At 40.4% G+C, this 144,179-nt stretch overlaps 7 protein-coding genes and 2 long non-coding RNA genes across 12 annotated transcripts in view; 5 read left to right on the top strand and 4 right to left on the bottom strand.

The window, feature by feature from the left end:
* LOC145450653 (uncharacterized) overlaps window positions 1-9,897 on the bottom strand; it is an 18,561-nt gene extending 8,664 nt beyond the window's left edge. For both annotated transcript variants that reach the window (XM_080329163.1, XM_080329164.1), the window contains exons 1-11: window positions 9,743-9,897; window positions 5,704-5,901; window positions 5,286-5,428; window positions 5,087-5,228; window positions 4,463-4,628; window positions 3,164-3,297; window positions 2,726-3,107; window positions 988-1,197; window positions 776-931; window positions 230-384; window positions 36-174 (exon numbers count right to left, since the gene is read on the bottom strand). In XM_080329163.1, coding sequence (XP_080185289.1) covers window positions 36-174; window positions 230-384; window positions 776-931; window positions 988-1,197; window positions 2,726-3,107; window positions 3,164-3,297; window positions 4,463-4,628; window positions 5,087-5,228; window positions 5,286-5,428; window positions 5,704-5,901; window positions 9,743-9,821 — 1,904 coding nt within the window. In that variant the 5' untranslated portion in view covers window positions 9,822-9,897. The remainder of the gene's footprint in view (window positions 1-35; window positions 175-229; window positions 385-775; window positions 932-987; window positions 1,198-2,725; window positions 3,108-3,163; window positions 3,298-4,462; window positions 4,629-5,086; window positions 5,229-5,285; window positions 5,429-5,703; window positions 5,902-9,742) is intronic.
* LOC145449422 (uncharacterized) lies at window positions 8,076-8,760 on the top strand. Its single transcript, XR_013918254.1, has 2 exons — window positions 8,076-8,327; window positions 8,608-8,760. It is a non-coding gene; the product is annotated as an uncharacterized LOC145449422 (long non-coding RNA).
* A 21,769-nt stretch (window positions 9,898-31,666) lies between the features above and the next one.
* LOC145450659 (anaphase-promoting complex subunit 13-like) lies at window positions 31,667-35,586 on the bottom strand. Of its 2 annotated transcripts, none has more exons than XM_080329172.1 (3): window positions 35,448-35,586; window positions 33,225-33,358; window positions 31,667-32,368 (listed from the first exon to the last, which is right to left on the bottom strand). In XM_080329172.1, exons 2-3 carry the CDS (start codon window positions 33,354-33,356, stop codon window positions 32,261-32,263), a joined length of 240 nt encoding a protein of 79 aa, XP_080185298.1. In that variant the 5' UTR covers window positions 33,357-33,358; window positions 35,448-35,586; the 3' UTR covers window positions 31,667-32,260. The 2 variants fall into 2 exon arrangements, with proteins under 2 accessions (XP_080185298.1, XP_080185297.1); XM_080329171.1 differs by lacking the exon at window positions 35,448-35,586 and adding an exon at window positions 33,915-34,053.
* LOC145450658 (haloacid dehalogenase-like hydrolase domain-containing protein 2) lies at window positions 33,362-36,376 on the bottom strand. The gene has a single exon (XM_080329170.1). The coding sequence runs from the start codon at window positions 36,239-36,241 to the stop codon at window positions 35,444-35,446; it is 798 nt and encodes a 265-aa protein (XP_080185296.1). The 5' UTR covers window positions 36,242-36,376; the 3' UTR covers window positions 33,362-35,443.
* A 2,949-nt stretch (window positions 36,377-39,325) lies between these two features.
* On the top strand, window positions 39,326-40,612 carry LOC145450657 (anamorsin homolog). The gene has a single exon (XM_080329169.1). The coding sequence runs from the start codon at window positions 39,389-39,391 to the stop codon at window positions 40,265-40,267; it is 879 nt and encodes a 292-aa protein (XP_080185295.1). The 5' UTR covers window positions 39,326-39,388; the 3' UTR covers window positions 40,268-40,612.
* Window positions 40,613-41,730: 1,118 nt separating this feature from the next.
* On the top strand, window positions 41,731-50,844 carry LOC145450656 (ubiquinone biosynthesis monooxygenase COQ6, mitochondrial-like). 2 transcript variants are annotated; one of them, XM_080329168.1, is made up of 10 exons: window positions 41,732-42,028; window positions 42,094-42,287; window positions 43,383-43,652; window positions 45,766-45,916; window positions 47,196-47,323; window positions 47,384-47,462; window positions 47,519-47,657; window positions 48,610-48,710; window positions 50,452-50,618; window positions 50,674-50,844. In XM_080329168.1, exons 1-10 carry the CDS (start codon window positions 41,893-41,895, stop codon window positions 50,701-50,703), a joined length of 1,395 nt encoding a protein of 464 aa, XP_080185294.1. In that variant the 5' UTR covers window positions 41,732-41,892; the 3' UTR covers window positions 50,704-50,844. The 2 variants fall into 2 exon arrangements, 1 of the variants encoding a protein (XP_080185294.1); XR_013918556.1 differs by lacking the exon at window positions 50,674-50,844 and having other exon boundaries at window positions 41,731-42,028; window positions 48,610-48,793; window positions 50,452-50,588.
* Window positions 50,845-65,408: 14,564 nt separating this feature from the next.
* Window positions 65,409-85,794, top strand: LOC145450144 (galanin receptor type 1-like). Its single transcript, XM_080328638.1, has 6 exons — window positions 65,409-65,942; window positions 68,225-68,466; window positions 71,398-71,686; window positions 76,610-76,790; window positions 84,124-84,397; window positions 84,987-85,794. Exons 1-6 carry the CDS (start codon window positions 65,876-65,878, stop codon window positions 85,287-85,289), a joined length of 1,356 nt encoding a protein of 451 aa, XP_080184764.1. The 5' UTR covers window positions 65,409-65,875; the 3' UTR covers window positions 85,290-85,794.
* A 2,303-nt stretch (window positions 85,795-88,097) lies between these two features.
* On the bottom strand, window positions 88,098-124,441 carry LOC145450143 (uncharacterized). Its single transcript, XM_080328637.1, has 9 exons — window positions 124,302-124,441; window positions 118,687-119,132; window positions 110,146-110,378; window positions 105,515-105,645; window positions 105,233-105,435; window positions 105,135-105,169; window positions 99,795-99,933; window positions 91,217-91,320; window positions 88,098-88,664 (listed from the first exon to the last, which is right to left on the bottom strand). The coding sequence occupies exons 1-9, from the start codon at window positions 124,343-124,345 to the stop codon at window positions 88,452-88,454; spliced, it is 1,548 nt and encodes a 515-aa protein (XP_080184763.1). The 5' UTR covers window positions 124,346-124,441; the 3' UTR covers window positions 88,098-88,451.
* LOC145450146 (uncharacterized) lies at window positions 122,953-125,907 on the top strand. The gene is made up of 3 exons (XR_013918434.1): window positions 122,953-123,505; window positions 123,875-124,582; window positions 125,276-125,907. It is a non-coding gene; the product is annotated as an uncharacterized LOC145450146 (long non-coding RNA).
* The last annotated feature ends 18,272 nt before the right edge of the window (window positions 125,908-144,179 follow it).

Genomic DNA, 144,179 nt, shown 5'->3' with positions numbered 1-144,179 from the left:
TTCGACACATTTCGACAGGAGAACATTTTCCAAACCTCGGATCTTCGAAGTCAACTTCAAGCATGGCGTACTCCAGCATCTTGGACTTTCTTTTTATGTCATCATACGACGACATGTCTATGATGCCATGCCTCCACATGACCGGATACAAATTGTGATAACGAATGAAAATCGCTGTAACGGAAAACATTCGTTCCCGACTCAGGTGTCACGCAAGTGTGTACCTTACGCTCAATATCGCCCCATAACGGACACTCGATCTCCGGCGTTTCGCTGTAAATCGCCACAACTGCGGGGACGACTGCCAAGTATACGTCATGATCCTTTGTGACGTTTGGAGATTGACGTAGCAACCCTCCATCGACGAAAACTGTCCCCTTGTACCTGTTACCGAGAAATGCGGTAGAACCAAGCAACCTGAAATGAAACCTATAATATCCCGTGCTACAGGACCATATTATGGAGATTGTATAATAATTACGCGACACATTGGCTTACGATATTTTCTCGTATACGACCGTCTACAAAAGTGATGACTCTCTCCTCTAACAAACGTACATTGACACAACCTACATGACCGTACGCATTATAATACCGTATATTCTTATTGAGTATTTTGTGGATTGATACTTGCAGCCCAAGGATTCAAGACGTTGATTAAGTAATGAGACAGCGTTAACTTACAATAATCGGTCAAGTTACTTCAGGAACGCCATGTACTAATCGTTACGGAAGGATCTATAAAGAAAATTCGCCCTCGACAAGAAATTCTCACTTCAATTGAACAGCAATAGGATAGATCTGTCCGTCGAGTCCACAACCCCTCGCGTTTCTGGGGTCTTTCGCGGCAGAGACTCGAAAATGCGCAAATCCTGCGTCCAGAGTCGATGATTGTGACGTATGAAGAGCGTCTACCGGGACTCCCAGCTTGCTGAACGATGCAATCAATACAACATTAGTCTCGGTCAGCAATTATGGAACACCTACCTCTTACAGAGGTCCCATCCGCACGACACATCCGCATACGACTCGCTCACTTTCTGAATAGACACTTGCGCTTCATTTAGAGGTCTCCCGAACGAGCTGACGAAAACTTTCGTTCGAAACGAATCTCCGACGTTGAGTCGATGAACGTGGGATTCCATGAAGCCGAAATTGATTGCTTCCTCTGCTTCCGACATGATCACTCGAGCGTGTCTGCAACATCACGAAAAACGATTGGCAATCTGATCTATATACGACAGGGGCGGCTTACCCGTGGCCCGTGAGAAGGTTTTGAGTGGCCCGGGAGATAATTTTCGAAATTAGTTACAAAAAAGTAACTTATGCAGGCAATTGATTGTGAACTTGTAAGGCCTGCCTGCAAAAGGGATCTTGCTGACTAGAATATCAGTACCGACCCATTGGCGTCGCCAGGGGCCAGCCACATTTTCGTAGATCTTCGTATATGACCGGCAATTGATTATTTCATGACATATTTATTTGACCTAATCTTTCTCTTAGCACTGCGTGTGAGTTATTGTCAGCCGATTCTTGCTTTTAGTATTGGCACCCCTCCCTAAAAATTAAAAATACGAACAATTTCCAGATTTGAGTCTGACTATATTCGCAATTATGAGAGAACGTGTGATTTAACATGCGAATTCGCGTCAGCACTCGTAGAAAGATCCTCGGCGATGAAAGCATTGCACAAAATGATATGATACGCATCTTGGATATTTATATGACCAAGCTCCTAATAATCCTGTCCTTATCAAATGTGCCGAGCGGTATACAAAGGCAATATATGGAAGTGACATAATTATTGACCAAATTCAAGTAATGGTGAAATTTTTTCGCGCCTAACGCGGTTCGGTCGATGGTGCTTACTGAGCTTTCATGACATAATTGTTACCGATTTTGATGCGTAGTGACAGAAGTCTTGTTTTCACCGTTATCTAATCCGGTTCGCTCCTATCGGAAGACTAAAAAAAGTCATAAGCATTCATGTGGTCCGCGCAATGGTTCGGAAACCTCATGTGGCCCTCTGGCCGGAAAGGTTGGCCGCCCCTGATATACGACAGCTTCTTCATTTTCTTCTGTGCATGTCTCTTGTTTACATACTCCGAACCAGAGGTTTTCAATCACTTCATGGGCCCGTCGCAAAATACCATATGGAAATGTTCCATAATCCACTTCTAAATTAGGTAAGATAATTACTAAAAATAAGGCCAGCATCGTCAACCAGGCCTTCTCACGGTAAGCCTAATACAAAAACGTTCATCACTTTTACCTTGGGAAGCTGCTTGATTACCAAAACACAGTCAGGTCAGGTCAGGTCAGCACCTTCGCAAACCCGCAGAAAAAGGCTACTCTGAATCGTTTAGGCATCCTGAAAGTTTTTCATTAAACCGCCATCTTGTGGTTGTTGTTGTTTCTGGTATTCGTGGTGTTTATCGACTACTATGGTCATTCACATCAGGTCAATTTTCTTCATTTTTTTCCATAGCTACCGACTTGTAGCACTGCAGCTCACTTCAAGGCTTTTATAAGACACCGCTGAAACGGATGAGATGGCGAAGAGGAGCCTACATGAGCCTCTAACACTTAGGTAGGAATTCTAGAGTCGACCCGCAGCCCGTTGGTGTTACAGCTGTGGATTATACCACTACGCTATTTCGTGATGTGTAATTTTGTAGCATTTTTATTCCTTAAAAAGATTAACGACACCGCGCGAAAAACTCACTTGAATTCTCCTGGCGAAGTTTGCGTCATCACCAGCCTTTGTGACGCAATCAGTCTCGACGCGTCCTCGGGCAGATCGAAGTCGACAATCCCTCCAAATGTTTCGTACCAATCGCCGGCCAATTTCCGCGACAGACCGCCGGCGACGGTCACGTGACGGAGGCTCTCCTCGTCGGCGACGTAAACGGCCAGATCTAGATCCCCGAGACCGGTGACGTTGAAGAGTCCACTCACTTCAGAGCAGTTGAATACCAGAGAGAGATCAATAGTGAGTGACCTCTCGTTGACGTAGAAGGGGGCGGACCCTTTCATCCCCCAAAGTGGGGTCGAGAGTAATCGTCTAGTTGCTGAGGTCGAGATTGGATCATCGCTACTGGTCGGCCCTGTCACGAAGACAATTCCAAATCAGGCCGAAAACATCTAATAAAATTTCATGTACCGATTGTTCCCGTGAGCCTTCCTTCCCGCGATTCCTCAAAAAACTGGTCCATTGTCATCGCAATCGACAGCCGATTCGCATTGGTGAACATGCTCCTTGCGTTCTCATCCACCCAAGTCACTTCAGAGAGCTGGCTGCGCAAGAAGTATATAGAGAACGATTTCACGTTTTGAAACCGAAGTGGACATTCCCACAATACCAGGTTTTCGTACAAAGCTACCATCCATAAACCAGCGTTGGGATGACTCGAGTCAACATTTTCAGATGACTTGACTTGACTCGAGTCACTTTCCAAAAATGATTTGACTGACTCGGCAGCAGTGCAGAGCAGTGCATTTCTGCTCAGTACTAATCTTAACGAACCTCTTGCATAATTTAAATGGAACCGATATATTGTTTAATACATTTTTACTGCTCGTCAACAATTGCATCGTATGGATGTGCAGGTGGCTTGTGTATGGCATAATTATATAATATCAATTTGTTTAAACTCTCCGAGGTGTCTTATTCTAATATCTATTTGGCGGATAGTTATGGACGAGGCATAGTAGTTCTACTTCTGCGTATATGTAAGCACTACAATGCCCAGTCAAAGGTGCAATTATCTTGATATTCATTACTCGATTCATAAATAATTATTGGTAAATTAATCTGTACTTCAATCAACCTGCAAAATGCAATGGGATGAATCATGCCTCGAACTCCGAAAATTCCGCATGATTTTGTGACTTGACTCGTCACTTAACTCGACTCGACTTGACTCGACTGGAGTCACCTCTAAAAATCGAGTGACTTGACTTGACTCGAGTCACCTTAAAAAATTGAGTGAGTTCACGTGACTCGAGTCAAACTGTGCAATAATTGGAACTGACTTGTGACTCATAGGTCAACACTACCATATACAAATACATCCTCCCACCAGCAACATCACAAATATGTCAATCGACTATGCTGGTCCTGTTCTTTACAACTTTTTTATTAACATCCATGCCGTACCTTCAACAGCACACATTTCAAAATAACGATTCCTTCGCCTATTACTCACCCTATTATGCCATCCCAAATTTACATTGATTGTACCATGCTACATTCAATCACTATACCCCAACTAAGCGCAACCAAATTTGCATACAACATTTTTAATTTTTGAGTGCAGGGTCAGACCCTACTCAAAGTTTTATTGATCACACCTTGTCCTACATCGTGAATTTCGTTTGTTGATGTTTTCATACATTAATGGGATTTTCTTTGCGGTTTAACAAATCAATAAATCTCTCTCTATCTCCAACCGAACCGAACCTTTTCAGTGCCGCATAAACGTTGTTTCCTCTACGCTTCGGCGACTGGATTGCTGACGTCACGAATCGCGCTTCTAAAACTCCTTCAATTTTAAGCCGCATTCCGTAGATTTCAGACGCCACCTGCCAGTCTGGGTCCACGTCTACCATCGCGACCACGGACGTCTCTAAATTGAGTAAACCATGACGTCACAACCAGGGTTGTGGAGTCGGGGTGGAGTAAGTTAAATTCTTTCCAATAATCGGAGCTCCATAATAGAATGACCTATTGCAGCATTCCGATTGTTCGCAGCAATAATGTTTTCTATTAGCCTGATCTGCGATTGCCTGGCCGTGTAGGTGCGTGTTGCTTTTCTATCCATAGGTTATTATCTGTACTACAATCGATCGAAATGTTACCAAGACGTGCAGTTGAAGCTATAACATTTTTATAATAGCAATAATAGTTACTAAAATGTGATATAAACGTATCATTATCTCGGTAAAATTACAGCAGTGGTAAAATTGGAGTTTTGCGAAAAAATATTAGGAGTCGGAATTGTTGTGTTTAATATATCAGGAGTCGGTGGTAAAGTGAACCGACTCTGTCTCGGTCACAGCCCCATTCAGTATCACTAACTCCCACCTTTGACCGTTCTCCCCACCATGGAGTCGTCGGTGGTGCAATTCCCTGACGAAATGCAGACTGACGTCACTTCCGCGTGCAGTTGGAACCGGCCCGTGCCTTCGGGATTCCAGTTATTGCTTTCCGAGATTACGTCAACGCCCTGATAGAACGGGATAAGAGCAGACCACGCAAACGCGACTTCTACGTAACGTCGTACCTTCTTAGTCAAGTAAGGCAGCCCCTCCTTCATCGCGGCGGCAGAAAAACGCTCTGTGATGTAGTTGCATCTCGCGTTGTTGATCGTGCTGACATCAGCGGTGAAGCTACCGAAGAAATGAATCCGCGGGGAAGAGAGATAACCTGAATGGAAAACTCGATCTTCACAGAATAGGAACAGGATGTTTGCATTATTGTGATTCTGTCCTTGGAGCATTTGCCGCATATACATCGACTCATATAACTTAGCAACGCCATAATACATATATATACGATCATGATGTACATATATCGCTGGACAAGGAAGGTGTTGAAATGGTATTGTTCGGTATAGTCTATATCTTGAATCCCACCTCCATGCTACTTCGGATATACTGAGCGCCATGCGTCGAGTTCTCGATTCAAAACTGTTTCCTAACCTGGACAGAATTTCAAGAAACATTTCTTTGTTCCGCAAACTCCGCCCCGACAAATTTTCTTCTGTACTCCTTCGCCGCACGAGACACTGCACGCCGTCCATCGAGTCTCTTCATGCGAAGCGTTGAGGGGGCGCGAAAACATTCCACAAGAATTCAGGCCGCTATCGATCGATTGATGTTGACCGGCAATCCAGGCTTCTGAAAAATGTCGTCACGAAGTCTGATAGATAAAATAAGTTATTCTTGACATCAGATATCTAGGGCATAGGCGTACACGGAGTTTATTGCATCAATACAATCGCTTGATATTACGATTACTTCAGAGTCGTGTGATTACGATGACAAAAGCTCGAAGTAGTCGATTACGATTACGAATAGAATGTCAATTTCTGTTTTACGACCCTCCGAAGTAACCGAAGTATTACGACGGACCAGTGGTTGTCAACCGTCGGTCCGTGGCAGGTTTTTTGTCGGTCCACCAAATATATTCAAATTTTATATCTCAATTTGAATACGCAAAAGTTGAACCCTTGTCCATTATTTCAAGGAATAATTATGTTTTAAATCATCTAATTTTAGAGCGATTTTGAACTTTAGAACGTATTTTTCGGCATGGTGTCGTGATAGAGAATTCATGGTGTACTTTGATTATACAACCAGCCTACAACTCGTTTTGGGTAGGTTATAAGGTTCAGTGTTGAAATGACTCGAGTCATGACTTGTCTCGAGTCAACTTTTTCGTATGACTTGACTTGACTTGACCCGAGTCACTTTGCAAAAATGATTTGATTCGACTCGACGCTTCAGAAATGCGGATTGACAATGTATATACCTCGTATACCTCGTACTTTAACAATTCAACTTGACTTGACTAGTGACTTGAATCGTGTCTTGACTGACTAATATCGAAAATCGAATGACTTGACTTCACTCGACTCGACTCAAAACGTGGATTGAGTCGAGACGACTTGTGACTCGAAGGTAGTGACTTGATCCCAACACTGATAGGGTTGTAGGATATGTGAAAGTTGCGGTGACTTTTAAACAAAGCTTTTTAAATTCTGAAAGTACAATTAATTGACACTTGGCAGCGTAATGTAGACTAACTGGAAACAGCATTTTGAATATCGCAGTCGCATTTCTTTCAAACGGTACCGAACAATCACAATCAAGTGAGTGGTCTTTCACAGGACTGCGCGAGCTTCGCCTTGCATAAATTTCAATAGAACCGTGACCGCGACTGCGAGTCGATCCGAGTATTCGATTATCACTTATTAACACGTCATACCATTATGGATTAAAATACGTATGCTATATCTGTTATGCTATAGCTAAGAATATACTGGCAGTTCTACATCACAATAAAATAAAATGGTGGTTGTTGTTGTTTTTGGTATTCATGATCAATGTTTCCTTTAATTTCTGACGAGTCTGCGCACTAGGGCTCTTCAAAATTGACTTTTTTTCTCAAATCGTACTGGCTACTTGATAAAATTGTTAGGTTACGTAATTTAAGCCTACACACAAAATTTGGTTCAATTCCAGCCAGTAACCGCTTTGCTACAGGAGAAGTAAGTTTCTGTTTATTATATAAAAATAGATAATAAAAAATTTGAAAATTTTCTGTTCACCCCATGAAAGTGTTAGGCTGTCTATAGAAACGATGCTCACCAATTTTGGTTCAATTCCAACCAGTGGAAGCGGAGTTATTGCCGTCGAAAAATTTGGATTTGAATAAAATAGTATTTACGGTGAGCACAACTATAATAAACAAACAACGAATCGGTCACCGTAAATACTATTTTATTCAAATCCAAATTTTTCGACGGCAATAAGTCCGCTTCCACTGGTTGGAATTGAACCAAATTTGGTGAGCGTCGTTTCTATAGACAGCCTAACACTTTCATGGGGTGAACAGAAAATTTTCAAATTTTTTATTATTTATTTTTATATAATAAATAGAAACTTTCTTCTCCTGTAGCAAAGCGGTTACTGACTGGAACTGAACCAAATTTTGTGTGTAGGCTTAAATCAGGTAACCTAACAATTTTATCAAGTAGCCAGTACGATTTGAGAAAAAAAGTCATTTTTGAAGAGCCCTACTGCGCACACCCATCAATTCACTGCGCAGACCCTCGGACAACAGCGCGTAAAGACTCACAAAAAGATCGTCGCTTCAATTTTTTTGTGCGCAACTTAGATTTTCTGTGCGCAGAGACCGTTTCAGCACTGCGCAGTTGCGCACGTGCGCAGCTTAGAGGGAACGGTGTTCATGATGTTTGTCGACTACTATGGTCATTTACACCAGGCCAATTTTCTTATTTAATATTCGATAGATACCCTCTTCTGGTCTTTTATAAGAGACGCCGCTTATCTCTTTCGACGCCGAGCTAAATTTGACGATTGTCTTCAAAACGCCGCGATTTTCACCAAATAACCCCAATTTCAACCGATCGTAACTTCGTCGCTACCTTAGCTACCGAGACGTACCTACGTCCGTATTGTAGCCGCGAACGATATCTATCTAATGATGCGTAACGTGCCTTGATTGATCCTGTCGTGTTGCTAGGACAGGCTTCGGTACGAACTGAAGTTTGGCTGATTTCAGGCGCACTGCTGCCAAGGTATGGATTTTGTTGGTGTTTCTATGGTACTTATAGATTAGCTGTGACGTTGTAAATTTCACAGAATGTTCTTATTATATTATATATTGATAACATATTATCCTTAAATCGTTAATTCCTTTTCAATGGCAATGCGGAGGTTCAGAACCGTCGTGAAATACTGCTGCCGACATGATCTTCGGCCGTCGATGCTTCAAGGTTATCATTGTGACGTCAAATCCGCAATAATGGCTCGAAAATTTGACTTCTGCTAGTACCGGTACTCAAGTTTGTTTTTCAGGCGCAGTAACATACCGACGGAGCCCATTTGTGTACGATTACAAGCAACGATCTGCACAAAAACATCATTATTTGTCTCCGTTGAGTCCTCGTCATCTCCCGATGCAATTTTACGTTTTAAAAACTTGAATAAATACGTATATATTGGTGTGAAGTCTGTGTTGTCGCAGTACATGTACTGACTCGGTGGCTTCAGTAGATCCGTATATTAACTTAACGCGCGATGTGTCGCTAAAGATTGGTGATAATGATGTAAAATGTCTTTGGGTATTGGCGTCTGTTGAAAATCATTACCGTCGTGGAAATATATATCAAATAAAGTTACTATTCCGTACAGGTAATCCAGCGAAATTGCCTCTTAGTAGCAAGTCTTGAATTTTGAATTCATTACCGCACAATGCCCCGACTGCCATGGACGCAAAACGGCATGTCAGATTTTCGAGACAAAAATACGCTCTCTCGATTTAGCGAACATATGGGGATACGCGGCGTTTTGAAGACAATCTCTAGCGAACATATGGGGATTGGGGATACGCGGCGTCGAAAGAGTTATACGGATGAGATGGCGAGGTCTACATAAACATCCACACTTCAGTAGGAATTCTGGAGTCGGACTCGAACCCGCAACCCATCGGAATTGCAGCTGAGGATTTTACCACTACGCGATCTCGCCACAAAAGGATGTTTCTTCGAATACACCTATTTGATTACATTTGTTCGCAATGCTGTGGGTTGACCATGACTTAACTGTATATTTGTGGTGTTTCGTATGTTGCGATTCGAGTTTTTAAGTCTTCCGTATTTGAATATATTATGTACTATAATATTCGATAAATTTGCCCTTACAGGCTAGGCGGTTACAATCTCAGTATTTGAAACTATTATCTCTTACAACCCTATTTGAATCATCTGACATAATATTTCATTCAGTTTAGAGCACTCCAATCATTGTGCCCAGCGATGCCTATTTAATTTTGACTTATGAATTAATATTTTGATTCATTACACGAACTTTAGGACCTATAGATAACTATCAGACGGAAACACGAGACTTCACGACTAGGCCACCAGGCAGCAATCAATTTTTATCCGCAGGTTTGTTATCTCTTATCTGACGACGACCACGAAACGCTCACCTGTTACGCTACAAAAATCTGACGTTGCAGCTTCTGTGACGACACACGCAAAACTTAAGCAAAGGAGTATTCTCGACATCGTCTCGCGACGGAACCTGTCGGCGCTGAATCTACTACAGAATGGCGTAATTTGCAATCAGCGTTTTATTTGAATGGAAAGGGACGCGGAAGTCCGCAACTAAATTACTGGTCATCATTCAAATATCAATAGTGATTCTTACATCATTCTTTATATTTAATGAGCAAACAATCAATTGGCAGTCACGCCGCCGACATTCAGAAACAAATCGTGCGGTTCACTAATTGTCGTCGATAGCTTAGTCTGACAAACGACTCCTCGCTTTTCTGCGCATGGGCACCGTCTCATTTCTGGTGCCAAGATATTGTGCGGGGATATTCAGAGCAAATAGGAGCGAAATTTGGATCTCGACAGGAGGCGGAATCGCGTGATTCGTCAGTTGGAAATTTATTGGCGGGGATCGTGCTATAATTTTGAATGTGAGATTCCGGTGAGATTTGAATTTCCGGCGCGTGATCTCCCGCTTCGTCATAATCGATATCCTTCATCCGATAACTTTACGCGTTTTGAAAAGGGCTCCAATAAGTAGTTTCAAAATGTACAGTTGGCCGATGCGGCGCATAATTTTAGCAGTTGCTTATCGCGACTAACGAAAAATTACAAAAGACGCGAGAATTAGGTGGAATTTCCGATTTACACAGTTACCGTGACACAGAGGATATTTTTCTCAGTTGTTAAGACAATTTCATTCATGTAAGTTGCGCAAACACGTCCCTAAACTTCGTTCAATTTTCCAAAATACAAAGTGTGAGAAGTAAGTGATTTTCCTAGAAAGCTGTTATGTATAATTCAAAATATACTCCAAAAACACGACCGCTTCAGAAACTAGCGCAACTATAGGCAAAACGTATGTAAGTTCTCCGAAAAAGTAGAAGTAGTTCGTTACCGGCCACACCACTCCACTTGGTATTTGACGGAATGCAATAAGTAACTATATGGGGAGGCTTACAAATTGGTTGAGGTGGAGGTAGCGAAAAGACACCCATTATGTTTTGCAAGTAGACAAATCCATAAGAGTATCAGTAGGCTACTTCATTAATGACCAGTAGTGCCGGGTTTCTTGCATTCATATTAGTGGGCACCCTGCACAATGTGAAGGGTAATGTCTATCGTCTCTCTAGTCCCGTGTTTCTGAAGCTTTTTTCGATAGCGTACCAGCAATTTGTATTTTACCATTATGCTTTCCACTTGGCTCCCGAATGACTTATTCAACCAAATGTGGGCTACCGGTATTTATTAGTTATTACTTATTACCACCATACCATAGCACCAATGAACAGCAAGTTAAGGCAATTTAATGAGCTAGATACTGTTTCTTTTGCACAAGCTTTCTTATCCGGGGTAATTACTCATTGTACATCGGAGATATTGTTCAGTCTCAATTACTCATTTCCGGCTCATGCGTTACAATCCTACATTTAACCTAAACAACAACAATCGAGAATATTGATGACTATGTTCGTAATTTTAATTTGTAATTGGCAATTTCATTTCCAAGGGAGTTCACTTCTCGCCAATGATCAGGAAAATATCCTGGATTTGACAATTGCATTATCATGCCGACGTCGACATATAATATGCTTTTCTATCTGATCAATCAACACGTCGTGCAATCGGAAATTTGAATGCCGGCCTGGCGGGTACGGTGATTTTGAGCGAGTGATATTGGTTGCTATACGACAGCAGCTTCGTTTCATTGCAATTGCAACAAACTTCGCATCGACGTTGACGTATTAGATTTTTCCACTGTAAACCCTTAAATAACTTGAAGTTGCCGTAGTTGACCTTTTATATAAAAACGAATACAATGGACTAATAAATGAACAATCATTAGCAGGCAACATATAACATAAATTTTAGGGTTTTGAAAAGAGGGGTTCCGAGCCTCTAAAAAGTCTAGATACGCCGCCGTTTTGGCATGATATAGATTTGTTTCTGGTAGTACAAAAATAATGATTCTGGCCGTTGTGAAAATTCACAAATATGTCGCAGTCAACCTATTTCCGACGCCAAAAATGCGAAATACCTCGGGGTTTTACTGGACTCGAACATGTCCTGGAAGAGTCACATACAATCGCTAAAAAAACAAAACTATCGCGGAACTGTGATCTAATCTACAGTCATAGAAACTATGCCGCGCTGGGTCTTTCTGACAGCACTTAAATCCATATTCCTATCGAAGTTACAATATGACATAGGCTACTCTGCTGGGCGGCTGTAACCTGACAGTGTTAGCGCACTCAATTCACTGCAAAAACTGCAACATCAAGTCCTTCGTATCATAGCCAGGGTCCCAAGGGGGCCAGGTTGTGGGTCCAAGAAATAATTGCTCAAAAGATTCGGTGTCGTAAACATAAAATATATGCGGAAACTACAAATTGCCAAGTTTAGGTATCAGTTTCATTGCTGTCACCTCCCCGAAAATTTCAATGATATCTTTACCTCGGAATCAAAAGCGCACAAGTATCATCCAACTATCATATGGTCGACAGGAACGATCACCGCTCGATTCAATATGCCGGATCTGATTTGTGGAACAGTATCTCGCCGGCGATCCGACAGTCATCGAGCATGCGTCCTCGTTCAAGTCGAAATACAAGCAATTTATACTGAATGAATACTAGTCAGCCCTCAAGTTTACCGGACCGCGACCTGACATATCGATCTCGCCTTTCGCCACATTCCACCGCATTTTGTCGCTTGTCTTTTTGTATAATATTCTTTTTCTTTTCATTCAGTGTGCAATGTGCCTCGCCAGGCCCGGAAGGGTGTCTGATTTCGAATACTATACTCCAAGTAGTTTCGACACTTTCCTATCTTTTCATTGTATTGCAGTCTTCTGGTGTTCTGAATTGACGAAAATTCTTAATAGACAGAACTGATATTATATGCCAATTTTGAGAGCTAATTTATAATCTATCACGGAGTCTTATCCTATTTTCAAATAGCCATGTATGGCCCGCGATCCATAGGTTCCCAGCCTCTTGCTTATCGAATAATGGTGAACAAAATGACCTTTCCCTCAACAACAACAACAACGCCACGGGAGAGTAACCACGAAAACATGATTTCCAATCACTATATACAAACAGATTATAATGAATATTTACTGCAAATCAGTGTTTCCTTTATTGCTGCAGCCTAGATGAGTACGAGTGTATGTCCTAACCTCCAGCGAACACCTGGGGTTCGTGTGCAACCCGATTAGAACAAATTCCGTAAGCTGTTAGTTTTTTGTTTGTGGTATTAATAATGTATTGTCGACTGTAATGGTCATTTACACAAGGCCGATTTTCTTTATTGTTGATTCTGTAGGCCAGTGGTCGGGAACCTTTTTTGTCCGAAGAGCCATATTTGCCCTATTTTTTTCATCTCAACTCCCAAAGAGCCATACATGCCAATAAACGGTTACGTCACAATTGGAAATTCCTGAAGCCATGGTAGCACCCAGGGTTGTAACTAGGGCTGGGCACAATGATTCGAGTACTCGAATCTGAATCGAGTATTTATTTTCATGATTCGAGTCGAGTAGTAAAAGACGAATTTTTCGAGTACTGAAATTATACGCTCTTCGCCACTGAAAGTTAATTCATCAACAAAAATTATAGCTTCAATACTATTTTTCACTTTGGCAGACATGAAACCTTGATTGGCTGTACCGCAGCACACAAAACAGGGTATAAAGTACTTGTACAACGCCACGAACGTTACTAGAAATATCACATTTGCGAAGTCATGATTATCCCACAACATTGTCACAAAGTTCAATGAAATCGGCATGGTCGAAAAATACTAAGTATCGTTAATGTGATGGCTAACGGGCATCGTGCTCTTTGTGTTGGCATAAGAGGTACTTATTTGAACTTTGACATATTACATTCTGTTATGACGTCATAATGAGCGATACTCGAATACTCGACTCGAAGCATATTACGTGATTCAGAATCGAATCACTCAGGTACTCGAATTTGCCCAGCCCTAGTTGTAACCAAGTAACAAGGCTCCGAGTCACAAGTCAATCTCCCTTTAGTAGTTTTGACTCGAGTCAAGTCGAGTCATTTCAATTCACCACCGAGTCAAGTCCGAGTCCAAGTCATTCAACAGAGGGTCGAGTCCGAGTCATCCTATAATGACTCGAGTCCGAGTCCAAGTCATTGTGTTGACTGCTCAGTTTCCAGTTAAAGTCTTGTTAAACCCACTTTTTATAACTCTCTTTGATGATATCGAATGGTTCGCATTTATAATATACTAATTTCCCTCACTTTTAGCAGTTTCTGGTCGCATTTTCAATTACCAGTATCGATAGATGAAATCCCAATAGTGTGGTTTCTTTACTATTCATCGAAATTACAATGAAATTTCGGTATTGTCCGTCTGATTCTCGAGTCATATGACTTGGTTCGAGTCATGCGCAATGACTCGAGTCCAAGTCGAGTCAATACGCAAATTGACTCGAGTCGAGTCGAGTCATTTCTGTATTTTGGGAAAATGACTCGAGTCAAGTCGAGTCATCAGAAAATCGTGACTCGAGTCGGACTCGAGTCGAGTCATGACTCGAGTCATTACAACCCTGGTAGCACCATAGTGTCATATATGGTGTCGACACAAGCAAATCTCACGGCTCAGTGAAATTGATTCACGTCACAATTTCCATTTGGCTACAGGCAATTTGACGGTCATTTTTGACCGGCTTGCCGAGCGTTGAATTTGGTAAAACGGGTATCCATCGAAAGCTGACAGGCTGATTGTGGGGGTTCCAGGGCCATGAGCGGAATAAATTTTATATTTTCGCAAGCAGTACAGCGAGGGGAATAAAACTTATATTTTCGTAATCAGTGCAGAGTCAGCTTTCGATTGATACCCGGTTCATCAAATTTAATGCTCGGCAAGCCGGTCAAAAATGACCGTCAATTTGCCTGTAGCCAAATGGAAATTGTGAGGTGAATCAATTTCACTGAGCCGTGAGATTTGCTTGTGTCGACACTAGGGCTGGGCACAATGATTCGAGTACTCGAATCTGAATCGAGTATTAATTTGGATGATTCGAGTCGAGTAGTAAAAGAGGATTTTTTCGAGTACTGCAATTATACGCTCCTTGCCCTGAAAGGTAATTTATCAACGAGAATGATAGTTTAGATACTAATTTTCGCTGTTGATGCCTTGAAACAGTGATTGGCTGCATCGTAGCATACGAAACATATAGTACAAAGTTACGAACGTTACTGGAAATAGCACATTTCCGAACTCATGATCATCCCACAACATTGTCACCTATAGCGCAATGAAATCGGCATGGTCGAAAAAATACCAAAGTATCTTTAATGTAATGGATAATAGGCATTATATCCTTTTTGGTCGCATAAACGGTACATATTTGAACTTCGACATATTATACTCTGTTATGACGTCATGATGGGTGATACTCGATTACTCGACTCGACTCGAAGCATTTTACATGATTCAGAATCGAATCACTCAGTTACTCGATTTTGCCCAGCCCTAGTCGACACCATATAGGACACTATGGTAGCACTAATTCGAACTCACTACATGGGATTCCTCGTGTCCGCCACATTTTCTCAGTAAAAACTGGTATTTATTGTTCGAAAATAAAGCTCGAAACGAGAGGTAAGACGCTGACGGGCAAAGCCTCGCCAATGATAACGCAATTCATTGTAAGTAGCTTAGAATTTTTATATCTGATATTAATGTGACTGTCACACTGATTTCGAAAATATCAATACTTATCGACTTCTCAATTCTCAAAGTATATTCGGCGGTAACATAACGTTGCGCTACACGCATATATCTTATCGCCGATGATACATAGAACGTGGAGAACGTGGAACGTGGATAGCTATTAGGGATGGTGTGAACGTGAGGTTCACGTTCGTGTTCTGTGTGTGAACCTAGGAAATTTTGAGGTTCACGTTCACAACAGAACCTTGGTAGGTTCTGCACTGTGAACCTTTTTTCATATAGCAATTTTCACTTCATTATAACATCTTTGGTTCAAATTTATTGCATTTCAACTCTATGCATCGCGCTGGTAGCATAAACAATCAACACTAAACGAGCATGCACCTTGACAATCTCAAAAATTTTACTTGCTTTCTTACAAAAGTATGCACGAAATATCCAGCTTTCCGTTTGTGAATATTTAGTGACTCTCTGCTGTGAGCTTGACCCGCAATCACACAACATCAAGAGCGAACATGCAGTCAGCGAATGATGCTTCTTCAACCAATCAATGAGATTGATAAATTGATATAGGTTTCTCTAGCAGGCGTACGGGGTCAATCTTAGCTTCATATGTATAACTGTGTCATGAAACCAAATCCGTGCGATTGGCGTGTTGGCTACTGCTGTGTAACTTGGTAATGGGGTAATATCTGTAGCAAATAGAAACCCGTTTCACGCTCAGCTCAATATCCATGTAGCAATACTCAGACGCCAAATACATTGTCCGACCTGGCCTAGTGTTAAGGCGTAAGCTTATCTTCCCTGGCAAGTCCTTGTGGAAATTGTTGGCAAAGCGACGGGAGATATTGATTTTAGGGGATTATTATATCATTTGATAGCATCAGTTGATACATTTGGCGATGTTTAAAACGTCAATATATACTTCAGCATCGTGGCATTATGTGACCCTATTTGTCGCTAGGTATCGTGTACAGTAGGCTACATTAATATAGGCTATCACTTCATTGAAATTTAAGGTTGAAATTAGCAATATGACGTCACGTGACGTCATGAGGTTCACGTTCGCGTTCACACAGAACCTTTCAAAAAGGTTCGCGTTCACACGAACCTGAACCTTTCGGAGGTTCACACCATCCCTAATAGCTATTGCGTCGTCTGTAATTCGAGTTTGTAATTGCGAATGTCACATCTACAACAGTTCATTTCGCGCCGTAGATCAGGAAGATAATGTGAATTTGAAAACTGCGTTTTGAAATGAGCGTCGCTATGCCTGCTATGTTCTTTGATTCATCGCATCGCATATAGATCAAGATTTCGATTCGGATACATCGCCAGGAGGTTTGACTCACCATTAATTTCGATGGCGTGGGTTCGAATCCCATCACTGTCGTCACGCCAGGATACAGAGCCTGTACTCTCTGTTGCGCCATAAAACGATGTCGAAACATGATAAAAATTGATTACAGAAGAGACACCCTAACACGGGCAGTCGTTATATAAGGCAACTAAATAAACAGCGAGATCAAAGAACTGATCATCAGCCTGCCAATTAACAGGAGCCGAGGTCCGACTCCAGTATAACATAAACAATACTGACCCATAGAATTCGCGAGTGATATTGGCCGCTGGCGTGCCAGTACCTTGAATTTGATTATTTTGAAGAGAGGGGGTCCGAGCCCTTAAACCTGAAAAAGGCATTGTCTTTACCTCTCGAAGACATGTTTATACTGCCACGAGTAATTATTCTGTCCGTGAAGAAAATTTACCAACAAGTCGCTGCAATATTGATCAATTCAGTACCAAAATAAATATTTGGCAAAGAGCCACATCTTATACCCAAGAGAGCCATATATGGCTCGCGAGCCATAGGTTCCCGACCACTGCTGTAGGCCCATCTACCGACTTGCAGCACGGCCTATACTTATTCTAGGCTTTTTCAAGACACCACTTAGGTGGGAATTCTGGAGTATAAGCTATTAGTATACTTTCAGTCTTAGGGATTACAATCATTAAAAGTCTATAAAAGCAGAAAGCCATTTGCACGATGAACTTTGATGATTGATAGGCTAAGTTTAGGTCGTTGAATTCAATTCTGAGCTCAGAATTGTTCTATTACGTCAGGGTTTTTCAACTGTGAATTTGGCCTAATTTCATATATTGATCAAATTTTGACTTTCGTTAGTGCGTTACGATTAGCGTATAACAGCGACAGATCAAAAATTGCTATCGAAATCACCTATGTTGAAACGATCGGCTGTTGTGGGATAGATTTACAGTTTCCGGTAATCTTCAATCCAGTGGATCTAAATGTTCATTCAGTCACGGACCTCTTTTCGACTTTAGAAAGTATACGTGAACGGTACGCGTATACATTTTTCTGTGGTCGCTCATTGCTTGGTTATCATCTTTACATATCGTGCCCGGTCTATACAAGGGGTCGGCAACCCCCGGCATGCGTGCGTGATGATTTTTCATGGCACGCCAAATGATATGACGCACACGACATGTTATAACCATGCTTGTTGCAAAAAGGGAAAAATAGCAAAAGCTGTAGAGGCGACCTAAAATTGTTTCGTAAATAACATAAATAGAGTCTCTTGAGGGCAGATTTATTTACCTTGAAAATATTTTCCGCGCTTCACGCGATTTACTGGGAGCTGGTTTCTTTATTATAATGGGGGAACCCCAATAAAATATGTAGATAAAAAATCTTTTAAATATTATGCATAATGTACAGAAATGAGTCCAACCTAGCAATTTTGAAGAAACGGCAACCGAATATCGTATGAAACCGTTTGAATGCTTCAGTCGAGTAGTGTGCACTGTGCACTGTGCAGCCTGTGGGAGCACGACTATTGTATGGACCGAATATATTGTCGGAATCGAAAAAGTATATTTCGTCGGCATACTTTTATTGGTTAATCGGAGGTGGCTATATACTTTCGAAATCGCAAGATGACCAACGAAACCAGCCATCGGTGGAATCTTCCAATATATATTCTGTTATCGTGAAGCCAACCCTTTCCGTGGCGAACTATTTAAAGTTCGGTTCGGTAGGCTTTTACGCGATTCACGAACGAGACGGATTCGAGAACGGCGAACTCGAGATTTTTCTGTTTAAACTATTGACTTACTACGCACCAGACATGGGGTGATTACTTCACAAATGTAATCGATTGCGATTACGATTACTTGTGATTCCCACGATTACGATTACGATTACGATTACAGCAAAATCAGGAAGTAGTCGATTACGATTACGATTACATTTCAAAAGTAATCACGATTACTCACGATTACATTTGTTTTGCTTCTTAAAACTAATTTCAGAAGAGATATTGGAAGACAATATAAGGCTTGCGATGAAAAGGTCTAATGAGATAACAACTTTACTTATAAATTATACGTCATTTGCTTGTTACGTCATAATGCACCCATTGCCTAACTCTATACAGGATTATTCGTCGCGCCCAACGATTTGCATTCTTGCCAGGTCCGTAACTGCCACACCCCAAACTCCCCAATAGGACCGGGAGCGAGCTCTAAGGGGACTTAAAAGTATTTCGTAGATTAACATAAATTGTTATAGAGCAGGGGTCACCAACCTTTTTGCAACCGAGGGCTACTTTTGAGTAATGATTGAAGCGGCGGGCTACTATTTACTCCCGCCGTTTACCCGTACCACACTGAATTTCCGCTTTGATATTCATAGCACTGGGCAGGACTGGACATCATGTTATCTGTTTCTACAGCAGTCAGTGGGATGTAACTTGACACTGCAATTCTGAGTGAGTGTTCCAGATGTCAGACTTGTACAAACTAAACATTTAGTTAGTTGACGGTCAACTAACTAACAGTTTTTTGAGTAGTTCTAGTTCTAGTTGTAGTTGCGGATTTTGAACATTCCGTAGTTCTAGTTCTAGTTGTAGTTGCGGATTTTGAAAATTCCGTAGTTCTAGTTCTAGTTGTAGTTGCAGATTTTGAAAATTCGGTAGTTCTAGTTCTAGTTTTAGTTGCGCATTTCAAAAAAATATTAGTTGCCGAACAACTAGAAAACACTCGTGTGTCCTGCCCTGCGCGAGGAGAACTCTCCTCGCGTGACAAGTGAGGTTACTGAGGGTTGCTAATGTGATCATGACAAAGGATCAAATGCGCATTGTTGGATCATAGTTAATACATTGATTATGCCGAGTTCACTGATAACTTGGCAAATTTACAACAATCGACAGTGCGCAGGGACACGCGATCTCCCGCTGAGGTTGTTTACTAATTGGAATGTGAACTGGTAATCTCCTGCTGTGCGCTGGCGAGTATTATCTCGGAACTAAGCTGTCGCGTCTGTTAAACTTACGAGATTTGATTCGTGATGATGATGCCGACCACGCCTGCCCAGGCACAAAGAGAAGACGATCTGGATTCGCCCAAGGTATCTTTACAAAGGAAATTGCAGAAATTGCCTGGGTCGTCTCCTCCTGGCTCTCCAACTCACAAGTAACCGAAAATCTCACTCTTCAACTTTCTACCTCCAAGTCAGTGTCGTCCGCTTGAAGTTAAATCCGGCCCGTAAGAGGTGAAAAAGTATGCAAGGGAACATCGACTACTCCTGGGTCAGAATGTGCTAAACTGTGGGCGGAATATGACCGACTTGCCAGAATTACGGAACTTGGCGAATGATTTTCTTGGGATGACTGCGACATCTGCGCCCAGAAGGGCTTTCTCGCATGCTGGGATTTTGTATTCCCCAAAGAGGGCAAAATTCAACGGAAAAACATTTTCGCGACTCATGTTGATTCGATGCAATCAGTATAACCGCTGCAGAAAATGGTTTAGTTTATTCTGTACTGATTACAGAAAAGTTCTGTGTGTCTGATTTTTCAGTAATTTCGCTGTACCGACGTTCATGTGCAAGTCTGGAACGCCGAATTCGAATAAAATAAAAAAGAATGAGTTGATTGAGAATTAAATTTAGTTAGTTGTGTTTTAGTTAGTTAGTTGCCGATATTTAAATTTCGTTAGTTCTAGTTCTAGTTATAGTTGCGAGTTTGGAAAATTGAGTAGTTCTAGTTCTAGTTCTAGTTGCGTAATTTGAAAATTGGGTAGTTCTAGTTATAGTTATAGTTGCGAGTCTTAAAGATTGAGTAGTTCTAGTTATAGTTCTAGTTGCGCTTTTTGAAAATTCAGTAGTTTGTACAAGTCTGCCAGATGTACCTTGATTGAGCGTGTTTTGTGTTTGCTTTTGATGACGTTCATGTCCGAAAAGGCTGATTCACAACGATAAGTTGAATGTTGAACCATAGACGCTTGCAACCTTCATAGCTGCTGCGCATACACCTCTGTACTTTTCCGTATCAACAATATGCACCAAACGTTTGCTGCAGACTGAGGTGGGAGTCATTTTGCAGTGTTACAATTTCAATCTCCAACTGTTCAGCATCCAGAAATGACAAGATTTCATTATACCGGACAGCAGCAACGATTACAGAAAGTTAGAAACATGGAATATTAAACTGCGTTGAGTGTAACAGAAACAAGCTGTGCAAAAAGATGCAATACGTAATGGGTATACATATATTGAAAATCTGCTACTACTTCACGGCTATCTGACTCCGAATAGTAATATTGTTTACTACTTTGGCATTGTCCTGGTCGTCGAGCTATCGTAACGGAACCCCCCAACATTTCAAGAAGACCGTGGATGGCATTCCGTCATGTCGCGTTTATAGGCACTGCGCCTTATCTTGAATTTCTGGTGATTCTATCACGTACATGGTAGGCTACATCTATATATTACTAATTGTAATTGAAGATATTTGTAAGTGTTTATTTATGTAAGTTACCTGTTAGTGTGATTTAAACAAGAATAGCTGAATAAATCAATCTATATATTTAAAAGCTCACTGGTAATAATCCGACGAATATTGGTAAATGCTGCTATTCCACCTATTTTTAGAACGGGCTCGCGGGCTACTCATATAGTCCTCGCGGGCTACCTGGTGCCCGCGGGCACCGGGTTGGTGACCCCTGTTATAGAGTATTTTCAAGACAGTTAATTAACTTGAAAATTTTCTTCGAGCTTCGGGATTTATTGTCTCTAAATAGCTTGATTTTGAAATGCATACCTCTCCCTCTCAAGAAAAAAAGCAAGCATAATTTATTGGAATAGACATTTCGTGGGCGGTCATTACCCCACCACGACACACCGAAAGACGTATGCAATTTCGGCCAACATGCAACTCCACAAAGTGTGCTACCATAGAATGACCTTTGTGCCAAAACTTTGGGTATGTGTCCATTGTCAGTAGCCGCGCTCTGTGGTCGTGACGAATAGTCCGGTCCTTCCAATCTGAGCCCCAACAATGCAAATGCCACCCGGGGCACTCACAGAGGAATAAAGACATGACAATTTGTGTGTGCGTCCCACGAAAGTTTTTTTATTAGTCTGCTGCGTTTGGGTGACTACAGTATCTTTTGATTATATAAAAGGCGGGCGGTCACTAATTAACAACATTCAATGAAGTAATTATAACAACATACTAGATGCTATAATTATGAATTACGTGCCGCCAACTCTACCGGTAAATCTGAATGAATAGCAACATGATGCAATTACCAATATTATTGACGAAATTCAGTTATCAACTTGAAAACTGACCACCCTATGGGGCCCCAATACCAGGGGTTGTAATGACTCGAGTCGCGACATTTTGGTGACTAGACTTGACTCGAGTCATTTTTTCAAATGCGTAAATAGACTCGACTCGAGTCCATTTTTGTATTGACTCGACTTGCACTCGAGTCATTTTGTATGACTCGAGAATAGAACGGCCAAGACAGACATTTCATGTAACTTCGAAGAATAGTAAAGTTACCACATTATTTGTATTTCGTCTATCAGTCCTGATACTTGGAAATAGGGCCGTAAACTGTGAAAACTGATGAAAATTACTACATGATAAATACGAGCCATTCTATATCACTCGAGCAGAGTTGAAAAAAGTGGGTTGAACCGGATTGACATGAAAACTGATCTTTGAACATAACGACTTGGACTCGTAGGCCTACTCGAGTCAAACACTATGACTGGGACTCGTCCCTATACTAGCTGGCTTGGACTCAGACTTGACTCGGGGGTGAATTGAAAATGACTCGACTTGACTCGAGTCAAAACTATAAAAGTGAGATTGACTTGTGACTTGGCACATTGTGACTTGGTTACAACCCTACCAATACTAACGTTGGGAGTGGGGGACGAATTGCTGCTTTGGTCCTGATTGTGCCTACAACCCACGCTAACATGGTGTATAAGCGGATGGCTATGGCGAAGGTATAAATGTCGAGTGAAGAATTGTGACATAACGATTGGCGCCCGTTTCATGTAGACTCTACATGAAACGGGCGCCAATCGTTATGACTCTACATTGTAGAGTCATATGAGAATAAGATAAAGTGAGCTTAAAATTCTTACACTTAAAACCGATACTGAAAGCTGCCGTTACGAGAAACAGTAAAGAACGGCTCGGTTATGATATATATCAGCAGCTGGTGATTTTAACCATCGTAATGTTTTATTTGACGAGTACAAAATTTCAAATCTTTGTCCGGTGTACGTACAATACATACGTAACGTATACTACATAGATAGCCTACTGCTCGCCAAGCATCAACGGTCAAACTGCGTTCAACTGAGAATAAGTTACTATTTGAAACTAGGCAGAGTGGTGATTATTATCTTGCTGCGAGGTAGTGGCGTCTTGAGTGTATTGATAACCTCATATACAGCATGGCTTACACTCTTTTAACAATCACACAACAATGTACAGCGAATATATATTTACTACATGTGGATACTTCTTACGCAAGGACGAGCAAGGCTAATACTTCTGACGTAATAATGAGCAGTGGCGTTTGAAAATCAACCGTTTGCGCTATCCATAACCTGGTATAACATCTCTTCCTTGTTCACGAATATTCGGTCATGTCATATTCATTGTGCAAATAAAAAGTAATCGTTCTTTCACTAATAAATCGATTAGATATGTGAAGTAGTCGATTACGATTACGATAACTTTGGATTTTTTTCGAATGTAATCGATTGCGATTACGATTACTTGAAAATGCTGTAATCGTCGTAATCGATTACGATTACTAATGGTGATTACCCCATGTCTGCTACGCACCAACATCCCATTATGAAACGTCAGTGTGCAAATTGCTGAATGAATTTGGCCAATATTATTGATGCTTGGTAGCAATGTTCCCTCTAAAAGCCAGGGGTTGGCAAACTACGACCCGCGACACCGTTTTGTGCGGCGTGCAAAAGCCTCAAAAATCGTAGGCGCAATTAAAATATTGAAAAATGTGTAGTTAAAATCAAATTTCTGCAGGGACTCGATTAAACTTTTTCTGATTATATTTCACCTTGATAATTATAAGTTATGTTCTGATTAGTATATTTTTATTTCATTGCTGGTGCGATAATGGCCCGACGTCAGGGCCCACGCATTTGAAAAGGTTTCAATTGCTAAACATTGCAGAAAGTCAATATGGGATTGACTTTCGGATAGCGAGTGTGATTTTACATTGGCAACTCCGGCAAGTAGTACTTTTAGTACTGTACTTGCAAAAACCGATTCGTGCGTGTGGTAGCGGTAGGTAGATTCGTTCTCTGTATGTGCAGAAGTATTTCTATTTACAAAATCTATATGTATAGCATATTTGAAGCTAACATGGTTATGACGCTGTCATGGAGTTGAACCAAAATAGAATCAGAAAATATATAAACAGATCATTGCTCAAATGCTCACAGATTCAAATCTCCATCCTGTTCTAAGATTCGGAACAACCGACTTTCATCCCTAGTTGGTTATATTGTAGGGTTAACATATTTTGGAAATCTGAAAAGAGGACACTTTTTTAAAACTTTCAGACGTATGATACTGGAGTAAAATCCATTTTTCCCGACTTTGTGGATGGTTGACTAAACAATAAAATAAAAATAGGTCAACTTTCCGTCTCAACTCCCGAAATACTCGCCGGAATGTTACTTGAGTACTGATTTTCTTTATCTCAGTCGAATTTTAACCTATATTTAACCAAAATTTTCAAAATAAAGGACAGATTCTCCAAAAACATGGCAATTTCAAAAAAATCAAAAAAAGAGGACAAATCCTCTTAAGAGAGGACGTATGGTAACTCTATTATATTGAGGTTGACCAGCAAATCAATGGTTCGTGCGGCAGGAGAATGGATTTAGATGTTGAATGCTCGGCCAGGGATTGTTTTTCTTTACCAACTGGTTACTGATGAGGACGATCCACTAATATATTATATCCGTATTTCTTTGGTCACTATATGACAGTGGTTCCCAAACTTGGGAGCGTGGAAGCATCTGAAAGTAGGCGAGAAGTCGCAGTAAACTGAAAAAAAATCGTGCTCCGTGCGATTTTCTTCCAGTTCATGGTTATTGCTCTGTATATTGTCCATATTTCATGTTTGGAAATTCTCTCGTCTACAGCCATAGCTTTCAATGACATCAAACTATCCGTTGGGATTGCTAGCATTCTTATTACTCTCTTGGATATTTTGTGATATCACGATAAAGGGGGCGCGGAATTTGTTGCTATCATAAAATGAGCGTGTCTAATCAAGTTTAAGAAGCACTGCTATATGAATAAATTACAATACTGCCTTTTGGCTAATAATCTCAATTATTTAATACAGTGCGGCTCGCGAATGGATTTAGATGTTGAATGCGGCCCGCGAGCCCAAAAGTTTGCCCACCTCTGCTCTAATATGTGCGCGTGCGAGGCCTGACACTGCTGACCAAGTCGCCACGCACAGAAAAACGTGTGCCGCGCACAAGAAAGCCGAAATTATGACCTTTCTTAGTCGTTACGCACTGTTGGTGAGTGCGTGCAGACTCGTGTGAAAAATTAGAGGGAACATTGCTTGGTAGGCTGTTACATATACGTGGCAGTGTTGGGATCAAGTCACTACCTTCGAGTCACGAGTCATTTCGAGTCATTGCACATTTTGACTCGAGTCAAGTAAAGTCAATCGATTTTCGAAGGTCACTCGAGTCAAGTCAAGTCACTCGATTTTTGGAGGTGACTCGAGTCAAGTCGAGTCAAGTCAAGTTGCCTTTTCAAGTCAAGTCACGAGACAAGTCACAATTCAAGTCAAGTTGCCTTTTCGAAGTATGAGGCATGATTACGTCATTGCATTTTGCTAGCTAATGTCTGAAGTACAGATTGAGTGGTAATTGATTCCGAACCTATGAACGGATATAGAGTTACATATACACGAAAGAAGGCGATGTATCTCGCTCACATATACGTACAACTGTTAAACCACGTAAGTAATTGTATAGCCTCAGTGTATATAGTTACCAGCCAATATAGAGAATAGAGAATTTCAATAGAGAAACGAATTGATCAGAAGCAATACATTACCCATTTATCAATTGATATGATACCATTCGAGCCTGCGCCAATGGTTGAGGACTATAGAAACTATATTCGAATTCAATTTTAATAAAACAAGAGGTTTTGTTAAGGTATAAGAACGGAGAACAGAAATATACATTTCAATATTTTATTACTTTACTACTAGTTTACGACAATGTAAGCTGTAAGCTTCGATCACTTCTTTTGCGGTCAATTTAGTTGTGGGAGAACAATGAAGGCTCAGTGAAACGCACGATCATTGAATGATTGGTCGCTCTTACGGGTTACACCAGCGTTTCGCGAACAATCCGAACATATGCAAGATACAGTGATTTTTATCGACACCGATTACTTGATGACTTGAAATTGACTCGTGAATTTTGCTGCGAGTCACGAGTCAATTCACATTTCTGATACGCCGAGTCAAGTCAAGTCAAGTCATTTTAGCAAACTGACAAAAGACATACGAAAAAGGTGGCTCGAGTGTGACTCGAGTCAAGTCATGACTCGAGACATCCCAACACTGATACTTGGTAGCCTACGTGACCCTAGTGACGCTAAATCGCGAACAATTTCAAGTTAAATATGTTGGCTGTGTTCAGAACTTCGATATCGCGACCAGCTATATCCTCAAAATGCCAAATATATTCCACTCGAAGCTTTTTGGCTCACTTTCATCAGGAATCAGTAGCACAGCCGACATAGCTGACATCAGCTGTGCTGTAAACCAGCGCTTCCAAAGCTTTTTCATTGCGCGACCCACGAGTAGGGCTGGGCACAATGATTCGAGTACTCGAATCTGAATCGAGTAATTATTTTAATGATTCGAGTCGAGTAGCAAAAGACGATTTTTTCGAGTAATGAAATTATACGCTCCTCGCAACTGAAAGTTATTTTATCAACGAGAGATATTGTTTGGATGCTATTTTCCACTGCGGGAGCCTTGAATCCTTGATTGGGCGTATCGCAGCATAAAAAACATATAATACAAAGCTACGACCGTTACTGGAAAAACATTTCTGAAGTCATGACCCTCCTACAACATTGTAACTAAGTGCAATGGAATCGGTAGGGTCGAAGAAATACCAAAAGTATCTTTAAATTGCTAGATAACAGGCATTATATTCTTTGTGGTGGCACAAAAGGTACATATTGGCAGGCCGATTTAATATATCGCAATTGCCTTAATATATCGCAATGAGATATATTAAGCCTCGAAAAGTGCGATATATTAATCTGCCGTACCGCAGGCCGTGGGGCGCTTCCTAGGCCGTGAGCAGCTCCTGGCACTTGTCATTCCTTACTTAACCTGTTGAACATGCCTCCTGGACGCAAGTATCCATGTCAGAAGGCCTATACGTTGAGCGACTCGGCATAGGCGTTGCAACTTGCAAGCCGTGAAATGTTACCCTGCGATCAGTTACGATTGGTTTCTGCGCTCAGTAAGTGTTAGGACAAAGTAAAGAACAAAGCAATGTAATCTATGGGAGTATAAGTGCCACTGTGATTGTGGCTACGTGGCAAGAACGACACTGCGTTTACAGGACCGCATATAACAACATGCCTCCTGAACGCAGGCCTACGTTGAGCGATTCGGCATACGCGTTGCAAGGCGTGATGCCAGAGGCGTCGTTGATTCCGCTGTGTGTTCTTTCTGCCAAGTGTTTGGTCGTGAAACCCATCTAACTGATGCAGCAGTTCGGAAACGCAAGAAGACCAAGGCGTTCCAAACGTTCACGAAGGACGAGTTCAATCCAGGAAACATTCTCAAGCATATGAAACAACAGCATCCGAATAAGTGGAAGGAGTACATTCAAGCAAGAGATAATCAGGAATAAGCGCCGGACGCTTTCAAAGAGTTCTTCTCTCAGGCTCAGCTGCAAGCGTTCTTTTTCAAGAAGGACGACGTGAACGGGAGGTTGTCATACTCCATTGACAAGTAGATTGTCGAGGTCGTCGTCAAAGAGATGTCGTTCGACTCGACCGAAGAGTCATTGGCTGGAGACATCGCGATGCGTGCGTTCACGCCGGTGAAGAACGAAGCTGGTGACCTGATATCCTACAGTGTTACCATTCGAAACAAGGCACAATTTAACCATGTGCTTGATTGTGTTGCTGCAGCTCTCAGCTTTCGTCAGGTTGTAAACGTTGCGCGATCTGATCGAGAAAATTTGGCTGCTGCTGCTACGAAAGTGGGCACCATATCACCGGGAGAAGCCTCGAAAATATCGCGTATTGCATGTGAGATTGGTTTGCAGACGCTGTCTGAAATCATGAAAGCGTCGTGGGCACTCTCCATTGGCTGCGATGAGTCGAACAATAAGGTTTCACAGGACTCCCACCTTGATTTGAGGATTCGATTCCCATCGGTTGTTGGATTTGAAGGCAGCGCTGAAGTCACGAATGAGTTCCATCTTCTTGTCATAGCATTGTTTGCTCTCTCGCACACAGGGAAAGTTTATGTTGATCAATTTACCAAGCTCATGGACGCTGTGTGTTGTGATTGGCGCATGAAGTTGATTGGTTCATCAACGGATGGAGCTGGAAATATGACAGTCCATACCGCAGGGTTCTCGACCCTCGTAGGGAATGAATCTTTGTGCAAGGAAGCGTATTATCGTTTGTGATGAGTTGCGCATCAGCTCGACCTCGTCACAAAGAAGGCAGTGACTAAAAAATTATGGTGTATTAACATAACTTTCTCAAGAGGATCACAGATGAGCACCTTCTATTGCAAGAGGCCGTTGCCAAAGAGCTAAGATTCAAGGCTTCGTTGCTGAAGGTGGAAGACAGTGCGTCCTTCAACAAGGTGTGGGCTACCGCTGGACAGCGTTTTGCATCCTTACGTCAGTTTGCTGCTGGTTAGCAACGGTCATGCCCACCACATCTCGTGTGGAAGCAGACTTCTCCTTGATCAACTACAGCAAAGACGAGTTCAACTCTGCACTCTCTGATTTTTCTCTTGAAGGTATCTTGTTTGCTCGACAAAGAAAGGACCTCGATTCGTTGTTGGCGTGTTTACACGAGCAGTGCATTAAACTATATTTTTCCTTACAAAACCAGTGCTTTCAATGCTTTTGGGTTGGTTTAGATGGGGTGCGATATTTGCGATATATTAAGGGCTCTAATCTGCGATATTTTAAGTAATATATCGCAATATCGCATTGCGATATATTAAATCGGCCTGCATATTGGAACTCTGACATATTACATTTTGTTGTGACGTCATAATGAGTGATACTCGATTACTCGACTCGACTCGAAGCATATTACGTGATTCAGAATCGAATCACTCAGGTACTCGATTTTGCCCACCCCTACCCACGAGACGCACTTTCGTGGCTAACGTTTGAACCACTGCTACTATAAATTTTTGCGACAGAGTTATTTGGCACCTCTAGTCAATGGACAATTCGGCATATTATACCGAAAGTTTCGATCCTTTTCGGCAGAGGTTTTCTCACTGTCGGTCTTTTCGGCAGCACATTTCACGGAGTCGCGTGTTGGCCGAAACTTTATATGTCTTGTCTTGGTTTGCCGTGGCGCGGTAAAAGTCGACACCGGAAGCCTAATTCTATAAATTATAGCCTACGTATTATTATATTAGGGAGATGTGTACCCCTTTAAAACCAATAAGAGATCTAACGATGTCAAATCGCGTACGGCGTGAAGTAAATTTGACAGACGTTCAATAATTCTCCAAATAAATACTCTATATCAGTTATGTTGATTCATGAGATAATTTTGTCTCCTCTTCAAGCTCGATGCATCAATTGGGGTTGGGGTGCGGCAGTAAAGGTCCTGCATGTAACAGATGATTACAGACGTGAAAGATATGCTCCTCGCCATCAGATCTGCTTATTAAGCGGCGTTAAAAAAGTCTGGAAGTGGACCGTGCTCCAGGTCGTCAGATGCAGAATCATAATAGAATATCAGCCTGGTGTAAATGACCATTCTTGTAGAAAAACTCCATGAATTCCACAACAGCCGAGCAAGCTCGTATCCCATCAGCAATTCGTCTATTACGTCGAACACATAAGAATTATGAGTAGCTTGGGTTGCGGCAATTGTCGGCTGATTATAACAGCAAATCGGGCTGGATTGCTGCATTTCCCGATCAACGTTCACAATGCCTTTGGAGGAAAGAATGAATTTCAATCTCAAGCACGCACAATAACGCGCTTTCGGATTTCACGCTCCAATCAATATCACTGTGACGAAAATCTGGCTCACGAATTATTGTGAGCACGGCAACGTGGCTTGTGGCGCTTATGGACTCAAAACAATTTAATTTGTAGGATTTGCATTTACTCTTCTAATCCTGAGAATATAAAGTGTTTGGAATATTTGGAAAATTGAATACGAAAGTGTAACAATAGAAAAGGGGTCTCCAACTCAAAATGGGTCACAGGCCAGTTTTCAAATTTCGTCGTGGCCGCGGGCCGCAAGAGTTCAGGATCGAGATGAAGTAGGTCCGTGGTTCTCAACCGCGGGTCCATGAAGCAATTCCAGTGGTCAGCGAGACTTCTAAATTTGCAAAATGATTGATAACCTAATTTGTATTTTTTTAAATTTAGCGAAAGCATGAGGCAGTTTCGCTCCACGACTGCTAAAACCCCATGCCTTACATCATCAGAATAATCGTCTGACATGAAATATCGTACTGTGCATTTTAATTGCCAATAACCTACTGGAATAAACATTGCTGTTCACTCTCGCCGCGCAGCCACTCATTTGCTTTTAAGCTGCGCTCTCGTTTCGCCAGACAGCATTATTGCGTCACTATGTCACTCTCCATAACAATCAAAAATTCGAGGCTGATTGTGGGGGTTCCAGGCCATGAGAGAAATAAAATTTATATTTTCGTAATTAGGAAAGCGGCAGCTTTCGACTGATACACGTTTCATCAAATTTGATGCTCGGCAATCCAGTCAAAATTAAGTCAAATTGCTTTTAGCCAAAAGGAAAATCGTCCTACGTTAGTTATCTATAGTCTGGCGACATGCTCGTCACAAACTATAAGGTTTACCGCTAACTACAGTATACAAATATTTGATGCTCTAAAGCTCTGTGAAATTTCAGCTTTGTCGGCTTCCTTTTTTGACATGCCCGTTTGGTCCTTTATGGGTGATAGATATGATGAGTCATATAGTAATCGCGAGCACAGATTGACTTGTTTTATGAATTAGGGATGTGGAAACGTATCACGCAACAATTTGAAACACGTTATGTGACAATGGCAACAAAGAAGGTTTGAACTATATGGAAAGAGTGATTTATTGTGACATAATTGCTATACTCAGACTTTGCTACATTGACTTTATTTTGGATCTGGATTACGCATGCGAGGTACGCATGTAGCGTAATCGTGGCGTATTAATTAAAAGGCTTCAAAGTGAACGATTTTCCTGTCTAGTTGATACAGCCTATGGTTTTAGTCCACGCATCAACATTCAAAAGTAGGTTTTATGTTTGATTTCCAAGCATCCTCTCGCGAGCCGCGCTTTGCCCAAGTCTGAACTACGGTATCGTGCCAAAACGGCAATTCATTGAGCTGATAATAACGCTTAGCAAACTAGTATTGCAATTCAACAGTGACCAGTCCATGACGATCATCTTGGAAACTTACTTCGTGTATCGTGTCACTGACCACTGTGCTGTGCATCTTACATATCAGTACAATTAAACATTCTTCGATTGAATCATTAAACGTATATTATGCATAAATGATAGTTGGATCAGTGATCATGATCACATATTATGTAACATAGGCCTATCAGACACCTGGTTTATATGAAAACACAAAGCAAAATACACTATCTCTTCACGTAAATATGTGGAATATCTCAGGCCAGAGTGGGACAACTAGAAAATATTCAGCTCTTTCAAATTATATTGGATTATAATTACCGAATTCGCAAAAACTTGACAATTGAAATAAATTCAGAATATCAAGAAATACACTGAATTTGCGAAAACTTGCATATTGAATTAATTTCAAAATTACTAAGAAACGCAACAAAAATTAAGTTCAGTTCATATCAATTCAAAGTTCTTTCTCATAAACATGGCAATGAGAATGGCAAATGTCCGTACAACAAGCTTGGCTCGTTTCGCATTATATAATTCTCCAGCATTTTCAGGAACACCAGATATGATATGCGAGATTTTGCTCGAATTAGTCCAGCTGTCCAAATCTGACTTTGGTCATCAAACCATGGCATACAGAAAACGTCGAAAATTCCAGCCTCTGTCCCAGCAGCCTACGGTTCTTCTACAACCCCATGAAAGTCAGGCGTTTCCTTGAGAATTTTCGAGAGATTGTAAAAACTGCTGTAGGTTGAGTTCATTCCATTTCATCTCGTTTTCTTTGACAGTCTCCTGACCATTCCCATTTTCCTGGAATATTGAAACAGACATGGTCAAAGTATTCCGTGTTGCTACTCAAGTACAACTGATCCAGTAAGTTTCTATGTTTTCTAAGTTTCAATGTCTGAGACATGTCAAAATTACATCCAGTGAAAGCAGAAACTGAAAAGTAGCCTAACCAAGTAAGCAGTTTCAAAAGGTTAATTTTGGGTTGCATACTTTTACCAGGTATTCTCAAGGTGACCATGCTTTAAACAGAAAGATCAATCTACGCAGCTACCACAAAACGATTACTTATACAACTAAAAAAAATCTAAAAATAGACATCTAGAGTTAACACGATAACGAGGCTATTTCACGTGGTTTTTATGACAATTTCAATCACAAAGAGTATCTTGGAGGTAGCCTACAGAAATTCAATATACAATTGAATAGTATGCATAATTCTATATTCATATTGAAATGAATCTGAATATTTTCGACTGACACTAGTCAGCGGTGATCGTCATCAACTAGTAGAGAATTGGAAAGAACATTGCATATTAACAATCGTATCACAAAATATGACATCAACGGCATGAAATTTCAGATAATCAGGGTGAAGAGAGCCATAAAGCTCAATGTACGCCTACTATTTTTAGATGGTAGGCTACACGACTCCTTCAATCAAAAAATTACTGCAAAATTGTCTCAAAACTACTTTTTTACTTTTCAAAATCAAATATGTAGGCAGAAAGTAAGAAGTTTTAGGAAAAAAAAACTGTTCAATGAGAAGTGGAAGTAGCGTAATACATATATTCAGGTACCATCCATTGCCTGAATTTCGAATATTGGTCAAGTTTCAACACCAGATTTCACATTGAAGTAGCACAGGAAGTCATAATACCTGCTCTGTTTCTGGCAATTCTTCAATCGGTACATCGATATCTTCATCAGGCAATTCATCTTCGCGCCAATCCTTGTCAATCAAATCGAGCAGATGCCCGTCTATTCTTACTTCGCTATCGGGTGTTGCCATATCTGTAATTAAATATAAAATTTGTTTTATTTGACATAATCTACAGACAAGGGCAAGCTCCGTCCAACGAATAGATTCCTGGATTGACAAAGTGTGTTGCTTTATTTGCACATAGTCGTGCTAGATCAGACATGTCAAAATATGGCCCGGTATAAATTACAGAATACCAGTAGCCTATCTGAAGGTTTGACTAGTCTTTATAGTGAACAATTTCCTCTCAGTAGGCCGTATCAGTTGTAGTGACAAATTTTGAAGGAAAAATTTGACTATGCAACATACGAGCAGCAAGCCCTGTGCAATATATTGAACATAGAAGTAGTTGTGCAATTCGTGACATTATTTATTGCAAAACAGGGCTTCCCTGCCGTCACAGTCAGAGACTTGAAACTGTCACCAGCCGAGTTGCGTTCAAATCACTATCCATCAAAGGTATCAAGAATTTTGTGACTCCAAACAGGAACACCAGCGTGCACATTAAAACAATATCAAAAGTTGCTTCGCGCCTCGCGTCTGTGCTATTTCCTGTGGTGTGGAAAGCAATACAATATCTTGACATACCCAAAATATACATTAACATCGGTCACATCGCCCGAGTAGGCTATATCTTGACATTGTGAATTCAGATCCACTGCAACACGGTGCATCATTTGCAGGGCTAACGAGTGATTTGATTCTGAATATAGAGTGTTAGGATTCGAGTGGAGTAGCCTATTTGAGTACTGGTAGCCCATCACTCATTACGGAGTCACGGCATTAAGAATGATGTAGAAGGTTGGAATCTGTACCTTTAATGTGACCATAACGAATAAAATGCCAGGTCTACATCACATTAAAGACGATATGGTAGTTTTTTGATCATGCCAATTTCATTGCACTTTGCGAGATTGCTTTGGGTTCACAGAGGAGCTATTTCCAATAATGTCAGTAGCTTTTTACCACATGCTTCGTCTGCTGCGATACGACCAATCGCTGCTTACAGCCCTCCACAGAGGAAAATACTTTTAAACTATAATTGACATTGATAAATTGACTCTTAGTAACAATTGGTATATAATTTCAATACTAGAAAAAATCATTTCTCACTACTCGACTCCAGTGTTGGGATCAAGTCACTACCTTCGAGTCACGAGTCGTTGCACACTTTGACTCGATTCAAGTCGAGTCAAGTCACGATTGAAGTCAAATTGAATTTATGAAGTATGAGTGATGAATGATGATGCAAAGTCATTACATTTTGCTAACTGGGTGAAGGACAGATTAATTGGCCATTTATCATGAATCAAATAACGAATATAAAGTTAAATACACATGCAAAAGGGCGCTGTATCGCTCGCGCACACATAGAGCTAATAAAATATGCGAGTAACTGTACAGCTACATTCTACAGTCTGTTATTATCAGCCAATACAGAGGATCGAATAAGAAGCCTCGAGAAGTTGATGTGGTACAATAGGTAGGCCTACCCTACACAAGTACCCATCTACACATCCGTGAGAATATAAACGCATAAACTATATTCGTCTGATCTAAATCATACAAGAGTGTTGGTAAAGGTGAGCACTGTGCAATGTAAGCATTGGGCCGTCCAAGAAACAAAGATACTTTGATATCATATTATTATACTGCTACTACGACACCGTAAGCTGTGATAATTTTGTTTGCGGTCAATAATTCATTGGTAATGTAACAATGGAGCATCAGTGAATGACTGGTTGCTCTCACCAGTGACTCAGGTGTATCGCGAACAACCCTGTGTTATGTCATAATAAGATAGGGTGATTTAATCGCCACCGTTTACTTAATGACTTGAAATTGACTCGTAAATTTTTTTCTGAGTCACGAGTCAGTTGAGTCAATCCACATTTCTGAAGCGCCGAGTCAAGTCAAGTCATTTTTGCAAAATGACTCGAGTCAAGTCATGTCATACAAAAAGTCATCCCAACACTGCTCGACTCATCATTGACTAATCATTAGAATTAATGCATGATCCAGATTCGAGTAATCAAAAAGTCGTGCTCCAGATTTTTTGTAATTACGGTGTTTGCTGAAGTCCATTCTGTTCAAACAAAGTTTTGTGCCATGAAATCTTACACTAGTGAATCGACAATGCAGTCGATAGCCTGGCCGATATCTTCCACGCACCATGCGCGACTGATTGGGAGAATGTCTTCATCATTTTCTCTGTATTTTCCGGTCTTCACCAGTATACCCATAATTCCTGCATTTATTGCACCGATAACATCGTCTCTTGCATCATCGCCGATCATCACACAGTTTTCAGGAGCAACACCTATGCTTTCGGCTGCTTGCAAAAAGAAGGACTTCTCAGGTTTACCTATCACCGTTGCAACAGTGTTTGCGGCATATTCCAGACCGTGCACAAAGGCACCGGGTCCGAGAGCTAGATTTCCGTCATGTTCTTTGTAATACCTTGCTTTATGAATTGCAATCAATGGACAACCCTTTAGCAACAAATTGAAAGCAGTGTTCATTGCTTCATAGTTAAAATGATGCTTGGATAAACCAATAACGACTGCATTTGGATTTGCAGTTGAGAAACCTTCGAAATCTTTTTTTGCATCTTCAGAAACCATCAAGTGAGGTCGACATTCAGTTATATTGTTTTTCAAGTGATGCACTGCCGCTGTCAAAGATGAAAATATTTCGTGGCGTTCGATATTAAATCCAATCCCATGCAGCCGAGAATGCAATGATGACACGCTCTCTTTTGTGGTGTTTGTAACAAACTTGATTTTCAACTGTGATTTTCTGAGTTTCGATATTGCTTCAACGGCACCAGGTATTGCGTTATCAGCAACATGAATTGTCCCGCTAAGATCAATCAGAACCGCTTTAACACATCCTAGTGGAAGCCGGGCTGTCATGATGTGAAAATTGCTATGAGCCAAAAGATCCTCTCTATGATGGCTATGGAGCAATACCGGCGGCGAAGTAGGTACGCCTCTTGCTACTGAGTTTTCAGAAATTTCCAGTGCTCAACCTATTGCTCGGTCATGCAGTACCGTAGTTGAAGTAATATATTATTCCGTACTCATAATAATTCTTGCAGTTTGTACAGGTTTCCTCCGCATTCAAGACGAACCCTAACAGCAGAAATCATCAACAGACGTCAGGTAAGTAGAGCACAACTGAGAGAGAGAGTGAGAAAAGGAGAGCAAAAGAGAAACTTATATTTCACATTACGGTAAAAGAGCAACAACAACGATAGTACAAGATTGACAAATACAGTACTAGGCCTCGAATCTAAACCCAACAAACAAACCTCGATCAATGTTTACTGGTGAGTCATAGTTGCATAGTTGAGTGGCTTTGTTCTCGATGGTGGGGTTTATTTTTTGGATAATCGCTGAGTCACGACACAGCATTGAGTACAGAATCCGAACCTGCTTAGTGCTACGTTAGTAATAGTATAGTAATCATCTATGCATAATCATAAGTACATCAGAGCTATTCCGAATTCGGTATGTCGCAAAGTCAGTCCGGCAATGTGTATGCTCAGTTGGTCACGCTATAGTATTCACTATGGGCCTGCTTGTATTTAGAATTGTGTCCTATGTTGTAGGAATGTAAGCGGATTGTGCAGTGCAGTGCAAAGGGCCCTGTGGATATACAGCTGTATCAGCTGTACCAGCTGTATCAGCTGTATCAGCTGTATCACCCTGTGGATATAAAGCTGTATCAGCTGTATCAGCTGTATCACCATGTGGATATAAAGCTGTGTCAGCTGTATCACCTTGTGGATATAAAGCTGTATGAGCTGTATCACCCTGTGGATATAAAGCTGTATCACCCTGTGCATATAAAGCTGTATCAGCTATCAGCTGTAACACGGTTCTATCAGCTGTATCACTCTACCTATATGAAATCGGTGTCTTGTGTTCAAACAATTCTTGATTTTTTTTATTCCTATTTTTTTAATTACGTTAACTTTGAGAATCATCGCTGCTCCCATATTATATAGACAAACCGTACCGAGATTCACCCAGGTATCACTCTTCAATTAGTATCAGGTCTATAATGTCTGGGATGCGCGAAATAGTCTAGTAGGCTGTCACACATTTAGTGAGTAAGCTCTTTTCACTTACACGCGCGAAAAAAGAGAAATTTCTATATTTCATGATTGAGTCGGTCAATATATGATCGGGAATTGCATATAGATTGCTATCAATTTTTTTTAACGTCTTTATGCTCACGTAATCTACCGGTAGAGCTGAATGAGGTGTGTTTGAAAAGGTAGTACCCCTCGAATAATAATAATTAACATATCCGGGTGTGTAACACGTTGGCAGGAACAAAACAGCACTTCGTCAGGCTCCCCAAAAAACCTTGAATCTTGGGCTCCTATAGGGTGATAAACTAGGCTTACCATATTTTGGAAATCTAAAAAGAGGACACTTTTTCAGAAATTTGAGACTTGCAAAACCGGAGAAGAATTCTCAAAAATCGGTGCATTTTTCCCACTTTGTGATCAGTTGACTAAAAAATAACAAAAAAAGGCCAACCTTTCGCTCATAGCTCAAATCACCGTTTTTCACGCCGAAATACCCGCCGGAGCGTCAATTCTGAGCTAATTTACGGCATATCACTCGCATTTTTCTCTAAATGTGACCTAAATTTTCAAAAAAGAGGACAAAATCTCAAAAAAAAGGAGAAAGGGCGTCCTCCGAGGACACTTTCAAAAAAGAGGACAAATCTTCTTAAAAGAGGACGTATTGTAACCCTATGATAAACCGTCCCCCATCACCTTGTTCGCTTTTGCCACGAAATTATTGTTGTAGGCCTACTGTTTAGTGAGCCAGCGTTAAGCGCAAAAATTTTCAATAATTCATGATAAAATCGGCCTATAAGATCGGGATACAGCTGATACAGCTTTATATCCACAGAGTGATACAGCTGATACAGCTTTATATCCACAGGGCGATACAGCTGGTACAGCTGATACAGCTTTATATCCACAGGGTGATACAGCTGATACAGCTTTATATCCACAGGGCGATACAGCTGGTACAGCTAATACAGCTTTATATCCACAGGGTGATACAGCTGATACAGCTTTATATCCACAGGGTGATACAGCTGATACAGCTGATACAGCTTTATATCCACAGGGCCAGTGCAAAGTGCGGTATTTGCGACCCCCAGCACCAGCACTATACCAGTCTGGACGTCGGTGTCCGTAGAACGCGCGAACACAGTCATTGTACTTTGTAGACACCGAAACTGATGTGAAGCATCGTTAGAATATGGATGAAGTACATATTTTGGATTTTTACGCGGAATGACCTTATTTCGCATAGTGACTGACATGGCATGCAGTGACTATAGTGACAGACCTTATGATGCATGCAATCACACAAACCATGTTGCAATTATACGCTGACTAGGTCTAGCTACACATGGTCACGTCATGTATATGGTAAGCTGACTAAAATGGACCACCACTGATCCTATAAAATGAGTTAAGCAGATCTTCCTTTCCCTTACGACATATCTCACACCGTGGTAAAAATTGAGCTGTGACACAGTTATAACCTGAGTAGTCTTGTAACGCGCAATGACACAATTTATTAAATAGAATTGAGTAGGCCTACCTTGATTGCCACGTGCAGTTTAGATAGACGAAGACTGAGCAAAAATTGGTCATGAACGAAATTCTTGGCTTATAAATTCTGTCCTCAAAACTCATATTCAAATATTCGAATCATTGTGCTCAGACCTTCAGCAGTTCCCCCTCTGTTCACTAGTTATGTCCTTGGTCCTGTCAGTGAACTGTTGAGTGAGAAATAGATAATTTATTTGTGAACCATTTGATAAAAACTACTGTATGTAGGCTACGAAATATTGTAAAATCTGGTATGGTATGAAACCTATGTATTTTTAACTCATTCAATATGATTGATGTTGTCGTAAGTCAGATTCATTGTACTTTTTGAGACTTAGCAGTCTATCCATAACAATCATACGGTATTTTCTAAAGTTGCAGATTTACGGCATATGTCTTGACTCTTGTCATGATGAATTCTGAATTACTCTATGATGCCCTGCATACGTATGCATCTGAAGGTCAAAGAGTGCTGGTACTATGGAGCAAACAATTCACGCAAGAATTGGTGAAACCGTTTGTTGATACTGTCCGCAAAATGGTTGGGGATTCAGGATCAGTGCATGTGGAAAATGCAGACCGTCTGAAAATGGCAAATTACTCGTCGGCTACATTTGACGTTGCTCTTGCTGGGTTTGTATCGACTGCCATGTATTTCGATAGACCGTTGTTTGTGGAAATAGCACGATTATTAAAGCCAACTGGACGGATTTTTGTATGCTTTTATGTATCTGAGGATCCTTCAATTAAAAAAATAAAAGGCTTTCAAAAGGATCACTTTCGTTCACTCAAATTATCAGGATTTACCGATGTCAAACATGAGGATGTTTACAAGCAATTCCAATGGCAAATATTGAAGGGTAAAAAGCCTGATTTTGAGGTTGGTACTTCACAAAAATTAAGTTTTCCCAAGAATGTGATTTCTAAAGAAGATGTGAAGAAAGTGTGGTCATTGGATATAGACGACGGAGATGTGGAGTTGGTAGATGATGAAGATCTCTTGGACTCGGCAGACCTCCTAAAGCCCGCGAGGGAAACCTTAACCTCTGACTGCGGCACAAAGGACAAAAAGAAAAAAGCGTGTAAAAACTGCACGTGTGGATTGGCTGAAGAATTGGAAACGGGAAAGTCAGAAACCCAAAGTGCAAAAGCTGCCACATCTGCTTGTGGTAGCTGCTATCTGGGAGATGCATTCCGGTGTGCTAGCTGTCCGTACTTGGGCATGCCTGCTTTCAAGCCAGGGGACAAGATTAAGCTCAACGAAAGACAGTTGAAGGCTGATGCATGATTCCAAATTGTATTTCTCTGTCCATTACATTATAGGGCACTGCAATTAATTCATGTGTAACAATGGGTTTTGGTATGTCGACTTTTCGTTGTGTATGACGTAACATTGTTTGTTGTCGTGAGACTGCAAACTTACTTAATCCCTCCTCAGTTGCTCTCATTGATTGGAATTATTTTGTCAAGTGTAACATATATTATTACGTCTGTAACAAGGTATAGATAGTGCAACACCAAATTCAATGTTTTTGTTCAATGGTGATATAGCATGCGGAGACTTTCACCAAATCAATAAACTGTGTAGGCTACCCTTATAATTTTTGGCCTATTGATTAAAAAGAGAATCGCATCATGGTATCATTACATCAGGGTGGTCCAAGGAAAGCCTGCAGGCTGTAAAGGGGAAAATCCAATTTAATCATAATGATCGGTGTGATGGTCTTTATTGAAAACCGAAGCACTTTAATTTTTTCAAGGAAGTCAACTAGGTTTTGCCAACTACACTGCTTCACACTTTTATTTCATAGTTTTCAAGGCAAAACTACTTTTCAGACTACTTCAGAATTTTGTGAAGTCGTTTTGGTAGCCTATGATAATGAGTGAAATCATCATAATGAATTGCCGAAATATCTCCTGTATGACGGCAACCGAATAATGTCTTGAAAATACACAAATTAGTAGTGCCATCAGTCGTTTCGCATTATTCTCAAAGATGTATCCTTCTATTTGTAGTTACTTTTACTTCTACTTGTATAGCAACAAGAGACTAATTTGACCACCTCTGGACCTACGTACAATGATCTCTGCTAATTTCATACTGAAGCACGTAAAAGAAATTGATATATACGTATATATAGGCTATGAAACACCTGAATAGATGTATTAGGACAATGTCCGATTTAATTTCAGTGGCTGATTGGCGTAGGCAGGCAGATATGTTTTCTTCGGCGATTCATACCTGAGAGAATGTCAGTGTGCTGCCAAACATGCAGTCAAAATCAATGAGGGGAAACTGCTCATCACCTTAATAATGAAACGTGCTGCAGAGAGTTTTAGTGAATTTGTTACTGTATTGTATCTTCAACACACATGTATGACATAACCTTTGAGGCAAGGATATTAACGCCAGAGTTGCCAGTGTTGGTACTCCAGTAGAAGTAGAAGTAACATCATAAATTCTTACTTCAAGGGACAGTAGAACGTGAAGGTCTGCTAAGTACTCATACTTATAGCAGTTAATTGGAGATGACTACTCATGAAATTGCAAATATTTGGAACCAAAACAAAACGATTAATGACACTTTGGATTGTTGCAATTTTCAAAAATAAATTCGGTTGCGGTGATACGGAGCCATTTCCCCCCAATTGCTATGACAATTTCACTCAAAAGGTGACACAAACACAATCAAAATAATTTTCGACTTTATCAAGCTAGAAGTATAACAATTAAGTGACTTTGCCATGAAAACTGCAACAGTGAAGTTGAAGTAGTGCAAATATCAACTCATCCCAGGGTTTGGATCATCCTAATATACGTTATTGTTTTACCAATGTATCTTTGAAACTGTGTTGGCCCCTTGATATGATTATTTTTTTCAATTTATTGCAGCTGGGGAGTTTGGATGAGCAATGCATTGCCTCCGATTAAAACATAAGTTACCTTTTGATAAAAGTATTTTTACACGCCTTCTATCAACATCGGAGTATCATGATGTAATAATATCTGGTGGCGGACTCATCGGAGGTTCTATGGCTTGTGCTCTCGGTAACTGCTCGTCAATAATTTTGCTATTCTCTAAGTAATCTTCCAGTTTTGAACGTGTTATTCAGGTTTGAGTCCAAAGTTCGCGAAAAAGAAAATTCTACTTCTTGAGGCTCAACCAGAATCCACATCCGCAGAATTCAGCGTTGGTCAACCGTTTAGCAACAGAGTATGCGCAATATCACCTGCATCGCGAGACATCATGAAAGACTTGAATATTTGGGACACCATTGAACGGAAACGATTTGTTAGGAAAATGCAGGTGAATTTGAGGATTTTTTTCAAGCTACAGTTTTCAGATTCGGGCATTCTGTTACATTCAGATACGAGACATTTAGGACTGACTTTGATTTTCTTTCATCATTGCCATTGTGCATCCAAAATTTGGTGCCAACAAACGTTACGGTAATTAGTTTCTAATTGCTCATACATAGTGGGCTTATGGGCTAATGTTAAAATCTTTGCCTTTGGCAGTTTCCTCCAAATGAATAAGGTGCGCATCCAAAAATCTAAGTTATACTAAACAAAATTTGAAAACTATCGAGAAATTTTGTTCATCTCAGAACGTGTGGAAGTAGGCTAAAGTAAATGATAAATAGTGATTTGATTGCCTTATTATGTATAATGCAGCGCAAAAGGATTATGTGCTGTAGATAGCCAACTACCCTATTCCTATGATGTTACTCCAGTAGCTTGTGTCTTGAAAATTGCTAGTTCCACTGGTGATGAGTACAAATTTCAGCATTACTTCTACTCAAGTAGCCACACTGACTACTTTCACCACTTCTATTCACTACCGTGATTGCAAAATGTGTTTGAATTTTTATACAAAACATGCACAATACATATTGCACACTAAGGGTTACAATACAGAAAAAAATATTAATCAATAATGATAAGAATTATAAGGTTTTATAATGGGAGTGTGGTGGAGCATAATGATGTCCACTAGCATTTACTGTGCTTAGTCACAACCTGTTTCATGGGTACGGTAGGCCTACATATATTTTAGTAATATTCCATCTAAATTTTCAGAAGAAATGTTGATTTGTGAGGAATTCTGAAACTACTTTGAGTAAAAGTTAGAAATCAGTAAGTTCAAAAGAACTTGGGTAGCTTTAAAAAGTAATTCTGGAATTCCTATCCCTGGCATTAGATGTGAACTCTTGAAATTGAATCATTATTTCATCGATCGCACATCTTTTAAATGAAACCCAGAAAACTAATGTAGGCTATCTCTAAATTGTTAGTTTACAAATTCAAGTTATTTATCACTGAAAGCAAATACCGCAATTTTGTTAAACATGTCCGCAACCTTGCCGTGGTGTGGTGTTGATTTTGTATTTCTAATATTCAGGTGTGGGATGCCTTGTCGAAGTCGTCTATTATATTTGACGAAGATAACATGTCTGGTGATCTGTGCTACATTATCGAAAATAATCTCATGATCTCTGCCATCACCAGAGTCTTGCACAAGCTCATGTCGGACCATTTCCAAATACGTTACAGTAGCAGAATCACAGACGTGGTGTTGCCAAAGAACTATACCAATCTCAACAGGAATGAACCGTCATCTAATGCGAGAATAACTTTGGAATCAGGCCAGCAATTGGAATGCAACCTTCTGGTGAGATTAGTGATAATGAAGTGATTGCAAACAGGACTGGTTCTTTATGTAAATGGACTATAGACACATACACTTATAAGTGCGATGGTAGCTTAAATTTATTAATGGGATTTGGCACAATGGCACATCATAGTTAATTTATTCTCTGCTTATGCTAACATATTTACATTTATAACAGTTGCCTGCCAACATAGTTACATTTATGAAAATTGCCATTCTCCAAAGCATTTGCAATCATCATCATTTTATTAAATTTTTAATCAATATACTACAAGATTGCGATATAAGGAGAAGATAGGAGGGTGCCGAAACGACTTGGAGCAGTCTTTCAATTAGACACCCACCTTGGCCTACAGCATGTAAATAAGAGGCATGCACACTGGATTCAAGAAGGGATAACATAAAAGGAAGCGACGAAAATGAATGCTGCATATGTCGGTCGACTCGATATGTCAGATTGTGGTCCGATAATCTTGAGGGCTGACTGGTATTGGTTCAGTAGAAATTATTTGTATTTGGATTTGAATGTGGACATGCTCGGCGACTGTCAGATAGCTGGCGAGATGATGTTTCACACTACCGGTCCGGTATACTTGATAGAGTGAACCTGTGTCACAATTGAAACAGAAAGAGCCCCTGTATCGTGGTTACGATATATATTTTTGGGAAATTTAAACCTTTTGTGGTGTCATTGGTCATTTTGCGTCAGTCGAGAAGTTGCCAACTCGGATTAGCTGCTAAAAGTGTGTGACCCATTAACAAAATCTGCTTTTTGAAACTACTTACTTGACTCAGATCTTCATTTTCTACTTCTTGAAGTTGTTTTGACATCTTTTAACTAGCTACTTCTAGTTGAAATTTTAAAATTCAGGTGTTTCATCTACTTCTACTTGAGTAGCAATGCTGACTACTTTGACCAGCTCTGGTCACTCGAACTATAAAAAACACACTTTGCCTTGTTTAAATCAATTTCAAGGTATTTATGTCACTTAAATGAACTGTCACCTAGTCCCAAAATTTCTCTTAACATCACTAGCGACAACCGTGTCCAATGGGTGTGCAATTGCATTGTGGGGCAACCTCCAGCGATATCACTGAGCTGTTCCGGTTAGGGATTTCTGGAGCAGACTCTGATCAATAACTGTAAAACCGTAATGACGTACTGATCAATTGCAATTCTCATCAATTGGCCAAAATGGTTGGCTTAAAATCAATTCTTAAATAATGAATAGCCTTCACACGATTTTAGTTTACGGTACCTAAGATTCACCTTAGCCAGTCATCATTGTTTGTTGTGTCGCAGCTCAATAATATCAAATACTTTGTCAACATCATGGACGAAGTCGGGAGTTGGCAACCCTTCGCGCGCATGCCACTTTGATTAATCGTGGCACACCATTTTTACGCACATTACATAGATTATAACCATCTTTGTTGCAAAATATGAAACAGAAGTTTTCAAAATCGAACGGGTACCCATCGGCTATGATTTTGTTAGCACGCCGTTATGCTCACGGCTGAATGCAGTCTATGGTTAGTGCCTAAAAACAAATATGTTAATTGTTTCTCGAATTGACTTTCCCTAGTTTTCTTGAAAGTTGGTCCAAAGGGAGTCAAAACATACCCAGTGGTTCTAGAATGTTTTATAGCACGCCCTAAGTGTTAGTTTAATTACATCTGCCGGCTCAAGCCTCACACATCGAACGAAATGCATTTCTAATGTTTGTATGCTATACGTTTCTAGGTGTAGGTATGAAATAGAGAAGGTGCAGACAAATAGTTGTAGCCTACGCTTCACATTTTTTGAAACAGGATTCATTACTAAGCGGTTTGTGGGATTCCTTGCTTGAAACGATGATTACAAGAAAACTGAAAAGGGCTGGTGTGCACAGGGCACACCAGCTGGAAATATTCTCACATTGACATACTAGGCACGCTGCATACAAAAGGTTGCCAACCCGTGGACTAACTTTTCACTCACCCAGTTACATAGTATAGATATGATGGATCTTGTTTTCAAGCCAGTTGTGGTAGCAACATTGGCATATGTGGGCGTGTATCTTTGTGTAGGTTTTCACGCCAAAAATATCCATAACAATGAAAGTATTTTTAGATCGCAGCTGATGGCGCTCAGTCTACTATTCCTGGTAAGTGTAATTTACAAAGCATAGGTTGGCAATATGGACAGTCGGGAATTGTCGCAACCCTCAAGTTTACGGAACCGTGTGACAATGTCGTTGCATGGCAACGATTTTTACCAGAAGGTGAGTTATTTTTGCAATCTCTATACCCGTGCTTTTCAACCGGTGTGCACAGTGCACCTAAATTTGCATGGGGTGCACCAGCCCAGAAAGGTATGCGTCACAAAACTGCTACACTAAACCAGGGGTTCAACTGGGTCCATAAAATGCAAAAAAATCTTAGGATTAATACCAAGCCGATTCATTATGCAGGATTTACTGCTAATAGATGAATTGATCAAGCATGCGATTAGGAAGTAAATCTTCTCGCCAACAGGATTTACGGTTGTAATCAGCAGATTCTCGTTGTCTAATTAAACTAATTACAGCAATGCAATCAAATTTGCGAAATATTTCTGTGCTCAAATTTTATTCTAGTCTAATTTTCTGAAAATGCTACAAGAGAACTGTATAGTGTGAAACGAGCCAGGCGTACTGCTCAGACACTTATTTGCTATTCTCATACTTATGAGACTGAATTCTGATTTTTGCAAATTCAGTAATTTTATTCTGATTTGAAAAGAAATGTGTTGCTATAATTCTAATTCTAATTTAATTTGGAAAAGGTGAACATTTTCCTGTTGTGCAAATCTGGTCAGAATATGAGAATGAGAGTCCTAATAGGCCTATATGGAAATAGCACAATGACTGTGCATTTTCATGTTGTTATCAGCATGATTCTTTCAGACTCAGTCCATTTCCTAACCTAGACGTTTTTTTGTTGGTGGATATTTTTACATTATATATTAAACATTGCAGCCACTCATGGTAAGGTAGTGAAGGCTGTGCGCCCAAAGTGTCACAAACTCTTGAATTTACATAAGTAGTATTGCGATTTGTCTGTACGCTGGCAATTTTGACACATAATAAATGGACTAATGAACTTTGATACTGCAGCGGCAGTCGTTTAATCTGTCTCGGGTGAATTAATTGATCTCCGACAATTAATCATTTATTGAAATTTGAAATGTCAAAACACCACAAGATTGCAACATTGGGGGTGTCAAGACAACAGTTAGATACATTCTACAGTGTCCCCTTTTACTCTCAGCACCCCTCAATCGACCAGTTTGAAGCTGGCACCCCATGGCACATTGGTAACACCGTCTTGGGGTGCCGGAGCACACTTCGAGAACAAGTATGTAATGATATATACACTATATCCAGCCCGTTTGCCGCAAACATTGTACTGTGGATGCAATAGCAAGACTCATTATTATTAATCTAGGGCTGCAAATCCGTGGTGGCTATCAGTGAAACGGCGATGAAACGAATTTTTAATACATTTTATGTCAATTTTCAGGTCCTATTGCTTTACTACCGCTTGACGAAAATCACAGTTCCCTAGTTTGGAGCACAACCCACGAACTAGCCAATGAAATTATGTCCTTGTCGGATGAAGAGTTTGTAGAACGAATAAATAATGCCTTTGTAAGGATAAAACCTTGAGTTTTGATCATTTCCAAGTTACTTCGCTTTTGATTGTTGCAGTGCATGAGCTATGAGCAACCCAGCGGGATGGATCATGCTGAAATATTTCTGGAAAAAGTCCTCAGCTGGTCGACATCAGGTCTGGAAAATCTTTATTACATCTTCCCATAGTAATCGCAGTAATTTATTTTTCAGCTAATAATTCTGAAACCATACAGCTTCCACCATGCATAATGGAATCCTGTGGGAACCGCGGTCGCTTTCCATTGGGGCTCAGTCATTCGAACCACTTTGTGATGCCTAGACTTGCGCTAATTGGAGACTCAGCTCACAGGTACCACGTAAAACAACAGCGATTATTTCTTACCTTCGGAATTACTTCAATAGATATGGCCTAGCACACCAGACTAGACCCTAGACATGCCCGGTAACCCTATTTTAGAAGATATCTCCAGTCAAATACCATTGTATAACTAAAAAGAAAAAAAACTAAACGTCAGTAAGCCATTTTCTAGCAGGCATTTGACTAAAGATTTGCTGAGCATTGACTACAAAATAGTAAATAGCATTTATAATGCTGACAGATATTCGCCTGTGATGTCTACAATATGTTGAAAATATGATTCAAGCTCATACTCCAAGAGCTTCAGATAAAAATCATCGGTTCGAATAATTTTTAACTGCTTGAGACACACAATGTACAATTCCAACACACAAGACATGCAATTTGTCAAATATCTTTACCAAGTACATTATCAGACAAACCAAAGTGACAAAGAGTTTCTGATGGACTCACGGGTAAATCCCATCGTCATTGTTGCTGTGATGAGAATCGGTATGTAATGCACACAACCCAGCATTTTTATGACAGAATCAATAACGCATTCCAAAGATTTGCTGTGCATGGAGTTATCTTAAAAAATTACACGAAACCTGTTAATATGCCAGCATTAGATCAATGAGCCTGTTTGCTTTGGTTTTGTCTTTACTTTACTGTTATACTGACATCGCACTAATTTGCTCTGGAATATATGTCTCTCCAATCTCCCAATCTCTGTATCCACTATTCTCATTTGTGCGACTGTTTTCTGTCTTCCTTGACGAATTAAGGATATACGTTACTCACTGCATCAACAGTTAAAATATCGTTTTCTATCACACTTGTAGCCGATATCACGAGCAGCCTGGTGCATCAATTATTAACACAAATAACTTGCGGATTATTTTATCCTGGATAAGATGACGCAAATGTATTTGTATTTGATATTTGAATTAATTTCGTGCAGGATCCATCCCTTGGCTGGCCAAGGAGCGAATTTGGGATTCGGTGATGTATCGTGTCTGCTCAAAGTATTAAATCAAGCTGTGTATGATGGGAAAGACATTGGTGGGTGACTCTATTTAAGTGGCTATTTCACCAGGATTTATAACCCTCACACCGAGCTACATTAGATGGCTCAAGGATATTGGGTTTATCCTTCGTAGATTTAATATATCGCAAGATCAAATGTTTTGAAGCCAAACATGAAAGCCGCAAAAGATTTTCATTCTGAAATGTACCCGAAGACAACTGATTTCACCAGTTTACACAAACGGTGATGCTGGAGATATTGGAACTGACATAATCTATTACTGCCATAGTGCCTCAATATATTTAGTATAAATGAGATGAGGTAATTGTATTCAGCATTCGCCATGACTGACCTAGACTACAACCAAAAACGCATGAGCATATACTTGATTCTACTAAAAAAAAAACTTTCTTATTAGTAAGTACTAAGCCTACCGGCATGCTTGAGTGCACGCCAAGCCTCTTGTGCAATTACTGTTAACTGATTTGATCTCAGTTTCAACAAAATATACCTCCATTTTGTGACACCTAAACACTAACTTATTTGTACCACTGCATGTCACGCAAATGGAGAACATTTAAAAAAAAAAAGTTTTTAAGTGCGATTTTCCGGGACGTTGGTTCACCATCATCAAAGGATGTGGAGCGAAAAAATGAGAGCTGCCAAACAATCCCATATCGAGGATAAATTACAGCTAGGGTTGCATTTAAAACAAAAAAATCGATTCAAAACAACCATGCTTAAAACAGCCCTTGTTTAAAATATACTTTTTATTGTTTTTTTAATCCATCACGTCACTAATCCTTGGTTGTGACGTCACAGTGGACGGACATTGACAATTGAAAATATATGGTAAATATGACTCCTTCGTCAAGAATTCCGACCACTGTCATAAGCAGTATTTTTATGATTGGCCATCATAACCAACCTTGTGTTGAAACCAGGTCATAAGTTTCCGAGTCACAAGTCAATCTTAATTTTATAGTTTTGACTCGATTCAAGTCGAGTCATTTTCAATTCACGTCCGAGTCAAGTCCAAGTCAGCTAGTAGAGGGTCGAGTTCGAGTCATAGTGTTTTGATTCGAGACCGAGCTCGAGTCATTATGTTCACTGTTCAGTTTTCAGTTCAATCCGGTTCAACCCACTTTTTCAACTATGCTCGAGTGATATAAAATGGCTCGCATTCATAATATGGTAATTTTCCTCAGTTCTAACAGTTATTGGCGCTATTTTCCAAGTATCAGGACTGATAGACGAAATACCAATAATGTTTTACCTTTACTATTCTTTGAAGTAACTATGAAAGGTCTGTCTTGGCGGTTTTAGTCTCGAGTCATATGACTTGGTTCGAGTCATCCACAATGACTCGTGTACAAGTCGAGTCATTTTACGCATTTGAAAAATTGACTCGAGTCAAGTCGAGTCACCAAAAAATCATGACTCTAGTCGAGTCATCACTACTCTGCATCAGAACACTCATTCCGTACCTATGATCTATATCTACCAACTACTTGTTATAACTGTTGAACCGACGTTGATTTCAAGGGTTCCGACCGCTCTACATCGTATACGTCGACTAAATTGGATGCAAATCGTCTGTAGGCTCTTACTACATGTTTATTCGAAAGTATTTACATTATAGCACAACGATACTACGTTTGAAAAAAAAATAATAATTACAGCATTGATTGCCAAATAATGAAGAATGCCGCCGCTAAATTTCCGGTACGATTTGTTGCTCAGCCACTCAGTAATTGCAATTGTTTTGTATTACAGGTTGTCTGTCACGTTTGCTTAGTTATGAAAGTGAAAGTCAGGCACGCAGTGCTGTTATGTGTGCCGTGACTGACGGTCTAAATAAGTTGTATTCAACAAACGCAACTCCCATAGTAATAATGCGTTCAATTGGTATGCAGTTGGCGTCTTCAAACCAAACAATTAAGGTGAGCTTCGATCTCGTAAATTTAGTAATCCCCTTGGTAAATGGCGTATTTGCAGAAAACTTTGATGAAGCGCGCAATGGGATAACGAAAATACCAAATGCTGCGGAGAGTGCTTGGATTTGCATCACTGTTGTAGTACGCACTTTTCAGCTTTCCTGCTGCCATCACGGATATCCCGTTCTGGATATCTATACTTCTTATTTTCAACACGAATCCTTGTCATTTACGAGTTTGCATTCATTGGCGATGAGAAGGGAAGGCCACAGAGGCTTAGATTAGTAGCGGCATGTGATTTCCGTCCATAGTTCTATCCCGTAACGGGGAACGTGTGGTCCATGGTTCGCTATTGAGGCAGTAGCTCGCCTGTCTCGGCAAAATGATTTTAATAAAGTAGTGAGACATGCGCTTTTTCAAGTACTCAAATTATGCTATCCTCTCCACCTGGACTCCTAGAGTAACTTTATGACGGAGAATTACAGCAGCAACGCTAGGGTTACCATACGTCCTCGAGAGCCAAATCAAACTCCGTTACAATGCAACATTTGAGGCTGATTTTTGGGGGTTCCGGGAGCACGAGCAGAATACAATTTATATTTTCGCAATCAGTATCGCGGTACCTTTCGATTAATACTCGTTGTATATAATTTAGTGCTTGGTAAGCCGATCAAAGATTGTCTTTAGCCAAATGGAAAGTGTGACACGTAGACCAATTTCACTGAACCGTGAGACTAACTAGTCATGCTGCAACAAAAACACGCCTCTTCATACACAGAGACTTACGTCATAATAGGCCTTTTGCAGGACTTTGATCACGTGACCCGTAGCGCATAGCAACCACAAATTGGTTAGCAAGCTACTTTCTCGCCCACCTGCTTCAGTGCTAAATATCTCAGAGTGTACTGCTGATTTCTGGTTGTAAACGTCTCGATAATTTGTCGTCAAAGCGATCGAAGATTTACCTGTGATAGATGTCACTCCTCCGGAGTAGATTAGAATGATTTCGTCAATATAACGCAGAAATTCCTGGGTAACGTAGTCGTACTTCGGATATTGTATAATATCGTTTTAGGGTTGTAAACGTTCCATAATAGTGTCATCGAAAAGCGCAAGGCTTCAAATGTGTTGGATGTCTTTGCTTCAAGAACTATGTAAACTCCTTGCGTCAAAATGATCGATTTTGTAGCTGATATTTGGTAGTCAATTATGATTTTATGGCGCAAATCTCGACATTGCAGGTGATCGACTGCTTGATATTTATTGTATCATTAAGTTAGGTGTTGATAGCATACTATACCATAGTTGTTGTGTAGTGGCAGTTGGTAAACATTGCAGTATTTTGATAATTGATGTCGATTGCGATATAGAGGATACCGCCATCTTTAAGCCTGAAGAGACAATGACTGGCAGTACGTTGACATGTTAGGAATTCAGGCATTGTGCAACATACAGTATATATATTAAACATCCTGTGCTATTGTATAATGACTTCTCAGTTGACCAATTCAAAATATTTAGATATATAGGCCTACCTATATTACAAGTTCTTGATCATTCTGTCATGCTGCCAAGTGCCACTACCCCAAGAAAAATGAGCATCAGCTCCAAGTGATGGTGAAACAAACTGTCTCAAGGCCTGGATTACTTGATTGATTGCCTGGATTGGATTACTTTACTGTTTGGCACATTGCAAATATCTTGGGTTTCAAGACATGGCTGTACCACATGTATACGAATTAATGATCTGATGGAATATCCCAAGAGAACACAGGCAACTAAGAAATTGATGAGGCCCTCGTCAAGAATTCAGCCTGGAGCCAATTATGATCACCACATAAAATTTGGTCATACGGAAAAAGGCAGTGTGGTTTCATGCCAACGGCCAATTTTTAGCTGATGATCTGAACACTGACTAACTGTCCTGAACTTCTTTCCCGATGCTGATGTCCGCTTCGAAAATGATATTTCATTTTGCCTACAGCAAGATAACCGCACTTCCGTAGATCCTATGAATCTGTCTAAACAAGTGGCTATGGAAGTAGAGGAAAAGACATGGGCAGTGGGCATTAAGTCTCAGCAGGTATGGAACCTGATAAGGTTGACATGCATTTTTCTTCAACAATATCTTACGATCTGCAAAAAAAATTAATGAATTGCACTTCTTTCCATGTATATTTGTAAATTCAATGAATCAAAGAATGTAATTAGTTCAGAACATTACGAAGTCCATGAAAAAAGGAACAATTCTCGTCGTAAGTTGGTTGAACCAATATGCAGAGAGAGTCAGTAACGAAGTGCTATTTTACGTGAGTACCCGCGTCATTATGTGTTGAGGCTACTCCCACTTCTACTTGACACCTTTAAGGCAGTACTTTTTTGTCGGACTTGAGATTTTGTAAACTAGAAAGTAGCTGTGGCGCATGATTGCATCCCCTTTAAGGGTGAAGTTGTCATAACAACTGGGCAAAATAGCCCCAGTACCACGGTAACTAAATCAATTGTTGGAAATTGCACCTATTCGTAGTGCCATTACTCTTTTGCGTTGATCAAGATGCATCGTGCAATGTTAACAGTTGTCACCCGGCATTATTTTCTAAAACTAAGCGACCATTGACCAAATCTACTTCATGTAACGAATTTCTTGACTACTTTTCAGAAATTGATTTCTACTTTCACTCGAAGTACTTTTGACATCTCCTGGAAGTAATTATTTCTACTTGTACTGGAGTAGCGTTACTTCTACTCGGTTACCAACAATGACTACGTTGACTAATTTTGGGTATAGAATGACCGATCTTGTCACTGCGTTGACTTGCTCTATGATCTATTTCAGTGGTTCCCAACCTTTTTCGACTCATCGCCCCCTTTTCAAGCTCAACGCCGATCATCGCCCCCCATCGCTATACAAACTGTAATCACCGGCGGGTTGGCTAAAAAAAAGGTCATTTCTCCGACTTGACTCCAATAAAGCCGTTTTAACGCGTCATCGCCCCCTTCGCTATTTTCGCCCCCCGTCGCCCCCTGTCCATTTTCGCCCCCCTATCGCCCCCTTCGTCATTTTCGCCCCCCTCGTCATTTTCGCCCCCCTAGACCGCCAAATTGCCCACGTTGGGAACCACTGATCTATTTGATAGTTACTTCCCGTAGTTCGCTGAATAGCGCACATGCGACATCAACTATTAACCCCGCGTGATTTTCCAAATCCACTTCAATCGCAGTTGTGAAGTAGTGCTAACAAAATCAGCATTGTATAACACACTAATGAAGTGCACTGCTTTGATTAGTCTTGATGGCGAGTTCTCCCAAAAGATGTCTTCAGCGACATTGGCACGCCTGCTCCCAAACCAGTAGACCAGGGGTTCTCAACTTCCCTTGTATAACGGGCCGCATTTTAACAGAAAAAGACGCTGCGGGCCGCAGAACAATGTTACCTTGTATTCATGGGCTACTATTAAATTTAGGCTACTGTAGCCTATTTACCAGTCGTATACCGGCATTTAGTACATTTCTATGCATTATAAAGTAATAATGGACAGCGTTCGTAAGTTTGCAGCTGCTGCTTGTGAGAATATGTATCTTCTAGCGGCGCATGTAAATCCCTTGGAGCGTGCATTACATTCGTTGTCAAGTCGGTATATGCAACTTCAAATCCTTCCACCGGAGAGCCGAACTCTCTGTTCTAAAGCGTGGGCGAGCAAGTATAAAATCACTATAACTTTTGCCTCACAGAGACCATTATCACATTGAGCTCTGCGAGTGATATGAGAAGAAGTCTGGTGTTGGGGGGCATTTCTGAGTAAACCATTCAACCTTTCCGTTCATGCCTGGGGCCCTGTACCAATAGCTACAGAAGTCAGCTTTGTCAAGTTGATATTTTTCGCTGGTCCCCTCCCCACGTTTTCCCAGCCAGCATTTCTCTGCGTATATGTCCACTCTGATAAAATTCAACCAGATAATTAGTTATACAATGTCGGTGGATTCATCCAAGGCTGTATAAAAGTAGTCTACGCGGCAACGTGTTTCAGAACAGGCGATAAAAGATTGACTGATATAGATGTTACTCGTCTGGTCAGGATTGAATCAAACACTATTTAAAAGTGTAGGCCTGCTAAGTAGCTGGATTCTCTTGAACCAGAGTCCAGCCGAATAATGATTCAAAACAATAACAATCTGAAGTCGAGCATATATCAAGAAACGAGAACACATTGAAGCAGTGGTTCTCAAAACTTTTTTTAGTCACGCCCCCCTTTTGATAGGGAAACATTTCGTGCCCCCTTATCGTCATATAACAAAATGCAACCAGAATGCTAGCATGGATGGTTATAGCCGTTGATTAGAGAACTCTCAAATAAGAAATTCGGACTATACACAGAGAAATAACTATGAATTGGTGATAAATTGCGCGCAGCGCGAAATTTTTTTCAGTTGACCGCAGCTTCGCGCCCCCTTCAGATGCTTCACGCACCAAAGGGGGCGCGCGCCCCCAGTTTGAGAACCACTGTCTTCAAGATTGAGTAATCAAACGAAACAGAGACGGTGCGATAAAAGAGCCAAGTATCTAAATTAATTTGTAACAATACCGTGTCATTAGTAATTGCGTTTATAATGAAAGATGTCGCGGGCCGCAAAATATACGTCTGCGGGCCGCGGGATGAGAACCCCTGCAGTAGACCGTATATCCTGATCCTTGTGGGTCCCAGCTGCTTCAGTCATATCTTCAATCCAAAATCAGGCTCCACAACAGACAAATAGTACTACTTAACTAGCAAATACTCTTACTGCAATATAAAACAATTGCTCTACTTCAAATGCATGAATTTAAGTAGGGCCTACACTACATATGATCAGAGTTAAGTATACTTATACTATAGTGTAATACGAGTTAACGAGTACGTTGCCGAGAGATTTCTGCGTAATTCCGACGATATCATTCTAAATGCTTGTACAGGATTGACATCTAACATAGTTAAATCTCTGATGACTTCTGCAACAAATTTCCGAAACGTTTACAACCAGAAATCAACAGTACACTAAGCGATATTTAGCACTGAAGCAGGTGCGCGAGAAAGTAGCTTGCTAACCAATTTGTGGTTGCTATATGCGCTACGGGTCACTTGATGCATGTCCTGCAAAAGGCCTATTACCTGTGGTATCTTGTCGCTATGATACGAAGTATTTTATCGCTTCCCACTTTATATTATCTTCTTTTACTTTCACTCAGTGTGCATTGTGCATGCCTCCTCTTTACATCGCCTTGGTCCAGTCTGATCTTACGACTACTCCTAGTCGTTTCGGCATCTTCCTATCATTCATTGTATTGTAGTCATGTGATGTTTTGAAGTGATGAAATTTTATGAATAAACTCGAACTTGGAAGTCAAAATGTCGATTTACGGTCAATATGTAGAGTAAGCTCAAATCTGGTAGTTTGAGCCTAAATCGAAACGTTATTTATTGTCATCAATTGAGTTAATAATAATTCAATTTTTTAAGGTGGCGACCAAACATTCTCCTTTGGTTTGCCGCAGTCCCAGACCCACCTGGTGGGGACCGATGATACTTTGAGTAACACATTTTGAACGTTCATAAATATTTTTTTGAATATCATACATGAATATATGTGCGGTAGGTAGTGCTTGGATCAAAGTGTTGAGCCAGCAAAATATCTGCCGTTACCAGCTGGACATAAGGGGGCAGAGAGCATTGTGTAATTTTTGATCCATCGGTAGGCCTACCACATCTCCCCTACTTGGTTTTAGCCAGACCTAGTCAGAGGTAAAAGAAAACAGTGAAAACGATTAATGAATATTTGTATTCGACTGCTGATCTTAATGAATATGACCAATTTTTAATATGTTTACACCCGAAAGTACAGTTTTCATATTTATTGTACTGCGTGTTCATGCGCCTGTTACCAGTATATTTGCAAAATCCATATGCGTTATACCCGATTTTCTTCAGCCCTCTAATTGTCGAACCATTTAAGTGTATATTGCGAAGGGCGTCGCCAGAAAAAAATATTGAAGAGTGGGGGTTGTGAGAGGCAACAAATGTGCTGCGGTAAAATGTCGACCAGACTCTGGGCGATTACTCCACCAATGTAATCAAATTATATTAAGGTTACTACTTACCATATTTTTGTTGCTCAAAATTAGGACACTCTTTAGCTCCTGCTAGCGAGCATTATAATGAGGCATGAATACATTGTCTCTGAATATGACGTCACGCTAGCAATGCTTGTCTGGGGCCCACCATAGGGTGATCGACGCAACTTTTGGGGGGCTTACTATATGCATCTGATTTCTAGTCGCACCAGGAGTGGAAAATTAGTAAATGACGTAAATTCTGTCAACAATATTGGTTCTTCCATTCTCCGTCTACGTGATCAGAGTTAGCGGTGAATCAGGCGGAGATTATGGAAATGGAGGTATCGTATAAATCTACGCCATTAAGTAATGTTCATGCAACACGGATAAAATATTTATGAGCCGAAATGTCGGTACTCACCAGCATCCAAACGGTCTTTAACCGACGCTTATGGAATATACCGTTCTTATTGTGTTTACAAATAGTCTATGTTAGTGAATGAAGGGTATTTTTATTTACTTGTTGATTGTGTTTTTGCGCGGGCGTGGGTGGGTACCCATATAAAATCAATAGATGTGACATTAAATCGCACGCAGCGCGAAGTATAATATGAAGTAGTCAAAATCTGCCCCGAAATTAGTTGATTTATGTTGATTTAGGAAAAATATTTGCGCTACTTTCAAGCCTTCAACATTCCGAATATTTATACATATTTACTATTTCCTCCCGGACGTAACTGAACATTTAAACTCCGGACATGTCCGGTAAATTACAGACGTATGGCAACCCTAAATTATACGATTACTTCGGAATCGTGTGTTTACATGAAAAAGTAATCTCGGTGACTCACGAATACATTTATATTGCATCATTGGACTTGGGATGGAAACCCATATTCAATGACAATACAACGATTGCGACGAGACTGCATCATGAGAACATTTGTTTTTAAAGAATGGAACGCCATTTTCTTGCGAAGCTACTAAATATGCATTTCCCAACTTTATCGTTGACCCTTTCTCGCCCCGAACAAATTCAAATTCATGGTATGTAAGACGATGGGATGGCCGACGGCACATTCAAATATTGATTGAATAAGTACGAAAAATTGATTGGTGCCCCGTGCCCGCTACAAGTTGGACCATCATAGCAGAATAAGATAAAAATAAAATAAGCATGAAATATGCTGGTACATATATTCTCATGGATATTCGCTTGTTTCACAGCCACTTAAATTCTTTCATTTACGTCAGCATAATTTATCACTTTCTGGATAAAACCGCTGTTGAAAGGTCACCCAGGATACACCTCTTCATTTCCTGGCTTTGTGTAAATCAGTGGTTCTTAACCTTTTTTCCTCCAGCGCCCCCTTTCAAAAATTATCGTGCTCCAGCGCCCCCCAACCTCATATTGTAAGGAATGTAATTAAGACAATGAGTAAGAGGGAGGGCCGTAACAGCACTTCGTCAACCCCCTAAAAACGATTGCCTTGCGCACCAATAGCGTGATAAACCAAACTTCTGAGGGCTTCTCCCCTAAGAACCCCGTAGCGTGATTTCAATGGTCAGCAAAGTTTGTGTGGCCTGGTCGCCCTAGGTACCAAAATATATTAAATATATAATGCATGAATGAATAGGTGGTAGTTACATATATAAGCCGCTATAAACTTTTTATCCTCTCAGCCCACGAAATCAGATTTACCAGTAGCGCTGAGTGAGCTGTTGTATGGGAAAATAAAGGGCACGTAATTAATAATTAAACATATTCGGGCGTGCCCGTAAGTACTATTAATTCGTTACCAGGGACGTAACAGCACTTCGTCAGCCCCCCAAAAACGTTGGTCTTGGGCCCCCATCGGGTTATAAACCTAACTTCCGGGGGCTTCGCCTCCAGACCCCTCTTCGGCTATCCGCTATTTGCTGATACTAGTCATCTACATTGGGTGTCCACTGTCCATTTACTGAGCCAGCTATTCTCATCTAGACGCGCGAAGCGCGAAAACTCTCCATAATTAATGATTGAATTGGTCAATATGATCGGGAATTGAATGTATATTGATATCAATTTTTATGCTCTCTCTTCTCACGTAAACAGATTTACCGGTAGAGCTGAGTGATGTGTGATTGAAAAGGTAGGACCCCTCAATAATAATTATACATCTTTAGGCGTATACCCGTTTGCAGGAACGAAACGGCACTTCATCAGGCCCGCCGAAAAAAACTTGGGTCTTGGGCTCCCATAGGGTGATAAACCGACCGCCCCCCCCCCATCACGTTGTTCGCTTTTGCCACGAAATCAGCTGTACTGTTTAGCGAGCCAGTGCGAAGCGCGAAAACTTTCGATAATTCATGATAAAATCTGTCAGTAAGGGTGGAGCCCAATTCTTCTCCTCAACTAAGTAATGCTTAAATGCGTATCTCCACTCAACTAAGTATCGATCGATACTCAGCGTTGAGTGCGCGCCAATTCTCTCAACTCAGTTGAGTATCGATTTCCAGGCGTCATTTTCCGAAATTGTGTTGCCAGATTTTTTTTAGCCTTGAACCAGACACGCGTGAACGATTTTGTCATGACAACGAGACGCTTTCCTCGTTATTTCGTCACAAAACTTACTTACGTATACGTCGATCTCACTGATTTACCTTATCAATACCCTTTGGAGATGGCCCATTAGAAATATTAGAAGTCCTTGAAGATACCCACAACGTTCCATTGCCCCACAGAAGTATATTCGCAAGATGCCACAAACCCATTCGAAATCTATCAAGTTAAAGTTTCACAACAGGCCACAATAACGTAAGTGCAGGCCTCTAAGAACAAAATGCGTCGATATCGTGTAAATAAATTGAAAGTTGACATTTCTTCAGGATTTCTTTCCAATCGTAGATCGTCCATGCACGAATCACTTCGCTCCTCTACCATTAAACTTTGCCATATCCACTCTACATTTTCTCCCTGATATATTCAGCATTTTTTGTTTCCAAAAGCTTATTGCTGGTCTGTTGACGGGGAGTCTCGTCTGAATTTTGAAAGGCCTGAAGGTATAGTGACTCCATCCCAACACGGATATCACCAAGAATTCTATCAGTTGAGGTTCAAAATGCTTCATCTTCTTAATTGTTAGAGGAGCATTCGTAAAGTGCCGGCAGCGTTAAATTCAATCGCTAGCAGCAGCCCAAAACTTGTCGGTTTTGCTTGACGATCAACCTTTGTCGCCATTTCTGTATCTATAAATTTCAAATGGCAGTTGACATGCCTTACGGTATGTATAATAAAATTTTATGGAACAAAATCCACCAAAGCGCACTCATTCACTCAACGGAACTTGACGCTAACGAATTCATACAGCAGAAGTTACCATTCCGGTAAATCGATCGAGATACCGTACAAGAAACTGAAATGGTACAGCAGGCCACACTGATTTCATCCGTTCAGCAGAAAGCAATAGAGTACCGTACCGGTGTCAGGTATTCCGGTATTTGGCGAACCCCGCAGCGACTGTTGCCTAAAATGCCTACAGTTGGCTGCTCGACCGCAAAAATTGACACTTAAGTCTGGTGGTCCGCTAACTTAGATTTGAGTGCCGATTCGAACGCATTTGAGTGTGAGTATACTTTTTGGCGTGAGTTGAGTAAAAAATTCGCTGCTGAGTAGAGAATCGCTATATATATATAACGAAGTTTTCGGTGTTAATTTGCCCTGAATACTCATTAAGGATATGTCCTACCACCACATCATCTACTGCAAAGCCATTTTTCTCCAGCGCCCCCCATACCGCCCCCCTGAGCCCAGCGCCCTCCATTTCGCCCCCTGAGCGTTTCCGCCCCCTTCAAAATCGTCAGCACCCCTTGGGGGGCGCTGGAGGCAAGGTTAAGAACCACTGGTGTAAATGCTTGTTACTTATTTGCTATTTATATCGTGATTTAAGACCCGTAACCATTTCAAATGTAACCCGAGTGGCCACCTTGAATTATCCTACCGTGGCTTCTCTTAATGATTTTATTCAATTTTAGGACTCTGATACAAGCCGCAATAATAAAATTATATCATTGCAATCCAACAATGTTTTCAATGGTAAATGCGTATGCTGCTAAACCTGAAGAATATCCGAATATGATATCAAACGACTAGAATTTTGAGTCATACCTATTACCTATTGGTCTAATACAGGACCTTACGGAAGGTCGTATCGCATCTCCGTCGTCAAAGCATATCGGTGGCGGGTTGGCCCTGTATAGTAGATTCGATTTGGGCTTTTCGGTAATTCGTATTTAGCCTATGCTTATGGAAAGACAAAAGAGATATACAATTTCTCTGAGTTCCGTGTGTGGAAAGCGTACATGACCAGCAATTGAGCTTGACTTTTAATATCGGTCGTTTCATCCAATCGATGCCCAACGCAAGGCTCATGACAAAGCTTGGCTAGAACAATGTCTTTTGGAGATGGAGCAATCATGGAAGACTTTCTCTGCATTGTATTATCGGTCACAGCCGCGGATCCTCCATGAATCTGTTGCGAATCTTTAGAAACGGGTTGATGGCCCTTTGGCATGCTGACACGTGCTGATTCAGTGTATGCGTGACCGGGCCTGCACCCACTTTCGAACTATACCTTTGAGCTGGTGATAATAATGCGCAAATAATAATTTCATCCGGCTGGTGAAAGAAAAATTGATTTTCGTAGATACGACTAGCGTTGAGTCGCAAATCCAACAATTTTTACAATTGACTCGCCGCAACAAAATTCAGGAAGCGACTGTACTAAATATCCTATTAAGTTTATGTGAATCATTCCGCATCAGAAAATGTAAAGAATATGCACAATTTTATCCCGCCCTCATCCGCACCACGTTTGCCATCCGCACTGCAATTTTTGGTTGAAAAGCACTGGTCTGCTCCTTAATTAGGGTTGAATTTAAAGTGCTTTGTTTAAAACATGTTTTAAACAGTGTTTTAAACCAGGGGCGGGCAACTTCTTCGATCGACGGACGATGTGGGAAAATACTGTAGGACTGCTTGGCGGGCCGGATGACAAAATCGATACATTATTCGCGTAATCATCAACCTATACATGGAAAAACTCGCATTTAATGTTAACTTTAAGTTTAAGTTTAAAGCATACAGACCTAAAACAGCATTTAATGGATTTATTAACATGTCTTTAATAGCTGTTGAGGTCAATCAGACATCTGGGCCAGATCAAAGTTGTCAACAAGTTCTTGGAACTCCGACTGGCATGGAAACCCTTTAGTAAAGACTATTGACGTGAGCATAAGTTGTATTGTAACGCAGAGGTGTCTTGTTTTTAATGTTCACCGTCAAAAATGCTTGCTCGCAAATTCATTCAGACCCGAATAAAACAAGTAGTTTCATGACCATCTTTCTCAGGTTGGAAAACTTAGATTCATTCTGTGACGCACAGAATTTTGCAGTATTTTCCTATTAGAATTTCACTTTTAGGGTCTGCGGGCCGCTCAAAATCCCGTCGCGGGCCGGATCCGACCCGAGGGCCGTATGTTGCCCGCCCCTGTTTTAAACAAAGGCCCTTTAATTTTTTGTTGTTGTTTTTTCAAGTTGTAAAATCATGCCATAATTGTGTAAATACTTTCTGAAATACATGTTGTATGAGCCTACGGGCAATTATACCACCCGATATAGCCGACGTATACGATATGGGATGGTTGGAACCCACAAAATAGTCGGTTCCAACAGTACGTAGATATGTCGTCAAAGGTGCTATATTTACCCTATATTGTCAATCCATTGTGACGTCACAACTGAACACTCGTGACGTCACGGTTTGAAAACAAACAAAAAAACAAAAAAAAACAATAAAAACATGTTTTAAATAAGGGCCTTGTTTTAAATATGTTTGCTCTTTGATTTTTTGTTTCAAATGCAACCCTATACTCCATATCAGGGGCGGGCAACTTTTCCAGTCGGCGGGCCGGATATAGAAAAATTAAATACTTAGCGGGCCGGATTGCTGAATTGATACATTATTCGCCCATTTATCCACATATGCAAGGAATAAATCGTAGTTAATTAATGTGTTTTAACGACAGCAGTGTCGCTTCAAAGTCATTTCTCGTCGATAATGACAAAGACAATGTGGATTTGAGAATAGCATTGCCATACAGGCTCCGCCATGTCTGATTCTCTCTGATCAATCAAAGCACGGTGCAATCCTTAAGATTTCAAGGCGCTCGATAAGTCCGATACCCCAAATTTACCAAGATATCAATTCATTGGGGTTGAGCAGGTGACGAGACAGCGTCGTTGTTCAACTGCGTGGCCTAATTAATCTCGATATTGAATTCATGCGGCCCGCGTACTATACGAAATTTGAAAAGTGGCCCGCGACCCGGTTTGAGTTGGCGACCATTGGCATAAGCGGTGTCTTACAGAAGCCTAGAAGTGTGCCAAGCTACAAGTCGGCGGTTACGGAATCAAAAATAAGAAATATCAGCCTGGTGTAAATGACCATTGTAGTCGACAAACACCATGATTACCACAAACGACATTAGGGTTGAGTACATCATATATGCCGATAATGCAAGTCTTCTCGCTTCGACGTACTTACGCGTAAGCTCCCCTCTCGCACGCTGCGCATAGTGCGCACACACGTATATAATAACATACAGTCACTAAACCTGACCTTGACCTAGTAAGCAAGTAGTGGGGAATCTCGGCAGAATGGAGCCGCGGGCAACATTATCATGTAAGACGGAAAACAGTCCGCGGGCCGTACAAAATCCCTTCGCGGGCCGTATGTTGCCCGCCCCTGCTCCATATCATACTGTAGCGTTTGTATTATTGGTTTAGTATACATGCAATGCTGGGCGTGAGTGATAGTAATGTGTTGGGTAAATAGAGAAATATATGATCCATTGTGGCATATACGACCGGTCTGCTTGGAATTTTTTACGAGCTCTGTGAATGCCGGTAAAGATGAAGATGAATACACGTTACTGATCTTCTGTTTATACGACCTTTATGCAAGGAGTCTTGAATCCTTCACCGAGTTCTTGTTAAGCAGGTTGACGAGAACTTATGTATTACTGCCATAATCCTTAGATCTTTTATAAATCCGAAATTTTGTGCTCCAATAACTTTGTTTCTACTGGTTAGAATTTAGCCAAATTTGATGTGCATCGTTTTTTTCCGACAACCTAACAATTTCATGGGGTGTATAGCTAGAAGGTACTTCAAACTTTTGTCATTTCAAAGATAATTCTGCAGTTGCATTTCTTGAAACACATGTTCATCTTGAAAATCCGCGCGTTCGATTTGCTATAGACGAGAGCAGGGCACTGATCTACAGTAATGTAACAGGTGTGTAGTTACTTGTATAGTTACCTATAGTTGCCTGTGTAATGTGCTCGTTTTTGTGACTCAATGAAAATGTGTAATTCCTCAAAGTATTGCAGATTAGCGTAGGGGTATGCCAGAGAATCCCAAACTCTGTACCGTGGCACATTAGTGTGCCGATACAGAATCTCAGGTGTGCCGCGAATCTTTTTGTAATTTTGGAAAAATATTCATATATTTTTCAAATGAGGCATGCAGTTTAGCATATGCGACTTGAAAGCCAACTGCTTCACAGATGATAAATAAGCACACGTGACCATTGCAATGGAACCAATCATGGCATTAACAATAAATTAGGTAATGGTGATCATGTCATAATTGGGATTAGGGTTGCATTTAAAACAAAAATCAATTTGAAACAAACATGTTTAAAACAAGGTCTTTATTTAAAACATTTTTTTTAAGCCATGACGTCACGAATTTTCAAGTGTGACGTCATAGTGGATTGACATTGACAATTGAAAATATAGGGTGAATATAGCTCCTTTGACGAAATATCTGTACTAATAATGTTGAACCGACTATTTTGAGGGTTTCAACCATCCCATATCGATATAAATAGGCAATATCGGGTGCTAATTGTCTGTAGGCTCATACAACATGTTTTTTGGAAAGTATTTACACAATTATGGCATAATTTTACAACTTTAAAAAAAAATTGTTTTTTGAAAAAGGCCTTTTTTAAAACACCGTTCAAAACATGTTTTAAACAAAGTGTTTTAAAACACCGTTTGTTTTTATTGCAATCCTAATTGGGATGCTATGTGTCGCAGAGAGTCTTTAATTAGTTTCAAGCTCCTAATGAATCAACACATACATAAAAGAATATTCCGCAAAACGTGAGCACACCGCCTCGACTAAGTCGATTTCAACTTGCAAAGCCATATTACTTCTCAGGATTTGTTGCTCACAACTTTAGATGGGTAGTTCGTCCATTTGGAGGCAGTGGATCAAGCAATCTTTATGCAGAAGAAGAAGAACAACAACAACTTATCGGTTTTACGTAACAACCCCGTTTTTAATGCGCTGTTCCGATGAAAATGAATGAGTTATGACTGTCTCCTTCCAAATCCCACACCATGGGCACAAAAGCAATCATATTTTTTGCCATATGCATTTCTATGACTATGCGAAGAAAGCTCTTTTGTTTTCACTGAAATTAAAAGCTGTGCACCAGAGATACTACTTGGAATTGAAGTCTAAATATGGGTATGTTCGTCAACAATAAAACCACGCCACAGTTGTAAATAAGTTCGTATAAATAAGCATCGCTAACCGCCACGAGTGATCTATAATTTTCAAGTGATCTATGCAACTGGTGTCAAACAGCTCAAGGTGGCGACTAAGGGTAAAGTTGAATTCAAGTTCGAATGTCCGGTTGTTTCATTCTTGGCTAGCATAAATTTAACATCCGCCTTCTTCTCAACGCAACGATTATTCTGTACGTGCCTTTTTCTCAAATCAACTCTCCTTAATACTCCGTTCGTATGAACCACGAGACGGCATCAGTGATTCTCATTCTACTTAGGGAGCGCTATATTTCGCACCCACGGCGTTTGCTTTGGGTATTTAGCAACATCGTGACGCGGTCGAGTATATTACCTACTGACGGGCTGTGCCGAGTATGCTTCCAACATTCATGCCCGGTATTTCGTGCAAGGAGAGATGTTGCTTTAACTCGATCATTGTCTAGCTAGGCATGTATGTTAATATGACAATTAAATTTGATTCGGATACAACAGTCAGCCAGTTCGTTACGACACGGTTGCTATAAATTAGGCAATCGGGAAGGATACCACTGAAATGGAAGATATCACTGTCTACAATAGTGCAATGGTTACGGGACCTACAAATAATATCACAATGACAAGTAAGATTTGACTTTGTATACTTCTGTGTGGGACAACTAATGTAAGCCGACGGATCAAATTTAATGATAGATAATGCAGGTTATTCGCACCCTATATATACACAACAATGTAAGTGTACTTGCTTAACGAACGATTGAATGACATCTCTCTACGAAAACTTACCCAAACACCGTATTAGTGTAATAAATATATAAAGCACCAGTTTCCCATATTTGCTCTTGACTTTTACTGTCGTTATCGCAGTTTTAATGATATAGAGATTAACTGGAATTAACAAGGAGATTTAAGATATCTTTCCTTGCAACTGTGTGGATGCGTGTTATGCCCGTCATAAAACTAACAATGTTTAGCCCTTTTTATGTATGTATACAATGCGGTGATAGTGTGAGTGTGTGTGTCCACTTTCAACTTTCGTGTGCCTTTTGGTGACATTGTAAATTCAGTTTTGTGTATTTACTGATCTTAAACAATTCAATCGAAAATCAACTTACATGCTATTCGTATATTTTCTTTTACATAACTCGAGACACGGTTATAATGCGATTGATTTACTAAATGATTCCGGTCGTAAACGCATTTTACTTGCTTGGAAAAGTTTTACGGAGCAGGATAATGGATGCGAGTCTTCTTGAAGTGATATCTCGCCATATGAATCAGATGTCGGCGTATAGTAGTAATGGCATGTATATGACATTTCATTGGATTGAAACGTGTCGAATGAGTTTTTACGGACCGCGAAAGAATATGATATCGCTATCCCACCGGATAATATAATATGGGTAGGGCTATTTTTTTGACATGTCAAAGTAAGTCAAGATTTTGTCGAAATTGTTTGCAAAGTCAAAAAATTTTTGCTACCTGCATGTCGTTTGTATCGTGGATGTTTGCCCTGTCGGAGAACTTATCATTTGACATTTTTCATCTATCGTTGTAGACCAGGGGTCACCAACACGCGGCCCGCGGGCCGCATGCGGCCCGCGAGGTCATATTTTGCGGCCCGCGACGTCATTTGAGATTTCAGAAGAAAGCCGAGAAGACCATTTTGAAATGCAGTTTCAAGTATTGTTGTTGTTGTTGTTGTTGTTTCGAAATAAGGTATTCTCCGGTGCCCAACATCACTATTCGTCACTAGATAAAACTGCTTTGGAGATGGCAACAGCATTCTATCGAGGAAGAATAATCTGCTGAAATGAATGGGCTGGGCATATTGCCTTGACGTGCAATGGCCAAAACACTGCCAAGATCGAGACGCCTATAAAACGGCATACGGCAGTAGTTCACTGTGGGGCGCGCCCCTCTTGTGGGGGCGTGAAAGCATCTGAAGAGGGCGCGGAGCTGCGGTCAACTGAAAAATTTTTCGCGCTCCGCGCGATATACATCGGATTTACATTTTGTGTATAGTCCGTGTTTTTTTGTGTATATCTACACCTACAGTCATAACCCTCAATGCCATCAAACTATCCGTGGGGATTGCTAGCATTCTGGTTGCATTTTGTGATATGACGATAAGGGGGGTGCGAAAGTTTTAAGTATTATTAAGGGGGCGTGTCTAAAAATGTTTGAGAACCACTGGCTTAGGGCTTCCCCATCAAGCTTTACGTGGAAATGATCTTTCAACTAGTAACGTATCTCGCTGGCCCCAATATCGAGTCCTTATTCGCTTAAAAGCGTTTCCAGTATCGTGCACAGCTCAGACTTCAAAATAAAATGAAATTAATGATAATGAATTTTTGTTGTATTTGTATTCCTTTGATAAAATATTACTTCTTTTGTGGTCACTACGCCCATTGCCTAAATTAAGTAGCACGGCGTTGTACTGATGTAGAGTTTCAAAACGATGGTTGCCTAGTTTATACCGATATGGAATTCATGCGGCCCGCGGCCGCTGCGAAATTCGAAAAGTGGCCCGCGACCCGTTTTGAGTTGGCGACCCCTGTTGTAGACGGCCCATTATCTGCTCATTGTGAATCATAAACGGTCAAATGAAATAAATAGGCTGACATTGTGTTATGCTCATCGTGCCGTAATATCCCAACTGAAGCAAGACTGCGACCCAACAGGAATTAAAACATAATTTTACGGTGTGTATGTGTAATTGTGTATACACTTTCCGCATCAGAAATCTATCAGCACAGGTCAGTTTTACTAACGGCCATTCACGTTTGGCATTAGATACCCGCAATAAATGACACTCCTTCGATAGAAGTGTGAGTTAACTCAGGTACAATTCTACATCAACTATACTGCTAATGTTGCGTAATCTTCGATGTAATTTTCACAGGGTCAGCGAATAACTCAGCCTTAAACGAAATTGAGGAGATGAAGCGTCAAAGTAAAGTAATTGGAACGACAGTTACGGCAGTATTTGCTGTTCTTCTGATAACCGGACTCGTCGTGAACCTGATTGTGATGTTTGTCACCCTTGCAACAAACAGATCATCGAAACACCCTATTCACAGCATATTCGTGATGAATATGGCGATTTCGGATGTCATCTTTCTTGTTACATCCGGACCATACTGGGTACGTATAAAACTCCATAATCGTCTCACATTTTCATCAATACGCTTTAAGATGGCTTGAAATATTCAGGACGGTGCACATTGTGGTCCTAATAGAAGTTGGAATTGACCGGTGGGAATAAAAGAGGTCGTGATAGGCAAAATCGAGTACCAGAATTACTCTATTCCGAGTGGAGTATTAAGCTTCGTGTTGTGTTGCCGGTGGCTTGCGACTTTATACCAGAAAAGAAGCTTGGATACTAAAAGATTTGAAACCAGGACGCTCGTCAAAGTCTGCGAACCAAGCTATACGAAAACTCACTGTCGAAAGATAATATGATGTGGCAACGATAGATCAATTCAGATTATTAATTCAATCAAATCAATTCAGATAAAGTAAAAGAAAGTAATTCAACCTACCACTTTCAAACCATATATGAGTTGCTGATAAAACTGGGACTATGCAAGCTATGCTCCCGATCAAGACCGGACACAATCAAGGAGACGAAAATATTTCCTACGTTTCTAATTTGATTCACGTTCACTACGATGAGAGTATAGGCCGAAAAGCTTCTAGTGAATAAACTAACAATATCATTGATTGTATCGTGTAATTTTAAAGTTCTGTTTTCCAAGTGGCATGTTTTATCTCTCTGTATGGTGGCTTGTTTGTCAACTGTCAACTACAGCAGTGGTTCTCAACCGCTGTTCAGTGGCAAGCTTCCTGCCGGTCCACCAGATGTAATGGAATTTTAGATCTCAATTCCAAAATCCAAGAAGTTGAGCGCTTGTCCATTAATTAGAGATGTAAAACATCAAATGTTAAATTGATATGTAAGTGTGAGACGATCTGTTTCGTATGTTGGTGCAACAGAGAGTTCATACTTTGGACGTGCGTTACAATGGTGCGGGTGTCAAAAAGTAGCATACAATTCGTTCCGGACGTGAAATCTTCAGAGACTGTTAAACAAACTTTGATAAACACCGACAGTGCAATTAAGTGGCACTTAGTGTAATAGAGGTTACAGAAAATTGTAAAGTCGCAATTCCTTCAAAGGTTACCGATTAGTCACAATCGGCTTAATGGTATTTAACAGGACTTCGCGAGCTACGTCTTCCGGAAACTTCAATAGAACCACATATAAATATCAAGTATCAAAATACAGCATTAAATGAGGTTTCCAATATTACATTTAGGTTGCATGCATTTGTCGTAATTAATTCCAACGGGGATATCGGTTTTTGAAGGTTAGCCTGTCCTCAATATTCGTTTTGAAACTTTACCGGTCCGTGAGGTCAAAAAAGTTGAGAGCCACTAAACTGGAGCACAATTGAATCGTATCTTGACCGCGGTAAGTTCATCATGAACTTTGAACATTTCTGATTTAGGCGTCTGAAATTGCCGGAAAGCGGGCTCTGGCCGTGATTGATGGTGCCATATCGCTTATTAGGGTCGCTTACAATGATCTGAGTACTCGCTCCAATACTTATAGTTGGGCATTGATTTTAATGATTCAAGTGTTGTTGTGAAAACCACTTTTAGCGCCGACTTTATGCGTCCCTTACGGTCAGGAATCATTTGATCTACAAGAATTATCGTAATAATCATCGTTAATTTCTTCGGTCTGGATTCCTTAAAGCCTTAATTGACCGTATCACAGCATCCAAAGCATATAGTATAAGGATATGCATGAACGTATCAAGCAATGCGTTATTTGTAGCCGCTCAAGAGAGGTACTGACGGACAAAATCATTGTATGTGTTGATCTGGTGCAAAACTGGATAGAGTTCGGGGAATACGGCAATATATGAGAATCTGCTGTCTTGATCAGCTGTAACGCGCTCGGGTACGAAGACACCTAACATTAATTCAAACTATGGGGCTTGCCGATCGATATTGTTTCTGTGGCACTGAGTGATTCCTTCAAAGGCTGTGCAAGGGCAGGCAGCCATATACGTCATAGAAGTAGTGCGGCAGTGACTAGCAAAATGGTTGAACATGGACATTTGACACGTCAGGTCTAAACTAAACGGAGGAAAAGGTGGCTTTGCGTGTTTACAATCATTCCGCTATCTAATAAACACTTATGCAGTTTTTTAGAAATGATATATATTGTCTCTATTTTATTACGAGCGTTTATAACGTTTATAACGAGCTTTACACAAATGTCGGACATACAACGAAGTAATGCCGTGGAATGAATGAGCTATAATTACGGGCGTGACCTAAAACAGTGGTGCCAAACTCGCGCGCTAAATGTGACGCGCCACGTTATTTCATATAGCCCGCGAAGGCCCTGAGGTTTTTGAATGAATAGATATAAACGGGTATGTGAACAAAACTACGTTTTTCGCTATTGCAAATGGAAGTCGGACTCTAAATCAAAAATTCGCAACGTTATTTTAATTGTGTCAAATGTATAATTGCGTAATTATAATTAAGTCACAGGATCCAACATTTTAACTCAACACCCGAAATCAAAGTTTCTGAGATACAATAACTATTTGCAAAAACAAAAGTTTTTTTTTTTACTTTCTATTCATCATACGAATACGGCGATGCTGCCAGAAAATGTTTGGGACTGACCTAAAATCATAACGGTAATTGCTGGTATGACCCAGGAGTGATGTTGTCTGTCCATGTTTTCACACTCGCTACTTTTATCGGATACAGTCGATAAATCACATAATACCAATAAGATCCCTGGCGTGTCAAAAGCAGCTCATAGACTATGTAGTCCGCGGTCTAAATGAGTTTGACGCTCCTGACTAAAATTTCGTAATTCAACAATTGATGATATATTACTTTGCTATGCAACCAAACCTCGTGTTAGAGTTAAAGCACTGTATCTATATACATTGAAAATCATGCTCAATCATTACTTAATATACTTTACCATTGTACGTATACATACAAATGCACATTTTGAATTGTTCCTGCTATTATTTACAGTTCGTAATCTTGGCGGTTCCTGGCTGGCAGTACGGCGCGTTTCTTTGTTCCTTTTTTCCATTCGTTACGACGACCACTGTGTGCTCGAGTATCTTCACAATCTGCACCCTTGCTTGGATAAGATTTATGGCCCTGGTGATGCCGTTCCGATTCCGCAGAAGCTGTATGTCAACACGCAAAGCCGGATACATAACATTAATCCCTATTTGGATAGCGGGATGCTTGCTGTCAATGCCGTACTTGTTCATGTACGGACTACGAACTGGCGATTCATCCAGAAATGATACTGGTAAGAGATATATATCCGTTCTTTGACCAAAATTCGTGATTTACATTTTGATAATAAGCATCTATAATGAGAATATCATTATCCTATATCATCATCATATCCCGAATCAGAGAGCCCTGCTCGTGGTCATGGACCAAGGATTTATTACACTGCTATGATTTGAGATCATACATCATCTCGCATGAAAAATTGAATCCTGTAACAGGAATTAAATTTTTTGGTTCACATGAGCGATTTTCATAATCTCTCTTTATGTATATAGCTGAATGCTTTGTCATAGTTTATCAATTTCAGCGTAATAGTCATGAGAATCCTGCCGTGGTATTTTTTACATATATGTTTTATACCAAAACAATATATGAGACTAAACTTTTGGTGACACTGTTTTTTGCATAATTATAAATTATAAACGGAGATCTTTTGCACCACGTCTAATCATTGATGAAACTATATCTTCTTACTGCACAACGTATAACAAACGCTGTCAGAGATGAAACCGTGAAGTAGGAACTTTATCATAACGAGTTTTAGTAGAATCGAATCGGGTATCTATGTGCGGATTGAGTTAAATGTTCCCTGTGCCGTGCGTAGTGTCAAAGCAGTCAGCGTTTCTATATCAGAAGTAGAAGTAACGCTGTTTATTTATGCTCAATTGCAAGTAGACGTAACAGTTTCTAGGTCAAAACTACATGGAGTCGTTGTAAAAAAAATCAGTCAATCGGAAGTGACAACTTTTGAAATTTCAAGATGCATCGTCACGACTAATTAGGTAGAATATTCGAAAACGTTTTCAGTTATAGTGATACACGGGCTATATCAGACGGCTCGTACTACAATTTCACTCATAAAATTATGTGAACTTGCAATGAAACTATGTTTTACTTTTCAAATTCCAAGGCTGAAATATCTAGCTAGGATATCTGAACTGAATTCTGTCTTCGTTAGCACTGGCCTATTGTATCTAGCAGTGGTCGGGAACCTATGGCTCGCGAGCCATATATGGCTCTTTTGGGCATAAGATATGGCTCTTTGCGAAATATTTATTTTTGTGCCTAATTTATCTATATTGCAGCAACTTGTTATTTAATCTTCAGCACGACCAGTATATTTATTCTTGTGGCAGTATAAACATGACTTTGAGATTGAGACGTCGAATCGGAATCAGTGCGACAATTGCATTCGATTAATACCAGTTATTATAATTTGTATGATATTTACGATGAATTGCGCTATCACAGGTAAGGCATCGCCCGGCCGTGCCCCACCTATGCCTTACCTCTCCATTCACGCTTTATATTCGAACAAGAAACAGGCAAGTTGCGGGATTTTGGTAGAAAAAATGTTCAAAATCTAATAGACAGGTGAGGCATGCGTCTCCTGCTTCCCCTGACCCCGCGTCACTGACACATCACACATTACAGTGGGTATGTAAACTGCTGCACAATGACCCCATGTTTGGCTCCACCTATGAATCATGGGTCCTCGCATTTAAGATGAGCATCAAGACGAACCTACGATCTCGTATGACGGAAGAAAGCCTCACATTTTGCATGAAGCTTAACCTCAACAATTATTATCAACCAACCTACAAAGTCATGTCGAATGTCAGGCACCGCCAAAAGACGCATTAACTGTAAAACCGTGTAAAAAGTAGATTCACACTTTTACTGTTGTCTACGTCTGTTGGAAATCTAAATGTTAATTGTCTTAAGCTTCGAAAAATATGATATGCCTCTCACTGCAATACAATTAAAATTATATTACTTGCGAAAGATCTATGTAACTCAAGTTTTGCATACTCATTTTTCAAATAAAGGCTACCAGCATGATTAGTACGAGTTTTTACTGAGAAAATGCGGTGAAAATGACGAATCCCATGTAGTGATTTCGAATTCACACTACCATAACGTCACGGTTTTTCAATTGTGACGTAATAGTTGATTGACATGTATGGCTCTTTGGGAGTTCAAATGAAAAATATTGGGTCAATATGGCTCTTCGGACGAAAAAGGTTCCCGACCACTGGTATATAGGCTTGCAACGGTCCAAAAGTGTCACGTCTACTGTAAAAATATTAGCAATCGAGGATTAGCAATTACAAAATGTAAGAGATATAGCATCGGTCATTATAAAAATATATGGACACGATTATATTCATGCAAATGCGATGCAGTTTGTTGCATCCACGAATTTTCAGTTCACCATCACAACAAAAGTAAGCGTACACGTCAACATCGGTAAGGATGTGCTGACTACTAATCGATACCGATATATTAATTTATTCTGGCAGGTGAAATCGTGTCGCTGTTCTGCCGTGCATCACTTCCAATAAATATTCAGTTTATCAACGCCACTTTTTAGAAATCATGCTTGTGGATATATGAATCCATGCACTCAAAATATGGGCAAACCATTTACGGGTTTGACTTCAACTGCTGCCATTTACTATAGGAAAACTGAATGGCTAATATATTAGTTTATATGAGCCGTATGATGTTTGCTGCAGATTAAACAACACACCTACTTTGCGAGCATTTTATAATGCATTCGGATTGCCCATACAATTACAAGTCAATAATGCATTTTGATGGCAGCTGATGCGAAGCGTTCACTTTATTGTCAGTACAGCGATACCTTAAGCTGAGAAAATGTAGTGTTCTTCGATCCATCTATATCCCCGTGACGCCTTTTAGGCATGTCGTGGCATCCAATAATCTATAATATTTTCATTGCGATATGGATATATCATGTAAAAGCATTAATGACATTGATCTACCGGTATATGAGCCACGGAGCGAATCAATGCGGTCCGAATGGTTCGTGACGTCAGAGTTAAAACAAGGCGTATTCCCAATTGATATCAGCGCAACAAAATCAGTTGGTAACCCGTATGGTTAGATTTGTTCGGATTCGTTCCAATGGCTGCTGGCTTAGTGACTCTGTAAATGCAATTTAGTCGTTCGATTTCCCTCGTGGACGTTTAGATTAGCGGAATAAGATTATTTTCGTCCCGCTTTCCCGATTCATTAAATAACACTAAAATTTGCGGCATTATACGGCTGAACGTGACAACGCAATTACCGGGTTTATATTATCACCAAACCGTGGAAGCATCGTCACGAATTAAACATTTAACTCTTCAAGATTATGTTCGCATGTTACCTGTGTTTTCTGACTTTTCTAGCAAAGTAGCACAGCATGTGTGATGTGTATAATGTCTTCGTGTTGCTTGTGCGAATGCGCGTTCAGTTTTTCGTTCAGTATTGTTAACACTATAAGCTGTTCCAAATAGTGCGTTTGATGGATTAGTACATAGCATGGTATGGCACAGTGTGGGGATCAAGTCACTACCTTCGAGTCACGAGTCATTTCGAGTCATTGCACATTTTGACTCGAGTCAAGTCAAGTCATTCGATTTTCGAAGGTGACTCGAGTCAAGTCAAGTCACTCGATTTTTGGAGGTGACTCGAGTCAAGTCGAGTCAAGTCAAGTCGAGTCACGAGTCAAGTCACAATTCAAGTCAAGTTGCCTTTTTAAAGTATGAGGCATGATTACGTCATTGCATTTTGCTAGTTGTCTGAATTACAGATTTAGTGGTCATTGATTCTGAACCAATGAATGAATATATAGTTAAATATACACGCAAGAAAGCGCTGTATCGCTCACATATACTGCTGAACTACGGAAGTAATTGCACAGCCTCAATTTATAGTTACCGGCCAAAATAGAGAATAGAGAAACGAATTGATAAGATGCACTACATTACCCATTTACAAATTGATATCATACAATTCGAGGGGGCGCCAATGGTTGAGGACTATATGAACTATATTCGAATTCGATTTCAAGAAAACAATAGGGTTGGTTAAGGTAAGAACAGAAAATAGAAATAGACATTATGTTATTGAATTATTTTATTATACTAGTTTACGACAACGTAAGCTGTAAGTTTGGATCACTTCGTTTGCGGTCAATTTATGTGTGAGAGAACAATGGAGGCTCAGTAAAACGCACGATCATTGATTGATTGGTCGCTCTCACGGGTTACACCAGCATTTCGCGAACAATCCGACTATATGCAAGATACACTGAATTTTATCGACACCGATTACTTGATGACTTGAAATTGACTCGTGAATTTTGCTTCGAGTCACGAGTCAATCCACATTTTTGATACGCCGAGTCAAGTCAAGTCAAGTCATTTTAGCCAGGTGACTCGAGTCAAGTCAAGTCATACGAAAAAGGTGACTCGAGTCTGACTCGAGTCAAGTCGTGACTCGAGTCATCCCAACACTGGTATGGCATGGAACGATATATCGTTAAGGGATATGGAAATATCCCGGATATAGTTATCGTATAGAAGGGACAATTTTGATACTTTCATACTTGACTACTTTTGTCGGTACTAATATCAATGTGTGCTGCTGAAGTTGATAGTTTTCACTTCATTATCATGACCTGCGTAAAGCTTACGAAGCTTCGATTCATATTTTCAACTTATAGATGTCCATTTAGTTCTATTTCCCTATCCCGACATGATATTTTCTGGTAGAGAGTGAAGTTTTTCTTTTTAAAATTATTTTCTTTCTGTAACTGTGTAGTCGAGTGATCCTTCATTTCATGCTTATTTGTTCGTAAATAGGGATGTGATTTGAAGTTGGTACTTCCTTTTCCATATTTTTCATAAAATATCTCAATGAATCATTAGAGGACTTCCTATACTCTCTACTTAGCTACAATTATAAATTGAGCTGAATGAGAGCCTGAGAGGGCTATACTGTAAACTTTACTTAACGAAATTATTATCTTGCTTGGGGAGAAAGTTCTCAAAACTTACATTTTAACGGCACGGTAGCGAATACATTGGAAGCACTCGTAGTCTGTTTGTGACGCCTCTTTCATATTTGCACTTCACTTTGCCAGGATATTACTGCGGTTGGCTGGAAAACACAACACAAAACACAACACAAGTGAAAAGGGCCCACGCAATTGCCAAGCTGACAATGATCTATCTGATTCCTCTTGTACTCGTGATCTTTTTCTATTCGGTAATCGGAAGAGAAGTTTTCTGTTACATGATGCATCGTCGAACCTCCATGGAAAGGTAAGTGTTGTCAGTTCCATTCGAGGCATGACTTAACTGCTGTCATATTAGGTGATATTTAGGTACTTCAGTCGATTTTGAAAGAGGGTTTATGTGAACATATAGGCTACTTCCCTGGTCACTTGACCCGCTGGCTTAATCTCGAGCGAATAATTGCACGACGTTCCACGAAACTTGCGCAGACTATTGCTGTCGCCGCAGCAACATTCTAATAATGTAGACGCGTATGTCGGAAATTATGAAGCTTGTTTGGCGGTCAGCAACATTTTAACAATACAAATATATAAATAGAGGCTGTAGCGTTGGCCGCCTCAGTCCCAATCATGTTCCAAACTATGAAGCCAGGAAATCACAGTCCAAATCAGGGGCTGGCAACTTCTCCGGCCGGTGGGCCGGATATAGGAAAACGAATTAGGCTACTTGGCGGACAGGATTCCAGCATCGATATATTAATCGCGGATTTATCCACCAATACAAGGAATAAATTCTATTTAATGTAAATTTAAATTAAATTTAAATCACAGAGACCAAAAATAGTATTCAATGAATATATTAACGTAATGTATACTTCAATAGCTGTTGAAGTCAATGAGACATATGTGGACGTTCAAGGTTTTCAACAAGTTCTTTGACCTCTGGCTGCATGTCGGACGTTGAAACTAGTACGTACTGCACGTTAATGTTCATAGTCGAAAATGTTTGCTCGCAAATGTATGTGGACTCGCGGGCCACATTATCAAGATGTAACACTGTAACGTGCCTGCGGGCCGCTTAAAATCCCGTATATTGCCCGCCCCTGGTTCAAATACTGCGAAAACTGCGACGCCTCTGTTGTAATCCAAGACATTTTGGATTCGCAGAAGATGCGAACGGATTCAACCTCTACACCAGAGATGAGCGTATTCTGCAATGGGAATCCCATCCGACCGAAATATTACCAAGGTTCGAATCAGTCTCCGATCCGGCTTCGAGAATTTTTCAATTTCAAAATGAACAAATATCCTATACGATCAGCTGCGAGATGAAAAAACACCCTAAAATTTCAAATTCATTCGCCTGTGATGGAAAGCATACTTCTCGTTATGAGGCGCATATCTCTCGTGGTGGTGGAAAAGTCAGAATTTATGGCATAAATAAGGTCCAAACAAGGTCCAAACAGAATCCGAAAATACCCAACGTTGGCAGACGAAAAGTTTGAATCCAATCCTAAAATTTGAAAATATGGCAATATAATCGTTCCATGTCCAATCTAAATCCCCATCCAATTTTGCTAATCACTACTCTCTACATTTCCGAAGTGGGGTTACGAAGTCACCATACATTTCCATCCATAATTGTGCATGTTGTAAAGCGCAATTATTCTCAGACACTGGACAGTGGGCAGTCGAATCCCTGATAACATTTCTTGACAGTTATACAGAGGCAATAGGTTGATTTGGCAGGCAGGCCACGGAGATATAGGACACAGGTCCAAAACGCACGAAGACGTGTATTTAGGGATAAAAACAGTGACGTGCCTTACCATCGATGTAAATTAAATTAACCAAATTAACTCGGTAAAACGTTTTCGATCCATATCCCCAAATATTGTTGCTCAAATGTACAGACACGTGCAGATGACGAAAGAATATATTATATCAGGCATAGAATTGCATAACACGCGAGGCCAGATTGGTTTCAGGACCAACAACGATAGCCATTAAGACGGCCAATCAAAACAAGGATTTTGTTTATACCTGAACGACGAACGTTTTGTTGCTGCTTCCGAAAACATATTGAATTTACCGTATTTTGCATTTCTAACCAAGGACGGGATTCTTTATGCTTTTGCTTCTGGCGAGGGTGAAATAGATCATGGAAAATGCCATGTTAACGACCCGATGGCTTTCAAGTGGCATTGCCTCCACCTCCACTTTTCATAATCGCTATGGCCGCGTTGGTATCATATTTCACGGAACACTTGTAATTCTGAAATAAAATAAACTTCAGCTTATACAATAATTCAACGTATACTTTGATCAAGGACTAACTAAAGTCGAAGGATGCGACGGAAAAGCTATTGGTATAATGACGTTCTTATCGGATACAGTGCATATCAAATATCAAAATGAGAGACTTTCATTCAACAGTTACCTGCGACAAACCACCTCACGAATTACAGGAATCCCTTGAGTATACAGTACTATACAGTCCTGCTTTTAGAGTAATGAAAGTATATTTTAGTCATGCAGACATTTTTGGGTATCACCTGGCCTGTATTACTAACAGGGATGTATATAAATACGCCATTCATTCTCAAGTCGGTTTTTCGCTATCAAATAGTGAGGATGCATGTATGCTTTTCGAATTTTAGATTAACCACGACGGTTAGGCGTACGCTACTATATTGCGGTATCTCACATCAAATAATTAGAATTTTCCGGTATATGACGGTTAATGGAGAAATAATGCAGTGAGATATTAATTGTGGCCAATTCGTTAATGATCACCGATGTGATGTTTTAGTCAACATTTACACCTCCGCGTAGCTCTAACTTTACATGTAGGCTATGCAGCAGTCTATTGAATTCATTTTCCTGACAGTATCCAAACACTGAGTAGCACTCCTAGATATCTCCAAATCGATTAAGTTGATGCGGGATTTCATTGCGTGTTTAGTCGGTGTTACATTCATCATACAACCTTTGTGCCCTTTGCTTCAGAATTTACATACCGTCCGTAAGTGATAGTATGTTCTTCCACATTTGCAACGCAGATCCACTAGGGTAGATGGTGTACGTACATCCCTCGTGACTATAAAACACGAATAGCAGGTATCAATATGCTTCTTGTGTCATCTCAATAATGCATACCAAATGAAGTGACTTTAAATGAACTGATTTTGTTATTCATATCCATTAATCGATCCCAGACCTTGAAATTAAAAATTAAAGGGTATGGGTTTTAAGCACTATAAATGTGGTATTGCGTATGAATCTTGCTTGCCCATCATTGACCAAGTGATGACCAGGCACGTGTCCAACGGTAGATGAAATCGATTAATGGGTGGATTGATTATTGTAGTGGTATCGCTGTGTTTCCTGGTAGTCGCAAATGGTACGGTGCTGTTTCGAATATCCAATTCGAGAAGTACTAGGGCAGATATAGATTATGATATAAATGACCGAAGTGGGATAAAGTGTTTTCGTGAATAATGGCGGGGATACTTATAATGTTGCAATCTGCATTAACTTCCTTAGTAGTATCTTGGTATATTTTGAGATCCGGAAAAGAGGACACTGCTTGCAAGTTACAATGGGTCTAATAGCAAATGGCAAATGGGTAATTTGTAAATCTTTACGGAAAATACTATAGTGTTGAGTTGACTAAAACAGAAGTTCATTCCCAAAAGAGCCGCTCTGACCGTTATGGTTGACCTTTTTTTGATAAAACCTTGCTGTCACTGCCGTCAAAGCCAGATTTCGCGTCAGGACGGCATTTTTTAGTTGCCCCTGTCCAATAGCCTGGCTCTCAAAGCGATAACGGAAGACGAATTTCCAAAATAGAGGACATTTTGGCGTCCGCGGAGAACACTTTTGCTTTATTGAAAAAAGTGGAATAATCACTCCAAAGGAGGGCGTACGGTAACTAGGGTTGCATTTAAAACAAACAGGAGTTTAAAACACTTTGTTTAAACAAACGCATTAAAAGAATTGCGTTTATCGATAATAATAATCAATCAATAATTATAACTATGCCATAATTGTGGATAAACTCTCTAAAAATATGTAGTATGAGCCTACGGACGATTTGCACCCTGTATAGTCGACGTATACGATGTGCAGTGGCTGGAACCCTCGAAATCGTTGTTGATTCGACAGTTACAGCAAAGAGATATAGATCATTGGTACAGAATGGGTGTTCTGATTATGATGACCGCCGACCGTAAAAATGCCGCACAACGATCTAGTCCTGGTTAAAGATATTTTCGGTCGGTTTATGATAATGGTCGCAAGCCTTTTTCGTCGAACTAGCCATATTTATGCTATATTTTCAATTGTGAATGCCAATCCAATGTGACGTCACAATCAAAGATTCGTGACGCCATGGCTAAAAACAAAACAATTAAAAACAATAAAAAACACGTCTTAAACAAGGGTCATGTTTTAAGCACGTTTGTTTTGAATTGATTTTAGTTTTAAATGCCACCCTAACGGTATCCCAATTCAGCGCATACCATTTTAATCAAAATGAGCGATTTCAACGACTCTGTGTGATAAGGTGGAGTTTGGAATTAAGATACAACACAGGGGACATTCACAAATGTTTTGTATCGTGCCTTTGAGTGATTGCAGCATTTCATATTAATAGATATAAGAATTAAATTTTCGTTTAGCCAACTTCCATAAGAAGATGACACCAATATGAAACTATGGATTCGTCTGCGAGTCTGATTCCAGCACGATCATGAGTTGTGATGCATATGGTGCATACGAAAGCACTTCGTGAAGTCAAGAGGTCACGCACATCGGTATAGAGTTGATCCTGTGGGATGTGTCACGTGACACTTTTTTAATTATTACATCACTATCTTTTCGAAGTTCGGCAATATCCTTACAAAAGTCGTTAGTTATTACATTATGTTGGACAGTTAGGATAGCCTATTTCTCTAGGTTACATTGAGATAGCAATGTCATATCACGTTCATACCACCCGAAATTGCCGACGTTTAGACTTTCATTTCTCCTATGAATAGAGATGATGTCAATGGTAGCTGACACTTATCTGGAGACCGCCTTAACAAACAGTCATGATATTGTTGTTGGAGACTTGTAAGGTATACCAATGCTACCGATGCCGGTGAATATGGTGAGTTTACATCATGCCTGTCAAAGTAGAAAGTTTGTTGTATATTTGGCATATTATAAGCGTAGTGGCACCTTCCACCGCTACGACACCAATGGGTCACAGGTTCCAGTCCGATCGGGGTCGCTATCAGAACCCTTCTCCAACTCTTTCGGGTTCGTTTAGGATCTCATCCACTTACAAAAGTCTAGCATGAAAGGGTGCTGTGCTATAAGCAGGCAGTTCATGAACAATTAATACGAATATCGTCATGGTATAAATTAGCCGAAATTGACCACGGTTGTCGAAAAACGATGAATACTAATACAGCAACAACCCCTTATTATTCTTATACAACACACTCTCTTCGCCGGCAAGTAGTCAAAGCAGTCGTGATTGCTACAATCAATGTTAAGAGTAGAAGAAACACGGTACAGTATCATTATCAGTAAGTAGAAGTAATCTATCGGTAAATTATTTCAGTCAGAAGCAGGAAATAGTGTTTAGAAAGTATATTACAGAGATGTGTATCGATTAATTTCCTACCGATAACCCTCCCTCAAGTTTGAAAAATTAAGGATGCATATTCTTTGGATATATATAATGGGAGGCAGGTTCACAATGAGTGTGCATAATTTAGGGATGATGTGAACACCTGAAAGATTCAGGTTCGTGTGAACGCGAACCTTTTTGAAATGTTCTGTGTGAACGCGAACGCGAACCTTATGACGTCACGTGATGTCATATTGCCAATTAGAGCCCTTCATTCCAGTGAAATGATATAATAATGTACACGATACCTAGCGACGACTCGGGTCATATTATGCCACAATGCTGAAGTACATATTGACTTCGCCAAATGTATCAACTTGAGCAATCAAATGCTATATTAAGTCAATCACATCAATATCTTCCGTCGCTTTGCCAACAACTTCGACGGGGACTTGCAAGGAAATAAAAGCTTATACGCCGTAACGGTCTAGGCCAGACCGGACAATGTATTCGCTGTCTAAAATTGCTAGATAGATATTGGACAGAGTGTAAAACTGGTTTCTGTACTAGCTACCGATATTACCCCATATACAAGTTATACAATAGCCAACACCCCAATCGCACGGATTTGATTTTTATGATACAATAGACATATCAAATCAAGATTTTCTACATTAGACAACGATGTGTTATTTATATCAATTTCATTGTTTGGCTGAAGAATCATCATTCGTTGATTACCTACATGTAGCGTATTTCGTTCTTGATGTTGTATGATTGCGGGTCAAGATCACAGCAGAGAGTCACTAAATATTCACAAAAGTAAAGCTGAATATTTCGAGTCCACTTTGGTAACAACGCGTGTAAAATCGTTGAGATCGGCAAGGTACATGTTCGTTTTGTGTTGATTTTTTATGCTGCCAGTGCCATGAATAGAGTGGTTTAAAGTTGAATAGCAAGGAATTTCAGTCAAAGAAAAGGTTCTCAGTGCAGAACCTATCTTGGGTTCGTTTGTAAACGTGAACCTCTCAATTTCCGAGGTTCACACACAGAACGCGAACGTGGACTTCACGTTCACACCATCCCCAGTGGTGGTGATGCGAAGGTTACAGTGGCTGATGGAACGGTTTGCCCGTCTCTGTTTATATGCATATAAAAGCGTAAATTGCCCATACGACTTGATAAATCCGAAACGTTTGAGGCTTCAAAATGAAAGTACTCTTAAGGCCACGTCCATCCAATTAAGCACCAGCGGCAAAAGCGATGTAGATCATCTTCAGAAATATATCGATATTGACCGCTTCTGTATTCGCGGCATACGTTTAATAGTGGTGCTGTTGAGTGTGTTCGGTGATGTGGAACACAAAAGATACATACATCGGAAAAATCAATGTCAAGCGCACCATCCAAATTAAGATCGCAACTTCAAGAATGGATGGCACACGGTATCGGACAATTACTCCAAAGATTGAGTGTTTCATTCATAATTGATGGGTGGAGAAGACCTGCCGTGAATACAAAAAACGACACTTTTCATGAAAAACATTGCGTGGCTATCGGTATATCAATGTTTCCGTATTGCGTCACCGCAGGATCAAAAATCAAATTATTTCAAAACACTATATATTTTCGTAATTGACGTATCGTGCGATAAGTCGAAAATGTCACCCTGATCTTAATCCAAAATATTCGGGGTTAGAACGTATATATGTATGTAGCTTATCCCGGTTTCGTTATACCAATGCCGGAACTAATCGCCGGATCACAGCTAAGCTTAAGAATAATTTGTGATGTTAAACTCATGGGCTCATCCTCCACTAAATCACGCAGAATAAAAACGTTATTGCGTTGCGAATTCAACATTGTTGTTGCTGTTTTCATATTCACGGGGTTTCGACTGTATAGGTCGTTTTAATCCAGGCCAAATTCTTTTAATGGTTTCTGATCTATCAACTTTTAGCAGGGCCAACCTTCAATCTACTACCAATTTAACATTCATAATGCCGCTAATTTTCAGAGGTCGCACGACCGAGCAGAAGGAATGTATGAAGAGTGCCATCGTCATGATGTCTCTCATAACCGCTTTCCTGGTATGCTGGTCGCCGCATTTGGTCGAAACCATGTTTATGCTCACCGGATATAACGAAGGAAAGCAGCACTGGAAGCAGGCCGTGATAATTGAAGTTGTCGGCAAGGCCATGTCGTACACGCACGCCATTATCAATCCCATCATATACACATTGGCGTCGCCAATATTCCGAAACAGCTTACGCTCATCTATACGCAATCAGGTACGAATAGTGTTGCATCTTAGACAAATGGTGTTTTAAAACACCTTGTTCAAAACATGTTTTAAACACTATTTTTAAAAAATGCCTCACAAAAAAAGAATTGTTTTTTTTTCCAAACTTTTAATTATTATAAATTATGCCATAATTATGCCAATATTTTCGAAAAACATGTGGGTAAGTATGAGGCTACAGACGATTTGCACCCGATATAATCGACGTTAGCGACATGGTGTGGTTGGAGCCCCCGATATCGTCGTCGGTTCGACAGTTGTACCACGTAGATATAGATCGTTGGCACGGAAATGAATGGGTGTTCTGAGAATGATGACCGACGACCTTAAAAATGCTGCATAACGATGCGGTGCTGGTTAAAGATCTTTTCGGTCATTTTAATACAGGGCTCGGAAGCCGTTTTCGTCAAAGGAGTTATTTTGATCCTACATTTTCAATTGTCAATGTCAATCCACGGTGACGTCACAATCAAAGATTGGTGACGTAATGACTAAAATAACAATGATTAAAATTAAACCAGGGCTATGTTTTAAACATGTTCGTTTTGAATTAATTTTTGTTTCAAATGAAACCCTAGGTACGAAGCTGCCGCAAAGGATCTATATTCACCAGATACAAATCCAACGGCAACCCGTCCCGCATCGTCAAAGATAAAAATCAAACACCGCCTAGCAAAAGCTTGGCTCAATCTATTCCGATGGGGACGACGAAAGGAGAAGACCCTGCGACGCAAAACGTCGAGCAGCTACGAATTTACGGTGCAGATTCACATATTACGGAAGTTTCACGGCTGTCACCTGATATGTCGCATACAGAACGCAAACCTAAAGCACATGGAGACGGGGTGAAGGAAACTGATCGTTTCATTAGCCCCGATTAACAGTAGTTTACCGCGATAATCCTCATATTTCCCCAACACTAGCTGTGATCCTGGTATCGATACATGCGATGTATATGCTATAGTCACGAAAGCCCGGGACTGAATGAATACGTGCAAAAGCTACGTATCGTTAGTGAAATGCGAAGAGGAGATGATTCATGTGTACAGCTTATATACAGTACATAGATTTTGTGTATGAGAAGAAGTGCACTGGAACTTCTACTGTCTGATTATTTCCAATTTCCAACATCTCGCCAGAATTTTGATGTTTTCGATATTTTCCATGGTGTATTTTCAATTTTCCGGTTAGTGGATGTTATTTTATGGCGTTTTATGGTATTATCAAGATTTCGAGATATTACTCGATATATTTGGGACGTCATATTTGCTTGCACACTTATGCTTTATTTATTAGCGCGAATTTGCACTCCACACTGCAATTCACTACTGCACATATCCTCCACAGTGGTGTCGATATAAATACATTGGTATTGTTTTGCTGTTATTCGTTGTCTAATCGTGATACGACAACTGTTGTATATATCAATTTCTGATAGAACGAAAATCGAAGGGCAGTGTGAAAGTTGAACGACCTTCACCATATATTCCGAACGGAATATTCCTACCAGGGCTGGGGTGCGACTGGATCCTTTTCACCGCTACCAGTGAATGAAGAGTCAGTGGAATTGCGGGTTTAGACTTGAGTCAGGAATAGTTGCTTATATGCAAATGTGGTCCGTAACTATGTACTTCTAGGTACCAAAGTATGTTTTGCTTTGTTCCATTACTAGCTTATAACTCAAGTGGATATGTTTCAGAATACTTGCACTTCAACTTGACGGTTTTTGAAGCAAAAGAATTTAGATTTTTACTCTTTGACTTTCGAAAAGTAAAATCAAATTGTGGGATAAGATTGCGTCGCGCATTCTCGTAAAATCGTGATAACCATTGGGTGAAATAGCCCCGCATGACGGTCACTGCATATTTTTCGAAAAATGAATCTACTTGTGGAGCCACAGTCGTTTTGGGAAAGTATAGTCGGCGTTCGACTGCATACTAAACGTATGAGACCCTCGACCAACACCAACGTTCGACAATACTTTAGTACGTTCAGTACATAAGTTTATAGTTTTAGTTGAAGTATATTTGACATCTCTAAGTAATCGCTACTAAATTAATCCCAATATTTCCACGAATATTTTTTCGATGTTTTTTTAGTCAACTCGCCAAATTTTACAGCAAAATAGGCTGTTTTCAGTCTTGATCGAATAACTTTTTCTGATTTAATAAATGTGTCCTCCTTTCCCTACTCCAAAATATAGTCTAATCTATTTTATATTCATATATAGAAGTTGTAGTTATATGCGTAAACGCGATCCACTCACCTGGACGATGCATGAAGATGTTGCCACTTTTAGATAGGCCTAAATACTGCCGTGGATACTAAGCTTCAAATTAAACAATTGACAATGACACATGTTTTTTTACCGGTGCTATAGCGTTTTCATATAGCCTATTAGTAGAGAATACTACATTGTGCATGTGCATTTATTGGATTAATTTACTGATCAGCGGCTATGTAAGGTAGAGTCAAACAACGGCTTTTTTCATTATCTCTTTCCAAAAAGTCGTTGCTTCATCTCTTTATCTCAGTTATACAACTAGTGAGATTAAGTGAACATAAAGTGATCGTTAGCGCGACCCGTGCATCCGCGAGCAACTTCCTAATCATTTTCTTGCCCAACAAAGCACCTATAAAATTGTATTGAAACTCATCCCCTTCGCTCGATTAATTCCACTTCAGCATATTATTTCCTACGATATAGGCCGTGTATCTGTCATGGTTCTTTGACCATATGCGCTGTGAGTAACACAAACGGTCTTTATCACGCTTCAATAAATCCACGGCCAGCTAGTGTTTCATGGAAATAGGCATGACATTGCGCTTACTGCTCAGTTGACAGCTGATCAGTGAGACACAGAGCACTATCATTATGGTATATGTGCCGTGGAGATTATCATCTACCTATAGCTGACGACCTGACGTTGATGTTTATCGCACAGAGGATATTTTGCATAATCAAGTCGATCTCATAGCAAAATGATAATTACCTGTCGCTACCATGACGGGCCATACGACAGCGACTTAATAAAAATGAAGATAGTTACACGTCAGTCACGCGCTGAATCGCCGAATACCCCGTTCAAACATCCGTGCGATAGAAAATCCTGAATCGGCGCTATAGTTATATAGTCACAGAGTTGAATGAGCAAGTCGCTGGGCACTGTTTATCCAGGTGCAAAAAATCTGAATATATCGTCTGTGTAAACTTTAAAGCTTCCCAGCACTAGTGGTGCTAAATTAATCAGCATTGCTACTCAAGTAGAGGTAGAAGTAATGCCATAAATTCTCACTGAAGTACAAGTGGAGTTAGCTATTTCCAAAACAACTAGAACGCATACTTTTGGTAGGAGTTTGGGAGGTGGGCTTCTTGCGAAATTGCAAGATGCATCAACGCAAAATGATGGATGACACCATTGCAAATATAGCAATTTACGAATAGATATTTAGCTACAATCTTGGCGGGGTTCTTTCGAAAAGTTGATAAGATAATTTCACTCACACTGTTAAGCGATGAATCTCGTTCCCAAAACTACTCCTTACTTTGAAAAGTCAAGGCTTCAAAAGTTCAAGTAGTTTGCATCAACAACTACTAAGTAGAAGTGGAAGTACCCCGAAACAGACAACTAGCTCGTTTCCGATCACATCTCCCGAGGACACATACCAAACCCATAGCAGTCAAGAAGTAAAGGTTCACATCAATATATATTCCAAGGCAAGCACGACCGCAGTATTGTAGATAATGGCATCATCACAAACGCCAAACGCTTACAAAAAACGACAGACGAGGCGGATATAATACTAAAAACATCATCGTTTGCGCGTATCCAATCAATTGCAAAAACGATAGGTGTACGGCCGCAGCTCGCAAGCTTCGAGTTCTGTTTGAATTCACGCGCATGGAGTCCCACGAGAATTGGCGGTTCATCAGGTCAACTCCGATTGACGTGCGCCCTCGGACTTAAACGCGCAATGCAGACTTCATAAGATGTTGACATTCGCACACACAGTTGACCATTTAAATATCAAACGGATTCATTTCAAAGCACCGGACATTCCCAGTAATGTATAACGCACGAGACTCTGCCAGTAGACGCGGGCGAACTCGCTAAGGTTGTCTTGTGGCATACGCATTGATATACGGTTCGCGTGTCGTACACGTTATCGCTGTCGAGGTAGTCTTCATCGGTAGCTTGCAGGTGCGCGATATATCCGACGGGTGCCGAGCACACCACGGCAGTTGTCACCTTACCCTGTCGCAACGATTGATTAGTTAGGAACATAAGCAGTCGGAAGTATGCGTATATCCGAATTGTATACGCAAGAGTCCAAACGTATGATAAAATATTAATCAGGTAATTAAGAAACTATCGCATACAAGGACGAACCACACGCACCCCGCAGTAATTCACGCAACAATGGCACTACATAAGTTGCGATCTGGACGTAATAATATATGGCAGCCTAGGAAACTCATAAAGCAGTCACAATTTGTCGGTCACGCAGATCTATTATGATGTCATGTATGTCATCATTTCGTAAGCCAGGCATATTTATATTCCAAAAATTTTATCCAACTGTTTGCATGAAGATTATTGCTGGTTTTTCGATAGGAAGATAATTTATGTGGAACAGTGTCTGTGGAATCAGAACCACTATCATCAACTCTAAATATTTATTGTATGACGGTCGGGTGGAAGTTGTAGCCTTGATAAATATGACCGTATGTAGGTCTCGTTGCAAAGATAAAATATCTCGGCAGATGACAAAGTCCTGATGGACAGACTTTGAAGCTATCGCGTTTATTGATCGCAAGCACTGGCACGCTTCATTAAAACACTGATCGGCTTGGCTAACTGAGATTATCCGTCGTATTTTGGCGACGCGCTGAATTAACCTATGACGGCGGACGGAAACAATACCATTCGGGGGGTGTTTACATCGACAACGTTTCGTAAAGTAACCAAGTGCTTATCAACCTTTTTCGGAATGGTACGCACTTTTAATGTTAATCTTGAGCACCACAATCGAAGCGATGCACCGAATCTATATTAACCCAAATCATAATAAGGTGAAGTACGAGCAACGCTGCATGGTATAGGAAAAAGGGTATCTTATATTGATCGAAATACAAAATTTCACCAGTTATTTAATGCGGGCATCACTGTTGAATGTCATCAGCCAATTGTGCGAAGCTAAGCGGTAGCGTTGTTTCGGGCGCATCCCTCACAATGGTATCAACATCATCGAGGAAACTTTTTTTTATGGATTGAATTCCAACAGGTGCAGAAACCCGTCACAAGTAAAGAAATGCCTCGCTGTTAGCGCGCTGGTTTCAAATCGACCAGCTTTGCTATACGGAAACGATGACGTGAAAGTGGCCTGGAAAAATAACCTTCAGAGTGTTGGCAAACACAGCTTTCCTTGGACACCGGATAGAATATATTTAACATTGAACGAAGGCGCGCAGAATGGTAGAAACGGCAACCCAAAAATAATTTGACTAAACGAATATTTGGGGATATTACTCAAAGTATTCTGGGGAAAATTCCGAAATAAAAAGACCATTTTGGATAGATATATCAATAGTTTGCCAGCGAAACGACTTGGACAGTTTTGATGTTTAAATTTATTTTATTTGGATATATGTCATAGCGTCAACATGACAGTGCTAAATAATCAGGAACGACACACTAGTTTTCGCAGTCACCTCGAATTGTAGTTACCTAGACCTACTCCTCTGGCGAGATGTAGTTAGTCCTCTCTAAGGTTGTATTTAATACAAATTGTTGTTTAAAACACTTTGTTCAAAACATGTTTTAAACAGTGTTTTAAATAATGATCTTAAAAAGATTATGTTTTTTATGTTGTAAAATCATGCCGTAATTGTGTTAATACTTTCCAAAAAACATGTTCTGTGAGATTACGGACATTTACCCCCGAATAGCCGACGTATACGACATGGGATGGTTGTAACCATCAGAATAGTCGGTTCAACAGCTATAGTTCGTAGATATTTCGTCAAAGAAGCTATATTTTCAATTGTTAATGTCAATCAATCATGACGTTACAATTGAATACTCGTGACGTCATGGCTTGAAATAATAACATGCTTTAAACACGTGCCTTGGTTTAAACATGTTTGTTTTAAACCGATTTTTGTTTTAAATGCAACCCAAGTCCTCTCGACAAATCAGTGTAGCACAGTCTGGCCGCGCGCGATAGTGTACGAAATTATGACTCAACTAAATGAATAGGATTTAGTCAGCCACAGGTCTGACAATATAGTGCTGTAGAATACGGGTTGTGAAACCAAGGCCAGATGACAATAACGCCGTAATGACGAGGGTCGCGCAATAGGCTTCTCTAGTAGTTACAAGGCCCGTCATGTCATTAACAATTCATGACAGTGATGGCGAGACTTGAAAATTCTACATCCAACGAAACATAACAATCATTGATGCCTGTAGATAACTCTCACATTTTTCAATATTGGCACTTAATTTGAGTGTGGCACAATTTGTCTCTGTGACCGCAGGACCAATAAACGGCCGTAGTATCATTGAACAATGAACATGAACAATAGTATAGGTATAGGTAAGTCGAACACATTGGCCACTCTTTTAGGTTTCTTTTCCAATTTTCCATCAACTCGCAGTTTCAGATCAAACACTATCAAATCGCAAATCACCGTAACAAACATGGCAGAGTTTTATTTACGTTACCCTCACCAAAGCCAGTCCGGAGCCCGCATCGTTACGCATGTACGCAAATCCGCTTTCGTCATACGCATCGATTGACTCACCTTCTCTGGAAAATAGTCTCCGCTTCTAATCTCGTCAAAAGACGGCGAGCTTCCGACGTCGATACTTTTGTGAAAACACTTCGCCACGTCAGCCGTGTCCGGCCCTGTTAACAAATTGATAACATCACGCCCTGGAGGTGATCGGATTAGGGGTAACAGTCCCGGAATTTGCTTTGCCAAAAGCATTCGTCCTTACGTAACTAGAGGTAGAATGTCCCGACGAAATTATATTACCAAACATCGATGTCGAATTAGTCTTTACTTGGCGATGCTGTACCCGTAGGGAGTGTACAGCCAGAGCTGGAATCTGAAGTGGGACATTAACACAAAGACGGAATGCCAGAGGAAACCTGTGACGTGATAAATTAGTGTAGTGAAAAATACTAAAAAAATGGGGGAGTAGGGATCAAGAGCAGGGGTGATAAAAGTAGCCAGCGTTGTTAGGAGCAATATTTCATACGATTCCCATGACAAGTGATGTAAACATATTCCCTATACTGCCTATAGTAATATATCTAAACATATCTTGATTTTTTCGAATTCCCAAGTGTAAAAAATAAGCGTTCTTTCCTATGAAATTGTTCAAGTGGAAGTAATCATTTCGGTTGATGCGCTGCGATATCAAGTTTGTAAACCACACTTTCTGTCAGTAACGCAATATCTGTTTCGTACAGCTACCATGCAGGGCATCATGCATCTCACACGATAATTCGACCAGATGGCGACAACGAATACGCGCGACAATGCCGATTATACGTCACAATATCACGTCATAGTCAACGTCATCATCATTATCATCATCACCAGATTAGTGGATTGGGGGAAAAGCTACTGAGCAATACTCGTATAGTTATTAGTTACGTACGCTTCTGCATCAATAACTTAACGTCACATTATCGTTGGTGATTATGTAGGATTTGGTCAGGCTGTATGTACCGCTGCGCACCCCGGATAATGAGAAATATATACCACCATCTATAAATAGCACGTATTTGCTGCTCTTCGTATTTTAAAAAATAATAAAATTATGAAGCAAGATCACCATACTCGACTATACTGGTGCCAGTAAGTCGGAGAACAACAAGTTACTCATAGACTCATGTACGCCGTTATATTTTCCAAAGTTACATGGTGTCTAGTTGCAAAAGCTCATAATAGTGATGAATAACATTGAGACGCTGGTTGAAATTAAATATCAACAATTTAAAAGATGAATAATAATAGCTTCACATATCGCTAGGACTTATTCGGCGAGGAAATCGATTTCATCTTACTCAAACCAAAGAGAATGCTCTCAGGGGATCACAGTTTAAGCGATGAGCAATACCGACCGGCAAAATAGATATGTTCCATTGCATGAGAAAGTATTATATTCAAGTCCGAGTTCTATCGATCAAACGAAATGGAATATACTTCTCACGTGAAAAAAACAATCCTCCATTTCGAGACAAGTTAATATACATACATAAATATGTCACATGGTGAGTTTCGAGTAGGGGAACACCAGCAGCTCATGTGATGTTATCACACCTATAACTAATATGCATCACCATGTGAGATAGTAGGATACAGATAGCAGGACTTTCGATGCAGGATACACTGTCACAGAATTAACAAATCGCCATAAACACACTCAAAATTCCAAACAGACCAAAGATAACCAGTTGAAAGAGAATTTGAACGTGTTGTTACGATTATGACGCGTTCCTAATAACGATGTGATTTATAGCAATCGTACGCATTTATCAATGCCCAACTAGCCATTACCAGATTTAAAAAAAACTCAAATTATTTACTCCGTTATTGACCGCGTGGCAGGCGCAGGACTACAGATTATTCATGGTGTTCAGAGTGATGAATTATACCTCGAGCTTGCGATGGGCTAGTTATTGGGAATATCTTTTTCTGAATCTACAGAAGATTTCGCGAACCGAGGTAAAACACCAAGTCTCATACAGAGCCGGATTAACCATCAGGTACCTGGCCATCAGGCTGATATTAGGACAAGTTAAGAATCCTAGTCATAAAATATCAATTGTTAAATTTGTCACATTAATTCGGTGACGACAAAATGTACTTCACTTTATTTTCACGAATACATCCTTGATTGCAACGACATAGGACGGAACATAAGTCAACCAGACATGGGGTGATTACTTCGTGAATGTAATCGATTGCGATTACGATTACTTCAGAATCACGCAATTACGATTACGATTACAGCAAAATCAGGAAGTAGTCGATTACGATTACGATTACATTGGAAAAGTAATCACGATTACTCACGATTACATTTGTTTTGCTTCTTAGGATTATAATCTTAGAGCAGGGCCGGGCAGCATACGGCCCGCGGGCCGGATTCGGCCCGCGACGGCATTTTGTCCGGCCCGCGGGCAGCTTCCCGTCTTACATGATAATGTGGCCAGCGGCCGATCAGTCTGCGGAGATTCCCCACTACTTGCTTACTACGTCAAATTTTAGTGACTGTATGTTAATATATTCGTGTGTGCGCACTTCGCAGCGTGCCAGAGTGGAGCTTACGGGTTAGTTCGTCGAAGCGAGAAGACTTGCATTGTCAGCATTTACTATGTACTTAACTCCAATGTTGTTTGTGGTAATCACGGTGTTTGTCGACTGCAATGGTCATATTTACACCAGGCCGATATTTCTTATTTTTGATTCCGTAACCGCCAACTATGGTAGCAGGGCACACGTCCAGGCTTTTGTGAGACTCCGCAGTTATGCCGATGAGATGGCGAGGAGGAGCCTAGATAAACCTCCAACACTTAGGTACCAATTCTAGAGTGGGACTCGAACCCACAACACATTGGATATTGCAGCTGTGGATTATACCACTGCGCTAACTCGCCACCCACCCAAGCCTATATGAATTGATATCTTGGTAAATTTGAGGTATACCGGGCTTATCGAGCAACTTAAAATCTTAATTAAGGATTGCACCTTGTGTTGATTGATCAGAGAGAAGCAGACATAGCGGTGCATGGTGGTTCTCAAGCTGGGTGCGTGAAGCATCTGAAGGGGGCGCGAAGTCACAGTTAACAGAACAAATTTTCGCGCTTCGCGCGATATACCACAAAATCATGCTGTTTACTGTATCTATTATCTGAATTTCATATTTGAGAATTCTCACATCAATAGCCATACCTTTAATGCCAATAAACTATCCGTTGGGATGGCTAGCATGGATGGCGCGGAATTTCTCACTATCAAAAAGGGGCGTGTTCAAAAAAGCTTGACCACATGACAATGCTGTTCTCAAATCCACATTCTCTTCGTCATTATCGGCGAGAAATTGCTTTGAAATAACATTGCTTCGTTAAAATACTATCATTAAATACGATTTATTCCATGTATAATGTATATGTGAATAAATGGGCAAATAATGTATCGATTCAGCAATCTGGCCCGCCAAGTTCTTAATTTTCCTATATCCGGCCCGCCGACTGGAGAAGTTGCCCGCCCCTGTCTTAGAGGATATATTGGAAGACAATACAAGGATTGCGATGAAAGCGCTTAATGAGATATCAAGTCTCTTCATACATCATGCGTCATTTGCTTATTACGTCATAATATACCAATTGCCCAACTTTATTGGGATGATTTATCACACCCAGCGATTTGCATTATTGACAGGTCTTTACCTGCCGCACCCCAAATTCCTTAATAGGGTGGGGAGCGTGCTCGAAGGGGACTCAAAAGTAATTCGTAAACCAACATAAATTACAGAGTATTTTCGAGAATTTAATTAATTCTTGAAAATGTTCTTCGATCTTCGTGATTCAAATGTCTCCAGTACAGGGGTCGCGAACGCGGACCAAATGAGTCACCCGCGGTCGCTTTAGCAAATATTAGGGATGGTGTGAACGTGAGGTTCACGTTCGCGTTCTGTGTGTGAACCTCGGAAATTTTGAGGTTCGCGTTCACAACAGAACCTTGGTAGGTTCTGCCCTGTGAACCTTTTGCATATATTAAAATCTTTACTTCATTCTAAAAACTTTGGTTCACATTTATTGCAATTCAACTGCAAACCACTCTATGCATGGCGCTGGCAGCATAAACAATCAACACTAAAAACGAGCATGCACCTTGACAATCTCAAAAATTTTACTTGCGTTGTTACAAAAGTTTGCTCGAAATATCAAGCTTTCCGATTGTGAATACACTGTAGTCAGCGAATGATGCTTATTCAACCAATCAGTGAGAGTGATATCGTTTTCTGGTGTAGAAATCTAGCGGGCGTACGGGTCAATCATGACTTCATATGTTTACTGTATCACAACAAGCAAATCCGTGCAATTAGGGTGTTGGCTACTGCTGTATAACTTGTTAATGGGGTAATGTCGGTAGCAAGTATAGAAACCCGTTCAGCACTCTGCTCAATATAACAATACTCAAACGCCGAAGACATTGTCCGGTCTGGCCTAGACCGTTCAGGCGTAAGCTTATATTCGCTGGCAAGTCCGCATCGAAATTGTTGGCAAAGAGACGGAAGATATTGATTTTATGGGATTATTATATCATTTGATTGCCTCAGTTGATACATTTAGCGACGTTTAAAACGTCAATATGTAGGGCCTACTTCAGCATTTTGATATTATGTGGCACGAGTCATCGCTAGGTATATCGTGTACATTAATATAGTCTATCCCTTCATTGAAATATAGGGTTTAAATTAGCAATATGACGTCACATGACGTCACGAGGTTCACGTTCGCGTTCACACAGAACCTTTCAAAAAGGTTCGCGTTCACACGAACCTGAACCTTTCAGAGGTTCACACCATCCCTAGCAAATATTCAAATGAAAGATTTGAAAGTTGAAGCTGGTTTCATATGAGCAGCAGTTGAACATGGGTCGGCCGACCCCAAGGAATGTACGAACGCAGTCGCTCGGGGCATTGCTCGTCTTCGCCCACACGGCGGCTCAACGGGAATTTATAGTTAATATTCCCGAGTCTCGACGCGGAGATTAGCGCTTTGGCGCGCACTGCAGCAACGCAACTGAGCCCGGAGGAGCTGGTGTGAGTCCCGGCGAGTGAGCGTTTTTTGTTCTTGGTAAGGGGCGGAAACCCGGCCTAGTGCTCTGATAAGTGAATAAATCCAACTGAGCACGGATAAACGGCGGGAGTAAGTGGTAACCGGTCGGTCGTCGCAATGATCAGTACACACTACACAAGATGCAGTTTTTTGTTTCAAAACAGTTGGTGAACCCTGCTCCACTAGAGAGCTGGGTTTGAAATGCATACCTCTCCCCCTCCAGAAAAAACATGCATAGGCTATTTTATGGGAACAGGCATTTCGGAGCCGGTCATTACCGCGCCACGATCCCACAACACACCAAATGACATATGCAGTTTCAGCCAACACGCAACTCCACGGGATGTGATACCAAAGAAATACCTTGGCCGAAACTTAGGGTATTCGTCCATTGTCAATAGCCGCGCTGGGTGGGTGTGACTAATAATAATCCTGTCCTTCCAATCTGAGCCCGCAATGCAAATGCCACCCAGCGCATCCACATAGGAATAAAGCCATAACAATTTGCGTGTGCGTCTCACGAAAGATATTCTTTTAGTCTGCTACGTTTGGGCGAGTACAATATCTTTTGATTAATCAACAGACTGGAGGTCACGAATCAACAACCTACAATAAAGTAATTGTAACAACATACCAGATGCTATAATTATGAATTACGTGTCCCAGCTCAACAGGTAAATCTGACACTCGGGGCTGAGAGAGGTTAAAAATGAATATAGTAATCTAATGCAATGACCAATATTATTGACGAAATTCAGTTTTGAAAATTGACCAACGGTTGGACGAATTGCTGTTGGTTCTGATTCTAGCTACAACACACGCTAACATGTCAGGCTATATAAGCGGATGGTTATGCCAGCAGGTCCAAATGCTGAGTAACGAGCTGTGAAATAACGATAGGCGCCCGTTTCAAGTAGTTATATGAGAATAAGATATAGTGAACGTAAAAATTCTGCCTTCAACTTAATACAGATACTGCGAGCTGCTGTTACGAGAAACGGCTAAGCACGGCTCGGTTATGATATATATCAGCAGCTGTTGATTTGTAATGCTTCGTTGTGGAAATTGCAATGTTTTATTCGACGAGTACAAAATTCCGAATTTTGTCAGGGGTACGTGCGTACGTAGGCCTACTGCTCGCCAAGCAGCAACGGTGAAACTGCGTTTAACTAAGCACAACTAAACATCAATACATAAGTTACTATTTGAAACTATAGGCAGAGTGGCGATCAATATCCTGCTGCGGGTGGGGGCTTTTGTAGTGGATTGATAAACTGATGTACACCACGGGGGGGGGGGGGGGGGGGGGGGGGGTGTTCTTACAATCATACTACAATGTCCATCGCATGTCTGTTTACTATATGTGGACTGGATACTTCTTACGCAATGACGAGCGGAGCTAATACTTCTGACGCAATGATGAGTAGTGGCGTTTGAAAATCAGACGTTTGTGCTATCGCCAACGTGGTACATTATCTCATTCTTGTTCAGTTCACGAATATTCAGTTTATGTCATAGTCCTTGTACAAATAAAAAGTAATCGTTCTTTCACAAAGAAATCGATTAGATATGGGAAGTAGTCGATTACGATTACGATTACTTCGGATTTTTTTCGAATGTAATCGATTGCGATTACGATTACTTCAAAATGCTGTAATCGTCGTAATCGATTACGATTACTAATCGCGATTACCCCATGTCTGAAGTCAACTAGCACTGTGGAATATCAGTGACTGTGAAAGTTAGGTTTAACATTTTTTGGTAACCGTTGCGCGCCGCGATTCCTAGAGGTGCTACAAAAATTTCACACGACGCGTCCAAGGACAAACATCGACCGAACACATCAAACAGACATCACGAATAGCACCACGACATACGCCGTGACATACTTTTAACACTGTCTCCAGATCCCCACTCACCGAACATATTCCCCAGCTTGGCGCTATCTACAAAGCAACGTATGATTGGCACGTGACACTTGAGATAATGATCGTGTGTCGATCATCCGCCAGGAATATGAGACAAATATCGACATCGGCACGTTTTCTATAACTGTCAATGCCGAAAAGCGCGTGAGTGACGGCAGTGTTCCACTGACTCCGTAGCGCTTCATACGGAACGATCATCAAAACAGGACTCATCTACCATAAGTAATATTAAATATTTAAATATGATATCAGCAAGGTACTTTATGGGAAGGAAAATCAGTGTTTGATATCAATATGTCGGTTGTTAATATGGTTTTCGTACCGGACCTTGCACCATATATATCAAGTCTACTATTGTCCGTACATGAATGTTGCGCACCGATGAGGCCCAGGAACACGACAATCTAGAAGTAAAAACCCCATATTTCTCGTAAGTTTGTATCGAAGTGATATAATATATCCTGAAGTTGGCAAGAAGTTTTATCTAATTTGCCGACGCTGCAAGTTACTCACTGCCACGCACCATACGGGATCCGAATCAACCCGTATAACACCCCGTGCAGACACGGAAAAGCCACCCTTCGCATAAACACAAACATATATGCAGCCAACGCATATTATTGTAATAAGCAAATATGGCCGAAGAATAACTAGGGGTAACGCCGTAACATTTCACTCAATTACAAATAGAACTAGGACTGGACATTGCCTTTGCTATATTTCATGGTTGACGAATAAAAGAATTCTCTCTCTCTCTCTCTAGAAATTTACAAGGCATGTCAAAAATACTATACTAGAATTAGAACATAAAAGATCTGAACACCGCCCTATGCAGAATCTTCAAAAAGTCTATTTAATCCAGGGGTCACATACTTTCAACGGATAATCGGAGGTGGGTACTTACAACATAGAAAGTTGTATTTCCGTGATTAAATCAAAATTACTAACCAGACTACAAGTAGGTACAGGCGTACACTCGTCGCGAAAATAATGAGTATGGCTCAATTCAAACCAACCGATGCCGCTGCAAATCCAATTAGAATTTTTGAATTTATTAGGGAAAATACTTATTTTCTAGCTGTCGACCACATGAAATTGTTAAGTTGCCTAAAAGAATAATGCAGACCAATTTTGCTACTTCTAACCGGTAGAAGAAAAATTATTGCCGTTGAAAGTTTTGGATTTGCAAAGTTAGCATTGACGTCATCTAGGGGCAGCCCTAGAATTATTGATGAAAAATTCAAATGACTTCGCTTCTACGGGTCGGAATTGCATCGAATTTCTTTTGCGTCGTTTTCCTAGACAACTCGACAATTTCATGGGGTTGATAGTAGAATTTTTTTTTTTTTTAATAAATTCAAAAATTTCAATTGGCTCTGCCGCGGCACCAGCTAGTTGGAAATTCCAAGTTGTCGAAATCTACTTTTTGTACTTTGACAAAAATTAGTAGTATAGGCTACTTCATAACTGACTACCTCTGTCAGTTGAGTAACAAACGCCATATTTCAAAGCGACCTCGCAGTTTGATGCGGTATCGATTAAATTTTTTAAAACAAGTGTCCGACACCCTAAACCACCAGTGTGGTAACTTACCTTTAAGCGCCGACAAGTTGAGCGATTTCACGGCGTCCAGCAACTCGTATTTTGTTTCTAATAAGCGATCGTTTATCGTCGCGTCCGTGCGGTTTGTGAAGTTCTTCAACATCGCGATTTCTCTCTGCATATTCTCAATCTGATACAAGCATTCAGTGTCAAGAAAAAAGAACGCGGCAGCTGCTCGAACCAGGAAAATTCCAGAGCTGGACAGCCACACATATCGCAGCTTTTAGAAATTAAATTAGAATCGCAATGATAGCTACACAGTCTTTTGTCGAATTACATAGAATTAGAAATAAAGCTACACATTTTTTCCAAATTAGATTAAAATTATAACTATTGCTTCACAATTCTTCCAAATTAGACCCGAATTACAATTAGCCTACTGAATTCGCAACAAAAGTTAAATCCAGTTCATATCAAATCAGGTCTGGAACATTAATCGTTTTCAGTACAAGGGCAGTGTAAATCCGTACATTAGCTCGGTGATGCTCAGACATTTAGATGCGGTAAAACTACAGGATAATTCGCCAAGGCCAAGGTCGAATGCTAAATATCGATGACAGCTGGTACATAACAGGGGCGAATCTGATCGTGTGGGCAAATATTATATAGACGGAGTCAAGGCCGCGACTTCACAACATAATAATAACAATATATTAGGATATGGGAGGAATTAAGGATGACTGCATAACAAAATCTTGACGCAGGCCGCACGAAAAAAAACGTTGTTTGATAGCCATGGCGTAGAGCAGTGGTTGTCAACCGGTGTGCCGATTGGACTGTTCAGGCATGCCGTGGAAATATTTGATGAACAAAATCAGCGTATAACCAAAATTAAGGAATCCAAATTATGAGTGTGGCATAATCAGTGGCCTTATTATTTTGACCCCCTCAGGACACATAATGAACAAAAGTGTGGAATAAACAGATAAAAGCATGTCGACTTAATATGTTTTCATTCTCTTGCTTGGATTGGACCCTGGTTAGGTATTTCTCGGGGATCTTTATTGTAAAGATGCTGTGAGCACAGCGATGTGGGGAGGAAAGTCTCAGACAAACCTCTGATGTTACCGAACTTGCTACTTCGAAGAATCAAACCGGGGCCTCCACCGTTAACGGTGGTGGCACGCTAACACGCCCCCTTATAGCAACATTTGGTAAGGTGACCATTTGTGTTTCAGCGGGGCAATGTATACTACTACGCTACTACGGCACTAGCAGTGCTATAAGGTGCCGCGAATTATTTTTCCCTTTGAGAGGCTGTTGGGTTGTGGAAAAGGTTGAGAACCACTGTGTTCACTGTTCATGGCCGGTCATAATCTGGTGTTGAAACGACGAATTCCATCGGATTTCCACTATGCGCTATACCCTATTTCAGCTATAATTTTAGAACTTGATGTGGGCCTAGAAATTTTGTGAAGTCGCGATCAACGCACACCATTGTGCACCAAGTGCGATGGAAATGGTATGTCTGGTCGACAAAATACCAAATTATCTTTATCTGGTTTTGAACTGGCAATAGTTTCTTTATGGTCGGCTAAAAGTAAGTCGCCGTTACTACTCTAACGTTTTTATTTTTATAGCGCTTACGAACCGAACTGTGTTGTGATTTCTCTAATTTGAAGAAATCCAACTTGGGTTATCAACCATTATGCAAATTTGAAGGTTTCGCGTGCCCGCTGAAAATGCTCCGCGGACCCCCGTTGCCAACGACTGATCTTAGAAGTCATTTCGAGGAATCGTTTTATCTATAGCCGAAAATAATTGATTTATTGGGCGTACTCATTTACAAATTATCGGCATAGCCGGGAGAGGATTGAAGGTCGTCTAAAAGCCGGAATCGAGCGAGACATCGAAACGAAAATCTTGTAATCTATGAATTTCCCACCTATACCGTGAGGTGTAAATAAAGTCACAAGTAGCCTACTCTCCGGTAGCCGTACACGATTTTGCTTTCAAACCCGTTAAAGTTATAGTAAATGAGTCAAATGCCACATTTCAAATGGAGATATATACCAGGGTTGCAATGGTTTCTGTTATTATGTACAACCCCGAAAAGGCGTAAACATGCACAACACGCAAACAAAACCCACGTCATGCTGGCGATATATCTTCATAAGCATTGTTGTGTTTGACTCGTTTTCACGCATTGGGATGGCGGAATGGGCGTAAAGGCGACATTTGATATTAGAAAGAGTCAATGGTCTGATTTATACCCACACCAGGGGTGTCAAACTTAATTTGGGTCGCGGGCAGGATTCAAAAGTTTTGATTCCTCGCGGGCCGTATACCAGTCAAATGAGCCCAATGTATTACAAATCCATACCTTTGATTTTCACTGGAATGCTTTACTATAAACGCAACGCATAATGGTAATTATACATTGCATCACGGATCATGTGTACTCTATCGGAGCAACACCGCTATTCGCAGCAGCGACCCATGAGCTGAACATTTTCGACATTTGCTGTCTTCTGGGATTATTTACGTCAAAGTATTTTTTTTTAATCTCGAGTTTTGTTAGAAATGTGCTGGATAATACATAATTTTTCAATTTACTCAGAATTGCCTCACGGGAGGGACGAAACATTGTGGCAGGTTGGATGCGGCCCGTGCGCCGTATGTTTGACACATCTTCCCTACACCTTGTAGGACATCTGGTAAATACAACTGTTTTCCATCCATATATTTACAGTCTAGAAATCAACGTGGAAGTGAGTTACCGAGAGTAGATATAGTTACATGATTTCGACTGGCCTCTAGAAATATGTAAATAACGGTCATGATAACAATCTGACAATTGTATCAAAGCGATACGAATTACGGACTCGTATTGATACTGGCCATAATAACTGATTCACACAATTCAATTGGAGAAACAAAGAGAAATCCTCTACATCGAATAACAGTCGGTATGCCGGACTGCGATACTGAACACATAGCGAACTACCAAAAACCGAATTCCAATACTCAATGGACGGTTTAAACTACCACGAATGGCGGCATTTTTCTAGAGTACAGACATAGATAGAGTATAGACTCAGATGTCAAAAGTTTTGTACAGTATATTCAAGATAGCACAGTACAGAAGTCGACATGCAGCTGATAGCGAATAACGCAAGACAGGTGATCAAATACTATAGAGGCAAACACGGTGCTAGGCGAGATAACATCAAATTAGTCTCAAGACGCGCAGGTGCAATATCGTAAGTCACAGCGTACTCTGCCAATCAGTAAGTTGTACTATAGCCGGTCGGGCTGTATAAAAACACCGTAATACCACGCTAAGCCTGATGGACAATAAATCAAAATTACGCGTCGGGCGCTAGCAGGCGAGAAACGAACGCGCTTGAGAAAAGTTATTTACGATAATTTGCCGCTCGTAAGAGAACAGGTTGGTTCCGAGATGTCTCATGTCCGAAATTCGGAGATGCAGAAGATTGATAGCGTACAACTATCACAGCGGAGATCTTTCGTAAGATCGTTAAGCCTATGTAAGGAGATGGCATTCCACTCCTCGGCCCTAATGCTACGCTGCCCACACGTCCTTTACATGGAGGTAATATTTTAACGACGAAACAATCGCTTTAACACAGGGGCGGGCAACTTCTGCAGTCGGCGGACCAGATATGGGAAAATGAAGTACGTGGCGGACCGGATTCCTAAATCGATACATTAAGTGTGTATTTATCCACATAACATTAGTAACTATTTTGCCTGTATGACGTAATGACAACAAAACAAACAAACACCCTGTTACTGATGTTCGGTACTAATGAGAGTCAGTCGAGAAGCTTTTAGCGAATAAATTAACAACATGCAGTTATTGTTTCGCGTTATTCTGAAGTTATGTACCCCAAATGGCTTGTTGAAATTCAAAATCTAGATATTAAGAGAGCCATTTTCACAACAAGATCACGTCACTTGGACTAGGCACGCACAACGATTCGAGTACTCGAATCCGAATCGAATCGAGTAATGGGAACGATAACCGATAACCCTTCGCGTGTCATTTTATCTTCAACAATCATAGTCTCGATACCTTTTTCCCACCCTCGATTAGTATGATCGATTGGTCATATCAGAGCCGCCAAAACATGTATAGAACACGGCTACACAGGTCATTGATTCGAAATTTCGGAGAAGTCGTGATTGACTCGCAGCATTGACGCAAAGCGCAATGAAATATATATGGTCAAAAAAGAACGATCAAATTATCTTTAATGATGTGTATAACTGGCATCATCTTCCTTTTGGTATCATAAAATATTCATATTTGAACTTTTCAAATCATCCACACCGCCATGATGTCATAATGATTGGTACTCGATGACTCGACTCGATGCCTAATAGTTGATTCCGAATCGAATCACCCATGTATTCGATATTGCTCAGCCCTATAACGCGCCACTTGCAAGCATATTGCATCAACGTTGAGTGAACGCACTAGGAGGACCATACCGATGGCAATCATGAATTAATCCTTTATTTGACTCTAGGCTGATGCAATGGCCTTGTGCATGATTTATACGGGACTGAATTGTTATTCGAGAAACGGAATTACATTTCTCAATCAATACCGACACGGGCGACAGTTAACGCGTTTATTGCAGCTTGAAAAGATGGAATTAAAACCAAATAAGTCTACTGGTAATTGGACATTATTGGTGGTGAATGGGATTGAGATATTACAGATTTGTGATTCGCAACCATGGAGGTGGTCCCAAGGGGACAAATAAGCGGTTTAGGAGTAGGGGCACCAAATACATTTGCGTTGACCTATTTTCAGCGTAATCCGGATTAATTGGATAGTTTTATACATTAAAACCACCTTTCTATGACCAGTTGTCGGCCATCAAGGCTCAAGGTGAGAATCTTGTGGGTATCACCATACCATGTCTCGCGATCTTAAACAATGCCCCCAGAATACGTCCTCCTGGGATAACCCCATGCTTTAAACAGGGTATAAAACTAAGTGCGATGTCAACGACTTAGTAATCCGGTATCCAGAGACATTGTAACAGCGCTAATGAAAAATCATCATTGCTGGCAAATCGCTACTCATCTTGACAAAATCAATATAAAAAATTGAAAGTTGATTACTGGACACGGCTAATGAAAATTTACCATAGCGGGTAAATCGCTACTTATCTCAACAAAATAAATGAAAATTTAATTAGAGTTTAGTTGCTAAAGTGACCAAAGCGAGTCCTAATCATGCTAAGACAAACTCTAAATCTTATGCCGCCGAAATCGATAGCAAAAATCAATATAATTATGAACAAAATCATGCGCGGTCAAAATTATTTAACGAGCATGTAAAACAACACTCACCAATGCGATATCTGATTGGCTAGATTTCCCGAAAACTGCAAACATAGAATGCAGTTGATAAGTGTTATCAGCAACCGTGAAATTAAACGTATATTTACCATTACTAGGCTCAAGTATGCCCACCAGCATCAACGAGACGACGGTGGTCGCTAAAATACTGAAGAAAACCGCGAAAAAAACACCAAACGCGAGGCAACGGAGACATCCAGCGGGCGGATTCTTTTTTGAAGTTTCACCGCTAGCTGCCTCGCGATCATAAGGATTGCAGTGCATGCCGGCGTACAATGGGTTCATGCGTTGTCTGTGATCGAACGTAGAACTTATTACTGCTTACTGCTTACGGCTTGATAATGAATATATATAATATGTATGTAGGCTACCTGGGATTCCGCGTTCGCTCAGGTAGCGCTGGTGTTGACTGATTTTGCAGACTAGGCGTGGCTCCAACGTCAGGCAATGACACTCGTAGGGGAGTTGCAGTTTCTACTCTAATGGATGGTGTGTGTGGTTTCTGTAAAAACAATTTCATTTAAAGAAATCAGTACAGGTAAATGCTAGGGATGGTGTGAACGTGAGGTTCACGTTCGCGTTCTGTGTGTGAACCTCAGAAATTTAGAGGTTCACGTTCACAAACGAACCTTGGTAGGTTCTGCACTGTGAACCTTTTTCATATATTAGGCAGTTTTCACTTCATTATGACATCTTAGGTTAAAATCTATTGCATTTCAACTGCGGGCCACTCTATGCATGGCGCTGGCAGCAATCACACAACATCAAGAGCGAAATACACTACAGACTACATGTCGGCAGTCAGCGAATGATGCTTATTGAACCGATCAACGAAATTGATATCGTTGTTTGATGTAAAAATTCTAGCAGGCGTACGGGGTCAATCTGGACTTCATATGTTTATTGTATCATAAAATCCAAATTCGTGAGATTGGGGTTTTGGCTACTGCTGTATAACTTGTTAATGGAGTAATATCGGTAGCAAGAATTGAAACCCATTTCACACTCTGGTCAGTATCAACGTAGCAATACTCAGACGCTGAATACATTGTCTGCTCTCGCTTAGACCGGGCGTAAGCTTATATTCCCGTGCAAGTAGGCCTACTCGTCTAAATTGTTGGCAAAGCGACAGAAGATATTGATTTCATGGGATCATTATATTATTTGATTGCCCCAGTTGATACATCTGCAGACGTTTAAATCGTCAAAAAGTACTTCAGCATTGTGACATTATGTGTCCCGAGTCGTTGCTAGGCATCGTGTACAATCTGTACATTAATATAGGCTATCACTTCACTGAAATGTAGGATTGGTATTAGCAATATGACGTCACGTGACGTCATGATGTTCACGTTCGCGTTCACACAGAACCTTTCAAAAAGGTTCACGTTCACACGAACCTGAACCTTTCAGAGGTTCACACCATCCCTAGTAAATGCAAGAATACTCTCCAATATTATGGATGCAATACGGGTTATAGAATGCGACAAATATGATTTAGGATCCGGGCATGAATGACAGGCATTGATATCTTGTTGCTAGATTGAGGTAGTCAGTAACGAAGTACTCATACTATTTGGAGTACTCGAATAGGTTTTACCTAGTTGCAGTGCAGTCTAGAGTGGTTTCGTTTTCAGACTAGTTTCATTTCTACTTGGACAGTCTTTTAAGGAAAATTATATATGTTTTACACTTTGGATTTTGGAAAGAGGAGAGAGTAGTTTTGTGATAAGTTTGCCTCGCGGTTATGAGTGAAATTAAGAACAGATTGAAATTGCCCAATATCAGGGTAACTGGATACGTCTTCATGGATTGTGCGTATTTGCAGTGGCATTAGCTATTTTCCGTTAGTCGCGAAGATACATCTTACAATTTTGTTAGTAGCAAACTACGATTAGGCCTACCTGCTAAAATATGCGGCCCCGTGACCGAATATTATCTTTGAATCTACATATTTGAATAGTTTTAAGACCTATTATTTTCTACTTTCGCTTGAAGTAGTTTTGGCATGACTTGGAAGTTCTCACTTCTGCGTGTCAGTAGGTCCCGTCCGCGCAAGTAATCGAAATCGAGAGTCTCAGTTATTCGGTTTCTTCCGATCCCAATCCAAGTATAGGACATTGCCTTTAGCATCCAGTCATAATGGTCAAAATATCATCCTTATTAAGTGATAATTAGTAAACCATAACTTCGTTGAGATTGATCACGTCCTATTGTTATGGTCAACGAGGATAATATTACACATATTATAAAATGGCTACTTCCAGGTATCAATCATTGACTGAATCTATCAATCATAATATCGCGACACGAGGTTCCATCACATTAACGCATGGAGCATTGGATCTTAACAGTATTGTCTTTCATACATAGTACAAATTTAAAAAAATCGCTTCCACCAGCCATTGAGTAAAATGTGTCATGTGGATCCACGCATCGCGATCTATAATAAAACTTCAATTATACAAAGAAGAAACTATATCCTCGCTACTAGCTGCACGATCGAATTTGTCAACTATACAATAAAACCCTCACAATAATGGCCGTATTTGCCGGTCCCTTTTCCAGTTACTATCGGGAGCGAAATGCACTGCACACACTTTCCTCTTGTTTCCAGCTTATGTTTGGCGCAGAAACAAGAGATTACTGCGCAAGTTCTTCACTTCCACTAACAACAAATCGAACAATTACCGACTACAGATTAGTAACACTGTGGGAGATGGTTAAGTTGTATTGTGATTGATCAAACAGCGTTTAATGATGCTTTAATAATGGCTGAACCCAAGATTTCAAATGATAAATGCCACACGAACCGGATCGCTAATTTACAAATCCGATAAGTACCGATAATGACAATGGATTTGGAGCAATGCTATCGATGATGCGATGTCAGTGACACTTCGTTACGAGGTTTGTTTCACGAAGTTAATTTTACCGTTCGTGATACAACTACGGCTGGACACAACCAGTCGGGTAGCCGAATCCGAGTCCATTACTGCAAATATTCGAGCAGAATCTATTTTTCGAATACCAAAAATAGACACCTAAATGATCAAGAACTATGGTGTTCCATACTCTTCCCGCCATTAAAGCCCTGGCTTCTCAATTGGCTTTTTAGCATAAACAGTAGCATTGAGAAGAGCTACCATGGCGCTACGGATGGTCCAACATTGCAACGAAGCTCTATAGTCATAGTTAGGGTTAATAATGGTAACAAATATGAAAACGCTTACTTTGGTAAATGTAATGGGCATAATGTTCATTCTGATTGTGTGATAAGTACGATTATACGGTAGGCCTACCGTCGAAATTTATTCGTATTATGTATGACATCTACTCGAACACTCGCCGGTAAAAACTCGATTCAAAATAGACTCAGTAAAATACTTGGTTTTGCCCAACGCTAGATGCATCCCGTCCAGGGCCGACATACCACCATAGCAAATCTGCCCGCTACGCACGTGAACTGGCATCCTGTAGGTCAATTGCTACATAAATACGCATCTGAACATTAATCTCTGTTCCCCTCCCGGTGTGTCGACAGGGATGAGTAACTTCAACGCTGCACATCATGAATGGTGTGTGATATCGAAGATTTTCAATGCGGATGCGAATAGGATCATAAGCCCAAAGGTAGCGAGCCAGAGTTCCACTTTTCCGGAGGCAAGTAGGTTTGACTTCTATTATATACTTCTATATAACAGTTTCCAGTCTATAGGCATAAATAGGCTACTAGAATACTTATTTTTTTACCTATCTGGAAACGTTAGTTCCACTTGCACTCGAGTAGAAATTTACGACGGTATACTTCTGCCTCTACTTGAGTTAGAACAATAGCCAATTGACCATGTATGCACGGTTCTTTATTTAGTTCAATATTGTAGCCTTTACACGCAGCCGGGTATGCTGTTCTGACAATTACACAATATATTCTCGCGAGAACTGTGCTCTGAAGCGGAACCAGACCGCGGTCTTGGCGAAAACTATTCGTATTCACCAAATCACTTCACACCAGTGTACCACCCGTGATATGAGGGTGTGAATTAGAGCGCGGCATGGACCGGAGCCGGATTGGATATTCGATATTCGGTCAGATTATCTCATTTTTGGCCAAAGGCGGTTCTGGTACGGATCAGGACTTTTCTGATACCACCGGAGTGGAATCGGGGATGGATCAGTACTTTTTATTAAGAATAGGGCAGCCTTACCCTCTTCCACCCTCGAATCAATAGTTGAAGTTGAACGTTCATTGACATGAACCACATGCCAAGTCCATGTTAGTATAATACTTCAGATAAGGGTTGGGCTTGATCTTTTAGTTCTCAATTTCCTGTTTGCATCGTGTCAATCAATATTCAATACTACCCTGTAAGTAGATAATTATTATCGGAGTTTTTCGGACAGGATCACGGTCATTTCTAGAATCCGGCTGAAAAGTCGGACCGGCGTCGAACCAGAGCTTTAAAAACAGGATCGGAGTAGGACCAGAGAATTTGTTGATCCGCTCCACACTAGTCTGAATATACTCCTGTGGTACATAAAACGGTCAAACGGAACCTATCTCAGACTTACACCATGGTATAAATCGAACACAACATTTTCATCCAAATGATGTTTGCACGTAGGGATAGCGACTAAGAAAGGTATGAACTCTGCACGTAGGCAGGTATGATTAATAGCCTCGATGTCATTCTGAGTTATGTTATTTTATGTAACACCTTATGGGTGATAATACTAATAATACTTTCGTGTACCACCTATTGGGTGTAAATATAATTCTTTCCGCTTAGAGCTCGGTTACATTCGGCCCCGTCTCGACTGGTTATTGGACCCTATCTCAGCCAAACACTTTTTAAAAGTAGAGATGGTACCGGCCGGAACCCGAAAAGACTTCAGCGTCCCAACTCTGAACTGAAACCCAGGTAACTCAATGCCGAATCATACGAGAATGTCAAAACGAAGTATATCAGTTCATCATCCGACCCCATGAAATAAGGCTTACTTGCTCATTCGTTCGTTTCGGGTCGGTGTTCAGCTCTTCATAGTCGTGTCCGGCCATTATAGTTGGAGTCGTGACATTATGATCCGGGGAGTAGTTGGGAACCGAAGTCCTGTGCGACACCGGTAAATTCGGCTGACTGGCCCGGATGTCCGGCCGCGAACGCCGCAGACTTTCGCGGTTAGGCTTCTTCGGTTTCAACCTCTTCTGTTCGGTCGGAGCATTGTTCGGCCAATCTGAAAATTTAGAAAATTTCTCCGTGTTATGGAGTAATCACTGTTTTTCGGGATCTGCATCCAATTCGAATCAAGTTTCTGAAGCACAATTCAAAATCCGTAAAGTTCTGCAAGACATCCAACATTCGTCCAAGCACCGTAATTGGATATATACGAGTTGTTTAATATATGAGTTACAACACCAATGGGTTGCGAGTTTCAATATGAACTAGGTCAACTCAGGAATTCCTGCCTAAGTGATGGAGGTTTATCTATATAGGCTAGAAGTCGGCAGATCAGGAGTGATAACAAGGATTATCGGTCTGTTGTAAAACAACCATAGCAGTCGAAAGACCATGAACCCCCAAAACAATAACCACCCGATAAAAATGCTGTGCGGGTGTGATGGATTGGCAAATCACTATACGCGGTAAATCTCATTCGAAACGTGCGAAATAACCAAATTAATTCATTCGAATGTGAAATAGACAATCGTGTTTTGATCTGAGTCTGAGACGTTTCTTAAAACATCGAGACATAGAATCCAATCCTGCTTTCGCTAACCTTGCCGGATTCCTCTCCGGTTAACCTAAAGTGCCGTCCCCAGTATCATATCCACTTATTACACTCGATAGTATGTGACTATGCTCCTTCTTATACATATTTTGTGAGCGTCCAACGAGCAGATTGAATATGAATCCGTTTACGGCAGTGGATGTGGTTCTCAAGCTTTCATCTTGGCGACATAGCGAAGCTTTCGAAACAAATGTTGCGGACAATCGTGCCTTTAAAACTCAATATGAACCAAAACTGTAATTACGACAAATGCACGCAGCTCCACACATATATTGGAAACTTCAATTACAATATAAATTCGCTGTTGCTTCTTGTAAATTTTCTGCAAGGCGAACTACTGCAAAAACAACTAACTAAATTTTGACTGTTCGGTTTATATTGAAACAACAGCATATTTTCCGTGTGCGAACCACTGCTATACTTTATTATAAATGGTACTGTCGTAATTTAATAAATTTTGCGTCAAAAGTTTTGATCACTTTCACATATAATTGGTCTCAAGCGAAGTCGAAAATGGGAGGGCGTCTTTTACTCCCTGGCTACGCCTACGTTGACCGTCTACGGCTAACAGTAATGAAAATAATTTCGATTATATAATTAATGGAAGATAATGCTAGAGTAACTAAGTATACTACCAGGGTTATGTGTCATGTGTTGTTCAAAAGAGACTGCTGTTAGGTCATATTATTGTACTATAAAATCAGTCATAATTGCAATTCTCGATCAATTATCAACTTCCGGGGAAAATGGAACAAATCGCGGATGTAGCTTAGCGCAATTATCCGCGGAGTCAGTCTAAAACTGTCTAGCCTTTGAAACCATTAATTCGAAATTATTGTACATAAATGTAAGAGCTGGGTTGAATGTTCCGACATATCGCCGCATGACACATGCAGTACTTGCATAATTAATATTCTCCTCTTCAAGCCTATATTCCATACGTTAAAAATAGTTCCGCTATCACGATTATCGCAGTTTCCCACCATGGAATAGGTGTACCCATGGACAACCCAAAATCTTATTAACGCGGGTAGGGTCGTGGATGAGATTTTTGAGGTTCGCGACGTGCGTGGAACACCGGAATCGTATAATGTACTCGACAATTATACGGGCTGCACGGGTGATATCTTACAAATTACGCATGCAGATGGCAGGCACCCACGGTAAATCTACAAGAACGGTTCGTGCGTTCTGCGCTTCCTATCTCATACCAACTAACCATTTGATATCAAAGTATTGCTATATGCTACATCCTGCATGCATGGACATTGGACACTGGACAGTTCCATTCGCCCTTCCTGCAACAGGAATGAAGAGTAAGTTCCGAAACTTCCGGATTGCTGATAATAATCCATCATCATCACCAAATTAGACATTACAAATAATTGATTGTTTTGTGTATAAGTATAACAAACCCAGGGAATAGTCGATATGAAAACCATCTATTCAAATTTACCATAGCCCCAGTTTGCTGGCAATCTTCAGAAACATGATAGCCTGCGACTAATAGTTTACAGGTTCGGAATTCCTGCTATATTTTGAGCATTTCTTAGACTCCACAGGGGTTCTTAAACTTGGGTCAACCAACCCCTTAGGGGTTCGCGAAATAGTTTTAGGGGGTCCGTGAAAGGGCAATGCGTTATTAAGATACTACAAAAGCAAATTATCCTCTGACAATGACGTCGTGATTGGGTCTGTGATTACCGTGGTCCACAAATCATTTTCAGACCAGAAAGGGAGCCCACGACAAAAAACGGTTGAAAAACACTGTTGTAGACGGAGACACGATCTCAGAAACAATATTACTGGTTCGTATTGATCGACAGCGTCTACTTGCGGACACTTAACGCTTGAAACAACTCGACCAAACGTCAATGATTCCAGAAAAAGGGACATGTCAAGCGGTGGTTTAAATCTTAAAATGATGGTCAACGCTAGCAGAATACCCATTCACGGGCCGAATTGGCTATCACTATGATGTCACTCACAGCATCGACTGATCGAAAGTACCGCGAGTAGTTAAAGTTACAATTTACTGTTTCACCTCGTCACCATTGCCAGCAATGGACTTCTTGGATTAAAAAATCGACAAATATTTGTTATATTTATTCGTATAATGAAAGTATGTAGCGAGTTCAATAACCACCTGACAAATCCATCAATTACATGGCGTAGGTGAAGTCTATCAATGACTGCTACATAGTGTTGTGCAGAAATATCATGAGATACCTACGCCATCCAGACGGCGATATTCCGAACGCGACACAAGTCAGAATGCAAGGCCGGTAATTGAGAGTAAGCCACGGGATACCATTCAGTCAGTTCTTCATCAATTTTTTATCATTACAAAACGTAGCGCCAAACGTGCACCGTTCGGAAAAGTACAGGGAATGCCGAAACAACTGCGGCGAAGTTGATACGCTAAACACCTGTCCGGGCTTGTCGCCAATAGGGCTGGGCACTATGATTAGAGTCGAGTAGTAAAAGACGATATTTTCGAGTACTGATATTATACGCTCCTTACCGGTGAAAGTTAATTTATCAATTAGAATTATAGTTTCTATGCTAATTTTCACTGTTGAAGCCTTGAAACCTTGATTGGCGGTATTGCTGCTGTTATTGTGGTTGTTGTTTGTGGTATTCATGGTGTTTGTCGACTAATATGGTCATTTATAACAGGCCGATAGTCTTCATTTTAATGCCGTAACTGCCGACTTACGCGGATTAGGTGGCGAGTAGGAGTCTAGATAAAGCATAGCATACGAAACATAAAGTACAAAGATAAGAAGGTTACTGGACGTAGCACATTTCAGAAGTCATGATTATCCCACAACATCGCCACCAAGTGAAATGAAATAGGTATGTTCGAAAAAATACCAAAGTATCTATGATGAATAACATGCATTATGTTATTCGTGGTGGCATGAACAGTACATATTTGAACTTTGACGTATTACATTCTGCTATGACGTAATACTGAGTGATACTCGATTACTCGACTCGGTTCGACGCATATTACGTGATTCAGAATCGAATTACTCGGATACTTGATTTTGCCCAGCCCTAGTCGCCAATGGTGGCCAAAGACGTTTATAATGATCCTTGCCCATGACAAAATCAGCTACACAAGTTGTACATTTTGCAATGTAATATTGAAGGGTTACCATACGTCCGGAATTTCCCGGACATGTCCGGAATTTCACTGTTAAAACTGCGTCCAGGATGAATTTTTAAAATATGCCTAAATGTCCGGTATTTTGAAGTAAACTCATAATTTTTTCCTACATCAACATAACAATATTATTTTTGGGAAAATTTATGTTACATGAAATTTTTCTTTGCGCTACGCGCGATTTAGTATCGATCATGCTGGTTTTAATATGAGGACATAATTCATTCAAATCATTTAACGGCCAGATGCATATAGTAAGCCCCCAGAAGTTGCATCGATTACCCCACGGTGGGCCCAAGATAAGTGTTTATTTTGGCGGAAGGGGGCTGAAAAAATGTGGCTTCGGCCCTGGTTACAACCTACAGCACACAACCCTGTACTCCTGAACCGGATCGTGACCACCTCTCGTCGATAGACAAAGATTTGCTAGTGTGACGTCGTTTTGATCGACAATGTGCTGATTACTCATTTTGAAATCCGTTAGTGGGCGCTAAAACACGTCGGGAATTTGTGTTATAAAATTATGGTAACCCTATATTATTGCATATGTTGTACGTGCAGATTGTAGAAGGAATATCCCATGAAGTTCAATATTACACCGATTCTACCGGTAGATAACAAAAGATTCGATAAGAACTCAACTAAGCCAAAGCATGTAGTGTAGGGGTAACAGGCCATTTAGGTGTACGCATCCACGACTGCTACAAGTTTTTAATAACACGTTACAACTTTCAGAATTGAATTTCTGAAATGGATAGGCGCGATTTCGAAGCGATATTCCGTGAGCCATGACGCTGTAGGTACAATATAGACAGTGATTTCCATACCGCTGGTGTTTCAGAGATGTGTTCATATTTCTAAGCCTAGAAATATATCATTGTCGTGTCCTTGCTTTTGATTTGCGTATTTATTTTGAGCAATGGTAAAACTGTCACTTTTTCGTCTTATAAAGTTTTGTGGCCAATCTGTAACATTGTAGCTCGACGAAACTTCGTACGACGGAATATCAATGCACAGCACAAAGTTCTCCCTCGCCGCTTCCAAACATCCTACGCCCTAATATGGTAATCGAATGACCCTGCATTGTTGCAAACGAGTTAGGAATGAATAAGTCATTACATCGAGATGTAATACATCATACGGAAACTAGTTTGAATAATAAATGGGGCTGGATCTCAGTAGTTGAAGAACCATTGAACTATCAGATATGAATTAGCAATTGTATCCACAATCCGCTGATTACAACCGAACTACGACTTGACGGTGGGTAAATTTGTATTATATGGAGTAACTAGGTTCCGTTGTGGTGACATCATTATAACGATGTAAATCTTGAATCCAACTGATGCAATAACCATTGATCCTTCGAACATATAACGGTTGACCAAGTTATCATCGTTGGAACGCGCGGGTAAGAGGGATATATGAACTCATGCTCTGAAGTCAAACGCACGTTACAATTTCGCAATTAACAGCCGATTAATTACAGTTCAGGTTTCGTAAGTGCAGTAAAGTGCAGTTTCAATAAATGTTTGTTTTCATAAGAAATTCGAAAGCCCATAATTGGTGAAACGGACGCTGCTAGGATGTAATTACGAAATTAAAGCCATATCTACATGTGTGAATACAAAATAAGTTCTCATATCTTTAAAAGAACGTCGAAACTTTTATGTGAACTCCGCCGCATGGAGATTCCAAAGGGTACAATTTACTTCTGTTCAAGAATCAATGGTGTGCGTACAACGCGTACCATAATTACAACGAAAATTGATACAAATGCGTTCGAACAATGTTATCCCACAGTGATAATATCTTTGGCGCAGCGCGCGCTGAGACAGCGATTTCATACACCGGTAATGTGCTTCGGATGGAAATTCAGCGTCGCTAATGACCGTGAAACCCAACACGATTATATACCTTACTATCATAAAATATTGAGGTTGATGTACATGTTTAACGATATACTCCAGTGAAAATTACATATCGAGGACAGTCAAAATAAAAGTAATTTTGCCATCATCATGATCATCTTGAGTAACATTCCGGACAGAGATACAAGGTATATAAACCGCACAACCGCAGGAATTCGATGAATAAAGTCGCCAGGTTGACATGCTCTATCAAACCAGTCGCACGCTCAGCCTGCACAAATGTATGGAGTGTATTGCGGTGGGCCTCCACCCGTTGATATGTTGGTTGACAAACTACCTTTCAAAGAAATATCGATCACAAATTTACAGCTTCGAATTCTCGTAATCCCACTCACGGAAGCAAGTTAAACGATGCGTAACAATGTAGTTCTAGTTGTCCTCAGCTGGTTGATTAGTATCAACCTTAACATGGTATGCACAATTATTCTGATGAGAATGTTAGGTATATTCTCATTGATAGCTAGATGGAGATCAAGACATCCATAAAGGTTGATAACATCGGTTTATGACGGAATGTGCATTGCTAAAGCGGTCACAGCATTATGTCGCCCCCATCCAAAATGTTGGCCATGGTATCCTATTCAACCGGATTTCTGGGTAAGACCCATGATTCACAATAACATCGAATCACAAGCCTTGACGTAAAGGATTCGTGACATACGAATCCTTTTCGTGGCGATATAAAGGCTATATCACGCGATTCACACATGAGCCGGTTCATGATGCTATACATAGGTAATCAGCAAAGACGCAATTATTTGCTTTGATGGTGGAACTATACCTAAATGTTGATACAAATGCATTTGTAATGGTATAGCGGTTACTACACGGACCGCAATTAACAGAATTCATTCAGCTCGTGTTCGAGATGATCATCATGCCATAAATTAGGGCCCGAGGAACCTATTGAAATTCAGGATTACTGTGTTCCCAAATCGCGGTTAGATATTTTTTAAAGTTGAAAAAGAAAGAAACGAAACGAGTAACTCAATTTCAATTGAGTTTGAAAATAATTTTGGTCTCCCTCCATTAGTGGATTTGAGGTGGTGCAGACGGCACAGCAGCATTTCTTCCTCGCGTTTTATGCGTGAAGCTTGGTGAGATTGAATGCACAATAAGAAGTGCCACTACAGGATAAGACGAAGGTAATGAGGGAAACGCAGTTTTTATGCTTCCTGGAATTCTTTATCATAATCACATGGATATTTTGGGGTATATCCAATCGGATCAATGGTCAATCTCAGCTCAACGCTATTGATCGGCAATAAAACGCACCCGCACCAGAGTGTATCCGTGAATGGGTGCATCAATATTTCCACAAAGATTAAAGAGTGTCCGCTGCCCTAGGCGATAAGTCGAGGTGACGCGGGTGTAATTTCGTCACCAAACCACTTGATTACGAATCCTGTTTACACGGGCTGATTCCACAAGAACCCACCACCCTGCGTATAGGTAGGGGTGATTTTAAAATAAAAAATCAATTGAAAACATGTTTTCCCTAGCCCTAATCGGAAACTTCAAATTCGCTCATCTACAAGATACGCATATAAATCGACATGAATTCTATAAATCAACGGTTGGGATTTTGCTGCCTACGGGCCAAGATTGGGCCATTCGACATTTTCACACTCATATCAGTCATATGCTCCGTGATGATATTCCGAGAAACGGCAAAAGTACTCACTATTGCTCAAATTATTTGTATAAATATTCCCACTAAGAGAAGCTTATTTGTGATTTCCAATCAAATTCTCCCCGTTAAAAATTCGATTGATTTCAAACTTCCGTACAAAGTTCCACACGTTCAACCGATTGATATTATTCTTACGTAATACAGCCACTCGACTCTGTCCTTCTAGTAAAAAAAGCATTTTTCACGTGCAAGAAGTTAGTTTCAACACGAGTAAATACACATCGCAATTGCTATATCACTTCTTACGTTGGTATTTAATATATTTATGTTTGTTTCGACCTGGAAAAATAGAAGAATACATATGGTATATTATGTAAGGAAGGAGGGTCTTCGTAGATGATTGTGAAACTTGTAATGTTTTGTTGAAATAAGTGTTCGGGCCCCACGTATTACACGTCAAAGTTACATCTCTGGCTCAGCAGATTAACTGATGCAAACGTCGAAATGAAACAGCGACAAGTTCCGGTTGAGGAAATATCATATTACCCGCACTACGAAAACAACCATTCACTCATCCCCGTGAGAGTGCTTGCCACTGTATACTGGTCCTACATCGAAGTCGGCCTCCGACGCAAGTATAGTTTGACACCCCTGACCTAAAGCTTATGCGATTCAGTCAGTCCGCAGTGTACTCAAAAGGTGTCCCACTCCTGCTGACAAGCGTATAGGCAGATGTGGGTCAAAGTAGGAATAGAAGTAACGTAATAAATTTCTACTTTGTACAAGTAGCACTAGTAATATATGCCTAGATTTGCCTAATAATCATAACCACTTGAGTAAGACGCCCAATCAGACGAAACCGACTTTGGGTACTTCCACAGGTTACTTCGTTACAGAAAACCTCTGAGCGCACATATGAACCATTGCAACACGAACCTCTACGTCGCATTTAGTTTGAATTCTCAGTGATATAAGGCCAATATCAAATTTACCATCGCATGTAAGGTTTCAACTCACCATTCCCCAGCAAGATTTCTTTACTCGACGACCTCGTGATCGGTTTCGGCAAACTGTTCCCGTGCATCGCAGACGGATCGTAGTCCGCCGACATTAAACGGGTCGGGCTATTGTTTTGCGGGGTCGATCTCCCTGGAGCCGATGTCGCCTCCAGCATCGGGCTTTCGAAGATATTATCACACGACATGCTGTTTCCGTGGCCGTTTATTTGTAACTCCGCGATCTTTTTGTTGGCCAACAGCGGCATTTCACAGTCGCGACGCGGCGACGGGACGGGTGCGGCTTTGTCTTTGGTTAATCCGGGACTTGAGTATGTCCGAGAGTCTTTTAATCGTGGAGCACTGTTATACGAATAACGCTTCGTCGTGGAATCCTTTTCTGACACTGATTTGGCTTCCGCTGTCAGGACCTTGTGAGGCTGCAGCTGTAACAAGCTACTGCTTAACCTGAAAGAGTGGATGACAGTGATAGTCCTATATCGGAAGCAACATGTTCACAGAATAACACAATTTGACATATACCAATACCAGTTTTCTAGCAGGCTTCAACTCGCTGGTGACCTTAATCACATTTTATGGTAGACAATTCCGACTTCCCTTCGCAGTGCACTGTTACAGCGACGAAGGAATTGGAATTGTGGGTGATTAACTGATTATATGATGGTTTATGCATATGCGGCACTGCTAGGGGACTTCTTACTGTGGCGTCCGTAATTTATTAGCATTGAGAAATCCATGCGCGTCAAGTGGTTCATTTTCGTGACAATATGCAAATACTTAATGTATACGCCCACTTTCAAAGTGATACTCTGCATTGTATTTGGTATATCCGTCACTTAGTATTTGCTCTATAACAGGTGTACACTGTACATTCCTATAAGCGACCTTAAATGTACATGGGGTGCCCAGTGTTTTGATGGCTATTTAAGCCGTCCCATAGGGTAGCTTATGAAGTGCAATGTGATTACAGGAATCGCAGAAGTTGTTATTCACTGAACGGTTGGTCGCCTTGAATTTTTAGGTTTGTCAAAATTATCGATGCCTATTAAATCGATCGTCTGAACTGAACCATCAAGCCTCTCACATAGCAGAATTCAATCACGATTAAAAATGCGTAGCAGTATATACTCTTTGCCTGAGTTTATGGCACTCAACAGTTGCATTCTTGTAACAAATATGCGGAACTCTGAATTAAATAATGGTGCACTAATCGGAATTGGAAACAAGTATTAAAGTTCCGGTTTATTCATAAAATTTCATCATTTCCAAAATCACAAGACTGCGATACAATGAAGATAGGAAGGTGACGAAACGACTTGGAGTAGTCTTTGAGATCAGACACCCACCTGGGCCTAGGCGATGTAAATAGGAAGCATGTTCACTGAATGAAAGTAAAAGAAGATAATATAAAATCAGGTGGCATGTGACGAAAGGCACGATCGATATGTCAGGTCGTGGCCTGATAAATGTTGATGGCTGACTAGTATTTATTCAGAAGAAATTGCTTGTATTTCGACTTGAATGTGGACATGCTCGACGACTGTCGGATGGCCGGCGAGATACTGTTCTACAATTGGGGTCCGACAATGTCAAGTAATTTGATAGAACGATGATCTTTCGCGTCGACCATATGATACTTAGACGACGACGACGACGCACGTGGGTTGTACTTTTGATACCGAGGTAAATAAGTCATTGAAATTTTCGGGGCAGTGACCACAATGGAACTGATACATAGACTTGGCGATTTCTAGTTTCAGCATATCTTTTATGTTTAGGTCACCGAATCGTTTGAGCAGCGATTATCCCGTATGATCCATACACTAACGCTCTTGAGCGAAATTAGAGTCCAGTCCGAACATGCACTACAGCAGTGCTTTTCAACCGTTTTGAGCTTCGTTCGCACTTTTTTTGTAAAATAAATTCGATTCGCACGAAAATTGTTATACAAAAAGAAGATGAAGATACTTAACAACATTTTGTTAAGATGTGCAACAAATTGGCTCCTATGTATCTTAAGCTATCAAGTGTCTCATTAAAAAGGCAACTTTTTTCGTTCATTTTGATTTTAACTATTTCACTAAAACCCTTCTCGACCAAACAAATTGTTGGGTTTTGTACAAGAACGTCTACTAGTGCTTGGATGTCCAGGTCTTAAAATCTGTTCTGCACTCCTATCCAAAATACAGCGTGTCTTTGGCGAGTGAAAAATGCTTGCAGGCAGAAATCGTTTTTGAGAGCTGACACAAAGGTCCAGGAGGCTCCAGTTTGTCAAAAGGGTGAAAAATCCACATGTTTGTGTGGAGGCTTTTGCCTTATGTCTTGGAACATTAGGTGCAAAACGATCAAGGAGAGTAGGCACATTGATTAGAGCTCGCTACCTTATGATACGTTGCTCCAACTTCTGTCTCGCGAGTATATGGGAAGAGCAAATAAACTCACGATACTGTGTGTTCTGCTCTTTAGCTCAATCTAACTTAACTATTGCAGGATTTTTTGCAACAAATTCAACAAATATTACATACATATTAACAGATAGCTCTGGCACCGTGTCAACCCAAAATTATATCCTTTGTCGTCCATACTTAAACCTACAAAGGGTAAAAATTTACGTAACAGTAACTTTCAAATGTGGTCTGTAATGATGGTCATTTTTTTCAGCCCGTCGCAAGCTCAGACGGGTTGATATACTGTATGTCTCCGACTACATCAGCTTTTAAACCAAGTTTTTCGTTACGTAATAATTATTGTGCGAAAACAATAATTAATCACAGCTTGTGAGAGCTACGATTAGTGGTGCGTCACAAGTGAAACAAGTTTACAATTGCGTCGCCACTACAAAAGTTACACTGTCCTTGAATTTCCTATAAGGTTTATTTGAATCATCCCACGTTACAAAAATTTATAATTATTCACGATTTTCATTCGCACTTGATCCGGATTTTTATTCGCACTATTCGCACCACCTTCGTCATTCGCACTGCAATTTTTCATTCGCACCAGTGCGAACCGTCACACAGGTTGAAAAGCACTGCACTACAGCAGAGACAACTTCCTTGACCGTATATATTCGTAATCACAGACAATACAAACAAATAACCCAAATGCCATAATTGGATCCATTGCAAGGCCATACATGTGACGCGTCATAATAAAAACACCGTACACACGGCGTAGATTGATAGAATGTGAGAATTATAGAAATACACCATTGTAACTGTATACGCTGTGCGCAGAATAACTACGCAACTGGACACTGGTCAGGATTAGGCATGGTCCAGTGATAATACAGGACAAGTCGATAGTTATTAAGCGTGCGTAGCTACATTACTGCTGAAGACATAGGCAAGATGGGAAGAGGTATCACTTTGGTGAATCACAGCGGTTGGAAGAAAACGCATTCGAAAATAAAGCGTGAAGATTTCGCGTGATGTTTGGTCCGTAGTTTACCACCACGTAACAATGACGCATGGTTTGACAGCGTCTTAGTGATGACTTGTCAGGTGCTTAGAAATACTCGTAGCTATACCTGTTCAACTTTGAAGAGTCCCTTGATCGGTATTGAATTTTTGAGGCAAAGAAATTCTTGCCGTATACCTAATGCTAAATTATACCATTCAAACATAGCAATAGCGATGTAGCAATGACGCCCTTTGACTAATTAGTGGTGCACGATGTCATGTAATTGGTCAATAATTAATATCCAATTGATCATTTCTGTTCCGGTCTAGTTGCGTGATACACAATGTGATATATCACGTGCTAATCTGATATATCATTAAAGATGGTGTACCCAGCTAGCAATTATCATTATTGTCCAACCCGCTAATGCAGTCGTGTTGTCACCAAGTCTGCATTATCACATACGAGTGGATATAAACACAATCAAGTGTCGAAATCGTTTTGTTGCCGACCGTTTTGGCAATTCTCATTGGAATTAGAATTGTATACAAACTACCGAATAGCAGATTATACCAGAACATTCTCCTGCCCAAATTACGACGTACCATTCTTAGCTACAACTAAACGAACATATAACCTATCAATGTAATGTAACTTCTTGACCCGACGTCAGCGACTAAAATTGAGATAAATTTAAACTTGAGCGTATATGCCTCCACAATAGCCATAAACGTGTTGTAAGTACATAGCGTGTACCTGCAGTGACAGTGTACCATTAATTACCAGGTGGAGAAGTACTTCGGCGACAAACATATCATTGCTAGGTATGACATACATAACATGCTCCTGCGCTTCAACGAATAAAAACGCGCATACAGTGTCACCATGCTACCGAGAAAAACACACCCAGATATCTAACCGGTGGTACAAAGGCCGAAAAGTTTAACTATCGACATTCAGGCACAGTTTACTCTTGTTGTTACAAATCACAGCCCGTAACTTGAGTCCAAAAACCTCGCTGCAGTAAAAGCTGATACAACGTGCAGAAAAACTCTTCTGGATGAAAATGCATGCTCACTAGATACAACTGCTGTCCTGTGGCGACACGGAACCCCTACATCTACAAACTAGAATTAAAGCTGCTACCCATAGTAGAGACTCAGTAAATAACTATATCTATTCGCTGTCATACGAAAACACACACGATTAGAACAGAACTTCACGAAGTTACCGCATTCGCAAAGTTTACTTACTTCCATCACATCATGTAACAAAGAGAGTGTATTTACTTGACTGTCTATTGTCTTAGGAGAATATCACAGTGCCAACGAAACCCAGCATTCCCGTAGTACAGCGTTCGTCGACAGTACAGTGTGTGGGCAGTAGCAAAGCTTGAACTTGACAAAAGCTAAGTTGATGTAAGTGAAGCATCGCTCAAAACTTTCATTGGAGATTGGTAGCACTTCATAAACGCATATACGTCATATTCTATATATAATGGCAGACAAGTGCCTTTATGACAAGTTAGAGAACAAATAGCAAGCGCCAATAATCCTGTACTAACAACCAGCTCCATCGTGTATTCCTCATCCCAGTCAACAGCCATTGACTTCGTCTTATTTAAGCGTATACCGCCCATGCAGTCACATACCAACTGAATTGGTATATAATCTGCAAGCGCATCTTACATAGCAGACAGCTTGCTATAGGTGCGTTACATTTGTGCTTTTAGTTTATACCAAACAAGCCTCTTAATGATGCTCATGGGAGTATCTACCTGTGTTTAGCTACAGGTCACGGTCCACGAGTAATCCATGGAATAATAACGGCAACATTCGGTAAACCGCATCTGGTGACGAATGAATTCCCAAACGTATCCGTGACGGTTGAACCCGAAGCCGATTGTTTCAATAAATATTTCAACAATAAGCGATACACCAGCAACGGGTAGGTAAATGGTAAGTTCCGTCTCCATTGGCGTGCAATCGCAAAAGAATTATTATCAATAATATGGCTACGGTGACTAACTCAGGGAGTACACTGTCATCACCATCATGTAATCTTTACTTTCTCAATTGAATATGTAGGCAATTGAGATCCCGTCGTCACCGTAGTTTATTTACGTGACAGCTTTGCGGCATGCTAGAGAATCGTGAACCTTTTACATTACGTAAGAGATAACGTAGTGTGGGATTAATTTCGTGTAGTACGTACCTGGGTCCGTTGGATAAGGATTTTCCATCTCTGGCTTCGTTCATGACGCTTTGAAATTCACTGATAATCTTTCATCCGACTCATTGCTGCATCCTCTCTACCCACCTTAACTGCGCCTAAGATAACTACGCGACGCCGTTAGCAATATTTTACTGATAAACAGCAGAGCGTGAGAACAGAGTTAATGCGCCATGACAATCAAAACAACTGGCTGATCGACGGTGGACTTCGAGTACGTTCCAATATCTACATCCGACGACTACAACGTAAGGATCATACAGGTAATATCATCGTCGGTCGATATAAACACTCGGCAGTATAAGTTCGAACTGATGCGACGCGACCTGCCATTTACGCTAAGTGCCTCAAGCGTGACGACCAAATATTCCTTGGGGCAAGAAAACACCAACATCGCAAGCAAGCAACCAGGCGTGCATGCGTTACTGCGGTCGCACTTAAGCCTTAGTCATAGTGCATTCACATCAACGATGAGTGTTCGTTTGGCTTTGGACTAGACAAAAATGCAACTTCCATGCGAACTTACCATTGGATACAGACGCGCAACTAAACATGACCAAGAAAAAGAATTCACGTATTGGGTTGTATATTGAACACTGTTGCGCATTTAGATTTGAGTACGTTTTGTTTAATCTACTTACGTAAGTTCTTAAACGACTACGAAACTGATCTATTTCCAAATTATTACTGTGCATTCGGATTTGTTGCGTCAAGCATCGTCTCGTCACCATGAAGACATCTAGTTATCTAGCAGATGACGTGATGAAAACGTTTTACAACGTTCAAGCGCTAAGTGCCAATATGATATCGCCAGTAGCTATAAAGTGACTTGTACGAATTGTTCGGGGGGCTGGTGCTATGAAAATATCGACGGTGTTCGCATGTAATCAAATTCCAGTATGGCGTGAGAGCAACACGAGTTTTTACCAGTGATGGACCGATATTCAATATTACAGGAAATAACGACTCGACGATAGATTGCACAGCAGACGAAATTCCCCGTTCCTAGTACGCAATTGATGAGGATCTTAAGGATTTCGGCGGAAACGGGCAACAACAAATATATTTCACACAGTCCGCGCATACATCACCGTGTACTGTAATTGTCTCGCTCTAAAGCTCAAAAGTCAAAAGTAATGAACATTGCTCTTACCTCGTACTACTGAAACTTAAAAGGAAAGTCGATTCTTGATGAAATTCAGGCCACGAACACAGGAACCGCTAAACAACTGTCTCGACAGAAAACAAAGTATGTAAACTCGGTCAAAATCAAATATTTTGAAGTATCACAGATCACATCACATACGTCCGGAATTTCCCGGACATGTCCGGAATTTCACAATTCAACCTAGCGTCCGGTAGGAATTTCTAAAATATGCCAAATGTCCGGAATTTTGAAGGCTTGACGTAGGCTCATAATATTTTCGTAAATCATGATAAAAATGTTAGTTTTAGAAATATTTATGCTGATGCATGATATTTTCTTCGCGCTGCGCGCGATTTACTATCACATTTATTGGTTTTAATGTGGGGACTACCACCCTCGCAGAAACTGCAATAAAATATAAATAAAAACACCCTTCACTTACTGGAATAAGCCTGATTGTTATCGCAATTATAGGATAACGGTATGCTCCTAGAGATCGTTAAGGTCGTGCTTTATTCAAAGATAGAGGTTCCAATCGTGGAAGTCGTTTGTGGTTTGTCTTTATTCTGGGGTTCGCGAATATGTTGAGCATAATCGGCCCGTGAGTAAGTCTGGGCAAAGGTGCTGACTTCTTTTAGTAATCAGCTCGTCAAATTTTGATCTGGGCCACGAAACATTTTCAAATTGGAGATGGACTCGCGACCATGAAAGGTTGGAAACCACTGGTTGTGGGGTGTTTATAAAGCTCCGTGTTGCGCATCCGCATACGGCTGATAAACAATCTTATCGGTGGGACATGAACATGACTTAACGATGTACAATTACGCTCCCCTTATTTTCGAACTCATCATCCTCCACCAGATCTACCGCTAACTCTGATCAAATGGGCGGAGAGTAGTAACTATATAGTAATACATGGAATAACCAATATTATTGTCGGATTTCATTAAAAAAATTTAACGACCAGATGCATGTAGAAACTACATTCATATAGCAAGCCCCCCCCCCCCCGAGGTTGCATCGATTACCCTATGATGGGCTCAAAATCATTGTTTATTTGAGCGGAAAGGGGCTGAAAATGTGGTTTCGGTCCCGGTTACACTACACACAGCACCATGCTCCTGAACCGGATCGTGTGACCACCTCTGGCCTATGAGCAAAGCTTTGCTAATGTGACGTCGTAATTCATTTCAAAATCCACTAATGGGCGCTAAAGAGTGTCCGGAATTTGGGTCACAGAAATATGGTAATCCTAGCGTATGTGTAATGAAACAGTGCGGTACTCTTCAAAACTGCTAACGGACTGGATGTTCAAGTCCGTCCCGACCGTGTTCCACTTCAAGATTCTGATTTACAAATGTTGGAGGGTCACTTAGGTCTTGCCATCGGAACCGCGTAAGGGTATGCCGTGTTTAAAAAAAATAACTATACGAGGTTGGCCATGTTAACATTCGACAGATTAGGAATAATAATCGAAATATCAGCCAGATGTAAAATGACTAATGTAATCGAAATACTAGGAATAATGAATAGTAGAAATAACAACACTGCTTGTTCCACAGGTTCACAACACATGGTTCGCTCAATGGGAGTCGTAGGGTCACGACCTTCGACTATAGGCCCTAGACTGCAAGAGGGGCTATCATCAAATTTACTCATGAATCTTCAGCTTTCATTTAAAATTAAATGCGAAGCTCATTGTGTTATTCTGTGAGCACAATGAACCCCACCCTGCCCATCGTCGTCAAACTGCGAAATTCTAGCTGGCCGATATGTGTAAAGTGCGTACACTGCTACCAGGTACTATAGTAACAAATAGCTAGTAGCCTTAACCGTGGATACGCGACCGCTGGGACTCACGAGTAAAAATTGTGCTGTCTGCGCCTAAGTGTCAATTGTCGACGTGAGAATGATGTGAGTTTTAGATTATTTCAGTGGTTTTCAACCTTTTTCAACTCATAGCCCCCTTACATGGCATGGTATGGTATGGTATGGAACGAAATTTCGGTATGGAATATGGAAATGTGCAAGTATGATATAGTATGGAAGTTTTCCAATATGATATGGAATTGTTTTTCCATACTTCCATACTTTTTAAATACTTTGAAAGTTTTGCCAAAACCATGACAATGATCCTACTTTCGATTTGTTAATTGATTGCATGCCTCAGAAAGCGCTATCTGTCTAATAGACAGTGTCTATGCTCATTGCTCATGCTCATGTCTCAGATTGCGATCCAAGACTCATCCACCCCGGTCGACATCTATTTGAATACAAAGATGCATAACGTTCATGTGAATGAAAATACTATTAATGATAATTATTCCCATCTAAATATCATTAAAAAAACGAATGATATTCAACCGATGTCGCTGCATCTTGATTTCGCTTATCGTAACTTCCACTCCGTAAACTAACAAGGGAATTTTGAAATCGTAGACTCTAAAATTGTAGCTACCAGTTATACTGGAAAATTTAAATCAATGTGTTGAACTTGGAAATAATTTTCTACGCTTTGGTCGGATGATCATCACACATTATCTATTTGACAGAACCATCATTGTAATTCAAAAAGATGTAGTTGTGTTGGAGCGACGTTACGATATGCCGGCCTCCAACACACATTGTAACTTCATGAAATCTGGTTGATAAAAGAATGGACACCCTGCCGTTGGCTAATGAAGCGAATATTTGTGTGAGTGTTTGACCCACAGATTGGCGGGGAAATTGGACTATTGACAGCTGCCGCAAAATGATTGTAGCGATGTAAAATTATATGCTAATATATATTCTAATGCAATGGTTTCCAACAGGTGGGGAATTTAGGGGTTTCTGGTTGGGAATATATAGATACACTTGAAAAAAAAATCCTTACATTTTTAACCTCGCTTATTAAATATCTTTATGAAATGCCAATGGTATCTCTAATAATTCTCAGCTCATTTGCAATTCAGCAATTCGTATTTTATCAGTGCCTCCAATCTGCGAGAATCGACTGGACATCGGTGCTGCGCGATCTTTCGCATCAGGTTGTTATTCGTTTGTATGCGAAATGGTGTGATTGAAATCTCATGGTTCGTTATAATAAGGGCTCATATGTACATGAGTATGTATTCAAGGGAGATCGTGGACTCGCTAATTGATAGCATAGCCGGACACGTTGCAGATGAAATTACACATTTATTTCTTTTCGAGTGATAATATAGCTTACATATACATTTTACGGAGGCACAACACTGCATGGACGGTTAAATCAGTTCACTGCTCATTACTTGTATTGCGTGCTGTTCAATTCTGAGGGTCTTAGCTTTGGTCAATACCAAGTCTTGACAAAACTAAGTCTCCCCAAATTTTAATGGAGGGGTCATTTTTAAAGGGTGGAAATAGAGATTTCAGGCTTTGGGGAATGAAGAAAAAAGATTTGGGACCACTCTTCTAATTTGAAAATACCTTTGTTTTATGTAATTTTTTAGATGATGTTACTGCTAGCAGTGCGTTACCACACTAGATCTACATTTCATGAGATTCTGCTGTGATTTCAAAATAGTTACGTGTGTTTATATTTTACGTCCCGTCGTCCATTACTAGACAACCTGCATCGCTGACGTCATATGATATAAAGAAACATGTGATATCACTGGTGCATCAGGGCTGTTTAAATGGATAATTTCATCCAAAACAATGCAACAGTGCTTTTCAACCTTTTTGAGCTCCATTCGCACTTTTTTTTGTAAAATAAATTTTATTCACACAAACTAATCGAAAACTTTTATACAAAAAGAAGATAAAGATACTTATAACAACGTTTTGTTCAGTTGTGCTACAAATTGGCTTCTATGTTGCTTAAGCCATCAAGTGTCTCATAAAAAAAGGCAACCTTTTTCGCTCGTTTTGATTTCAACTATTTCACGAAAACCCTTCTCGGCCAAACAAGTTATTGGACTTTGTATAAGAAAGTCTAATATAGTGCTTGGATGACAAGGTCTTAAAATATATACAGCGTATTTTTCGCGAGTGAAATATGCTTGTTGGCAGAAATCGTTTTGGAGAGCTGACACAAAGTTCCCGGTGGCTCCAGTTTGTCAAAAGGGTGAGAAACCCGCATGTTTGTGTTGAGGCCTTTTCCTTATGTCTTGGAACATAAGGTGCAAAACGATCAAGGAGAGTAGGCACAATAAAGCTCGCTACCTGATAATACGTTGTTCCAACGTCTGTCTCGCGATTATATGAGAAGAGCAAATAAACTCACGATGCTGTGTGATATGCTCTTTAGCTCAAACTAACTTGAGAATTCATAGCAGTTTAATAACGGTAAAGCAGCTTTTAGACTACCACCACAATCTGAGTTTTTCTGGCATCTCGCGACCCGAGCCTCAACCATGAAAAGGAATTCATTTTTAAGATTACAGGGGCATGCTACGATTTTACGGACATGTAGAACATACATAACGCGCACACCACAATTCTATACCCTACACAGCTCTATAAAACATGTCCACCGCACGCGATTTCAAATTAGGGCAAATTAAATTCCTCTGCGTGTCGCAGTGGTACTACTGTATATACTCAGATAGCAAGAACGGGGCTATTCGGTACCGACAACGGAGCATATCCGTATCGAAAGGTTTGGCCATCCAGTGTCGGTCAGTTTTAGACCAAGGGTTTGTCGCCGCTTATGTTTTGGCACCGCATTTTATCAGCGGTTTGTTGGCCAAAACTTTACGTCTTCATGTGCCCGACGCAGAAGGGGTTGGCCTCGAAATAAAAGAGTTTCATAGACCTGAACTCGCTCGTTGCACACCCCTACACTATAGTTCATCCCAACGGCCTTCGACCACGTTTTTCAGAGATACCAGTCAAACAAATCTTATCAAGAATTCTCATGATAAAGCCATATTTTCTGCGTGTCTCGCTCATTGGCTACAGTACCCAACACAGCGACCTTGGATATGTAAAAACGATCGCATGCTTTTTCGCTATAAATTTAACAAATATTACATGCATATTAACAGATGGCTCTGGCACCTTGTCGACCCTAAATTACACCCTTTGCGGTCCATACTTCAATAACCCTTGAAGGGGTAAAAATTTGCCTTACAGTAATTTGCTAATGTGGCACTACTATCGTCGTGCCTCGCGTTAATCGAACAGTTATCACGAAAATATGATGGTTGTTTAGCGAAAGAAAGCAGAAAGTCAATCTGACGTCATTTTTCCAGCCTGTCGCAGGCTCAGACTGGCTGATATCCTGTATGTCTTCCACTGCACCGGCTTCCAAACCAGGCTTTTGGTTACGTAATAATTATAGTGCGAAAATATTAATTCACCACTGCTTGTGAGAGCTACGATTAGTTGTGCGTGATCAGTTAAACAAGTTTTTACATTAGATAGGCTTACCATATTTTGAAAATCTAAAAAGAGGACACTTTTTTCACTCCTAAATACCCGCCGGAGCTTCACTTCTGTGCTAATTTGCGGCATATCACTCGCAATTTGCTCTAAATCTGACCTAAATTTTCAAAAAAGAGGACAAAATCTCAAAAAAGAGGACAAAAGGGCGTCCTCCGAGGACACTTTCAAAAAAGTCAAAAAAGAGGACAAATCCTCTTAAAAGAGGACGTATGGTAAGCCTACATTAGACGATTTCCACTTTCTGCGCATGGGCGGCGCCATTGTTGCGAAAGGCTGGCCAGTTGTCGGAGCGGACTTTTGAAGGGGCGTAGGTCATTGTAGTTGTAGATCTGTGCCTGTCTATAGCATGAAAAAACGAGGCCGAAGGGAGAAAGGTGTATTAAACTCTCATTGTTGCGTCCCTGATCCCTATTTGCATGGTGCAGTAAAGACTCCAGGATAATGGATGCTTCCATAGCATTCCCCAGCACAAGAAGGTAAAGAAAGATTGGATTCATAACATAATTGATACTGGAAAGGATTTTATTTAAGGTTTGGGTAACACCGGCAAATTTGTGAGAAACTTGTTATTTCCAACATTTATTTCCATTCTCTTCGAGCATAATGTTTTATCACGACCAACATGTTATTATTACCTCGACTGCAGTTTAGTTATAGGCCTACTTGTGTTTCTTCTTATGTTATCTCCTATGGTTGCAGACTATTTATCCTCCGGTAAAATGAATATACTGCATCACACCAATGCTGTGTTGGCGACGAGTAATAAGTCCTTTTACACGTGATATTATGATTTCCAGTCAAATTTGTCGATTTTACGAAGCAGTAAATCGTCTCTTTGTCTGTACGGCTTGTGATTTACATTTCTTTCTAGATCACTCGGATAACACAGGAGTACGTGGAAGACATTTCCACGATTGTGATATCAGGCTTGTCTCAGTTTGTAATTTCCATTACTAGACCTCTCAGAATACAAAAGTATGTGGAAGACATTTCCACGATCATCAGTATCTAATACATTGCTGCAGGCAGAATGAGATTCCGCTCTATCCCATCTAAATTTCCGTGGCGAAAGATTTCAGTTGAGCAACATCTAGCGAAGAGAATCTCTGACAGGTTATGCATTGACGTGGATGATTTTCTATATAGAGTCAAGAGACAGATCCAACCAGTCAGTCTACAGCAGGGCTCGCCAACTCTACGGGTCGCAAGAAGGCAATATATCGAGACGAAATAAATCACACTTTTAGCAACATTTTCAAATCTTTACGTCAGTAAAACAATGTGCTATCTAACATGGACGACGGGCATTGTTACCACAAAAGAAGTAGAGTGTTTTATTCAAGGAATACAAATACAACAAAAATATCGGGATCATAAATATCATTTCATTCTCAAGTATGAGCAGCGTACGATACCTGCAACAATCCCATTAATCAACCACGCATATTTTGCTTAAGATTTGACAGTTGGCGAAAGGCTAGAACGGGAAAAATGATACCATATCAAATAGCTTATTGCATTTCAGTTGGATCAATTCTCAATCTCAAATTTCACATAGAAAGATTCAATGAGTCGAATGACATGATACGAGACTACACGGGATATTCCTGTTATAAGTTACTCGAACCCTATTGTGATATCACCATATGCGAAAAACGTCCCATTTTAGTCAACTGTGCAGAGTGCGGTTAAAGGGGGCTAACTTACTGATTTCGCTACTCGAAGTACAACACGGCCCTCCCTCTTCAAGATGAGTTATTCCTCTTCATTTACAGACTTTGCCAAGGTTTAGATGTTAAATATGTAGTTTAGGGTTGCCATACGTCCGGAATTTCACTGTTCAAACTAGCGTCCGGGAGTAATTTCTAAAATATGCCAAATGCCCGGAATTTTGAAGACTTGACGTAGGCTCATAATTTTTTCGTAAATCAGCATAAAAACAATATTTTTTTGGGAATATTAATGCCGATGCATGATATCTGCCTTTATTCTGGGGTTTGCGAATATGTTGAACGTAATCAGCTTCCAAAATAGCCCGTGAGTAAGTCTGGGCAAAGGTGCTGACTTCTTCTACTAATCTGCTCGTAAAATTTTGATCTGGACCACGGAACATTTTCAAATTGGAGATGGAGTCGTGACCATAAAAGGTTTGAAACCACTGGATGTGGGGTATTTATAAAGCTCCGTGGTGCGCACCGGCTTAAGGCTGATAAACAATCTTATCGGTAGGACATGAACATGACTTAAAGATGTGCAATAATTACGCTCCCTGTATTTTCGAACTCATCATCCTCCACCAGCTCTAACGCTAACTCTGATCATGTGGGCGGAGAGCCGTATCTATATAGTAATATATGGAACGACCAATATTACTGTCAGAATTCATTCGAATATTTTAACGACCAGATGGATATAGAAACCAGATTCATATAGCAAGCACCCCCCCCCAGAAGTTGCATCGATTACCCTATAGTGCAGGCTAAAATCATTGTTTATTTGGGCGGGAGGAGGCTTAAAACATGTGTTTTCGGTCCGGGTTACACAACACACAGCCACATACCCCTGAACTGGATCGTCGTGACCACCTCTGGTCTATGAGCAAATCTTTGCTGGTGTGACGTCATAACTCATTTTGAAATCCACTAGTGGGCGATAAAGAGTACCCGGAATTTGGGTTGCTGAAATATGGTAGCCCTAATGTAGTTTCAATCTAGCTTCATCGTCTGTTAGCGAAATAACCATAACGTGGACAATTGTCTTTAATGTTCACTTGGGTCACTTCCAATAAGGCCAAGCAGATCTAGGATAAACAGTTGCATGCCAACTGTTTTCACATCGAATGGGAATGGCACGACTAGGTAATAGCACACTGCTGTGAATAGTCGCATAAGTTAGGGTTACCATATTTCAGCAACCCAAATTCCGGACACTCTTTATCGCCCACTAGTGGATCTCAAAATGAGTTGTGACGTCACACTAGCAAAGCTTTGCTCATAGACCAGAGGTGGTCACAATCTGGTTCAGGAATATGTGGCTGTGTGTTGTGTAACCAGGACCGAAAGCACACGTTTTCAGCCCCCTCCCGCCCAAATAAACAATGATTTTGAGCCCACACTATGGGGTAATCTATGCAACTTGCCGGTGCGCACCCCGGAGCTTTATAAAAATCCCACATCTAGTGGTTTCCAACCTTTTATGATCGCGACTCTATTTCCAATTGGAAAGTGTTCCGTGGCCCAAATCAATATTTGACCAGCTGATTACTTAAAGAAGGCAGCACCCTTGCCCAGACTTACTCACGGGCTATTTTGGAAGCTGATTGCGTTCAACATATTCGCAAACCCCAGAATAAACGCAAACGACCCCCCGTTTGGAACCACTATCTTTGAATAAAGCATTTAAACGGCCTTAACGATCTCTAGGAATATACCGTTTGTCCTATAATTGCGATTACAATTAGGCTTATTCCAGTAAATGAAGGTTGTTTTTATTTATATTTTATTGCAGTTTTTGCGAGGATGGTAGTCTCCATATTAAAATCAATAAATGTGATAGAAAATCGCGCGCAGCGCGAAGAAAAATATCATGCATCAGCATACATATTCCCGAAAAAATATTGTGCTTATGCTGATTTACGAAAAAGTTATGAGCCTACGTCAAGTCTTCAAAATTTCGGACATTTGGCATATTTTAGAAATTCCTCCCGGACGCTAGTTTGAACAGTGAAATTCCGGACATGTCCGGGAAATTCCGGACGTATGGCAACCCTAGCATAAGTTCTCTCTTCCGTATTGTGATACGAAATTGTTGAACTTTTCACTTGAGAATTCATGACAATCTGGGAAATCGGGCGGGCCGTAGTTTGCCCACCCCTGATCTACGAGTATCTATGTGTAGTGAACTACAAAAACAGTAGTACACACGGTACGGGATACAAGATGCTATAAAAGAAACATGACATTAAAAACTCAATGGCTTGTGAGGGCTTGGTGGTTACTAGTTAAAGCAGTCATGCTCATCAATAACAATTCTGACAGTAAAAGTACTGATCCGACTCCGGGGGCATCAGAAAAAATATAATTTAGGTAGCGGGTTGGCGTGGTTCCGTTCACACATCATTGTCGTCCTTCACCGTATCAAATATTTCATTACAGTATATAATATGATGGCTCATCATAACGTTTGAAACTGATGTTTCGCAATCTAGCATTTACTTATCATATCGTAATCTAGCAGTCCATAGCGTGTCCTAATCTGGAAAGGTGGACTCTGACTCATTTTCAGTTTTAGAGCTATTTGAGCATACCAACCTTCGAATTTCGAAACATTCTGGACTAAAGACACGAAATACATGTTCCGCTTTTAGAAGTAGTATTTATATTTCACTTTCAACTCCAAGTATCATATACTTGAGTTATAATTAATATCGGTTTTTTTGTCTGGATAACATACATGTTTAAGTATGAAAGCAAGTATAGTAATGCCTTTAATTTCCGGAAATAAAGCTATACACAGTATGGCATTTTTTACGATCCGGCATATTTTTTATTAAGGTTTACTAATCGCGCAAAGCGTTTACACCGTATCCTATACAACTTCTCCGTATTGCTCTTCGACTAAACTACAGGGCTTATTATATGGGGGAGGGCACCATACCATGATATTTTCTAAAACGTGCTGTTCGAGTAAACATAGGATTAGTATCGCATTTCATATCAATAGTATCATTTTCACCCCATGATGCGGACGAATGCTTATTCTGTCGAAAATTGGATACCTCCTGGTATGCATCAATATGAATCAAGTTCGGCACCTTTCGCATAGCTCAATTTGCACCTTTTGAGAATCCATGTCAACGAATAACGATCGTTTTCACAACTACTTACTTACTTACCTGAGTAGATTTAAAGTCAGTCAATTCTACTTCTACTTCAAGTAGTTTTAGGTAGCTTATGGAAGAAGTACTTCTACTCGTACTTGAGTAGATTTTCTCGTCGCTACTACTACTTCTACTTGAGTAGCTTTCTTGACTACTTCGATCACCTCTGGTTATGGTCAACGTGCCGCAATATCCTAGCTGAAGCAAGACTGCTCGGGCATTGCATGGTTCTTATATCAAGAAGCGCATGATGAAAAATTGTGATGAAGACAACATTGTCAGAATGAAGCAACACGGTGTGTCACCAGCAGTGTACGCACAACTTCAGTGTTGTCCGTTAACAACTGCTGCTGTTGAACGTTCTTTCTCCATTCTTGGCAACCTACTTAGTAAGGACAGACACTTTTTACCCAAGAATGTAGGTATGTATCTTTCGTTGTACTACAAATTTTTTAAATCATTTCTACCATAATACGTGATGCAGCACCTACTGGAATTCTTCATCGGTCTAGATTTCGTTAAAATACAAGTTTTGTGGAAAATGATGAGAGAGAGATGTTTAGAATGTTGAGAACAGCGAAATGCGATACCTAAAATTTAGCATAGTGTAGGATCACCGACCTTTTTGCAACCGAGGGCTACTTTTGCGTAATGATTGAAGCGGTGGGGCTACTATTTACTCCCGCCGTTTACCCGTACCATACTGTATTTCCGCTTTGATATTCATAGAACTGGGCAGGACTGGACATCATGTCATCTGTTTCTATAGCAGTCAGTGGGAAGCCTGGCATTGTATGATATCAACTAGTGCGCTGTACTCCTGGTATGTAACTTGACACTGCAATTCTGAGTGAGTGTTCCAGATGTGCATTAATTAGGCGTGTTTTGTGTTTGTTGTTGATGAAGTTCATGTCCGAAAAGGCTGATTCACAACGATAAGTTGAACCATAGACGCTTGCAACCTTCGTAGCTGCTGCGCATACACCACTGTACTTTTCGGTATCAACAAGGCACCAAACGTTTGCTGCAGACTGAGGTGGGGGTCATTTTACAGTGTTACAATTTCAATCTCCAACTGTTCAGCATCCAGAAATGACAAGATTTCATTATACCGGACAGCAGCAACGATTACATAAAGTTAGAAACATGGTATACTAAACTGCGTTGAGTGTAACAGAAACAAGCTGTGTCAAAGGATGCAATACGATTCAAAATCTGCTAGTACTTCACGGCCATCTAACTCCGAATAGTAATATTGTTTACTACTTTGGCATTGTCCTGGACGTCGGGCTATCATAACGGAACCCCCCGCCATTTCAATAAGACCGTGAATGGCATTCCGTCATGTCGCCTGTATAGGCAATGCGCCGTATCTTCAATTTCTGGTGATTCTATCACATACACTAATTGTAATTGAGGTTATTTTTAAGTGTTTATATATGTAAGTTACATGTAGTGTATTTTAAACAAGAATAGCTGAATCAATTAATCAATCTATATATTTAAAAGCTCGCTGGTAATAATCTGACGAATATTGGTAAATGCTGCTATTGCACCTAAGTTTAGAACAGGCTCGCGGGCTACTCATCTAGTCCTCGCGGGCTACCTGGGGCCCGCGGGCACCGGGTTGGTGACCTCTGGTCTAAACTGTTTAAACTTCCGCCATTTTATGTATGATTAAATGTTGGGGTTGGTGGCTACCTAATTACTGCAAAAAAACCACTATACAAATTTATCAAGAAAAATGTTTGGATATGACATTACACATAAAATGAAATAACATCCACTTGAGGTAAACGATGTACACTAGGGGTGCTCAAAATAAACTATTTTTCTTTCAAATTTCATCAGTTTGGTTGGCAAATCGTCAGGTTACCTAAATAAACGTTGCACACCAAATTTGACCCAATTCCAACCAGTAGAAACCGAGGTCAGTCACATTGAAATTTCGGTCAATTTTGAAATAATAGTATTTACGGTGACCAATTTCGTAACACCGACATGATCAAAAGTCGTGTTCCAGGTATGCTTGAAGAGGCAGGGATGTCTTTTCCACTTGTTTTGATCTTAACACAGGCCTGTGGTGGAGTTTGGATGAAGACATCGCCAGTAAACGAAAAAAAAAGATATGACATGGATTAGCTGGAAATTAGTCCACTTCATTGAAATAGCCACGTTAAAAGGATGGTGAGATAATTTTCAAATAGAGTACTTTACACACTGAAATTAACGACCACGAAAAGGAAATGAACTGACAATAAGCACGTAAAGTACGGGTAGATATATTTCTCAACTGATAGTCAATATCTATATTCTTTGTCGGTCCAATGTAGATTTCTTCACGATACAATTTGATATTATATGATATTCTATCACTTGCTCTGCAGCATTCCTATCGTACTCTCACAGGCGAAATATAAGACTAATGGGCATCGTGACAGATCTTCTTCCTATCAAAAGTTATCGTCTTCTCTTCATGTAATGCTGCATATTTGGTTAATACTATCTAATTTAGGGTTACCATATTTTGGCGAGACAAATTCCGGACACTCTTTAGCGCCCACTAGCGGACTTTAAAATGAGGTATAACAAATTGTCTTTCAATGTGACGTCACACTAGCAAAGCTTCGCTTATCGACCAGAGGTGGACACGATCCGCATCAGGAACCGCGAAAATGCTACGTCGGTTCATTTATGTGGGCTTGTGTTGTAGCCAGAACCGAAAAATCATTTTTCAGCCCACTCACATCCAAATAAACACTGTCCTGGAGCCCACCATATGGTAATCGATGCCACTTGTGGGGGGCTTACTTATATGCATCTGGTTTCTATATGCATCTGGTCGTTAAATTTTGTGAATTAAATCTGCGCATTCTATAATATGGATTCTTCCATATATTACTATAAACTTTTAACCTCTCTCCGCGCACATGAACATAGTTACATTTAGCGGTAGAGCTGGTGGAGGATTACGACTTCGAAAATGCAGGGAACGTAATTATACATCGTAAAGTCATGTCGAGTCACGCGGATAAGACTGTCTATGAGCCTAAATATCGGGACGCACCAGTAGGTTGCACTTCCGGTAGTTTTCAATCTTTTATGGTCGCGACTCCATTTCTAATTTGAATACGTTCTGTGTCCCAGCTCAAAATTTGGTAAGCTGATTACTGAAAGACGGTAAACACCTTTGCCCGGAATTACTCACGACCTATTTTGGAAGCTGATTACGTTCAACATCTTCGCGAACCCTATAGAATAAAGGCAAACGACCCCAAGGTTTATAGCCATTATATTTGACTAAAGCATCTAAATGGCCTTCTGACTCTAGGAATATACCGTTCTCCTTTAATTGCGATTACAATTAGACCTATTTCGGTAAATGGGGGTTATTTTTAATAATTTGTTATTGCATGTTTTGCGAGGGCGGTGGTACACATATTAAAATCAACGAATGTGACGCTAAATCGCGAAAAACTCAAAGTGGCGTAATTCTGCCCAAAAAATAATATCGTTTATGTTGATTTACGAACAAAAAAATGATCCTATTTCAAGCCTTCAAAATTCCGGACATTTTGGCATATTTCAGAATTCCTCCCGGACGTTAGTTTGAACAGTGAAATTCCGGACACGTCCGGGAAATTCTGGACGTATGGCAACCCTAATCTAATTGTATCCATATATCGTGGTAAAACACCAATGCTTTTTATTAAGTTTATGAGGGGTTAGGAAAAGCAATTCTGTAATCTTCACATAGTGCGTTGATACAGATGAGCTTTTGAATGTGCTCGAAATTTTTGCGAGTGAAGCTCGCAAAATTTCGAGCACATCAAAAGCTCTAGTATCAACGCTTATGTGAAGTACCAGAAATGCTTTTTAAACTCATAAATACTAATAAAATTAACATAGCCCATTCTCAATTGCAATCAGCACCATTTTTCACGCCGTGGATCAGTCAATGTCAAGTAGCAGAGAAATATTCGAACACTGAGCTGCTGAGGAATGCGACTGATGTCTCTGTGGATGACATTTTGAAAATAGCGACTTTTCAATCAGGAAAACCTTCGAATCAAAGCAGAGAGATATCGGTATGCCCTGTATAACTGGGATAGATTTCGTGGAATCTAAATTGGTCCAACAAAAATACTTCTAGATATAACTGTCACTTGAGAAATATATTTACCCGTATTTTACCTGCTGGTCAGTTCATTTCCTTTTCGTGGTCGTTAATTTCAGTGCGTAAAGTACTCCAGTTGAAAATTATGTAACCATCCTTTAAACGTGGCTATTTCAATGAAGTGGACTAATTTCAAGCTCATCGGTGTCGTATCTTTATTTCGTTTACTGGCGATGTCTTCATCCAAATTCCACCATAGGCCCGTGTCAAGATCAAAACAAGTGGAAAAGACATCCTTGCCTTTTCAAGCATACCTGGAACACGATTGTTGGTCATGTCGGTGTTACGAAATTGGTCACCGTAAATACTATTATTTCAAAAATGAGCGAAATTGCAATTTGACTGACCTCGGCCTCTACTGGTTGGAATTGAGTCAAATTTTGTTTGCAACGTTTTTTTAGGTAACCTGACGATTTGACAACTAAACCGATGAAATTTAAAAAAATGTTTTTCTTGAACACCCCTAATGTACACCATCTATTGTCCATTTATAGTCAACCTGGTCTGAAGGACCAGCTTACTGATAGCCTACTACATCCTTTAGAATTTATGGTACAAACGGCGGAGAGACAATATAGCCCGTTGAAAAGTACTCTTATTTTGCATTAGTCACGTAGATGCATATGGCAACTTCGAAAGTAGCCACCTTCAATCAAATGCTTAAAGTGGGCGACCCTTTGACGGAATACACTTTAAAACGATTTCCAATCCGTACCCGTACTGCAGTTTGGGAACCGCTGGTCCAGTGCGACATTTGGAACAAACCTGATACGATTTGATTGTATTGTCGCTCAGCGTTCATTGTCTATGTCTCATGATGCGAGACTATAGAGCTTTCCGAGCGTTTAGTACAAAGATACTATGTAAATAAGTGTCAACGCCATGCCTAGAAGAATTTTTCCGCTGAGTCTTCATTGTCTATTTGTCAATGATGCGAGACTACGGTCTTTCGAGCGTTCAGTACAAAGTTTATGGTATAACAGAGTAAGAGAGAACTGTCCTAGACCGACAAAACGGAATCTACAGGCTAGATGTATGTGTAAATTGGGTATTTGCGAGACGTTCATACACTATCAGACCAACAGACCAACAGGAAGCAGCATTGGTGTTTACATCACATACTTCGAGATTAGAGATGAGATTTAGCATTATTGTTCTGCTATATGTTTCATATAAACAGTGGGATCCGTCATGGAACACATTTCTGAAGATGGTTCACGCCAATGAAAGGTTAGATTCAGTGTGACAGCCTATTCATGTAACCGCTCATTCTCCATGTCTATTGTGTCGAAAAAAGGTCTAATGCCACTCCAGATAACGACATGCAGGCAGAGCAAACATCTTATAAGAGTATCATCAAATTATATAACTTTTAAAGTGATACGGTGTCTCAGCAGCAGTGTAGGGATCAAGTCACTACCTTCGAGTCACAAGTCGTCTCGAGTCATTGCACATTTTGACTCGAGTCTAGTCAAGTCAATCGATTTTTGAAGGTAACTCGAGTCAAGTCAAGCTACACGATTTTTGGAGGTGACTCGAGTCAAAGTCAAGTTGTCTTTTTGAAGTACGACGTATGATTAAGTCATTGCATTCACCATTTATTTTAAATCGAGGAACCAATATAGAATTAAATAGACATGCAAAAAAGCGTTGCACAGCCCACGTAGAATTGCTAAACTTCGTAAGTAACTGCAAACCTTCCGTGCATAATTATTATCCGCCAAAATTGAGAATAGAATATGAAACCTCAAATAGTTGAAACAAAGTGATATGATGTACTACCCAATTACATATCCAAGGGATGTAATTTAAGCCTGCGCCAATGGTTGTTGAGTAATTTAAACTATATTCGAATTCAATTAAGTCTGAAATGCCAATTCTTTCCCCAATATTAACAAGCACATTTGTAATTTAGCAATCTAATTGGTACCACACTGTTGCGTTTCGACAGAACAATATAGTGACATGTTCCCAGTTCACTTTTCCTTTCATTTCTAAACTGGTACCGGAAAGGACATAGCAGAAGCCATACTGATTTGCACAAAATATTCATACTAGAACAGTGGTTCTCAACCGGGGGTCCGCGAAGCATTTTCAGGGGGTCCGCGAGATCTCAGAATTTACAAAATGGCTAATAACCTAGGCTTACCATATTTCGGAAATGAAAAAAGAGGACACTTTTTCAGAAATTTCAGACAAGCAAAACTGGAGAAGAATTCTCAAAAACAGGTAAATTTCACCCGCTTCATGATCGGATGACTAAAAAAAAAAAAAAAAAAAAAAAAAAAGAGCTCAAAAACACGTTTTTCACTCCACATTGCCAGGTGGATGACTAAAAAAAAAAAAAAAAAAAAAGGTCATCACTTCCGCTCAGAGCTGAAATCACCCCTTTTCCCTCCGAAATACCCGCCGGGCTAATTTGCGGCATATGACTCGCGATTTCCTCTAAATATGACCTAAATTTTCAAAAAAGAGGACAAAATCTCAAAAAAGAGGACAAAAGGGCGTCCTCCGAGGACACTTTCAAAAAAGTCAAAAAAGAGGACAAATCCTCTTAAAAGAGGACGTATGGTAAGCCTATAATAACCTAATTTGTATTTATTTAAATTAGGAAAATCACGAGGCAGTTTCGCTTCAATACTGGTAAAACTCCAGGACTTACATGAACGAACTGGCCGTCTGAGATGAATACCGTCCAAACTCATTTTAATTGTTAAATTGCCATTAGCCTACTGATACAAACATATTGCTGTTTAGAGATGTTTTGTTGGGCATTGTGAAAAAATAAAAAATTGTGCAGTAGTAAGGTCAATCACGATGACTTCAAAATATTTGCAGAAATCCATTTTCTCCCGTGATATACATAACCATTATTCCATAATAAATTCAAGATGAGCTTCTAGATAAAAATGACCAGGCATGGCCATATATGTTCATCAAAAAATCTGTTTCTCAATTTTAGTGCGATATTTGTTGCCATCATAATCAAATGTATCGTCGGAAGCGTTACGCGTTTCATCTCCACCTTCACCACCACCTATTGTTGTGAATATGGATTTAGGGCACTCGTTCATATCAAATCACGACACGACCACGTATTTGAATAAATGCAGTTTCGGGATTAATTTTGAAACATAAAGAGTCTACTCAATTCCTACATAAATAGTATGATGTTTTTATCAAGAAAAGTAATTTTGTTTGTATTTATCGCTAGCCTACTGTTGATATTTACACAAGACAGATGACGATTGCACGGTCATTGATCTAAAATTGAACTGTAAGGTCAGGGGGTCCGCGGGGGCCCATGACGGTCCGAAAAGGGTCTGCGAAGACAAAAAGGTTGAGAACCACTGTTCTAGAAAAACTAATTATAGAAGAATATAGAAGAATAGAAAGAATAGAAGAATAAAGGAGAACTGAAAACAGACCAAATTGTAGCCATTCAATTCAAATTGAATCACGTCTTTCTAGGGAACCAGCTTATCTAAGTTGAGTTTTTTAAATCTCAATATTTAGCAAACTCTAGACTGCATACAATTCCAATCAGTAAATATTCCCGTCCGTGACAGCGACGATTTTTTCTTAGACAGGGAATTATTTCTTACCTCATTGGTGTGGCATAGGGTAAAATTATTGTAACATGCAATTACACACTTGAGTTGACCGAGATGCCTTTTTACGGTCCGGCATTCGCGTTACCCCAACGACCTCTAGTATTATAGCGCAGTAGCCATCCTTGAAGAAATGACATTGATTCATCGCAATAGCTCACATCTGGGGTTCCCAGCCTTTTCACGGTAGTTCCCCAAATACCGATTTTTAATTGTTTCGCGACCTACCTCAACATTTAGGATGCTGATTACTAAAAAAGGTCAGCACCTTCGGCCCAGGCCTATTTCCGACTTATGCGCGAATCTGGTGAATGTGCGTAGTATGGTACTACATGAGGAAGTTTCAACTATATCATTGATAAATAATGCCAAAGTACGGAGCCGAACGAGGCGTATCGTTTCTGATTCGAGATGAACATTCAGACAATGATTTTTGTGACCAAAGTTGGATTTAAAACAATCATGTTTAAAATATGAGCTTTGTTTGAAACGTGTTAATATTTTATTTTGCTGTTTTTTGTAGCCATGACATCACGAAAGTTTAATTGTAACGCCACAGTGGATCAGTCTTTCATATGGCTCCTTGAGAATTACAATCGAAAATGTAGGGTCAATATGACATAATGATACAACT

The sequence above is a fragment of the Botryllus schlosseri genome, chromosome 11 (genome assembly GCF_051294905.1).
Source record: "Botryllus schlosseri isolate E-star chromosome 11, Bs_hap1, whole genome shotgun sequence".
In the NCBI taxonomy this organism is placed as follows: Eukaryota; Metazoa; Chordata; class Ascidiacea; order Stolidobranchia; family Styelidae; genus Botryllus; species Botryllus schlosseri.
Note: the sequence above shows the minus strand (reverse complement) of the source record. Positions and strands in the feature narration are given on the sequence as shown.

Coding starts and splice junctions, on each gene's coding strand:
- LOC145450658 (XM_080329170.1), bottom strand. CDS start 36,241: ATGACAGCCCGGCTTCCACTAGGATGTGTTAAAGCGGTTCTGATTGAT.
- LOC145450659 (XM_080329171.1), bottom strand. Junction 32,369..33,224: donor AATTGCCAGAAACAGAGCAG/GTATTATGACTT, acceptor TCAATATTCCAG/GAAAATGGGAATGGTCAGGA.
- LOC145450656 (XM_080329168.1), top strand. CDS start 41,893: ATGCATTGCCTCCGATTAAAACATAAGTTACCTTTTGATAAAAGTATT. Junction 45,917..47,195: donor GCAACGATTTTTACCAGAAG/GTGAGTTATTTT, acceptor GTCAATTTTCAG/GTCCTATTGCTTTACTACCG. Junction 47,324..47,383: donor AACGAATAAATAATGCCTTT/GTAAGGATAAAA, acceptor TGATTGTTGCAG/TGCATGAGCTATGAGCAACC.
- LOC145450657 (XM_080329169.1), top strand. CDS start 39,389: ATGATGAATTCTGAATTACTCTATGATGCCCTGCATACGTATGCATCT.
- LOC145450144 (XM_080328638.1), top strand. CDS start 65,876: ATGGAAGATATCACTGTCTACAATAGTGCAATGGTTACGGGACCTACA. Junction 71,687..76,609: donor TTCATCCAGAAATGATACTG/GTAAGAGATATA, acceptor TCACTTTGCCAG/GATATTACTGCGGTTGGCTG. Junction 76,791..84,123: donor CGTCGAACCTCCATGGAAAG/GTAAGTGTTGTC, acceptor GCTAATTTTCAG/AGGTCGCACGACCGAGCAGA.
- LOC145450143 (XM_080328637.1), bottom strand. CDS start 124,345: ATGAACGAAGCCAGAGATGGAAAATCCTTATCCAACGGACCCAG. Junction 105,646..110,145: donor CGAAACGAACGAATGAGCAA/GTAAGCCTTATT, acceptor TTGTTTTTACAG/AAACCACACACACCATCCAT. Junction 91,321..99,794: donor CAACTTGTCGGCGCTTAAAG/GTAAGTTACCAC, acceptor ATTTGTTAACAG/GGCCGGACACGGCTGACGTG.